The sequence below is a fragment of the Microcebus murinus genome, chromosome 3, assembly GCF_040939455.1.
Source record: "Microcebus murinus isolate Inina chromosome 3, M.murinus_Inina_mat1.0, whole genome shotgun sequence".
NCBI classification, from domain to species: Eukaryota; Metazoa; Chordata; class Mammalia; order Primates; family Cheirogaleidae; genus Microcebus; species Microcebus murinus.
Genome location: NC_134106.1, coordinates 100,061,941 through 100,206,119, shown reverse-complemented (window position 1 = coordinate 100,206,119; position 144,179 = coordinate 100,061,941). Strand labels below are relative to the sequence as shown.

At 45.8% G+C, this 144,179-nt stretch overlaps 2 protein-coding genes across 3 annotated transcripts; one reads left to right on the top strand and one right to left on the bottom strand.

Moving 5' to 3' along the window:
- The first annotated feature begins 27,576 nt into the window (after window positions 1–27,576).
- Window positions 27,577–124,958, top strand: CCDC149 (coiled-coil domain containing 149). 2 transcript variants are annotated; one of them, XM_012737471.3, is made up of 13 exons: window positions 27,577–27,673; window positions 61,364–61,525; window positions 63,417–63,455; window positions 80,323–80,430; window positions 94,959–95,075; window positions 95,903–96,075; window positions 96,890–96,962; window positions 98,339–98,423; window positions 101,401–101,545; window positions 110,255–110,331; window positions 111,768–111,800; window positions 116,396–116,512; window positions 122,304–124,958. In XM_012737471.3, the coding sequence occupies exons 1-13, from the start codon at window positions 27,602–27,604 to the stop codon at window positions 122,735–122,737; spliced, it is 1,635 nt and encodes a 544-aa protein (XP_012592925.1). In that variant the 5' UTR covers window positions 27,577–27,601; the 3' UTR covers window positions 122,738–124,958. The 2 variants fall into 2 exon arrangements, with proteins under 2 accessions (XP_012592925.1, XP_012592927.1); XM_012737473.3 differs by lacking the exon at window positions 111,768–111,800.
- Window positions 124,959–129,714: 4,756 nt separating this feature from the next.
- Window positions 129,715–134,885, bottom strand: SOD3 (superoxide dismutase 3). The gene is made up of 2 exons (XM_012737476.3): window positions 134,758–134,885; window positions 129,715–131,000 (listed from the first exon to the last, which is right to left on the bottom strand). The coding sequence occupies exon 2, from the start codon at window positions 130,985–130,987 to the stop codon at window positions 130,277–130,279; it is 711 nt and encodes a 236-aa protein (XP_012592930.1). The 5' UTR covers window positions 130,988–131,000; window positions 134,758–134,885; the 3' UTR covers window positions 129,715–130,276.
- Window positions 134,886–144,179: the final 9,294 nt, after the last annotated feature.

Below are 144,179 nucleotides of genomic sequence, written 5' to 3'. Positions count from 1 at the left end.
TTTCTTTTTTCCAAAATAATTTGTCACTCAAATTCTTCCAGTTTACCTGTGGAAAGGTATTTGGCTTTGTTTTCTTTTTTCTTAGAACAATGGCTCTCAAGTTGTGGTCGCCAGACCAACACCAACATCACTCAGTATACTAGTTTGCTCGGGCTGCCATAACAAACTATCACAAATTGAGTGGTTTAAAACAACAGACATTTATGCCTTCACAGTCCTGGAGGCCAGAGTCAATGCCCTCTCTGAAGCCTTTAAGGAAGAGTCCTTCTTTTCCTCTTCCAAGCTTCTGGAGTTGCCGGCAATCATTGGTATTCCTTGGTTTATAGATGCATCATTCCAGTCTCTGCACCCATCACCACACAGCGTTGGTGTGGTGTGCCTCTGGGTCTGTGTGTCTCTTCAACTCTTCTCATACAGACATCAGTCATATTGGATTTAGGGCCAGTGTGACCTCATCTTCACTAGCCACATCTCCAAAGACCCTGTTTCCAAATAAGGTCACATCCTGAGGTTCCTGATGCACATGAATTTTGGGGGGCTGCTATTCAACTCAGTCCACCTGGGAAATGCAAGTTCTCAGGCCCCACCTTAGGCCTACTGAGTGATAAGTCTGGGAGTGGAGCCCAGAAAACCCTTCCAACAAAATCTTCCAGGGATTTGAAACCTTCTAAGGTGTGAGGACCAATGTCCTAGAAGGAGTTGTACATACATCTCCCAACTTCAGCATTCAGTTCTCATAGACAACATGTGAAGAGGCATTTTAAGAAGAAAGAAAGGAGGGTTTGATGGGAATGTGGTGGTGGTAGGGACTGGACCCTTACCTAGGAGTGTACCTGCACTTGGACTCTGATGGCTTTGCTAGTGACTGTGAGCTACACAGACTTACGCTTGCCAAAAATACCATCACCACAGCTGTCACCATCATCATCTACTCAAATCATCCATGGCAGAAAACAAAAGTCATCACGCAAAAGCTCTTGAAATTTATGTATTAGAGTCAAAGGATGATACTTGTATCTTAGCAATAGATTTAATTTCTTTAAGCTATTTTTCTCAGTCCTTAATGTTGTTTTGTTTTCCCCTGGAGAAATTAAGACTTTTCTTAGTAGCCAAAAGGGAAAGACAAATGATATTCTCCTTTAAGATTTCTAAACTCAGATTCCTCCTGATTAGGGCTTTCCGTCATTTCTCTCTATGCCAGTAATTGATGGGCGGTACAGATTCAATCTCAGGGCCTGGCCAAATTGAATTTATGCTATTTGGAGATCGTGGTCCTGATGAACTATGGGTATTTCACTGTGATTAAACTTTATGCCACCTATCAATCAACCCATGAGCCAAGAAGAAATTTCAAGCATATGCTCTGTGCCCCCACATTGTGTTAAATATTTTTTGGAGAGTAAGAGGAAGATGCATAAAGAAATATCAAATACCCTCTGTACACCGATTCCCACTCATACATATAATCCATAAGGAGGCAAGGTTTAGGAAAGAGTGTGAATTTGGCTTCTGAAGACCTCAGATGGATTACCAAACTCTCTCTTTCTGCCCTAGAACAGCCTATGGCAGAGACACTGACTCCTCACTGAATCCCAGGTGCTTTTCCTCTGTCCCTGCCTCCTTGCACTTAGGGAGAGTCACGTGGCTAATTCTGGCCAACAGGTGTGAACAGAAGTGATGTATGTCACTTATAGGCCAGAACATTTAAGAGCCAGTGTGTGACTTCCCCGATTTTCTCTTTCTCTTCCTCAGCACGCTTTGAAGCCATCTATTGGGCCAGTATAATCAGGACAATCTCCATCAGCCTGAATCCCTGAGTGGCCAAGTGGAGCAGAAGCTCATGCTTCCTTACAAAGACTGGGCAAGACATGAGTTTTTGTTGGTTAGGCCACTGAAACATGGATTTTTAATATGTCACCGCAGCAGAGCTTACTGATTAAGCCACTGAGATATGGGTTATAATGTGCTATTGCAGCCTAGCCTAGTCTATCTTGACCGATAGAACTGCTGATCTGAATTTGATCAATAGGTTATTCTCCTATTCTCAAAGACTCTTTGAGTCTTGAGGGAGTGCCCCGACGCATGCATAAATGCTTGGAGGACATTCATCACAACCACAGTTTGTGCATCAGACTGTTTCTGCTACAAAACAGACACCACAGTACCCCTTGTCCAGCCCTCCTGAGTTCCATTTATTCCTGCCTGTTTCATAGCCAGGTTCTCCAGATTTTTGTCAGTTCTGTGGTTCACTTGATATCCTTCTAATACATTCACCTTTGCTTAATTTAGACCAAGGTCTGTTTCTGTTGGCCTTAGTAGGACTCTCCTCCCCTTGGCCCTGGCACCACCAATAATGGAATTTAAAAAAGGCCCACCTGTGCCCTTGAAGAGATGGGCACTGCACACTCCACCACCAAAAACTACCTCTGAGATGAGGCCCAAGAAGGAATGTATAATCAGAACTGATTATCCTCTTCTCTTAAGAGACCATCAGGATGGATCCCATTGCCTCTGATGCCACTGCAGAGTGCCATTCCTCACTGATCTGGGTATCTCCTAAGGTGAGTCAAGTTGCCAACATGTCCAAACCCCCTGGTTCTTCCAGTGTGCTTCTAAAACTCCTGTTCCATCAGCAGCAACATATCCCCATTGTCCTAAGAGGGGACTGGGAGAGGTTGGTCCGTGGGTGCAAAGTTACAGTTAGACAGGTGTTATCACACATTAGGGTGATTACAGCAAATAACAACGTAGCGTATATTTCAAGATAGCTAGATTTCTTTTTTTTTTTTTTTTTTTTTGCCCCTGCATACTTGGAGAGATAGCTAGATTTCTAATGTCACCAAAAAGAAATGATAAATATTTAAGGTGATGGATACAGTAATTACCCTGATTTGATCATTACATACATTCGTTGAAACATCACATCGTACCCCATAAATATGTACAATTATTATGTGTTAATTATAAATGAAAAAATTAAATTAAAAATAATCAAAAAATTAAAGTCTGTTTTCCCTGCCAATACAGTTTCCCTAAAGACCTCTCCAGTAGCCATTGGTTTCCTCCTGGAGGGGCACGAGGCATTCTCAGTTTTCCTTCCAGACCACTGCTTCCTGCCCAACCCCGCATCCCCCTACTGCAAACCTCTAGGACCCATGTAAATGGCCCATCCAGCGCTCTGGCCTCTCAGTTCCTATCTTCCAATTGTCTTTTCCCTCACCCACCTCAGCTGCCCATTCCCAGAATCTGAGTCTGGACCTTGACATTATCAGCAACTCCACTTCCTTCAAAATCTCTATTTTAGGAAGCAGCCCACTCTCCAACCTCCTGTCTTCCCAGCCCATTCCCTCTGTTATCCTAACACCAGCCAAAACCTTCCATTCCAAGGATCTTCCAAACTCTTGCCGTCCATCATTTGGCCTCACGTCTCTTGTGGTGTCTCGTAAAGGCTTCCTCTCTGGTTCATAGATGGTGGGTGCCTTCACACTGGGTCCTCACATTGTGGAAGGGGCAAACAAGCTCCCTTGGGCCTATTTAAAAGGGCACTAATCTCACTCATGAGGGCATCACCTTCATGACCTGATCACCTTCCAAAGGCCTCACCTCTTAACACCTTTCGGACCGCTCACAAGTTTTCTCGTGTTTCACGTGCCGCCATCTGCTAAGGACCACTCACGAGTTTTCTCAAATCTGTCCAGCCCTTCCCCTGGGGGTGCAAGGAGAGCACCTCGTAAAGATCCACCCAAAAGGTTGTCAGGTGATATGAAGCAGCATGAGCCTACGCGTATTCCAGCGAGTGGAAAGAAAAAATTTCCTACGAGAGCCTGCAGAGTTTGTGCCGCCCAAGGAAAAAGGAGCGAATCCAGATACTTATATAAATTTTGTTTGGTCCCTCTTCATAGAGGAAAATGTTTTATGCAGTACCATATGTTTAAAAAAGTACTAGGAACTTTAATTGTTTAATTAGTTGTTTAATTGTTTAATTGTTTTTGTAACAATACCTACAGTGCATTGTGATCTGTAGTTATGATGATTTAAATAACGTGCAGTTTGCCCAAAAACGTGCAGTCCCTGGCGTTTGTCTTAGAGATTTCTATGGAGTCCAAAAGGTGTTTAAGACCTTCAGATTGGGGATTATGTTTTAACATATGAATTTGGGGGAGACACAAACATTCAGGACACAGCACATTGCTTAACTAAAATCTCTGTTTTGATTTCTAATAATCCCCTTCAACTTGAAATACCTAGCCATAAGTCTTTATTTTTACCACCTCTTACCCCAAATCTGCTCCTCTTTTGTCTTTTCCATTCCAGAAAATGGAAAGATTATTAGCACAGTTGTACAGCCCCCAATCTCAAAATCAGCTTTAATTATGCCCTTTCTTTCACTTCTACATCTAGTCTATCAGCAAGCTTTGCTGGCTCTAACTTCAAAATATATCCAGAATCTGACAAATTCTTGCATCTCCATTGCTACTTCTCTAGTCCAAGCCACCATCATCTCTCACCAGGATGACTAAAGGAGCCTCCTATCTGGTCTGCCTATTCCACCTTTACTGCTTTTCTCTAAAGCATTCTTCACACAACAGCCAGTGTGATCTTTCTGGTACGTAAACCATTTCATCCTACTCTTCTATGAGAGCTTATCACATTTGGAATAAAATATAAAGATCTAATCACAGCCTTCAAGGCACCTCATATTCTACCTTTCTGTCTCCATCAACTGCTTATTTACCCTATTCATATTCTTCCTTAGCCACAATACCAGTATCTTTGACCTTTTTATTAATCCTCAAACATACTAAGTGTTCTCATATCAAGCCTTTGTATTCAAGTTTTCCTTTGTCTAGAGTATGTATCTAGACCATCTTTGTTATGGGGCTCACTTCCTTCAGGTCCCTATTCAAATGTATTTCCTAAGATTACAATATCTAACATAGTCCACTACCCCCAGTCACTCTCTGTAATAGATAATCAATTCTGCCACCAGAAGGTAGAGTCTATATCCCTACCCTTGAGTCTGTGCTGGTCTGGATGGCCTGCTTTGGCCAATAAAATGCAGAAGAGGTTGCAGTGTGCCAGCTCCAGGACACTTTGCAGCTTCCACTTTGGTTTTCTCTTGAGAAGTCAGCTGTCATGCTGCAAAGATCAAGTCAGTCTACTGAACGGTGAGATAGATACCACAGAGAGGGACAGAGGACACATGGAGAAGCCTTGAAGCATCAAATGTATGAATGACTTCTTAGGTTTTTCAGCCTAGTCCAGTGCCAGCTGAATGCCAACAAGGATTGGCCTCAGCAGACACCACTGTGGCAGAAGAACCATCCAGCTGAGCCCTCCCCAAATTTCCGACCCACAGAATTGTGAAAAATAATGTCATTGTTTAAAGCCACTCAATTTTGGAATAGTTTGCTACATGGCAATAGAAAACTGAAATAACTCTCTAACTCCTCATTTTGTTTATTTTTTATAGCATTTATCTCAAAAGAAATTACACAATTATTAGTTTATTCATCCACTGCTTATTATCTGTTTCCCCCTCCAGAATATAAACTCTGTGAGGAAAAGGACTTTGTCTTGTTCACCATATTCTCAGTGCTTGGAACAATGCCTGGACTATTTCAGGACTCAATAAATATTTGTTGAATAAATTAACATACCAAGAATCCTAATATGAGCCTTCATTTTCCACCAAAAGAGTCATATTTAATACTCATGAAAACATTTTTCTTTAAATCCCAGCATCCAATTCCATTTGCCTTTTAAATAAGAACACTCTATCAGGTTGCTAGAAAATAGTAGACATTTCTTTTAAATCCAGAAAATACTTCCGTTCGAGATCCGCAGTGCATTTTAAGATGACTTGGGCATTGTTACCATTCACCGAAGAGCACAGAGCAATCCTGTGGGTAGGTTAATGACAAAGTACCACTTAGTCCCCTATCTTCCCAGGATAGATTTCTAGTGCCGCCCAGCCCCTCCCATTTAAGTACATACAAGTCCCCACTTTTAGGATAGAACATCCAAGCAGGGCCTGATAGTTCCTTATTAATTCCTGAGATCCCACCAATTTTTCCATCAGGGCAACACAAGAACAGCCCCCTCTTTTATTAGTCATGGAAGAAGATCATTTTCTAGTATTTTTCCTCCCTGACTCACTAGCCCTCACCATGCATGAGGCATCGGACGCTGCCACATTGGGAATGCCTTTCTCTGAAATAGGTTTACTGCGATTTCTTTCATGCCTGATTGGAACACAGAGTCATAATTAGAACGAGGCTGCTCTCCCAGATCATTGCTCTGATGGTTCTAAATTGCTTCACACAGTCCCATTTTCTTTCTAAACGAACAGGACCTTTGCCTTTCTGATTGTAGACATGTGAGATTGATCACTGGGTCCCTGACACTTCCCTTTGACTAACATTTTCCCTGGTGTTTTCAGGTGTTCTGCCCTATACATTTCATTTTGGAAGCCACAGTGCTGTGTTGCAATTTAATTTTTCTAAATTTAGTCTTAGAAGGCTCACGGCCAATGGGAGGGATTACAGCTTACCTGGAATCCACATTTAAGCAAAGGAAAGTCCTCTCTGGGGATCTGGATTTATTTACGGAGTTTGAGGACTCAAAAGAAGACCAAATAGACTTAGCAGCCACACTTCCCTACTTCAATTTAACAGTCTCTTAAGCACAAAATCAAACACAATACAAATAAAGTGGCTCGAGTCTTTCCTGAGTGTCTTACCTGAACTTCTGCTGTTTTCTGTCTCGCTGTCCCCTAGATGTCCCCAAAGACCCCATGCAATCTTTGGCAAAGACCTGTAGCTTTTAAAGCAGAGTCACATCTGCTAACATGATTCCTGATAGAGCAGGAACAATCTGGCAATGCCGAAAGTAGAACTGCCAAAAGATCAGATCTGCGAAGCTCTCCATTAGAAAAGGTACTAATTGTATGTAGTGCCTTTCAGAAACCCTGATAATTGCCTAACGCTGTATTTGGCATTATGAGAAATAAAGAAACAGACCGATTTTATATTTCACTCTTTGCTAAGAAGGAAGTTGAAGAGAAGCCACAATATAGTATAGGAATTCAGAGCGCGCAGTATGGAACTAAACTGGCTGTGTTCAAATCCTGTTAGGACAGTTAGACTCTCTGTTTCTCACTTTCCTCATCCGTAAACTGGACACAATAGGAGTAGCTACCTCATAGGGTTATTGTGGGGATTTAAATGAGTTCATAAATGGAAATAGGAGAGGGTCTGGCATGTAATTAGTGCTTTCTAGTTTATATAGATAGGGATGATGGAGACATGTGCATATATATGGCTAAGTAATAGGCCAGTCAATGTAGAAAATGCCTATCACAGGGAGGAGCACATGTAGAATTCAGAGGTGAGACACATTGTCTGCAGCTAGAGGGAACCAGGAAGGCTTCCTGGAAGATGTATGAGTGGCAAAGACAACAGTGCTCACTAAATATGTATCATACTTGCTTTGCCTACTTCCCAACTCCCTTGCAATTAGACCTGGGCACGTGACTTCTGGCCAGTGGGATATGTACAAAAGTGCTGGGCTCATTTGGTCTCTCTCCTGCTGCAGTGAATAAGAAGGACATTTATCCCAGATATTGCAGCTACAGATGGTAGAAAGGCCATCAGCCTGGGCACCTGAGTGTCGGTGTGGAGCAGAGACACATTCCTCCCACCCAAACATACACATACGACCCTACAATGGATGTGTAGCATAAGCAAAATATAAACCTATCATGTGCTAAGTCACTGGGAATTTAGTCTTGACTTGTCACTATAGAATAAACTTAATAAACTTGCCTGTCCTAAGGTGTGCGTGTATGTGTGTGTGTATATATATATATGTATATGTGTGTGTGTAATATATATATATGATGGTGGTGGAACAGCCCCAAAAAAGAATAGAAGAAGGACAAAGTATGGCATATTGAACAAATATTTGTTTGATTAGAAAGGAAATCTAGGGTCAGATCCTGGAGGACCCTAAATTCCAGACTAAAGAGTTTAGACTTTATTGGATAAGGCAACAGGAAACCATTAAGTATGTGTTTCTGGGAATAATTACACCAAGCAAGTAGTACCAGTGAGAGCCCTTTGAAGAGCAAGAGCCTTTCATCCTTGGGTACTTCCCTGAGTCAGAGGGTCCTTCCACCCCCCCAAGGCATCTCAGGACAATAGAAGTTTGTTTTGTGAGTGAGTACCAGAAAGAGTTGGATTTTATGATCTGTAAGACAGAAATTTCTTATCATGATTTCTAACCCATCTCTATAAACTTTCCCTGTCTAGAGCAGCAGAAGCCCCTTGGTTTGTTGTTGAAACTGGAATGTTGTTTCAGCAAGGCAGCTTGCAGGAAGAATAACCAAGCACCTTTCATGCTTCCCTTCATTAAGTGGGGGTGGGGGGGGGCTTTGCTGAGTAGGCATTTTTTGAAAGTGGGAAAGGCCTTTAAATACCTCCACAACCAAAATTAAAACTGAAAGGTAAAATTATTTGTGCCCAAAGTGGAAAAAAAATCAGTTGCCTAAGAAAACCAAGAATCATCGTTTTTGCATTGCTTTTCCAGCAATATTAAAGTCCATTACATTGGTGAAGGTAATCCTAGTGGCTATCACAAACAAACTTAAAACTGTGCAATGGCTGAAACACGATAGACATTTATTTCTTACACGAAATCCCCAAATGGTGTTTCTGATTAGTAAGTGGCTTCCCTCCATGTGATGATTCAGGGGCCCAGGCTCTTTCTGTCTTGTGGCTTTGCCAACTTCCAGGTGCAATTTCCAAGGTCACCGTGCCTATCTGCACCCAGCCAGCAGAAGGGAAAGGGAATGGAGGGTCGTGCACGGAGGTTTCGTGGGTCAGGTCTGGAACTGGCGCACACCATTTCTGTGCACCCTGCACCGGCCAGAACCCAGTTACAGCTTCTCCTCCTGCTGAAAAAGACACAGGAAAGTGTCATTTGTCTGTGTGTCCAGGAAGGCGAGGAAAGGCGTTCAGGGGAATAACAGCAGGCTCTGCCACACCTGGTATTGTTCCCAGGTACCTTTCTTCTCAGCACATGTCTATTAAAAGAACGACGGTACACTTCCGGTTTCTTGTTCTCTCGATAGACACTGATTGAGCACCTGCTCTGTCCAAAGTGCATGCTTGGCGACTGGAGTGGGAGACAGAGACAGAGAGACAGTCTCGAGTTCATAATCTAGCAGGAAAAAACTACATTTACATAAACACTAGAGATAAAACATAAAGCAGAAAGTGACGAGAGCTCCAAGAGAGGCTCAGATGAGACTTTTTGGACGCTCAGAAGAGGGGATACACGGAGGACCCTATGACGGAAGCAGCATGTTACAGGAGACCGCGGGCAGGAGCACGGACACGGGGCATCAGCGAGTGTTTGTGGCAGGAAGTCCGAGATTCCCTCTGACTATAGTGAAGGACGCAAGAAGAGAAGACGGACGATTCAAGTTGGAAAAGGGCGGTGGGGTCCAGTCCCTCAGACTCTCCCTAATCACATCTGCTGTGCATTTCTGAGAGAGGCTATTCAATCACCCATCTCCACAGTTTCTATTTTTTCCCATCTATTTTTCATTAAGCAGGTATCCCGCTCCCTTTCCACTTCAAATAATTATAAAGATGATTATGGAAATGATAGTGGTGGTGGCACTAATGACTAGGAAGGAGAAAAGATTTTGTAAAATTTCCTCATCTCCTCAGAAATCTTTCTGCCTCACTCTGAGAAGAATCCTTGACACCATCACTCATGACTCGCTGAGGGCCGGTTTCCGCTCCCCGGGAGCCCACGCGAGGAAAAGTGCCACAGACTATGGACTGCTTTTGAGACTCAGCAGAGCAGGGCCACTTGGCAATCGGTTTAGAAAACAGAGAAGTCACAGCACAGCTCAGAATGGGCCCAAAAATCTTCCCCAGACCATGGGACTAAAACCCTGGTGTTGAGGCTGTATTTCCCTACCCCTGGCCTTTCCAAAAGCACCAGGGGACAAGAGCGACAGCGCTATGTGGATGAGCGTAGCGACTCTTCATGTCAGTTAGGCAGCAGAGAGCTAAATGCACGACGCTGCAGCAACCTGGCAAATGAAATTTAGCAATAGTTGGAGATCATTTCAGTCGACCATAAATGTCACCTAAAATGGGGGTGTGTGCCACCACCTAGCCCGTTCCACGGAGCTCACCCACTTCTCTTGCTCTTTGTCTTCCTTACCGTCTGGACCCATTTCAGCTCCCGGACACATTGGCGAGTGACAGGAAGACACCTCTGCCCTGTGAAGACCACGACAGCTTCTGTATCAGTTTCCTTGCTGCAACAACTCACCATAAACTCGGTGGCTGAAAAACGACAGAAATTTATTATTCTCTCACAGTTCTGGAAGAGCATTCTAAGCAGAGGGGCCTCGAGGCGGGAGGGTGTGTGCCTGGCCAGTGTGCCAGGAGCAGAGACAGCAAGAACAAGAGCAGCAGGAGCTGAGATGAGAGTCCCGGACTACCCAGTCATGGTCAGGTTCACATATTGGCAGTGACATGGAGTCAGAGAGTTCAGGAAGAAATAGAAGGAGTCAATGCCAAACTTTTGTCTTTTATGCATATTTACGCTCTGTTGGAATTCCTAGGCAGCCTCCGGAACCAGCTTGTGCTCACTTTCCCTGATTGTGCCCCCACCCCCCTCCCCAACTCTCTCCTTCCTCTCTACCTGCACCATCTCCATACAGTACTGATCTTAACATTTTTATGCCACCTCCTTCCAATGTATGTATCTCTAGAAAAGCACCTAGCACGTTGCTTTGCACACAGAAAGTTCCAAAGGGCGTTCCCCTTCTTTATTCCTTAATATCCTTACCACAACTTTAGGAATTTTCACTGCAAATCAAATTTGAACTGAGTTTTTAGAGAAGCCCTAGTTTATGTGCAAAGACATAAAGATGTAATAGAATCCTTTCAAAGAGCTCTCTTGCTAATGCTAAATCGCAGGGAACAATGAGTTGCCTGACATTTTCAGATTCCCAGACCAGAGATAGGGTATGATGGAAGGAAGAAAAGGGGTAAGTTTTATAAAGGTTCTTTGATCCTATCCTTCTTCCAGACTCTATCTTTATTCATGGGGCCAAAGGAAGGAATTCGTTTAGAGTAGATTTTGTGGATGTGCTCACTCAGGTACAGGTGTCCTGAGTCTTTTCAAGTCAAGCGTTAAAGATAAAAACAAATATACCTGCCCTGTATAGGATCTAAAGAACTCTAAAGAGCTCCAGCATGACACAGGAAAGTTTGTGTGTGTGTGTGTGTGTGTGTGTGTGTGTGTGTGTGTGTGTGTGTGTAGAGAGAGAGAGAGCTAGAGCTGGTGTATGTTTGAGACAGGGCAGAGGGTGTCAGATCCCATTAACATAAGGAAGTTTAATAGGCATTTGACTGCTTAGCCAAATATACAAGTAGTTCCTAAAGAATTACATCATTATATGGGAAGGGGGTTGTTTGCAAGTGGAATAATACTTCAGGCTAGGAGAAGGTTTTAGCACCTGCTTTAATCAACCTTACAACCATTTTTATGAATATTTACACTTACAGAAGTTTGAGTAGTTTTCTTGAGTTCCTTCCCTTTGCTTATAGTTTGGAATTTTTCCATGTTGTTGGACGCAAATAAATGCAGCTGTTTGCTCTGCGAGGGCTATGGAAAACATATATTTATGCTGCATTTGTAATACAGAGAATGTTCAATTGAGACTGCATTTGGCTTCTTGCCTTATGTTTCAACTTTTCTTTTTAATAACATAAGGTCCTTCATTCATGCAGATGATGCTATTGACTCATCAGCGTGGTATAGTGAAAGAACAGGGGTCTGGGCATAAACACAACCGAGTTTTAGTTCTGCTTCGTCAGTAATGACCTTCCTGGATGTGGCAGATTATATTTTCCAAGATGGCCCAAAATCTCACGTTCCATGGGTTCCTTTACAACGTGACCTTGACACTCTCCCATCAAGAGGAGGAGTCTCTGTCCCCTTCTCCAAAACCCAAAAGGGCTGTGACTTCCTTGTAACCAGTGGAATGTGACAGAAGTGACCATGCCTGACTTCTGAGGTTGGACCTTAAAGCAAAGTTTCTGCTTTGTTCACTGGAGCATTCGCACTAGGAGCTGTGCCACCACGTAAGAAGTTGGACTACCCTGGGCTGCCATGCTGCGAGGGAGCTCGGTGGCATGGCGTAGCCACATGCAGGCGCTCAGTCAACAGTCCTAGTCTTCGAGTTCTCCCAGCCTGGGGGCCAGACATACGATTGAAGAAGCCTTCAGATGAGCCGAAGTCCCAAGCACAGACTCACTCCCAACCTTCATGTGTTCCCAGCTCAGACCCAGACAAAGCAGAGACAAGCTGTCCCTGCTGTGCCCTCTCTGAATCCTTGGCCCGCAGAATCTGAGCATATAACAGCATGGTTATTCTGTGCTGCTAAGTTTGGAAGCAGTAGGAATAGAATCAGCAGCAACAGGAACAGAAAAAACTGGGACAGAAGAGTGGAACCTAGAAGCAGGAGGCTGCTGTGACAGAAAACTAAACCAGGTAGCATTAGCACTGGGACCCGGTGGCAGGTGGCTTCTGGAAGCCCCTTATGAGGGGGTAGGAAGGGCAAAGCTGGAAGGACCTCAAGGAGAGTGTGACAGGGGGCTTAAAGGAAACTGGTTTAAAGGAAAATGTTATCAGAGGCTGAACAAAGGGAGAGCCTTGCTATGTGGTGGAATGAAGTTCAGCAAAATTATTTCCTATGACAATGCATAAAATAGAAAACATATCTATTAAACTTGATTTCCAGGCAGCGTGTTGAGGGTGATGACTAAGTTGCTTCAGTTGCCTACACCAAAATCAAAGAGGAGTGAGAGAAACTAAACAATGAACTCTTAAGTTTTCAAGTGTCATCTGGAGCACATACAAATGTCTAAGAATAGTCTTTTCAGCCACGAAAGGGTCCCAAATAAAGAAGTACATTCTGGGGAAAAAATATTAGGTCGTTAAATATGAAATGTCCAATTTCTAATAAAAAATATAGTTTATTATATCCCAAACAAGAAGCAGTACAATTAATCAAAGTATGTGCCTAAACTATTGACACAGTTTTGCCATCTTAATGGTAGCTTGTTTATACCAGCAGCAAAGAAGCCTGGAGAGCGAGTGGTGATGAAATCATTAAAGGCCTTTTCCACAGCTTGTTGAGAATTGAATATTTTTCCTTCCAAGAAGTGGTCCAAAGCCTGGAAGAAGTGGTAGTTAGTTGGTACAAAGTCTGGTGAATATGGTGGATGACAGAGAATTTCCAAATCTAGCTTCTGTAGTTTGAGCAGTGTTGTTTTTTTGCAACATGTGGGCTTACAAGAGGATTGGCCTGTCTCTACTGACCAATCTCAGCTGCTTATCACAAGCGGCCTCATCATTTCATCCAATTGGTGCAGTAGCCATCTGCTGTAATCAATTGACCAGGTTTCATGAAGCTGTAGTGATTAATACCAGCGCTGGACCACCAAACAGATACCATTAGCTTTTCTGGATGAATATTCAGTTTTAGACTGTGTTTCTGTACTTCATCTTTATCCAATGGTTGTGCTGAACACCTGAGATTGTCAAACAGAATACGTTTTCATCACATGTACCAATACGGTGTAGAGATGGTTCACATTTATGTTGTGACAGCAAAGAAAGGCAAGTTTCAAGACAATTTCTCTTCTGATACCCACTTAATTCATGCAGTACCCATCTATCAAGCTTCTTCACCTTGCTGATTTGTTTCAAATGGTCCAGTATCATTGGAATAGTAGTGTCAAACCTTGCTGCTAATTCATGTGTAGGTTGAGATGGATTCGCTTCCACTACAACTTTCAGCTCATCCGTTATCCACCTTGGCCTCAGGTCACCCACATGGCTCATTTTCAAGATTAAAATCACCAGAATGAAACTTCTCAAACCATCGATGTACTGTGCATTCTTTAGCCACCTTCTTCCCAAACACCTCATTGGTATTTTGAGCTGTCTGTGCTGCATTGGTTCCATGACTGAACTCATACTAAAAAATAACACAAATGTTTGACTTATCTTTGGTGTCACAAAAATTGCTCTACCAAAAAAAAAAAAAAAAAAAATTGAAAGATAATCACAAGCCAAAATGTGCATTTGAAAGAATGAGGATGTGCCTTCACAATAAGAAAAAACAAAACAAAAATAAGAAGTGTCAAAGGGAAATGTCAAAGAAAGCAACTATCCAGCTTAGCACATGCCATAATGCAGGATGGGGCTGTAGGTTCCTCTGCTGAAATAACAGACAGATTTTAGGTGCTACGATGGAGAATCTTCCAGGAAGATAAAAGTCCTTCTAAGGATCTTCAGTGTGTGCCTTGTCGATCTCCTTCATGAAACAACAAGCCTTCAAAGGATCTTGTCCCACAATAGTCACACAAAGACCCAAAACAGAGAAGGGCCTGACTCAAAGAGATCTGTAGCTGCCGTTTTTTGTCTAATAAAGTGAATTGTATATTGATACACAGTAACAAGCACGAAGATCTTTTAAAAGAAATTATGTCAGTTTTGACTGAGAGGAACAGAGACAGTATAAAATGAAAGAGGAGGCCTTTTGACCTCTCTAATCTCTGAAGGGCAAGATGTAGGTATTCAGTTGCATACAAAAGAACTCCTGGCCTCAAGCATTCCTCTCACCTTGGCCTTCCAAAGTGCTAGGATTACAGGTGTGACCTGCCATCAAGTCATTTCGTATGGAAAAGGAAGGATAACTCAGAGGGTAGAACCAAGAGATGCAGAGAAAAACTCCCAGGGAATAGGACTGAGTCCTCAGCTGAGCCCACATTTCAGACTTGCCATGGACCAGTGACGAAATGCCTTCTGCCTTCCTTACCTTTGAGCAAGAGTGTTGGCAGCAGTTGTCGGATCCATGCCTGTCCTACAGCTGTACGCTGTGGTATGGGGGACGGATAACTCATCTCTTTAGTTCATAGATCTACAGATCAAAAGGAATGGTACTTGGGGAAATTGACCCAAAACTCTATACGTGAGAAGCCTCAGCCACACTTGGACAAGATTTAGATGATGAGACCCTGGACTTACAACTGATGTGGTAATGGGATGAGACTTTGAGTGTCTTAGGAGAGGGGTGATTCATTTTGTGTGTGCGGTGGGTATTGTAGCCAGGAAGTGTGGCCACCATGGTAGCTTGTATTTTCTAAAGATACAACAATTTCCTCAACAATTCCTCCATCTCTCGAGCTCCACTGAAATGTAAACTTGCTAGTCTTCTCTTCAAGAAGTGGACACGTTTTTGACTCACTCATAACAACAGCAAAAAAAACAAACAAACAAACAAAAAAATGTGGCAGGAATGATGCCAAATGACTTCCAAGAATAGACCATAAAGGGCGATGTGGTCATTCTTGCAACTCCACGGCCCCATGTGAGGAGGAAAAGCCACATGGAGAGGCCACACGTAGGCACGCTGGCCAACTGTCCTAGCTTCTGAGTCCTCCCAGCCTAGGTGTCGGCATGCGAAAGAAAGCCTCCAAGTAGTGCCAGCCCCCAGCCATTGGGCCATCCTTCTGCCTTTGAACCCTCTCAGCTGAGGTCCCGTGAGTCACAGAGCAGAGCAAGCTGACCCTACTGTGCCCGGTCTGAACTCTAGAATCTGTGGCCATAGTGAGACACTTTGCCCCACTAAGGCTGCCATGGTTTGCTCTGTAGCAATGGTCACTGCAGCCTGGAACCTCACTTGGTTTCCACACTCATAAGACGGAAGAGTGTGGTGTAAGTGACCTCCAAGATTTCTTTCCAGCCATAAAGTCTTGACAGCCTGATCTCATCACTTTATTGCTTAAAACCCTTTAGGTAAGACTGGTCCTGTCCCCCTCAGACCAAACCTGTTTTCTTCTTTCTGGGCACATGGCCACCTAGCTAGAGAGAACATGTCCCTGCCACCTTTGTGGTCGTGTGTGGCCCTGTGGCTCAGTCCTCACTAATGGAATGTGAGTGGCAGTGACATATGCCACTTCCCTGTCACTTGCTTAGAAGTAAATTGCCTGGACTTGCCCCCCTTCCCACACGCTGGAACACACTTGAGCCCATACCCAACTTCAAACCTGCCTTTGAGGGTGACATCCGAGGAGAAGGGGGAATGACAATATGTGAGGAACGCAGGGCCCCTGCCAGCCTGTCGTGGGAAGGAGAAATGAAATTCTTTCTTAGTCAAACTATTGTATATTTGGATCTCTTTGCTACTAAAGCTTAGGTTTAATCCTAATACACACTTCAAAGGCTCTCGGTGCTTGTGCGATAAATTCCAACTTCCTTAACATGGCTAAGGCTCTGGTCCTCCCTCCAGCCTGATTTCCTGTCACTCTCTTCCCTCCTCTGTCTCCTCTGGTCATGCTAATCTTCATCAAGTTCTTCTGTCCTCAGCGGTTCTCTCTGCCTGGTGGTCCTCCTTGTCAGTCCATCTTCTTGCCTAGCTAACTCCATGCATCCTTCACATCTTTCTTCCAATGAGCCTTCACTCAGATTCTCTGTTACATCCCTCAGAGCAGCCCTGTTTTCTCATTTCATAGCACTTATTACATTGCTAATTAAATAATTTTTGGTATAATTAATTGATACTGCTTCCCCACCCTACTGTAGCCGTCATGAGAACAAGGTCTATGTCCTTCTTGTCACTGCTCTGTTCCCAGCACCTAAACAGTGCCTGGCACATGTTAGGTACTCAAAAAGTTATTTGTTGAATGTTATTAAATGAACTTGTAAGATAGCTGACCAAGGTTTGTAGTTTACGCTTATGACTACACAAGTAAGTAAAATATGAACTTGCCCCTGTGGGTATTAACCCATGACCTTGCTTCACAGTTATGTTCACAAATCAGCTGAGCTCACCCCACCAGGCTGTGGTCCTCCGAAATTTGCTCCCTGTAGACCATCTTGAGTGTCATCAGGGACACTTCTGATAATAGAATCTCTCTCTTTAAAAAATTGGTTTATGGATGAAAAAGTCCCAAGTATATAGGATGCTGAGTTTAGCAGAATCTGTATGTAAATTGGTGTTTTTTCTGGTGATCAATCTTGTGCTAAAAATGGAAAATCAATAAAAAAAGAAAATCTAAGGGGAAAAATAAGTTGTAGACATTTTTGGTCCAATGAGTTTCCAAGTCCGAGGACACTGCATCTGGGAGCAAGGTTACTGTGTGTTTCAAAGGAGTAGGCAAGAAAACCGGGCGAGCATCTCACATACTCAGAAAATAGCAGATGCCCCCAGTTGAGAGGAAAGTTCCAAAGCCAACGCCTTCCTATAGCACGGACTGCGGAAAGCCTTTGTAGTCTCTCTTCGGCACTAAGGAGGGATTCATCGTTTGTGAACAGCAGTTCCAGGGTCTCGCCTGCTGCAGAGTTCACAAAACTGCTGAAGGCACAGGAGCTGACTCGCGTACCAGCCACCGATGGAAGGAACAGCGGTGAGCTTCGGGACGTCGGAAAAGCATGAAAAAGAACAAAAATGAGTCAAAATGCCTCCTCTCACAGCCTTCAACTAAATATCAAAATGGGTTGGCACAGTAGAAAGATGTGGATTGCGGGGTGTGTGCGTGCAAATATCACTGAGTCGGCACCGACTCAAAGCACTCCGAAGTCAGCGGGGAAGCCTTGGGTGGCGGGGATTCCTGGGGACCTAGGGGACACGTAGGATGTGAACTTTCTCCAGGTGATTGATGTAGATGCTGTAAAGAGATGGGGGCACGTCTCGTTGACAAGAAGGTGGCTGTTATGGGATCTCTAGAAGTTAGCTAGGCCCCCTTCCAAATTCACATGCTGACATCCCAACCTCCAGTATCTCAGACTGTGACCTCATTTGGAAATAGGGTCATTGCGGATGGAGTTAGTTAAGACAAGGCCACACTGGAGCTGGGTGGGCTTTTATCCAACGTGACTGGTGTCCCTAAGGGGAAGTCCGGACACAGAGACGGACACGTGCAGAGAGGGAAGATGATGTGACGAGACACAGGGAGAAGGCGCCTGGAACAGCTTCTCTCGTGGCCCTGGGGGAGACCAACCAACCCTGCCGACACCGTGATTCCAGGCTTCCAGCTTCCGGAACTGTGAGGATGTAAATCCTTGCTGTGTAAACCACCCAGTCTGTGGTCCTTTGTCACAACAGCCCTAGCAAACTGACACAGGAGCGTAGCACGACAGAGGGGCTGTGGATTTGGGAAGCAGTTTAGTCCCGCATTCACCGCTTACTAGCTGTGTGACTTTGGTCGAGTCATTTAAAACCTCTTTAAAATCCTCAGCTTCCTTTTCCCTCAAGTGTGAATAATCAGGGCGCCCAAGAGTCAACAGCCCATGAAGGGCATGGCAGAGGCTGCCATTCCCACAAGTGGCCAGCGGAGGGCGACTGCCTGCACATTAGTTAGCATGAGCGGGTTCGCTCTTGCAGGGGTAGGTGGGCACCCAGCATCTGTCTGCTGAGGCACTGCATCCCGTGCACCGGACCTCTGCAGACCTCTTTAGGGTCTTGTCAACGCAGGCCAGGGAGACACATGAGGATGGGAGCCACTGCGGGCGGGGCCATGGAGGGCTCCCAGTCATGGGGCGGCTCCTGGGCAGCGCCCACTGGGGCTCTCCCAGGCGGGGCGTTCAGAGGGGGAGAGGTGTGAGGACAGGGGCTTCCTTCGAGGGGCACAGGGCAGTTGTTATTTACCAATCCGTATAAAAGCATTTTCATATTTCAGCAACCGACAGGACCTTCCTGGCTTCTCCCTACTAAATATCAGACTTGGGGTAATTACAGATAATTATACAGCTTTGTGAAGAATAGATGAAGTGACACATGTCACATGCCTAGCAAAGTGCCTGGCATAGGGCGAGGGCTCATGGAATGCTAGTTTATATTATTAATGAGAAGAATGGTATTTAAACGGAGCTCAACAAACGTTTATGAAACATCTACTATGTGCCAGGCACTGTCCTGGGCACTAGGTATGCAGAGATGAATAAAGGACAATCCTGTCCTCAAGCAGTTTAATTTCAGCAGAGCTGCGATGCCCTTGTCTACTTCCCTACCTTTCCTAATGAAGGGAAATTGAAGAGAACCTTCCAGTGTTTTGGCACCTGCCATGGATGTTTCAACCCTCCTTTCCTTACTGGATGTCCGCATACATTCCTCAGTGACTATTTTTTAGAGACTCTCCTATGCCATGGTTAGACTTAAGTGACCCTTGAACTGGTAGGTTCTTAAGAAACTATATGTGTATTGAGGCCTGTATTCAGTCTATTTTGTTTCTATTAATATAAAAAATGTCAGGCTTGGTTAATACTTGCCCAGTATAATTTTTTTTCCAAACAGGGCACTAATGGATCATTTGTGGTAAAAATCCAGACTGCTATTAATGGGAGCTTATCTCCAGAGATGACGGCCATGAAACTCTTCCCTCTCTGTGTGCACATGGCTCCACTCTATGCCCGTCTAGAGACAGCCTATTCCTCCACCCCTTTGAATCTGGGCTAACCTGCCTGTGACCACTTGGGTCAACATGGTATCGTGGAAGTGACTCTCTGCCAGTTCCAGGGCTAGGCTTTAAGAGGACTTGTGACTTCCACTTCCTCTCCCTGGAAACACTAGCTCTTGGGAAGCTCTTTCCAGGAACCCAGCCTCCATACTTGGGAAGCCCATCATGGAAAGACATGAGTGGGTGCTCCAGCTGACAGCCTCAGCTCAGCTCCCAGCTGACGGACAGCCACATGAGTGAGCCGTCTTGGATGTCCACTCCAGTCGAGCCTTCAGATAACCACAGCCCCAGCACCCGTCTGACATTCACCCAGGAGACTTCACATGAAAACCACCCGGCTGAGCCAGTTAACCCACAAAACCACAAAAGGTGATGAGAAATTGACGCTTAAGCCATTAGGTTTTACTAGGTGGTCTGTTGCACAGCAATAGATAACCAGAATTATGCTCTTCATGAGCTTCAAATATCCTCAACTTGTAGGCATTTTGAAGGAGCCAGGTCACGGGAATCAGCAGCTCTGGGCTCTAGCCGCAGCTCTGTCCCTAACATGCTGTGTGACCTTGGGCACATTGCTTTATCACTCTGGGGCTCTATTTCTTCTCTTGCACAGTAAGGGATCCAGATCTCTAAGATTCCTAACATTTCTGTGTTCCAAGTTACTGTAATCTTTCTTTGGTGACAGTGACAGATCATCACTAACCTTTTGTACAGAGCCCCACCCAAATATAAAATTAATTTCACAGTCACAGGTCTTCAAGATAATCTGGCCCAATCCCCTTATAGAGATGAAGACAGTAAGTCACAGAGGGGTTAAGGTGCCTTAGCTTCCACACTTGCTGTTCCAATCCACTGTTCCCTTTTTAAAAGTTTTGTCCAATTTACTACTTCCTTCCCTTTGTAGAGGGGTTATTGCTTCCTCATTTTCAAATGTCCTGGGATTTAGTGAGCAAACTCGCCCAATTAATGCTTTCTGTGTCTTTGCAGCCTTAAATACTGCTTTCTCATAGCTTTCCAAATGGACCTGCTTTTCCTTCCTTTTTTTCCCTCAAGGTGTTTTTTTTTTTTTTTTTTTTTTAACAATAAAACATGTATAAAATAGCATCTACCAAGGCCGGGCGCGGTGGCTCACGCCTGTAATCCTAGCTCTCTGGGAGGCCGAGGCGGGCGGATTGCTCGAGGTCAGGAGTTCGAAACCAGCCTGAGCAAGAGCGAGACCTCGTCTCTACTATAAATAGAAAGATACTAATTGGCCAACTAATATATATAGAAAAAAATTAGCCGGGCATGGTGGCTCATGCCTGTAGTCCCAGCTACTTGGGAGGCTGAGACAGAAGGATCGCTTGAGCCCAGGAGTTTGAGGTTGCTGTGAGCTAGGCTGATGCCACGGCACTCACTCTAGCCTGGGCAACAAAGCAAGACTCTGTCTTAAAAATAAATAAATAAATAAATAAATAAAATAGCATCTACCATTTTAACTGTTTTTGGGTGCACTAAATGGATCTAGTTTGCACAGTTCACTGCCAGCTACTGACGAGGCCGTGTGTCACATCACAGCTGAAGAGTACACTTGTGGTCCGTCTCTGTGTTTCTGCAGTGTTTAGCTGCTTGGGAACCCGGCTATCACACTCCAAGAGCCTTGGGGGCAGAGGACTGCGTCTTAGCCTGCTTGTCACCCCCATAGCCTAGTTCAGCATGTAACAGAAGCTCAAGACATACTTGTCAGGGGGATGAATAACCCTTATGCTAAAGGAGATCCTGCTAGGCCTCACTCATGTCACTTTAAGATTGTTTTCCTGTCTCATGGGAACAAATGGTGCTAATAAATGGCAACTGATATGTCGTATGTGGACACAGAAGGGGCATACATGTGCCTCTTTCTCAAACGTAAGCCGCTCGATGCAATGGCAGGAAACATGATAAGCTGGCAAACACCCTTGTTGACAGTGTCCTTTTATTTAGAAATCACGTCTGTTTGCCGTTTTGAGTTTCTATTAGAGAACAAAGAGAAATCTGACTGAATGAGGTCAAAGCATTGTAACTGATGTTACCAAGGGCTGACAATTTCTGCCCCACAGATGTAATAAAAAAGTGATCAGATCACTCCCATCCTTTGAAACAGTTGCTCAGTTGCACCCACAAATCCTAGCTGTGAGCTGCAGACCAACTCCTCTTCGTCTACCCCCAGACCAAGTGAGCCTCTGCAGCTCAGGGCTGAGGTCTGGGCAATGAAAGGAATGGCAGCTTTGTCAGAAGGCAGGAACCAGTGTCAGTAACATTTGTCTCAAACAGGAGTGAAGGGACAGTAAAATCTGTTGGCCCAGGCTTTGTACCTTAGTATCCTGAGTCTCCCGTTTCAATGCAATTGCAAGTTGCAGAGCAAGGCCTGGCCTAAAGATGCAATTCTCAAACTGTGCAAGGTTCAATGTGCTGTCTTGGTCACAGCCAGGCCAGGAAGGCTGCCACCAACTGGGAGAGGCACATTATTCGATAAATGCCATGACCTGGTATGGGGGTGAAGAGAGAAAAATCAACATTCAGAGTTCTGAAGGACAGCCTAATGGGCAATAAATATTTTACTAGCTCTGGCCATTTATATGGAATGCCACCTCTTCACCCTCTCCATCAAATGTTTTCTTTGTCTTCCCTTCTCCAAGCCCCATTATTCTTCCAAGTGCAGAAGGAAAAACATTTCTGTCACTTCATTAGCAAATTTGGTGCACACAGTAGGTCCTCAATAACATTAATTCTTTTCTTTTTTTTCCCCCCTTCCCTTTCCATTGAAATAAGCCCACCCACATCTGCTTGGCAAAAATCGTCCCCCACCCTAAGACAAAAAAGAGATAGGAGGACAACGTAGGTGATCCTATTTTACACATTCATCAGACCTTTTTTTTTCCCATAAGTCTTCCAGAGCGACAGGGTCAGTCCCTCTGCTGGCCTGCAGGAGAGGCCAGTGGCCCCCAAGTCAGACGTTTCTATTTTCAGCTCCCCAAGTCCAGAGAGCAGTAACCTCCACCTCGAGGAGGGCCACGCTGCCAACCCGCCAGCAGCTCGGGCCTGCTGCCTCTCTGCTTGCCATTTCCATAAATTTACATCAAATTTGTGCTGAATCATATCCCCCCACCCCCCTGCAGAAGAGATGAAATACATTATCAATAAGTACAACAGATTTGAATAATCTGAGAGGGATGACTTTCCCTGTCTCTTTTCCCTTTAACCCCTTCCGTGTGCCACTCCCTGTCAGTGGGGCCCAGGTGCCCTGGGTTTTCCAAGCTCCTCCCAAGGTTCTTTATATTCAGTTCTGTCCTCAGGCGCCCCAGGCCCCACCTCTCCTGCCTCCTGCAACGCCCAAGCCAATCAGGCCCAAGCTTGAGCCCCCTTAGGATGACAATTGCAGGTACCTGGCCTGCCAGGCTGTCATCAGCCCCTCTCAAGTCATCTGAGCCCTGTGCAGTTCAGCGGGAAGTGTAACTTCCTTCCACCCCCTGCTGCCCGGCTGATTGGCAGCCAGCAGAGCTGGAGGGAGGCAGAGGCAGCTGATTGTGGGCTGCTGGGCAGGAAGAGCTTGGTGGCACAGCCAGAGGACTTGGGGGTTCAGGGGGCTAAGAGAGAGGGAGGATGCCCTGGGTCAGCGCCTGGCCAGAGTTCCCCCTCTGCCTCTCTGGTGTCTGGCTGCTGGCCAAGGTGGAGTATCTCTAGGTCCTGGGAAAAGAGGGAGGCTTGCCTTCTCCAGAATCCAGGACAGTGGCCCAGGGGACCTCAGGGCTCAGGGCTCTGCAGGAGGCCTGGCTGCAGTGCACACAGGGTCCTGCAGTCCCTTGACCCTGGTTAAAACCAAGAGCAAAGGAAATCATTTAGTAATGATGAGGGCTACTGGCAAGACCTGTCAAAATGGCCCTCCCTTGACAAAAGCAAGAATTGGGGACCTTGGCCTATATAGAGCTAATATATATATAGTACATATATATGTATGCCATTATAAACCACAGTCATTATAATTCATTTTTTTCCTGATTGGTTTTCTTGGTTTTTATTTTTTTTTGAGACAGAGTCTCACTCTGTTGCCCATGCTAGAGTGGCATGGCATCAGCCTAGCTCACAGCAACCTCAAACTCCTGGGCTCAAGCAATCCTTCTGTCTCAGCCTCCCGAGTAGCTGGGACTACAGGCATGCGCCACCATGCCCGGCTAATTTTTTCTATATGTTTTTAGTTGGCCAATTAATTTCTATTTTTAGTAGAGATGGGGGTCTCGCTCTTGCTCAGGTTGGTTTCGAACTCCTGACTTTGAGCAATCCTCCCGCCTTGGCCTCCCAGAGTGCTAGGATTACAGGTGTGAGCCACCGTGCCCGGCCCCTAGATTGGTTTTCTTAATTCAAGCAATAGAAAAGTGACCAGGGAAAACAAAGTGACCATGACTATTGCCCCAACTATCCACCTCAGGGCAATGCTGAGCCAAAACCTCTACTGGAGATTTGCTTAGTTTCCTTTAATGAGAACTCTGACAGCCAGAATTTCGCTCGGGCAGCCAGAATTTGAGCTGAACGTACTGTCTGAAGAAGTTGTATGAAAAGTTTTAGGGCTTTCCCGTGTGTCTAGGGCTGTGGGGACTTGGCCAGAGTCATCCTTAAGTCAGTTGAGAACCCATAACGAGAGGCTTGGGTTTCTAACAATAAGTTTAAATCATCCTTTCTTTCTCAACCTCTCCAGAGATTTTGTGTTTTCATCAGTATGTGCTGGTTCAATTTCTTAGATTAAGCTATTTTGGAGTTTCCACATCTAAAACTCTCTCAAACTTTTAAAAGTGAAAAGCATCACTCAAAAGCAGCTAAGCACTTTCTTCTAACACTATAGGTGCGTATAAATAAATCAATAAAACGGGCCCTGGGGCTGTGAATATATATGGAAAAATTGGGTCCCTAGAGATGGTTTTTCAGAAAGCTAAGGCGATGTGAAAGTAGAGGCTAAAGCCAACGTTTCAATACTTTGTGCCAGGGCGGCAAATATAAGACAAGGGCACCTGGTTTTAAAATGGTCCTGTGCAAACAGACTCTCAGATGGGACATTTAAGGTACCGCTTTTATCAGAGATAAAGATAGTTGGTGAGTGGTTTTATTTTTTTCTTTGAAAAAACTTAACCACAATATAATTAGCTTTTGTTTTTGTCAGCCTGGGCTGCAGTTGATGAGGTATCTAGAGGCCTTCTGGTATAGGTGCCTAAAAGCTTAAACTGCATTTAATTATTATTATTACTCAATGTCAGGCTACGTAAATGAAAAGAGATAAAAAAGAATCGCTTGCAGCTACATTGCCTTGGTTTGTGATTTCATCACATCTCACAAGCTAAGCAGGTTCGAGCTGGCACTTGGGGCATGAAACCTCTAAGGAAAACCCAGGCAGCTAGAGATGCCATTTCAACTGAGTTGAAAGTTTCTCCACATGCTGGGAAGAGTGGAGGCATGCCACTCTTTGATTTTCTACTCTATCTTTATTTCTAAATACCTTAATAACTGTCTGACTTATTTCAGGGAAAGAAAGCAAATAGGGGAAACGGAGTCACAGAGAGAGTTGTCTTAAAGGTACATAGTCTCTAATACGACAATTTCTTGGCTCCCAACTGCTCATTGATTGTCCATCCTGCTGCCTGAAATATCAGCAAAGGCTCCAAAGCAGTAGTTGCACATGGTAAAAAAAGGTTGAGCTAAATGTGGTAACTGCAATGGGCTTTCCCACTTGAATGCCAGCGGAGAGCAAAACGCAGACAAGAAGGCTCAGAAGACAGATGGACCAAGTTCTGTCCACTCTTCCTGCAGTCTATTTCATCGACAGGTCAGAGTGAAAGCAGATGGTTTGCCAGAGGGCAATATATTGGCAGACAGTACCTTGCTTTTTAGGCACGAGACATCAGGCTGTTAGGAACAAGTGCTTCGCACTGAGTTAATTAACTCTAGACATTCAGCTCAGGGATGACCTTCTTTCCGCCTCCTTAGATTAAAAAGAAGAGAATGAGTCAGGTGGCCTGGAATGGTCAGAAGACCAGAAGCTTTAGCTGCATTCTAGCTCCTTCTTTTTCTCTTGTCCTCTAGAGCTGCAGTCGCCAACCCCCAGGCCGCAGCCTGGTGCCAGTCTGTGGCCTGTTAGGAAATGGGCCACGCATCACTGCCTGAGCTCCGTACCTCCAACCCACAATGCTTTCCACACCTCCAGTCGGTGGAAAAATTGTCTTCCATGAAACCGGTCCCTGGTGCCAAAAAGGTTAGGGACTGCTGCTCTAGAGCATTAGTTTGCAAACTCTCCAAGATAAGGATCATAGTCTGCAATGTCCTTGAACTTGCCCAAGATGAGTACAGTTGTATATAACAGGCACAAAAATCAGTGTACTGACTGGTAGACTGGCTCCTTCTCTTAGCCCCTAGCCTATCAGAGTCCATTGTAGAATCTTCTTTAGGTGAGGACCCAACACATTATGATGCCAGGGACTGTTGTCTTTTTAAGGGCTGCCAGGGAGAGTTCAGGCTATCCAGGCCTTTCATCAATAGTGTCACCACCTGTATCAGTTATGTTGATAACATAAAAAGCCACCCCAAAATTTAGTGTCTTAACCGACAACTACTTATTTATAATAATTGGTGATCCTGTGGGTCAGCAAATTGGGCAAGGCTCAGCTGGGTAGTTCTTCTGCTGGGCTCAGCTGGGCTCACTCATGCACTTGGGTGAGCTGGGGGTCAGTGGCCTCACTCACATATCTGGTGTTGGTTGGCTGTTGCCTGGGAGTCCTATAGTATCCAGCAAGCTATCCTGGGCTTGTTTCCATGGTGGTGATCACAGGTTCCCAAGAGGAGAAGCAAGAATGAGTCTCAATGTACAAGTGCTTTACAAGCACATTTGCAAATATTGCTTAGGTCAGAGCAAGTCACATGAGTGAGCCCAGTGTCAAGGTTAGTGATAACGGCAAGGACAAGGAAGGGGAATTATTGCTGCCATTTTACAATCTACCATGCCAACAAGACAAGGCCACGGATAGAGTTCAATACTTCCAACTAGCAGATGTGATACCTCATTTTCAGGTTTCTGAGATGTTGGAGCCAGAAGTCCTAGTTGAATCTCTGTTTCTCCACTTTTCAGGCTTCAGTTTCCTCATCTGATAAATGGGGATAACACCCATCTCACAGGGTTGACCTAGGATCAACAGGTGCTAAAAATGATACATAAATGCTGGCTGTGATGCTTCCACAACTGTAACACGTGTTCACACCCTCTCGACCCGCCTGCTCACCTCCTTAGGTAGTGTTTCTGCAAGAAGGGAAAGCTCACTGTTGATAGTGGCCCATGAGAGGATTTTACGTGGCACAGGTGCACTACTTTGAATGGTCTTTGACTCATGTGCGAGATTCACCTTCGCTCTGTAATTCTTTCAGTCCTTCCTCTTCGGAGAAAGTCTCAACTGGAGGCCGGAATGTCTTTAACACCTCCCTTGACACATGCGAAGCATCACACTCAGAGCTTTCGGCCTTATTTAGAATCCAATAATGCTTTATTTTCAATTATTAGATTTGCTTTCTATCCGTGACAGCTGACACTTTAAAAAAAAATATATATATATAAGCAAACATTCGTAGTTTCATAAACAATGCTAAGTGCACGTGTGGTTCATTCATTTATGCATTCAACAAATACGTGCAGAGCACCTACTATGTGCCAGGATGGCACCAAACAGTCACCAGCGAACAGCGGCACTCCCTGGCCTGGCGGGGCTGACGTTCTAGTGGCGGGGGTCGTGACAGCGCTCAGGGGCAGCTGGACTTGGGGATTTGCTTCTTCGCGGGGACACAGGCCTGCCCGCTGGGCCGCCCGGCCCCTCCTCCCTTCCTCCGCGGAGGCTGACGTGGAGGCAGCAGCGCGGGCGGCCGCGGGAGGCGGCGGCGCGGCGGCTCGGAGGCGCCGGGCCCTCTCGGGGCCGCGCGGGGCCCGGGCGGCGGCGCGGCGGGAGGCGGGGGAGGAGGAGGAGGAGGAGGAAGGCGGACGTCCGTGCAGCCGGCCGCGCATGGAGGAGGAGGAGGAGGAGGCCATGAACGGCGACCGGACCGAGAGCGACTGGCAGGGGCTGGTGAGCGAGGTGAGGCCGAGGCGCGGCGCGGCGGGAAGGGCCTGCCGAGCAGCTGCGGGCCCGCGCCCCGCAAGGCCGAGGCGGCGCGGCGACGCGCGGGGGCGCGCACCGGTGGCCGCGGCGCGCTGGCCCGCGCCACCCGCCAGGTGCGCGGTTTCGGCCGCCCGCGCGCCCCGGTCTATGCGGGCGCCACTTTCTCCTGCGCCATCTGGTGCCAGCCTGTGGGGAGGGGCCTTCCCCCCCCGGGCAGGGTTTGGCCCCGGATTGGCGAGAGGAGCCCCGAGATCCGGGAGGAGAAGGCGCCAAGCCCCACCCGCGCGCCCGCTCCCACTGCAGCGAGCCGGGCGATTGGCCGCCGGACGCACGGAAAGGGGGTGCGGGGGGGGGGGGGAGGGGAATTGGAGCCCAGGGGCAACACCTGGACCAGCCGAGTTACCTGCAGGGGTGGTTCCGGTGGGGGAGTTCGGGGTTCATTCGTCTCTTCGTTCACTCAACACGTGTTCACTGCTGGCCTACTATGCTAAGGCGCAGGGGCCATTTATCAAAGGAGTGGAGCGCAGGTGCAGGAGTGACTGGACTTGTGGAAGCAGAGCACACCGTCCCCCACCCCCAAACTATGTTGTCATAAACATGCCCTGGGGGCCGCTTCAGAATCCTGCCATGCCATCTTCAGTCCACCCTAAGCGTGTGTTGGCCTGAGAGCAGCTGCTGGCTCCCCTGGGCTGCAGGGACTGCTGTGTCTCCCCCCGCACAGGTGAGCTGCCCTGATTTGCCACCCTTGGTGCTGGCAGTGCCCGGTGGTATTCATGCCCACCGTGCCAGGGAAGCTGTCCCTTCTCTCCCTCCCGAGAGCCATCCTGCGCCCCAAGGCCGACCTGGAACTTCTTTTTCTTTACTCCCGTGCACACAGTGAAGAGTGTATTGGTTTGCTCTTTTCCTTTCCCCGTGGTGTGTGGGAATAGAAACCCGGTCTCCAGCTGGGCCTAATAACAGTACTTAATGTCCAGCGTGTGCAGAGCCTCACATTTCTGAAGAGGAAGGCCATACTGTAGCTTCTACCCTAAACTAGTTTAGTTTGTGTCCGTGTGGTAGATGAAAGCTCTCCTGACTGTACGGTATCAGGATAGATTGTGTTGCAGCCTGCCTCCCCTTTCTCAAACTGTCAGGCTTCATCTCAGGAGACAGATTCTCTGGGAACCTTGTTTCTGGGCCCATCAAGAATGATACTTATAGGCAAGGAGACTGGAGATGGTTCTCCTGAGAAGTTCAGTGTTGGGCCCCCAGATAGCAGCAGAATATTCACTACTCCAGCAAAGACATAGCAGATGCCTCTTCGGAATCAGGTACATTGTTAGGTGCTTGGGATTCACTGGTGAACAAGACAGAACTTCCCTGCCCTCAGTGAACTCCTGGGGCTTAACCATGTTGTCTGGGAGGAAAGTCAGTCCATAAACAGTAAGAGCATATGAAAGGATGGAATGTAATCAAGTGCTCAATGGCATGGGATGCCCCTGATATGCTTACCTTCTTCACTGTACACTGACCACATTGTATTTGAACAGCGGGTTTCCTTATGCGGCTGTGTGTTTTGTTTATTTCCAGTGTCTACAGTGAGCTCCGTACATAGCAGGTACTCAATAAATGCTTGTTGAATAAGTCAGTTGATCCTGGAGTGGGTCTTCCAGCATTTTCCTGTCCATCCCACTGGAATTTCCCCAGAGTGATGCCTTCTTGCCTTCCCACAAACATTCATTAACACCTAGAATGTGCAGGGCACACAACCAGGGGACCTGAGGGATGTGAAAATGAATGCAACCTGTTTCCCACCTTAATAATAACTAATGGCTATTTCTTGAGTGCATCCTCCTCGTTAGGCATTTTATAGGCTTCATTCTCACATAAGGTAGGAATTCTTTTTTATTTTACAGATAAGGAAACTATGGCCCAGACAGGCTAAGGAACTTGCTTAGAGCCTCACAGCTGGTGGGTAGAAGAGGCAGGATTTGAACCTTGGTCTGTCTGATTCCCTGTTTGGGATCACTAGGCCACACTTTGTATTTTAGCCATTGACTCATCTGTCTGTATCTTCTACTGATGGCAATCTCCCTCCGAAAGGGGACCATGTCTCTGAGTTCCCAGCAACTGGATCAGTATTTCTTAAAGTATAGCCTACAGATCATCTGCATCAGAGTCATTTTGGGTGGCTGTGAAAAATGCAAGTTTCTGGGTCCCTCCCCAAATTTACTGTAATGTGTTCAGTTGTGTCCCCCCCTGCCCCCATAAACGCATCCAAGACCTAATTCCCAGTAGCTGCGAATGTGACCTTATTTGGCAATAGGGTCTTTGCAGATATAATCAAGTCAAGGACCTTGCAAAAATGAGATCATCATGGATTTAGAGTGGGCCCTAAATCTAATGACTGTTGTCCTTATAAGAGAAATGAGAGAGAGATCTGAGACACAGAGACGCAGGGAGAAGGCTATGGGAAGACGAAGACATGCAGGAAGACCGCATGAAGACAGGCAGAGATTGGAGTGATGCAGGGCAAGCCAAGGAATGCCGGGGGCCGCTGGTGACCTCCAGAAGCTGGAAGAGGCTTAGCTTCTTCAGATTCTCCCTTAAAGCCTCCAGAAAGCAGGAACCCTGCTGACACCTTGATTTTGGACTTCTCGCCTCCATAACTGTGAGAGAATAAATTTGTGTTGCTTTGAGCCACCTAGTCTGTCATAGCAGCGGCAGGAAATTCATACGTCTACTGCCGGAAAGTGCCTGTGGGCGCAGCGCCCAGGCGAGTCCCCGCCCGCTCAGGTTTGGCTGGCAGGGCTTCGTGGGTGTGGATCAGGGCTGGTTCCCAGCCAAGCAGGATTCAAGGAAGCAAGGAAGCGTGTGGTCAGTGGCCGTGGTGTTACAAAGGGATTTGGGGCCCAGCAGAAGCAACTGGGGAAGACATCACACACATGTAGCCTGGGCAGCCCGGGCTTTTTGTGGGCTTGCATCTCTTTCTGCAGTCCCGGTCTCTGCCGCCCACCCCGGCTCCTCACTCCATTGCCCTTCCTGCCCAGAGCCCTGTACTCTCTAGCAGTGAGTTTGCTTCCTCGGCTTGCCTCCAGGAAGCAGTTTTCATTTAAAATGATCCTACAGAGATCAGTTTTATTTTCATATTTTTAGTATAACAAGCCGAAATTACAGCTTTCTCCCAGGCCCCGAAGTAAACACGCCCATGCGTGTGAAGGAAGCATGGCTGATGTTCTGTGTAGGAAATTAAATGTCAGGGCAGGGGCAGATGTTCTTCTTATCACCACCTGAGGTGAGCTTTCAAAATTGGAGAAATCTCGAAATGCAGCCGTGCAGGCAATCAATAACTTTATATATCCAAGATAAAGATCCTGGCCATGTCTCAGCCTACCACCCCTATGACAGACTATCCCTAATTCACTTTCACTGTTTGAATTTTGGTTAATTAATTACATAGCAGTCAATCTCCTATTCCTTGAGCCATGAGGCAGAAGACAGTTAACTGGGCCTCTGCCCAAAGTACACCCACTGTGTTTTAGAAGGGAAAGGTTGAATAGATGTATGTAACCCAGCCCTATGGTAAATTAAGGTAAGGAGCCAGCTTTGGGTCTCAGTTGTTGACTTAAACTCTGAAGATACTCAAAGAGGCCTGGGGTTGGTCTTGGCTCTGCTTCTTTCTTGGTGCAAATGATCAAAAACTCAACCCAAAGTGGTTAAGTTCAGAGGGAATTTATCGATTGATGTTGTGGTTTGAATTGTGTGCCCCAAACGACATGTTCAAGTCCTAACTCCCCCTACCCCCAACCACACACACTTGTGAATACAACTATTTGGAAGTAGGGTCTTTGCAGATGTGATTAAGTTACAACGAGGTCATCCTGGGTGGGCTCTGACCCAGTGACTCGTGAGTGTCCTTACAAGAAGAGGAAAATTCGGACACAGAGGTGCACTGGGAAGCCAATGTGAGGACACAGAAGGAAGAATGCCACGTGACAACAGAGGCAGAGATTGGAGTCATGGAACTGCAAGCCAAGGAACGCCAAAGACTGCCAGCAACCACCAGAAGCCAGGGAGAGGCAAAGAAGAATCCTTCCCCTAGAGCCTTACTGGGGACCATGGCCTTGCTGGCACCTTGATTTTGGACTTCTAACCTCCAGAACTTTGAATACATTTCTGTTGTTTTAAGTCAACCAGTTTGTGGTTGACTATTTGTTACACCAGCCGTAGGAAACAAACACAGCTAATGTGGCTAATAATTCCATGGTGGGACTGGCTTGGGGCACAGCTAGATTCAGCACCCAAACAGACGGTTCCTCCCCATCGTTGAGTCTGCTTGCTGCCTGGCTTTAGTCTCAGCCTCCCATCCTTTCAAGTCTAAGCCCAGAGGGGAAGATGAGACCCTTGTCTGGCAGATCCCACAAAATCATAGGATGCTCCATTCTAATCTGCTTAGATCACTTACCTACCCTGCAAGAAACCGCCCAGGAATGTAGTGATCTGATTGTTTTAGGGCTGGAGATGTGTCTGGAGCTCTGCCCAGGCCACATAGACAGAACAGGGGTGGGGGGGACTCCCAAACAACATCAAGGGGCCATTTTCCAGAAGAAGGGGAATGGATATTGAGGGAATCACTGCACAAGCAACTTCTCTGAGACTCATTTTTCTAATTTTTAAGTAGGATAATAAAACTACCTACCTACCTCATGGGTGCTATAATTGTGAGGATCCAAACAAATAATGCTTGTTCGTGCTTACCCCTCTGCCTGGCAGGGAACCGTAGGACAGTGAGCATGAACCTCAGGACACAAACTCTGGTGTCCATGAATTGAAAACTTTATTTTGCTATAATGCCTTAATTTTGATTATAAGTTTTCATTGTTTGAGTGGTGAAAATGTAACCTGGATTGAAGTCACACCTCTCCCTTTCCCTGAATTTGCATTTAAATTCTAGGAGGCTTGTACAATACTGTCACTGGCAGGGGTGTTGGAGTGGGCTGTTCCCATTTAGCCACACCCTCCTTGCTCAGGCTACATACAGTCTGGTCCTTGGTCTCCAGGTCACTGCTGTGGCCTCCCTTGTCCCCTCTCAGGCCACCTATGGCCCTTTGGCTGCCTGCACCATATCTGTGCTACTTTTGGGTGAATGAAGAACAAATCCATGCATTGCTTTTCACTGTGCTCTGGGCTTGGGGACTTTGCTCTCTTGCCCAAGGAGGGGGCATGGTTTATGTGGTTTTTTAATTTGTTCTGCTGCCCCTGAATTACTCTGGGGCTGATATTCTCATGCTCTTGAACCACCCCAGGGCTGTGGAAAACTTTGAGAAACTATTGTGTAATTGTCTGCGTAGATGTACCACACAACACCAGGCTAGGTCCAGAGAATTAGGAATTATTTTCTACTTCCTAAGAAAGAAGGGTGTATTTGTTAGGACAGAGTCTAAGCCACTGTATCAAAGATACCTACCCCCAAAATATGCGGGGTACATCCATAAGGTTTAAATAAGGTAGACATCTATCTCTCTTTCATGTGATAGCGTAGTGGTCCAGGCTGGGAGGGCAGGCCTGCTTCAGGAGCTATTTAAGAACTCAGGTTTCTTCCATCTTGGTGCCCCACCATTGGTATGGTCCTCATCTGTGTGGTTGAAGCTGTGTTGCTCCCATGTTTGTGTCCCAGCCCATAGGAAGTGGGGAAGAGACAGAGGGAGAAGTCCAGGGCAGTCCCTTTAGACCTGTACATGTCACTTCTGCTCATATCTCATTGAGCATAGTCAAATGACCACACCTAGCTGCAAGGGAGGCTGGAAATGTAATCTGTAGCTGGATGTACCCAGCTTAAATTTGGGAGGATTCTATTAAAAAATAAGAAGAGCATATGGGATGTGGAAAACACAAACCATCAAGAAAAAATGGATATATTGACTTTATTAAAAACCAAAAACTTCCCTTCTTCAAAGGATTCTGTTAAGAAAATGAAAAGTCATATTCTGGGAGAGCAAGTATGTACAAAGCATGTTGTATTCAGAATATACAAAGAGCTCTCAACAATTCAATAAGAAGAAAATAAACAATCTAATTTTTTTTTTAGCATTACTAGATGTTACCAGTGTTTTATTTTATTTTATATTTTTCCTCCATTTATTTCATTATATTATGGGGGTACAAATATTGTTGGGGTTACATATATTGCCCCTGCCACCCCTCCTCCCCTCTGTGCCAGCGCTTCAAGCGTGTCCAACCCCCAGTTGGTGCACACCACACCCATTATGTAAGTATGTAAGTATACCCCCTTCCCCTCCTCCCCCTCCCACCTGCCCACCACTTGATAAAAGGTTTTTTGTGGTTTTTTTTGACATTTGGTTACATTGTATATCTTTGCCTCTCCCTAAGAAGGGTTAGAGGTAATCCCTTCCCCTCCACAATGCTCAGCACATCCTTAAGATGTGGCCTCCCCGCCCCGAGTCCCTGGTGCACACTACTACCATTTGAGCCACATAGTTTTAGTCAGTCAGTACCAACTTGATGGCGAGTAGATGTGGATCCCATTTTCCAGATCTTGTGTCACCTCACTTTGGATAATGGGCTTAAGCTTAATCCAGGATAGCATAATCAGTACAAGCTCACTGTCATTTCTTAGACTTGAGTAATTTTCCCTTGTGAGCATATACCAAATTTTAATCATCCACTGGTGAATTGACGGGCACTTGGGTTGTTTCCATGACCGTGCAATCGTGAATTGTGCTGCCATAAACATTCGGGTGCAGATGTCTTTATAATAGAATGACTTAGGCTCTTTTGGGTAGCCGCCCAACAATGCTATTGCTGGGTTGATTGGTATTTCTATTTCTAGCTATTTGAGATATCTCCAGATTCTTTTCCAGAAAGGTTGCACTAATTTATAGTCCCACCAGCAGTGTAAGAGTGTTCCTGTCTCTCCACATCCTCGCCAGCATTTCTTGTTTTGGGTTTTCTTGATATAGGCCATTCTCACTGGGGTTAGATGGAGTCTCATTGTGGTTTTGATTTGCATTTCTCTGATGATTAGAGATGTTGAGCATTTTTTCATATGTTTGTTGGCCATTATTCTGTCTTCTTAAACAATCTAATTTCTAAAATGGGCAAAAGGGTTAAATAAACGCTGCACTGAGGAAGAGATTCAGATGGCAAACAAGCAGCTGAGCAGATGCTCGGCACCATCAGTCATTGGGGAAATGGAAATTGAAACCACAATGAGACCCCACAGCACACCTGATAGAACGGAAAACCAGCAAGTAAGAAAACTGACAAAGCCAGTGCTGACGAGGAGGCAGAGCACCCTCATACACTGCTGGAGGGAATATAAAATGGTACAGTCATTTTTGAAAAGGTTTTCTTATTATTTCTTTTTCTTAAAGTCAAACATACATTTAACCAAACAGCCTGGCAACCCTACTCGTAGGTAGAATTGAAGAGAAATGAGGACACATGTCCATGCCCGTCCACACATCTCTGTATACACTTCAAACAGCATGTAGCCAATGACTTCACACATCTCTGTATACACTTCAAACAGCATGTAGCCAATGACTTCATTTTGAGGGATCTGGGATACAGGGTATACGTGGAACAGTGTAAACGCTGTTTTAGTATTTGTGATGAGTGACTATTTTATAATAGTGAATGAATGCTGTCATATATTTTTTTATACCTTTATTAAGATATAATTGATATACAGAAAACTGCACATATTTATTGTATACAATTTGATGAGTTTGGACGTGTGCATACTCATTGCAAGGATGAGTGAGGGAATTGGCTGCAAGGAACACAAGGGAATTTTTTTGAGGTTTGGACATATTCTACATTTTGATTGTGGTGATGGTTACATGACTATGTAAGTTTGTTAAAATTCATAGAACTATACATCTAAAAGTTAATTTTTTTCCTATTTAAATTATACCTCAGCTGGACGCAGTGGCTCACACCTGTAATCCCAGCACTGTGGGAGGCCAAAGTAGGACTTGAGTCCAGGAATTTGAGACCAGCCTGGGCAACATATCAAGACCCCATTTTTATAAAAAAATTAGCCGGGCCTGGTGGCACACACTTGTAGTCCCAGCTCCTCGGGAGGCTGAGGCAGGAGGATCACTTGAGCCCAGGAGTTCAAGATTGCAGTGAGTTATAATCGGGCCACTGCATTCCAGCCTGGGTGACCGAGCAAGATCCTATCTCTAAAAAAATAAATTATACCTCAGCAAACTTACTTCCTTTAAAAGGGAGGCACTGGATATTCAAGACAGTCAGCCATCGCCACAGAGTGCTGTACTCCTTACCCCCCAACTTGTCAGGTTTCCATCAAAACTAGCCACGCCCCCACCCATGCCTCCTGGTTCTTACTCTGCTCTTCCCACCCAGGCTGACTGGGCCAAGCTCAGTGTTCCTCCTTAGAGACGAATAACCAGGATTACGCTCGGGTTCTGCCCTTCCCTCGACTTGGGAGGTCTCCTCTAGTCTTTTGGGTGGTCATGGTCGAGAGAGCCCCTGGAGAGACTCTTCTATGCCCTTGCATGTTAAGGACCAGGCTTCCAGAACTGCAAAGCCGATCACTTTGTTATCTGTTCCCTGCAGGACTACCCTTTCTTGGGACATGGAGGCAGAATGTCTGGCCTCTTAGAGAGGGACAGGGGTAGGTGTGGAGAAATAGGGTGGGGTTACAGGAAATGGAGGCGAGGCGGGCAGATAGGCTGCCAGTTAACATTTCAAAGTAGTCATTCTTATTCGCTGATATAATTAAATGAAATCGCAGTGCACAGTAGCGAACAATCAGTCTCAGACAGTAACACAGGCAGTTGGTAAGGCTCGATAAAGTGGGGGAAAGCTTCTTAGGAGAGGTGGGACTGGAACTGAGCCCTCCCCTGTGGCTGCCAGGGCAGGGGAGACGGTGGCCAGAAGCAGGCCTGGCGGCTTGGCTGGCCTTGTGGAGATGCTCCAGGTAAAGGCAGAAGCCACTGGGTTGAGGCGTAGCAGAAATTGAGGGTGGATAACCAGGGTGGACCAGATGGTGAATGACTCCAAAAGCCAGGCAGCGGGTGTGCCCTGATGTAGCTGCTAACAGAGAGGCACTGAATGCTTTTTTTTTTTTTTTTTTTTTTAGCTGCAGTACAAATTGATAAAGATACTTGGGATATATTTATTTCCACTAACTCAGCAATCACGGAGCCTCTATTGTCTGCAAGGTGGCATGCCAGCCAGTGGCAATATAAAAACAAATTTGGTGACTCTGCCAAGAATCAGGGAAAAACAAGTTAGGAGGAGCTACCAGTAATCCAGCCTTTTCTTCCATCGCCATTCCCAGTTACTCCCATTGCTGCCCAGTCATACCACTCATCATTGTGGTTTCCTCCCTAACCTTCGACTTGTCTCTCTCTCTCCACTGGACTCAAAAGATCTTGAATTCCTTGAGAGTAGAGACCTTATGCTATTCATTTGTAACCTTAGCACTGTACCTTGCTCACTGTAGATGCTCAATAAATGTAGAATATCTGAATGCTTGGATGTTTGAGTGAATGAAGTGATGATTGGGAATAGCAGTGGCTATGGAAACATTCTAAAGGAATTCCTAGCCAGCCAGATTGGGAAGATGGAATGGATGAGTCCATGATGGCCCTTGATCCCTGGCCGGAGAGAGGCGGTGCTGGAAATGGCAGGAGGTTGGGGGTGACGGGGTCTGGTGAGAAGTTGCTGAGGTCTGTTTAGAACTCTGCCTTGATCAGAGTTCCCTGGGAGTGTTTGAACTCTTGCGAAGCAAGTTTAGTGCTTACTGGGAACATTTTTGATGAGCAGCTATCTTCATAGTGGCAGGCTAATTTCAGAGTAAGTTTATTAAAATTAGTGTGCGGGGGAAAGTAAGCTCAACTGCTATTTTTAACTAATGGGATTCATGTTCTCTCCTGCGCAGGGAAATTCGCATATGTGCTTCTAAAATTGACAATTTCTACTCTTATTATGTTAAAAAAATTAATTTAGTGAGTTTCACATTGAACAAAATACATTGGCTGAAGATTAGAAGAGGACTTTGGCTAGTCCCTGAATGAAAATGACCAGACTGAATGACATTTCTTACTCCCTGCCTGGTCTTCCAGCAGTGAGACCGTAGCGGGGCTTGGGGTCCCTCCTGGCGGAGAACTTTGCTAGGCTGAGAGTCCACACTGCTCTTGGCCTGGCAGGCACGGTGCTGCCAGTGGAAGGGGACCCAGATTCCCGAGAAACACAAACCTTCGGCTTATTTTTATTTTGGAGTCTTCCCATTTTCACGTCACCTCTTCTGGTCTACTTACTGTGTTTCCATTATCTGAAGCTATCTTATTGCAACAAACACCTAATTTTGTTCAGGATGTCAGATCATCTCCAAGCCTCTGTCCTCTGGACAGCTAGCCAATTCAACCGCCTTCAAAAAACCAAAAAGATATTTTTCATAAGGTCCTCCTTACTCAGAAACCTTCAGTGGCTCCCCAGTACCTGGTGTTTGAGCCCCTCTTACACCAGCCGTGACCTATCTTTCTGCCTTTTGTCCCTTTGCCTCCCTCATCACCTGGCTGCTTCAGCCAAACTCACCTGCCATGCATTCTGGCTTCCACCTTTTCATTACACCCTGACCTCATCTGGGTGGGCCTTCCACTTCTTCCCTGGCAGCATTCTTTAGCAGCCCTTCCAGGTGCGGTGAAAACCCATATCCTCCTAAAATCCCCCATCATGCTTGCTTGACGTGAGCTCTTCGTGCTGTTGCCTGAGGTAGCGTGGATCAAACCACTGCTGCGTTAGCACTTGCACGCTGCCTGGGAGGAAGGGCCATCTCTGTGTGCAGATGTTAACTCCTGCACAAGTTCCTGGGCTCCTTAGAGAGGGAACTGTGACCACCGTGTTGGGTAGGAGTCAGGACTTCTGGAAGGATGAGAGCCGTGCTGTGGCTCAAGAACTGCAGGACCCTGAGATGGGGCACTGCTACAGCATCCTAGTTCTGGCCCATGTGCAGAGCCTCTGCTTTGATTTCAGGTCCTCATTTCTGGAAAGGGACTCATGGATGTGCCTGCCCACGTACAGCGTCACTGATGGCAGACACAACAGTACGTCCGTGACGTCAGGACGGGTCCACCATTGTATCAGATTGGCTGGTTGGCGTGAAGGCAGAGTGAAGGACAGCCCTCCTATGTCAGTGGGGCAGGTGGCTAGCAGGGGAGAAGGTTGCCATTCAATGTGCCAGACACACAGCAATTACTGCTGTGTGCAAAGCCCTCTGCATGAGACAGTTTGCCTCAAGGGGTTTGCAGTCCAGTGGTGATAAAGAACAGGAAGGCCATGGCACTGTAATAGACACTGTGATGAGGGCTCTGCAGGTTAAGGGAAGGTTAATTTAAATTGGGGAATTAAGGAAGGTTCTTGATGGAGTGGCACCTGGGCTAGGAAGATTGGGCAGGATTTCAGCAAGTACAGATGTAAAGGAAGAGTGTTCTAGGCGGAAGGAATGGAGATAGCAAATGTGCAGCTGTAGCAAAATGCAGGACTTGTTGGGGAAAGTTCCAGATCATCTGGCCTCTGGGGGCGACGTGTAATGGAGCATTGGGTATGATTTGTTAGGCAGACCTTGAATGCCCTATTAGATGCTGGGGTCCCAAGTATGGCCTTCATTCTGGAGGTGACTGTTGATGGTTGTAGCCTTTGAGCAGAGGTTGCCTGGATGCGTTCGAAAGGTAACTGATCTACCAGGAGTGTATGTGGGGGGCTGGGCAGGGCTGAGACTTGGTTAGAGCACAGGAGCCCATCTGGGCCTATCCCTCTGTCCCCTTGCTTTTAGCCACTTTCAACCTACTCGAGTCTCCCATCTACTGTTTCTCTGCTCCTGAAAACACTCTTGCCAAGGCCACCCAAGACCAGACTCCTGACTGCCACACCCAGTGGTCTTTCTTTAGGCCTCAACCTACTTGCTACCTGGCTGTGCAGCCTCTGACACTCCACTCTTCTCTCCCTACACTCTGGCTTCTGCATCCCTGCACATGGCCCCTGGACATGTCCCCCAGGCACCTCCTACCTCACTCAACATGCCCTGAGTTGAACTCATGGTCCTTCCGCATCCATCCTTCCTATCTGTCTTCCCTTCTCCCGGCCCATCTCAATTAGTGTGATCACTGTGGGGTCTTCCTCGATCCTTCTTCCCAACTTCCTCCCAGTTGTTCACTGGGCTCATGTTTTCTACTTTTGAACAAGTCCTTAAATAAGGTCTCCCTGTCACCACTCCCACCATCCCACCGTGGCCCACGTTGTCAGCCACTGTCCTTGGAATATTCGTAACGTCCTCGAGGAGCCTCTTTCCTCCATGCAGTCACTAGAGTTGTCATTCTGGGCACTGAAATGATCTTCCCACTCCTTTGCTTGGCTCTCTGATGCCTTCCCAGGGCCTGCAGAGTGGGAGCCAGGCCCCTCGGGTGTCCTCCCAGGGGTCCCTATCCACGTCTCCAGTAGCTCTGTACCCCTTATTGCCACCACTTCCCCTACTCTCCCTGGCTGTTACCAGATCATTTGGTGCCCTGAGGCATCTCTAAGCCTTGCTTATGTCCAAAGGCGACCTCCTGCTTGTACTCTAAAGCCCTGCTTGAATGTCGAAGCCTCCCAGTATGACGCCCACTTCCCTTGGGCCTCAAGAGATTGGGAAGTGGATGGGGTGCTGCATTTGGGAAGGTGGTGTGGGGCACTGTTGGCAGGGCGACGGGGTTCCTGAGGGTGGGGGCCCCTAGAGTGGTGGATGGGCACCAATGTCTCGTGCAATGCCAGCACAGGATAGACACTTAGCAGGGACTTGGTGGAAGGGAGGGAGGGAGGAGGGAATAAAGAGAAGGAAAAGAGGAAGGAACGACAGTTCACTTTGCCATTTCCAGCATTCTTCTTGAAGCCAGCCCTGCTCACCGGCCGGGGTGCCCACTCCCAGCCTCTCCCCCAGGCTGACCATGGCCCGAAGGAGCTGAGAGTGTCCAAATGGCCCCAGCACATGTCCAGTGTCCTGGCCAGAGTCCCGGCTCGGGCTGCAGTGGCTGTGTGAGTCATCGAGCTTCACCAGTAGGTAGCTACCTGGCCTTGGACTAATCTCCTGACTTCTCCAAAACCTCATTTTCTCTGGACTTTATGCAGTGAGGAGAACAATACCTGCCTGCGGCTGTCAGTTAAGATGGAGATAAAGTGAGATGATGTGTGTGAAAGTGGGTTTTAAAGCTCCCAACCCTCTGCAGCCCAGGCAGTGCTGCTTTCCTTGCCTGGGCTTTAGGAAAACCCTGCGCCAGGCTTCAGAGAAGCTTCTGCAGAGGGAGGCGGTGTGTCAGGTGCCTGCTGTCAACATGATGCCATTGGAAAATCATACTGATGAGGCGCAGATTGCTGTGCCTGCTTGCTCTGCCATCTGCAGACCCCACGACCACGGCGATATTGGAGGTGGCAGGAATGGGACTCTCTTCTTCTAGCCAGTTCCAATTTGCTTTTTAATTTGCTCCAGCCCGGTGAGTGCTGCTGGGGTCAATCTGTAACCTTTTCTTCCTTCCCCACAGTCTCCAGCTTTGCCAGACTTGCCAGTGAGTTCACAGGCTGCTCCGTCTCTCCCAAGCAACTTCTGTTTGCGCCGGCTCTTCCAAGACCCTCCTAGTCACCTTCTCACTTCGTACCCCTCTTGTTGTCCTGAGTCCCATCTCAGGCCCACACTGTTCTGGCCCTCCCCGTTCACCCCCCTCCCTCATCTGCAGAGCATCTGCTGACCGCTTCACTTTGCTTGTTTTCTGGGGTTTTGAATAAGCCTCTTATTAAGCAGATTTCAGAGGTTATGAGAAGGCACAGCCCTCGCTCCCTACCTCCTGCGTCTCTTTCCACCTTTGCACACCATCCATCACGACCTGTGATATCTAGTATCTAAGAGCAAAGTTCTGACTGTGATCCTTCCTTGCTCAGAGACCCTCCACCCATTGGCTCTCACTTTGGCCCCAGCTCTGCTGTCATTTCAGGCCTTTCTTACTTTCATCCAAACCAGACTTTCCAGCCTCACTTTGCCTTTCTCCTTCGAGCACATGCTGTGCTCCTGGCAAACCCAGCCTTTTCCAGTTCTCTGTCTGAAGCCCTTGCTTCCCCATTCCACACCCCCGCCCCCGCCCTTGCCCAGGCCACGCCCTCCTGGAACTCAGGGTCTCTTAATGTCGCCTTCTGTTTCCAGGCTCAGTCCCGACTGCCTCACTCCCCCAACTGAAAGCTCCCTTCCCCGTCTGCCAGCCGGTGGCATCTAGCCGTGCCTCTCTGACCACGTGTCTCCCTGGCCGCCTTAGGTTGGAATTACTTGTGTCTGTGCCGAGCAGGAACAGGCCAGTTCATCTTTGAGTCTCCCATTGTGCCCAGCGCAATGTCCTGCACGCGGTGAACAGACTAAAATTGATGACACACCTACCGGTTCTCAGTTAATACTTGAATTGAAAAACTACTGAATTAACACAAGGACATCCTTTTATTTTTTTTTGGTCTGAACAACATTCTCATCTGTTTCTTTCCCCAAAGTCCTCTTATATCCATTTTTATCCCACAGCCCTTCTGACTTTCAAAATATAGATTGTGATCATTTAAAGGTAGTAAGTCAAATCACCTTTTAATAAGCTCGAAGGGATTTATGAACTTACTGTAAGTCAATTCCTTCCTCCCTCCCTTCTTTCCCTTCCTTCCTTCTGGACTGGAATTTTATTGTATCAGATATATTGCTTGCAAAAAGCCAGGCAGAGGCTGCGGGTGGGAAATCATTTGGTTATAAAGAGCTACTTTCAATACTGGGATGTGACCTCTATCAGAGTGTGTCTGAACGTACACCAGGCGTTAATTGTGCTCCACTAGAATTTAAGCTTGCTGCAAAGGTTATTGGGCACCCAAGGTTGACTCTCGTGAAAAGAAGTTATGTAATTTCTTTGGTCCCTATGGTCTTCTCATCATGAGAAATGATAATACAAATAATTCCCTACATTTGTCTTTCTTCAACTGATATTTAAGAGGATTTACTGTGTCCCGGGCACTCTGCCAAAAGTTGGGGTGCATAATCCAACAGGACGTTGTCACTTTCCTCTCTGTTTCCGTATAGAATCTTTGTAACTGCCTGTCGGTTAGACTGAGCAGGTGGTAATGTCCTCGTTTTATAGACGAAGAAATGGGAAATCAGAGCGTTTATGAAATGCTCAGAAATTCAGTGTCCTTGTCTATGGTCACTCAGCAAGAAGCGAGTGCGTAGAGCGAGGTGTTAACTTGCAGTCAGGTGTTTTTCCCGCTGAATCACGCATTTGTGCCGCGAGCCTTGGAGGCAGGTCCTCTGCACGCTCTCGTCCAGACCACAGCGGGCAGCCCTCCCGTGCTGCGGGACATCTTCCCCCACTTCTGCCTCCAGCTGACCCCGTTCTAAACCCAAGAACATGAGCTGAAAGGAGACTTTGGGGGTCTGGTTCCAGATTCCTGTCCACACTTCGGTCTAGGCTGGACGTTGAGCAACAGTGAGGTCAGGAGACCACAGATGTGACTGTCCCAAAGGGCTGGCCAGAGAGCCCCCTCTGCTGTGGAAGATTGAAGGCAGGTACACCAAGTGACCCCACCCTAGGGAGTGAGAGAATCTAGAAACTCCCAGGATTCACCTCGCCCCACCACGCTTCACCCCCACCATGTCGCCCGCACAGCCTGAATCCGGGGATGAGGGAAGCTTTGGGAAGAAAAGTGAATGACTGAAGGTATTATCTAGAGATGGTAAATACTTTGGGTCATGGTGGATTTTTAACTTTATTGAGTAATGTAAATTCACTGCACCCTCCAAATTTAGAAAAATACAGATACCTTCAAAAGAAAAAAAGCCACCTGCAATTTCAGTACCCAGAGCTGCCTGCTGTTAACACTTTAGTGTATAATCTTTCACTTTTTCATGCCCTCATTTCTGAAAGAGTATGTAGTATATGCTATTTTATTCTTTTCAATTGTATCAAGGCTAACACACATACGGTGAATGCACACATTTTAAGTGGACAGATGAATGCATTTTTACATGTGTACACACCTGTGTAAACACCACTCAGATCAAGATCTAGAACATTCCGAGCTTCCCAGAAGGCTTCTTGTGCCCTTCTCTGTCAAGATGCCCCTCCTGCCTCATGCCCAGAGGTAATCATTATTCTAACGTTTGTTACCGTATGCTGTTTTATAACTTGTTCTTGTTCCTACTCAGCAACAAGTAGTGAATAGTTTCCACATCACTGACTCATCACCATCATTGTCATCATCATCATCATCATCATCATCATCATTGTCGTCAACATCAGTCATAACACAGCATAGGATTCCGCTGTATCAACAAACAGTTTTTGCACTTTAAGCCTATGTCTTAGAAGTACTTATTGTACTATTTCCCCCTATTAAGGAGCCCAGATGTCTGACGTCAGAGGTTCTATTTAGCTCTAGAATAGGCTGCGGTGACTTTGAGATTGTCCTGGTTTTTGTTTTGTTTTGTTATTTTCCCCAAGGCCTGCTTGTGTTTTCCATGGCTTACTTAGTTTCTTTGAATACAGCTGTGTTGTGCTGAGTGTTCTAATAACCATTCCTGTGTATGTTTGAAATGGCATCTCACATGCTAGTATGTTCAGGGAAGGTGCTAACAGGAGAGCAAATTCTAGGGTGCTAGTTTGTCCTGTTCCTCAACCGCGTTTTAAAATTTCATTTTTAAAAGAGGAGAGAAATTCATTGGACGATTTAAACACCTGAGTTTTAGAGTCATGTCCTTTTAAGATGATATTGGTGAGCAAGGAGACTAGCTGTGTTGATCGCTGGAATCCCTCGTGAAGACATTGACAAGGAGGAGAAGAGATCCACGCATCTCCCCCAAGTGCCCACCTGCTGAACACCTGAGTCTTCCTCACATATGCATTAACCCTGTGCCTTTGGAAAGCTTCCTCTCTTCACCTTCTCTCGGTTTAGGTCTTGGTTATTTTGCTACCACTATTACTGCACTTACTATTGTTGCTAATGGCATGAAAGTTATATTAGGTTTCCATTTGTGGTGTTCCAACATTTTTAATGTAAGATTCAGTTCAGGCATTATTCAAGAAACACCTTTTGAGGTATTACTCAAGAAATCATTGCCCAGATGTCCAGAGTATTTCCCCAATGTCTTCTTCCAATAGTTTCATAGTTTCAGGTCTTAGATGTAAGTCTTTAATCCATTTTGATTTGGTTTTTGTATATGGCGAGAGATAGAGGTCTAGTTTTATTCTTCTGTATATGGATATCCAGTTTTCCCAAAACCATTTATTGAAGAGACTGTCCTTTCCCTACTGTGTGTTCTTGGCATTGTGATCAAAGATAAGTTCACTATAGGTGTGTGAATTTACTTCTGGTTTCTTTATTCTGTTTCATTGGTCTATGTGTCTGTTTTTATGCCAGTATCATACTGTTTTGGTTACAATGGCTCTGTAGTATAATTTGAAGTCTGATAATATGATTCCTCCAATTTTATACTTTTTGATCAGGAGGCTTGGCTATTCTAGGCCTTTTGTGATTCCATGTAAATTTTAGGATTACTTTTTCTATTTCTGTGAAGAATTTCATTGGTATTTTGATGGGGATTGCGTTGAATCTGTAGATTGCTTTGGGTAGTATGAACATTTGAACAATATTGATTCTTCCAATCTATGAGCATGGAATATCTTTCCATTTTTTTGTGTCATCTTCAATTTCTTTCATCAATGTTTTATATTTTCATTGTAGAGATCTTTCACTTCTTTGGTTGAGTTTATTCCTAGGTATTTTAATTTATTTGTGGCTATTGTAAATGGGATTATTTTCTTAGTTACTTTTTCAGATTGTCAGCTGTTGGCATATAGTTATGCTACTGATTTTTGTACATTGATTTTGTATCCTGCAACTTTAATAATTTTGTTTATCAGTTCTAATTGTTGCATATCTTTTGAAGGCAGAGGCCTTTGAATTTCATCTCATTCTGGAATGGTCAGAATGGTCATATATTTAGCAATCTATTTTGATTTTACAATTTATGGTGATCCTGATTATTATTGAATTTTCTTTACTGAAATAGAAATGCCCAAACCTTGATGTTACCTGAATCAGTGGTGTCTCTGCACTTCTCTAAAAGAAATATTTTGTTCAATATCAGGTCCTGTGGCTGTGCATTCAGAAGAGTAAACCAAAAAATGCATTTTATTGTCATTTAAATGCTCTCCTGATCAATGGTGATGATGGAGGTGGTGATGGTAGTGGAAAATGGACTGTCAAGGAAAGCAAGTAAAATTATGCCCCGTATTGGCTTGCAGTCCACTGGCAATTTGTAGCCAATGAGGATTTTTCAGTCTTCCCTGAAAGCCATAATTAACTCAGGTCACCCACGGGAGCCTTTTGCTAACATAATCAACCCATTCACCCAGTTATCGGCCAGAGAAACAGATCTGGATGGAGTCCCCACCTTAAGAAGGGTTTGCAATTTAGTTTGTCCTCTGAAAACTCCAGTGATTTGAATCACCAGGATTGCACACCCACCCGTGTCCCAGAATAAATCTCCACCTGACTTTTTGCTGTGGGGCTGAGTTCTGAACTGACAGTTCTTGTTGAGGGAAATTTCTCACCAATCAGTAGTACCTGGAGTTGGTGGAAAGAAAATAAGAACGACAAAGATGAAGTGTAGGAGCAAATTAACAGTGCTCAAAAAAATATGAGCAAGTCGTAGAGAGAGGAAGAAAACAGCTCCCAGCAACAGGCTTTGGCTGGGGAGACCTTCATCCCATAGGCGGAAATTCGGGGCCCAAGTGGCCCTTTAGTGATGACTGCGAGGTTCTCATCCAAAGAGAGCGACTATAATGATCATGATAGGTTGAAATCTTGGCAGATGGCGGTAAGAGTTCTATTTACTTGGATAATTAAAGTGGTGATGGATTTGCATGGCTAATTTCAAGAACTCGAGTCTGCAGATGACTGCCTTTTAGGGCAGACTAGGGTGGAACACGTCCTTGCTGTAGAGTATCTGCACCTGACTCGAGTATCGGAGCGATGGGAGCCAGGGACTGTTCTCACACATGCTCCATCTTGACTTGAATCTCCAACCTGAGCACCCTGGCCCTCTTACGGGACTGTTCATCCCAGCAGGGGGATAATATTTTTCAGAAGGCAAGGTCTGCTGACAGACTTAGGAATGGAGATTGTTTTCTGCCTTTGAATGGGACAGACACAGTTCTTTTGATTACTGTGCTAATGAGATTAGAGCCTTTAGAATTTATTGAGTGCTTTTTTTCTTACATGTGTTATTTTATAGAATTCTTCCAACTCTCCTGTGAGTGAGCAGGGTGCTGTGGCGGAAAGGATGTGGGATGGACCTGAGTTCAAATCCCATCTTTGCTTCTTATAAGCTGCATAATGTTAGTTTTTTTTTTTTTTTTTAAACCTCAGAGCCTCAGTTTCTTTATCTATAAAAGGGGATAGTGATGTCTACTTTTGGGGGTTGTGATGAGGATTAATGATCTAAATGTGTGAAATGCTGAATCTTTACTGTGGGCATTGAGTAGGCTCCAAAATGCTGGTGGTTATTCCTATCATCATTTATCAAACAGAGAACATAAGCACAGAGTAGCTGAGAGGCTTCTCGTGGTCCCCATGGTAGGCGATGGGGAGGAAATGCACGTGACTTCACTCTCAATCCCAGGTGCCACGATGCTTCTGAGAATGATGCCTTCCTGTCTGTAGCTCCAGAATTCCCTTTTGTTAAAGGTCAGTGGAGGGATCGATTCTGGCTGTGCAGATGCCACCCCTTAACCGTCTCAGTGCCGCGTCCACACGGCGGACTCTCTGTCACAGGTCTCCTCTGCCACTCGGTGTGTGTCATCGGAGTTAAGAGCGGGCAGATATGCGAGGGGCACTGCAGCTCATCTGTAGTAGGGGCTTTAGGGTTTTTTTTTTAATGTTTTCCTTTTGAGACAAAGGCAAGATGAACCACAGCAATTTTACAGCTTTTAAAGTCAGTCTGACCAAAATGTTGTACATGCTTTGCTGACTTTTTACTGCTACTCAGCCCACAAGAAAAGCTCTCTGCAACTGAATTGAATTATTATCCTATAGTGAAGTAACCAGCGACTCTGTCCTTACATTCCATACGTGGCTGTTTTGTGTTGTAACATGTAATCGCAGTTATGTGAGGGTGGGTGAGGCCGGCTGCCGCCTGTGTCCGGCGTAGCCCAGGCCCCTGGCAGCCCGATGGCAAAGGGAGAGCCTCAGGTGCGTGGGTAATTTTAGTGCTCTCTCCTGAGCACATGATCTCGGAAAGAAACCAGAACTGCAAGCCCCGCTGTCAGCATCTCGGCCTGAGGCAAGGTCAGATCAGCCTAGTACCGGGACAGAGCAGACGCACTCTAGGCAAGCGATGATTTTCGGAAGCATTTGCTGTCTTCAGCAAACGATGAGATGGTTTCCTAGCCCATTATGACCAATGGGAAGGAAAGCCAATCTTTTTTCCTGTGTTTCCTCCTCATCTTTATAGGCTTGCAAGGGGCAGGGGCATACTTGGTAGAGGGTATAGAGACTGAGAAGATGGGAAGGAGGAGGAAAGGAGAAATAAGAGGAGTGAAAGGATTGAAACAGATATTCAGCCAAACCTTTGCTATTCAAGACTTCAGTTAACCAAGACTGTCAGTGGATTTCTCGTACCCCCCAGCTACTATAGTTCACATTATAAACTCTTCCAATTACCTGAAATCTCACTTAACTTAAATTTCAGCACATCCCCTGGGGCATTCGAATAATCAAAGTTTGCCTGTCAAAAGTAATACCGGAGAGGGGGGGAAAACGAGATGGTGAGTTGGAGAAAGATAGATCATTAAAAAAAAAAAAATGTCATCTTAAGAGAATGGCATTAGAATCATTAAGCTACCAACTTGAAATTGTTGAAATGTTATCTACAAATTACAGAGGCGAATGCAGATTTAGAAAAGGGCTATGGCAGTGCTCAGGGAGCCGTACAGTTGGATGACAGGGTGTACATGTGGGCAGGACAGGCTCGCGCCCAAGGCACCGGGGAGTGGACGTGGCCTGGCTGGCATCGCCCCGGGCCAGGAGGCTTCAGCGAAACGAACATCAGCACGCGCCATCCCCGCGTGGCGTTTTACTCTGTAGATGCCCAGACTCCTTCTGGAGAGGTTAAGTGTGCGTGTCTCCCCAGGTGACAGTTCTGAATGCCCGTCCAGGGTTGGCGAATCTGCAGGACTTTTAAGAATGGAGGTGGTACGTAGTGTGCTGGAGGGGAGGGGGCTCCTGTCACGTGATAAAGACAAGGTCAAAATGCAAATGCTGTTTTGATGGTTTCTGTAGAAACCGTCCTGCCACCCTCTCCCTACACACCAAGTTTGTGTAACTGGGCTTCCCCCCCCCAAACATGAGGGTAAAATGGAATTTAGAGATATAGGCATGATGATAAATTGATGGTTATCTGACCAAAATATGTACCTATATCTATGTATGTATGTATGTATTCAGCTTAGTGGGAACTGATACTCATTTATCTCTCAAGTGTATGTGCAGCGGTCACCGCAGACCAAGAGCTGTGTTTGGCTCTGGAGGTGCAAAGATGAAAGACACGGGCCCTGGCTGCACAGAGGCCTTGGCGAAACAGGTGTGCAGGTGCTGTGATGCAGCGCGTGTGAGGCCCTACTCAGGGTGTACCCTGAGTGCCAGGTGGCCACCAGAAGCCAGTTCTTACTCTGCCTCCTCGTAGGGAGGGAGCTGAGTCCAGGACAGATAGGAGAAGAGGGAGGTGAGGAAGCCTGAGTGGGCGTAGCAGCAGGTGGTTTGCACAGGAATGTGGAGGGCTGGAAGAGGAGCAGCTGACAATGACATCAGAGACGGGGTCACAGCCAGATACTGAAGGACTCTTGTTTGCCAATCTCCTTAACATCAGAGTTTTTATATATATATATATATATACATATATATATATATATATATATATATATGGGTAGGACCTAATTTATGCTTTTTCAAAGGGACTGATACCTGGACTAGACAGGTAGGGAAATGAGAAAGGCTGCTGCAAACGATGGTCCTTGCCAGGGATCACAGAGCAGAGCTAAGTAGAGGTTTCCGCCCTGGAGGGGTGGCTATTTGAGGTTGGAGAAGGTATATTGATGGTTGAATGCTGTTCACCTAGAGCTGCTTGTTGGCTGGGAAGGGAGGAATTACTGAATGGGGATGAAGGAGGAGGAAGTAACAAGGAGACGTAGAGAGTGACCAGGGGAGGAAGGACCTCTAGGGAAAGAATGAGTCTGCAATTGAGAGGTTTCTAAGTTATTCCTGAACGTGAACCCTTCAGCCATGCGTGTTTATCATCTGCGAAGCCTGTGTGGATTTGCAGGCTCCATCCTTGCAGCAGCTAATGAGCTAGCCTGATCCCATCAGTAACAATCGCCAAGGAGACCAGGAGTCATTGTTTGGCGGTGAGGATCCCCCCCAAACCCCTTAGCACCCCACCTACCTTCATCTCTCAGCCACAGTTATCTGGCTGTGAAGCCATCCAAACAGTAATGTAGTATGTCAGATAGTCATTTAATTACTATGATCTTTCTTGTAGCAATTATGATTTGCTTTCATGCAGATAATGGTAAACGGGCTGATAAAAACCATTCAATGGCAAACACTGTGGGCTTGGGCTCTTGAGATGATAAGTGCAGGCTGCCTTCATGGTGTTTGCGTGTGGGCGGGAGTTAACATCTCTGAATGAGTTATGAGCTCTGCTTTCAAAATGTAATTGAAATGCAATTCAAAGGAAATCTAGTTTTGAGAGAATAATAAAAATATTTTATGATATCTAGTATTCATACCGAAAACTGGGCATATTTTACTGAATGTATTCCATTAGATTTCACTGATTATCTTGGTCCATTGGCGTGTGGTTTTTTTCCCTCTTCCCAACTGGTAGGTGCATCCCCACCTGCAGCCATTAACCTGTGTCTCTCCCCGAGTGTTCCTGCAGCTCTGATTGCACCAAACATGCATTTCTGTGTAGGATTAATAGAGACTCAGAGGTTAATTAAAATAAAGAAGATTATTATTAAATGACCACCATTTCTTTTTTAACCTTTGCTTGTGAACCACAAGAAGGGGAATTTGAGTAAGGTGGAGAAATAAACCCAGTGGAATGGCTCCTCCCTGGGTAGGTGCAGTGAACACTCGTCTTCTCACTTGGTAGCATCCATTTCTCTTTCTCACCAGCACCTAAGTGTGGAGGGTATTATCATTGGATACGGTCTGTGTGACCTCCCCCAGGCAAAAGATGCCACGTGGCCTGCTTCAGGCCAGTTGGAGACACCCCTGAACAGAGAAACAAAGAGACTGAAGCATAACAGGGTTTAGTCCACCCTGTTCAGCATCCTCTGACCCAAACTTTCCTGCAGCGAGATCTGGTGGTTGGTTGTTCCAGGTTCCTGCCTCCATGGTCCAGAGCTGCCTTGCCCCTCCCTGTTCTAAGGCGAGCTCTTTATTCTCCTGCCAAGTCTGTGAGTGCCAGAACCCTTCCCAGACATCCCTTTGTTAGAGGGTCAGTTACTCTGCTTACAACCAAAGAACCCTGATTGACATATGCCAGCAACAGTCTGGCTCTGCCACTGACTACCTTTGTGACGAAGGACAAATCGACTTCCGGGGTTCAGTGTCCTCATCTCTAAAATGGGACTAAGATTACAACTTATTTCACCGTGGCCATATGGCTTGAATGTGATATTTCAAGTAGAACATTGAGTAGTTTGGAAAATAGTAATGTTCATTTTAAATAGTGGCTGCTTCTGTTACTCTTATGATCAAATAAGGTCTCATTATTACTACTCCTATCAGTATGTGACCTATAGTAGATATTTTAAAAAATACTAGTTTTCTTTTCTCCTTCCCCTCTCCCCCAAACAAACCGAAACCTCCCTGAGGTGGGAAGAAGAGCAAGTATCTGTGGTCCCCTGCTCTACGCTTGAACTCAACCAACAGGATGACACCTAGACTGAAGAATGAAAGTGGAGGCATTGGGGAATAAGTGGGTACCCTTCAGCCCCTCCTGAGTGATCGGGAAGTGGGGTATGTCCCTGTTTTGTCCTGCTCAGCTCAGCCCTATGAAGTATCCGAGCAGCCACGTGACCCCCTGGTGTGATTCCGATGCCAGCTGCCACGGCTGCGGCCAACACGGCGCGTGCATCTGGTTGCCTGGCAGCGCCTGCCTGACATATTGCATGAGACAAGGTGATCACAGCCCACACTCGGAAGCAGCAGAGCCAGTTGTTCTTTGTAGGCCTGACAGCTCAGATCAAGCTGTAGGATCCAAAGGTGGGTCCTGACCCACAACCACTTTCTCCTCCCCCCGGAGCTTGGCAACACACTCTGCCCACGCGGCACAGTCTGATATAATCCGCACCGCAGGACGTCAGGATGAAAGTTTCTTCCTAAGAGAATTCTTGAGGACACTCCCCTCTTCAGAGCCCCTCAGGGCTCCTGACTGCGGGAAGAACACAGTCTGAACTCCTCTGCCCCACATCCAAGCCTCCCCTGACCTGGCCACCGTCTGTCTTTCTGGCTTTGTCTCGCGCGGCTTGTGTTCCCGCCTCCACAGTCAGCCCAGGGCGACGCGAGCTGCCCCCACTGCCCATCTTGTGGCCTCTCACCTTCCTGCCTTGCTATGGTGGTTTCCCTGCCAGGAGCACTGTCTTCCCAGTCACCGCTAGCGTCCCACTGCATCTGTCCCCACACGCGATGAATTCCTCTACCTGTTCCCCACAATCCATGCCAGATGTCACCTCTTCCTCCAACTCTCTGGGCACCTTCTTGGCCAAGCCGTGATCACTCTCTCTTCCCAATGACAGTAGTAGTAATGACAGTGGACACACAGACAACACTTACTGTTTTAAACCTTTCACCTATGCTGTTAATTCTCACACCAACCCTATGGAGGTGCTATAATTACCCCTATTTAAAAGTGGGGAAACCAAGGCCCAGAGGGGCCAGGTAATTTATCACAGAGCTAGTGAGTGGCAAAGCAAAGATTTGAACTCAGGCATTTTTCTTCCTGCTGTGCTTTCAACCATTAGTCTAAACCACATTTCTCTCTGTCCTGGGAGTTTCTTTAATCTTTCTTATAGCATTTAGAGTACTATAGTTAGTACCTATTAGTGAATGACAGTCAGGCTACTTATTACCATCTGTTATTATCATCTACAGCCATACATTGCTTAATGGTAGGGGTATGCTCTTAGAAATGTGTCATTAGGCGATTATGTTGTGTGAACATACTACCCAGATAGTATAGCCTACTACACACCCAGGCTATGTGGTACAGCCTATTGCTCCTAGGCTACAAACTGTACAGGATGTTACTGTATTGAATACTATAGGCAGTTGTAACACAATGGTAAATATTTGTGTATCCAAACATATCTAACATAGAAAAGGTCCAGTAACAATATGGTATTATAATCTTATGGTGCAGTCCCATTGATAGAAACGTTATTATGATGTGTACAACTGTATTTATTAGTATTATAACAAAAGTACCAGGCACTATTATAAGTTTCGAGACATTTTTTTCTCACTAGTGATAAATTTGTGTTGATTTGGCAGCATGAAAAGAGTGGTACACACGGAATGAGAAGAAGCCTCTGTTTGGGTCCCGGCTTTGGGTTTTACTAGCACCTTGGATAAGTGGCTTCCCTGATCTGAGCCCACTTTCCTCATTTGTAGAGTGAGGGACCTGGACTAGGTGATTTCCAGAGTCTTCCCTAGCTGCAAGTTTGGGAATCTATAAAATGGGGATAATACCACAGATGCCACAAAGAATGGTGAAGCTGTAATGAGGTGATTATGAAGTTTTCTCATTCAATATGTATGTATGTGCATACATTCTCGTTTTTCATTCATCCTCTGTATGTACGTACATATATGCATGCAGTATTCGCTCCCTCTTATTTGTAGGTTTGCTTTCCAAGCTTTCAGTTACCCATGGTCAATTGCAGTTCAAAAATATTAAGTGGAAAATTCCAGGAATAAATAATTCATACGTTTTAAGTTGTGTGCTGTTCTGTGTACTGTGATGAAATCTCGCACCATCCGGCTCTGTCCCACCTGGGACAAGAATCGTCACTTTGGTCAGTGTATCCACACCTGACATCCAGCCGTCACATGGCTCAGTGGTCCAGGATCATCAAAGCAGATGATCTTCCTTCTGATGTAGTGTGAGAAGGTCGACAGTGGCCTGATGCTAGTCCTACATCATTCCTCTCACTTCATCTCGTCACGTGGGCATTTGACCATCTCACATCATCACGAGAAGAAAGGTGAGCACAGTGCAGTAAGGTATTTTGGGAGAGAGAGATCACATTCACGTAATTTTTATTATAATATATTGTTATAATTTTCTATTTCATTATTAGTTATTGTTAATCTCTTACGATGCCTAATTTATAAATTAAACTTTATCATACGAGTGTATAGGATTTGGTACTATCTGTAGTTTCAGGCATTCATTGGGGGTCTTGGAACATATTCCTTGAAGATAAAGGGTGGGGGGAGAGAGAGAGAATGAATGAGAAAACTTCATGCACCATCTCATCACAGCTTCATCATACCTTGTGTGTGTGTGTGTGCACGTGTGTGTGTGTGCACGTGTGTGTGTGCATTGAACACCAGCTTTATACCACGCATTGTTCTTAGCACTGAGGACCTGGAATGAATAAAACAAAGTCTCTGCTGTCATGGAGAGGGAGATGCTGAAAATAAACCTGTAACTAAATATGTAACTCAAGGTCGAGTAGTGATAAGTGCTATGAAAGAAAGTAAAACCAGAAAAGGGGGTTAGAGTCAGGGTGGTGGCAGACGGGGATGAGCATCCTGAGAAGGAGACATTAGAATGAAGCCAGGAAACGAGCCGAGCGATGCCAGCAGAGGGATGCCAGTGCAAAGGCCCTGCGGTGAGAGTGGGCTGGATGCGGTCAAGGACTAGCAAGGAGGCCAACACGGACGGAGAGCAATGAGCAAGAGCCAGTAGAAGGACTTTGGATTTTGTTTAAAATGTGGTGGGAAGCCACGGGGCATTCTGAGCCACCGCATGTCATCATCTGCTTTCATTTAAAAAGCATCTTTCCCTTTACTGTGTGGAAACTAGACTGTAAGCAGCAAGGGTAGAAACAGGAGGCTAGGGCCTCAGTCCGAGCAGGGGTGATGGTGGCTGGAATGAAGGCGCTAGTGGTGGAAGTGGATGAGAAGTACTGGAAGTCAGTGCCTCTTGTGAAGGTAAAGTAGAGCCCTGAGGATTTGCCGACAGGTTGGACGAGGGCAGGCAGAGAAAGAGGTGAGGCGAGGATGACCCCCAGGTTTTGGCTGGGACATGGTCCGTGCCATCTGCTGAGAGAGGGAATAGTAAGGGAGAGGCAGTCTCGAGGGAACATCAGTTCAACTCACGGGCCTACCAGACATCCAGATGGAGGCGATGTGTCCACAGCTGCACATTAGAACAAGTTCAGGTGAGAGGTCTGAGCCAGTGAAGCCGGCACAGAGATGACGGTGACAGCCACTGGACTGATAAGAGCCCTGGGGTTTGGGGTAGGGGTGGGAGTTGCCAAAGAGAGCCAAGCCCTGTGTCAACTTGTACAACTCTGCTTGCAAGCGCTCTTTGAAAAGTAAAGTATTGCATGCCCACAGTTAAGCTGGTGAAGACACTGGTGTGTTAAACCGCCCTTCATCCACCACGGGGCTAGCGAGAGCTCTTGGGGACATGGAGTTGGCCGCTCCTGAGCAGATCTATAGGCGGCCTCTTGCACCTTAGTTGTTGCCCATGGAGTATGACTTAAAAGGCTCCAGGAGGGCCGCCTGTCTTCCAAACAGGGCCTCGAAATACTGTGAGTTCAAATACATTCCTCTGAGTTACACAGTTATCTCTGGGAGGATCTTGTTGAAATATGGTTTTACCCAAGAGAGATAACACGTTGAACTGCTAATAAATCCTTTGGTGCTGATACAGAAGAGTAAAGAGAGGCTGGAATGTGTAGTGGAAAGTTCTGGTTTGAGCTGACAGTTGTTAGTTGTGTGACCCTGGGAAAGATACTTAACCTGTCTGAATCTCAGATATTTTGCCCATAAAATGGGAAAAGCCGTTCTCACCCCACTTGTCATAGAGTGTTGACTATCAAACGAGAGAGTGTCTGCGAAGCATTTCGTTAGTCTTCAGTACTATGAAAATAATGTGTTCAATTTCTTAAAAGTTTGCAAAGTGTTTTAACATGGCATGCTCCATTTCAAGCTCACAGAAAGCTCAGTGGGGTGGACAAAGCAGGTATTACTAAATAGTTGTTGAATTAATTAATTAATTTCCAGGGTCACTTATTAGAGAACAGTAGTTTTCAAGCTTTTAAAATGCCAGACCATAAGAAATATGTGAACATAGGCATATATATGTGTTTATTACTGTGCTCATATTCAAAAAGAACAGCTTCATCAAGCCGGGCATGGTGGTTTCCACCCTTAGTCCCAGCTATTAGGGAGGCAGAGGCAGGAGAATCATTTGAGCCCAGGAGTTCGAGTCCAGCCTGGGCAACATGGTGAGACCCTGTTTCTAAAAAAGAAAAGAAAAAAGAAAAGCTTCACAAAACACACATTCCTTACTGCATGGGTTGCATTCTGATATATTCTGCTTTATTCTGTACCTTTTTTTTTTCTTTTTAAAGAAAGTGAGGGTTGTAATTAATACATGGTGACCAATTTGGAAAACAGAGTTGTGGAACATGCAGCTGGGCAAGTCACTTGGGTTATCCGGGAGGCTTCTCCCAGCTCCAGCATTTGCTCCTGAACCTGAAGGATAAAGCAGTCAGGAGGCTGTGGGAATAGGCACATAAGCATATGACCGCGTTAAGATTTACCCCACTTAACGTACTTTTGGCTTTTCTTGGCCTATGTGAGTAGATAGAAATCTAATGAATGCTTAGTTTTTTTGGCAATTACTGTTTGAGAAAGGTTTGAGTTTAGTCACACATATGTCATCGAGACTATGGAGAGATTTGCAAAGGCCACTTTCGCATCAAAGATAGCTTCCACAGCCAAAGTCCTTGGGCCCCGGATGTGTTTCAGAGGCAAGAGTTTGTGGAATCTGAAATGTGATATTCTCCACATTACGTGTCATGCCCCACAGAGTCTCAAGCGGCAGCCAGTGATCAAACACATTAATTTTTCTTCAGCAAATGTATGAATATTCACGCTCCATGGGACAAAGACCAAAAATACCCTCATATCGGCTTAGGTCAGTCACGAGATAGGAGAACATTTTCAGTTTTCGGGACTTTCAGGATTTCAGAAGGCAGAAAATAAAATTTTGTTGTCCAATCATCATGTTTTTCTTTTTCAAACTCCAACATGAACATTTATCCCTTTAGGGGACCAATATTTAGCTCCATGCCCAATACATAGGTCGCACCCGGAAAATACTTGTTGGCCGAATGATTAAGATCAAGTACAGCTTATGGAAAACTCCTGTTCTGATCAAACCGCTGCTGAGAGAAAATAACCCTCTAGTTCTTGCTGAGTCCCTTCAGTTTTAACTCATTTCTTTCTTTCTTTGTAATTTTAAGAGGTTTATTCTGAGCCAAATTTGAGGACCATGACCCAGAGCCATGCCCAAGAAGCCTTGAGCAAGTGGACGCGCTGTGGTTGTTAACCCATTTCTTATAAGTGGGTGGAAACCTTATTGTTTCCACTTGATTCTCTCACAAAGAACAGGGGAAGGGATGCTTACAGAGTTTTAAATTTTTTTTTCCATCTTCCTTCAGGGCTGCATCTGGGGAAGGAAGAGGCAGGCCCACTAGTTTTAGAGAGAGTTGCTTGAGTCAATAAAGCCTTTCTTACTCATTTGTTGTAGGTCTAGAAAGTTTGCCAAATTCAAAAACCTTCTTAGTTTCCTTGTGCAAAGAATACAAACTAGACATAGTAACCACCTCCGTGAATATTCTGATTGTTTGGTTTTTTGGCACAGAATGCTTCGTTTGTCAGGAATTGGGGTTCCACAGGCTGGGCTCTATAGGGATCTGGGTTCAAACTCTGTCTCTGCCAGTCTCTTGGCACATTACATACACCCTTTTACGTAAGCCTCACTTTCTCATTGATAAAATATAAATGATATCTGACAGTGGTGTTAAAATTGTGGGTTCTTCAAATTGGAGAGCACCCTCACCTTTCCCGTGTGAGGCCCAGGGAGTGCACATTTATTTTGTTCCTTTTGCTCCTTGTATTTTATGGCCTTCCCGAAGTTCTGACAGTTCACGGTGGGCCCATTGCTGGATCCACAGTCTATAATTATTTATCCTCCTCTAGAAGCCTAAACATCCCGAGCACAGTGGCTTATAGTGTCTGATTTCCGGTTCTAATTTTAGTCCCTCCTAATGCCTCAGCTTTACGTTTGCTGGTTGTTCATAGCTGCCAGCTAGGAGGATCTTCATGACCTTTTTCTTTCCGTCCAGTTTGTTTGTTTGTTTCCAATCAGAAGGATAGGAGAAGGGGATGTTTTAACAGCTGCCATGACAGGGAACAAACTTTCACTGTTTTAGAGTGAGAGGGAAATTCCATCCCATTCACCAACACCCTCCCCCGCCAACTTCCCAGAGTTTTCTTTTGTTGTTTTAGTGAGACTTTGCATACAATCATGTGTTACCTAACAATGGGACATGTTCTGAGAAATGTGTCATTAGGCGATTTCATCATTGTGCAAAACATCATAGGGTACGCTTACACAAACCTGGATGGAGTAGCCTACTACTGCACACCTAGGCCACATGGTACAGCCTGTTGCTCCTAGGCCACAAACCCGCACAGCATGTCACTGTACTAGATGCTGTAGGCATTTGTAACACAATGGCAAGTATTTGTGATCTAACCATATCTAAACATAGAAAAAGTAAGGTAAAAATATGGTAGTATCATCTTACGGGACCACTGTCATATCAGTGATCTGCTGAGTGAAATGTTATCATGCACTGCATGACTGTATAGCGCATTTGGCCAGATGCAATAAAAAATAGTCCACGTTTGTCATTGGAATCCCTGTGTGCTGCAGAAGGTGGCACAGAAGCCCACCTGAATGACGTTGCCACCATGCCTTGACCCGGCACTTGTGGGCTGTTGCTAGCCTCTTAGTCCCTCTAGACCGTTTCAGCCGGTTCTAACTTTTGAGACACTGTGAAGCTTGAGGTCTCCAGAGCTTGAGTTTGCAAAGTGTGGGGTGCGCGTAGGCATGATTTGTGCCGCATGCCAATGTGCTGAGTAAGGATGCAGATTCCTGAGCCAGGCCCCAGAGATTTCCATTCAGTGGGTCTAGGCTGGAGCCCAGAATCTGCATTTGAACAAGCATCCTGGGGGTGCTGAGAGCAGTGTGTTCTAGGGTTACTTGTTGATGCCAAAGACTTGCCCCACCAGGGCAGGGTGGGGTTACAGGGGAGGTGTCCCACCTCTAGCTGGAATAGAAGCTCCACCTCAAGTTGTTTTATAAATGAGGTTTCAGCCTGAGGTCCATTCTACTGATGAAAATATATAATATTGAATATAATTGTTAGGAACTGCAGAGTTTCTGCTCTTTAAATCCTGGGCCAGTGGGTCTTAGCAGATGCCTCTGTGCCTGTTTTCTGCCAGGTACCTTAGACCCAGAAGCAAAGAAGGCCGTTCCCAACTTGCGCAGCAGCCCATTCAAACCAGGCCTTGTGAGAGCAGCGGCTTCTCACTTGGGCTGTAACAGATTGCCGTTCAAGGTCAGGGAATTGGATTCCCATTTGGCCAGTAAGGCCCTTACCTGTTCCCCTTCAAGAGGCCAGATGTGACATCTAGGCTTAGCTACTGCAGCTCCCAGTGTCTCCATGCTCGGGGATTGTTTTCCCCAAAGTCGGAAGACACCGAGTGTCTTTGGGGCCTCAAGCTTGAATGTGATAAATTGGAGGGATGAGGGTGGCTGCCTTTGGGTCAGTGATACAGCACTGACAACCAGGCTGCTGATTACAGGAAAAGGACTGAAGGAACAAGGGCAGATCTGTTAAATTGTGTGTAAATGGTATTTTTTCCTGTGAAATCTCAATACCTCCCTTAGGATTCTGCAGTTTAGGTTTTCGAGCCACTCTCCTCTGATATTTACTCATTGGGGATTTTACTCTGGAGAAATCACTGTGGCAACAGAACCATTTTGCCTCCATGAAGACGATGTCAAAGTCTCAAAATCCAGGACGTTTTAAGGCAGGATTCCAACCTCATTACTGCCAGGAATAAAAATTCATCCAAGGTGGAAGTGTCCTCTTTTAGAACTCAAATCCGTCTCAGAATGGCTTTTCTTTCCCCTTTGTTTTTGAAGCTAAGCAATTACTTTTTTTTTTTTTAAAGAAAAAAAAATTGTGCTAATGCACAAAACTCTCTTTTTCCCCTTTCATTTATTTGAAATTGAACTTAACAAAGTCAGTCCCGAGCAAGCACTATATATGAGTAATGCTTTTTGTCCATAAAAGAGCATCGACTCCAATGGTTCGAGTGCTGATTCTCGCTCTGCTTTGTGTGAGCGTCCATAATGACAAAGTACTCGTGTCAGAGTGGATAATGAAACTATAAATTGTTTTCATGAATGCTCTGAATTTGGTCTTTTACGGGGCAAATTCAAAAGGTATTTAGTGCCACATTTCACATATGTGAATAACACCAGACAGTGCAGTATATCCAATAAAAAGTAAAGAGTCCTCTTTGGGCCCCCGCTGCCCAGTGTGATGGCCGAGAGTTAGGGCAGGTGGCTCGCGGCACGGGGCCGTGTGGAGAAGGAGGGACTAAGAGATCCCGTAACTCTGAGGCCGGAGTTTCAGGCAGGTGCAGCCAGCTGTTTGGGGGAGAATTCAAAGTGTGGCTAAAATACTTAGCTCCTAAAGTTGGTCTCTGGATGGGGGATGCCAGCATCTGAATCACAGAAGAAGTTAGACATATCATGGCCGAGTTGGTGAGCAAATTCGCAAGGAGAAAATGTGTGCTGGGTTTCATGGGCAGGTGCAATCTAGTGCAGTGATTTATGGTTCAATTAAATTACTTTTAATAACATTTTGGGATAATTTTTTTTATTATAGAAGCTGTATGGGTTTATCCTAGAAAATTTAGAAAACACAGACAAACATAAAGGAAAATGTAAAAACACGGGTAAATAATTTTGCTACCAAAAGATTGTTGTTAGCAATATTTTTATAAAGTTTTATTTAAGTATCTTTGTATACCTATCACCTTGTAAAATTTTTACTTAATCTTACCTGGGTATATAAATCCTTTCTAAACAAAATTGGGATCCAGCTATCTATTTACCCATCTATGTAACTTTTTAAAATATTCTGCTTTTTAACTTAATTGTCAATAAAATTGTTTTATCTGTCCCAGTTTGGCAAAGTTCATGGACATCCAAGGTTTTGGTTCTCTTGGGAGTGGACTACATGTTAGACATGGTAGCAGCCTTTATGAACATGTCATTTACTGATGAATGTATCTGAGCATATGATCTCTAAAAAGGAGAAAGACACACACCCCCGTGTGTTAAGTACAGTGTGTATGAAATGGGGGCCTGTGGATGCTGAGGACCGACTGCGTGGTTTGTTTGCTCTGCAGTACCTGGTGTGTAAAAGGAAGCTGGAGAGTAAGAAGGAAGCCCTGCTGATCCTGTCCAAGGAGCTGGACACCTGTCAACAGGAAAGGGACCAGTACAAACTCATGGCCAATCAGCTTCGAGAGCGCCACCAGTCCCTGAAGAAGAAGTACCGAGAGCTGATTGTACGTGTTACGCCACGGCGACTTTCCTGTTCTCCCAGTTAAGATATAGAGAGGGGACTTTCATGTGCTGTTTCTCCAAAAAATGATGAACTCCAAGCAGTTTGGAATTAGCAATGTTAAGGAGTGAAAGACACATACATAGTTTTACATGCATTTGTATGTATGTGCTTCCAGACTGCTTGCTCTGGCTCCTGTGAACGTACATACAGGTGCCACAGACACCCCCTCATCCACAGGGGACGTGTTCCAAGACCCCCAGCGGATGCCTGACACTGCAGGTAGTAGGGACCCTGTATGCACTGTGTTTTCTTGACTGGATGGGTGAGCCGGCTCCCTGGTGACGAGCAGGTGGGTGGCCTCGACACTGTGGAGTGCTGGACACAGGGCTGATCCACATGCCAGCCGGGGCAGAGCAGGATGGCGCGAGATTCCATCGCGCTATTCAGAGCAGTGCGAGATTTAAAACTTATGACTTGTTTGGTTTGGGAATTTTCTACTTAATATGTTTGGACCATGGTTGACCTCAGGTAACTGAAACCAAGGATAAGGGGGCACTAATGTATGTGTAATTATTTACTTATTAATTTATTTATGTGGAGTTTCTTAAAAAAGGATTCATACCATAAATCTGCACTAATACAGAGGCCACTAGCTACAGGTGGCTATGTAAATTTAATTTTAAATTAGTTATAATTAAATAAAATAAGAGACTCCGCTTCTCAGTCTGACTTGTCACACCTCGGGGGCTCAGTCTCTGCCGGTGGCTGGTGGCTACTGTACCAGGCAGTGTTGCTTTAGAACACTGCCATGGTGGCTACTGCACCGGACAACGCAGAGAGAGGACATTTCCGTCATTCGAGAGTGTTCTGTTGGACAGCATTGCATAAATGTTGTTCTAAAACATGCTCTTTCACTCAGCTTTATTTTGGACATCTTCCTGGGCCACACATACCGCTTTAACTCAGTCTTTAGACAGTTGCATAGTAATCCAGAGTAGGGCTGTATCCATCATTCTCATAACCTTTTCCTGCATCCTGGGCTTTTAGATTTTTCTCTAGGTTTTTATACGGCAATATTTTTAAGGATGCAAATTATACTGAAATGGAGGGCACCAACTGCATGGTGCTATAGCACATTCTTTTCTCCTTTTTTCTCACTGATGCGAGCTCTCTTTTAAGTGCAGATACTATCTCTAGTCATCTGTGATGGGATCATTGAGCTGCTCTGGAGTAGAAATAGAAAGGAAAGATTCCTCAGGTTAAAATAATGTTGTCTTGTATGTGAAGAGCATCAGATATAAGAGTATTCATTTAGTGAGCATTTACTTATTCACCTGCAATATTTCTATTCTCAGATGGCACAGGGGGAGAGGAATGGAGCCCTTTTAAAGTAAAAAAATCTAATAGGACTAGTTTTTTACTTAGAGCAAATCCTATCTACCTCGCATTGTTCTGCCATAGAGAAAACTCGTGTGTATGTGTGCGTGTGTGTGTGTGTGTATGTGTGTGTGCGTGTGTGCACATCCTATTGCTGTTCCTTTGGTTTTAACTACTTAAAAGAGAAACTCAAACCAAATGAAATATTATTTCAGTTTAGGCTGTGCTCAAAACTACTTTTGATAAATCCAGTTTTTTTTGATTCACTTAAGTTTTCAAAAATACATAGGTTTGGTCCTAATTGGAACTGCTTCCCTAGAGGTTTTTCCAAAATAACTCTGATTCAGTTTGTAGTTTTTAAAAAAGTATATTTGAGAATGGTTCAGCACATTACTGGTTGCAGGGTGGGGAGGTCTGAATTTAGGTTCATAGCTTTGTTCAGTTCCTTGAATCTAAGCACATCTGTTGTTTTTTTTTTTAAAGAAGAATAAAATGTAATATTTGTTTCTTTGTAGGATGGAGATCCATCACTTCCTCCTGAAAGAAGGAAACAGGTGAGATATATTCCTGATCTCAGATTGTTTTATTGATGCCTTACAATTGGAAGGATGAGGGAATCTCAAAATGTATACAGAACTTCTTTTAACCTCCTGGAACTCTTTGTGTTACCGGGAGGAGTAAGAGGTAGAGATTCTGGCTATGAAGAGGGGTTGGCAATGGCGTAAAAGAAACCAGTGCAGTCTAATAGGGTGGAGGAGGGTTAACTGCACCAGTTAACTGCATTCCCTTTCTTGTTGGGAATCTTGTTGGGAAACAGAGTTGAAGGTTCACAGCTATAGCACTTGAGCTTACTGTTCATTGTGCGCATACCATCCTATGGGCACATACCATAATATGGGTGTGTGCTGTTCTGTAGGTGCATACTGTTTATTGGGTGCATACTGTTCTGAGGGTACTTACCATTCTGTGAGCACATACCACTCGCTGGGTGCATACTGTTCTGCTGTTTATTTTCTGCCACTTCACACTTTTAAGAGCCACCTTCTTCCTTCGGAACTCACAGGCCATTTACTTTCTTTTCCCTGGCATGGTAGCCAACACTACTTATTGACTGATCTACTTTCTCCCCACCGATTTTAGATCCCCACTCTCATCATTGAACAAATCTTTATATATATGTGGATGTGCTTCTTGACTTTCTTTTCTGTTCTGTTGAGCCTTCCTGTATAGTCATGTGATTCTTCCACATTATTCTATTTTTTTAATTTAAATTTTAGAGACAGGGTCTCACTCACTCAGGTCTCACTCAGGCTGGAGTGCAGTGGTGTCATCACAGCTCCAACTCTTGGACTCAAGCAATCCTCTTGCCTCAGCCTCCCAAGTAGCTGCGACTACAGGCTCTCACCACCATGCCCAGCTAATTTTTAAAAAGTTTTCTGTAGAGATGGGGGTCTCACTGTGTTGCCCAGGCTGGTCTTGAACTCCTGGCCTCAAGTAATCTTCCACCTCAGCCTCCCCAGTCACTAAGATTACATGTGTCAGCCGCTGTACCCAGCCTATTCTAATTGTTTTTGTTTTATGATACTTTTAATATCAATTTGGGCAAATCTCTTTCCCTTCGTTCTTTTTTAAAAAGGCGTTTACTATACTTTTTCCAAATAAAACTTAGAAACATTTTATCAGGTTCTCTTCGGATGCCCCCTCCCACAAATCCTATTGGTATTTTGATTGGGGTCTTGTTAAATTTATAGAGTAATATAAACATTGACAGACTTACTGGAATTCGTCTCTCTCTAATATACATATGTATGTGTGTGTATATATGGAGAGAGAGAGTGTGCATGCTTTTCCCAAAGATATCTTTGCTAGAATTTTTCCTTAACTTCACATTTCTTCTATACCGACATGCCCCAAATTACAGCTTTTTTGTGGGTTTCAAGGGAGCCCACATGGAGTGTTGTTAATGCCATGTGTTTTGTGTTATGGGAAAGCCTCTGCCCAAGCAGGTCTTCAACCCTGGTGGATGCAAAGAATAAGGAGGCAGGAGTTCTGTGGTCTCCACAGCTGCTGTGGCTACCCCAGCATCCTGCTTCTGTTCATTCATGATGCCGCTGGCTCCACATGTAAATTCCTTGGGTCATTACCTTGAGATTTTGATGCTGGTGAACAAGATGCCCAACACACACGCATGCACACACATGCACACACATACACACATGTGCACAAGAACACACATGTGCATAAGCACACACGTACACACACATACACATGCATGTACACAAGCACACACACATATGTACACAAGCACACATGTACATACACACATGTACATACACACATGCACACACATGCATGTACATAAGCACACACAGATACACATACACATGTGCACAAGCATACACATATGTGCACACATGCACGTGCACAAGCACACATGTACATAGACACATGCATGCACACACATGCATGTACACAAGCACATACACACACATATACACATACATGCATGTGCGCAAGCATACACATATGTGCACACATGCATGTGCACAAGCACATGTGTACATAGACACATGCATGCACACACATGCATGTACATAAGCACATACACACATATATACACACACATGCATGTGCGCAAGCATACACATATGTGCACACATGCATGTGCACAAGCACATGTGTACATAGACACATGCATGCACACGCATGCATGTACATAAGCACATACACACATACATGCATGTGCGCAAGCATACACATATGTGCACGCATGCATGTGCACAAGCACATGTGTACATAGACACATGCATGCACACACATGCATGTACATAAGCACATACACACATATATACACACACATGCATGTGCGCAAGCACACATGCACGCACGCACGCACTCATGCACAAGGCTTTTACCCTTAAAGAGTAGCTCAGCCCTCTGGATGCCCATTCAGTCACTCAGTGCACTCACTTCCACACTCCCTTCTGGCTCTAAGCGATTATTTTACAAGGCTCCAGGTTTGGTCTAAAGTTAAATTTTTCTGGGAACCAATTGATTTTTTTTTCTAAACAAAATTACATAGAAATTTATCATTAATGTTTAAAAATTGGAATTCTTCATCTGGAATTGCTAGGTGTTTCCAGTTTCATGGTTTTGGTGGCTCTAAGCAGCCACCTTTGCTGCCATTTTAGAGTTTGTTAGTATTCATGAAGGCCTTTTACAGTTTTAAGTGAATTCACGTTCCGTAACTTTATAATAAAAAATTTACATTGACTGAGGAGAATCTGATGAATTCCAGTAAGTCTGTCAAGCTGCATTCTTATAGCTCTAAAAATACAAGTTCAATGTCCTGCACGTTGGCTTTGTAGCTTTTAATGTGACATTTAGTTTCTGTCCTTTTAGGATTTAGTATGGTGGGGGAGCTTGGGCTCTGCAGCCCTCCCGCCTGTGTTGGGGCCACTGACTTGCCACATGAGACAGGATGCTTTGGGGTGCAAGTGGCAGACATTCTAAACTGCCTGAACAATGAAGGAATTGATTACCTTACATAACCAGCAGTTCAGAGGTAGTGTGGGCTTTAGGTACTGTGTGGAATGTGGCTTCATGAAGTTGGCATGTACTTGTTCTCTTCACTGTGCCAAATTTAGCAAATAAAAACACAAGGTACCCAGGTCAGTTTGAATTTCAAATAGAAATATAGAAAGTTTTATACTTTTAGAATTTTTTTTAGTATAAAAGTATATTCTATGCAATATCGGGGGCATATTTATACTAAAATATTATTCATTGTTTATCTGAAATTCAAATATAACCAGGCATCCTGTATTGCATCTGACAATTGTGCCATTGTGCCAATTTTAACATCAGCTTCCTCTAATATTTAGTTGTCAGCTTCCTTGTGTGGCTGGTTCACCCTAAACAGGAGAGACAGAAAACCCAGCTATGGAATATAAGTCCTTCCCTCCAGTTGGGCTGGGCCAGTGTAGGACTTGCTCCCCTTCCTGGTCTAATAATATTCCCCAGGGGAGTACTACACACTAACTGGCTTCAGTCAGTCCCCTGGGATGGAAGGGCTGTTAGCAGTCAGCAGGGATATCCACTGAACTAATCGTGTGGCCTTGGGAAGGCTCTTGGGGTGTCTGAGCCTCAGTTTTCTCATCCATAAAATGGGGATAAATATGGTGCCCACCACATTGTGTGGCTGTTGGGAACAAGTGAGACGGTGCAGGTAGAGCCCTCAGCACAGCACGTGGCCCAGTGTGAGCGCCAATAAATGTTTCTCACCCTCTCCTCCTTGTTTGGCCCTTTTAAAAACAGTCGTATGTCAGCGTGCTGATTCTGTCCGCCGTGACTCTTGGCTGTCTACAGGGCACACTGCCCTCGTTGAGACCCTCTTGGGTGCACTGGGCAGTGACGTACCTTGCTCCAAAGAGGAGGTTCTGGCTCATGGGCCCTCAGAAGGGTTTGGTCGAGCAGCCACCCAGGAGGGACAGAAATGCAGCTGGGCCTTGGGAAGAGCCACAGCCGGGGCTCTGTGTCCCAGGCCTCTCCTGCTCTCAGCTCTCTCTTTGTCATTGTCATCTCTTTTCATGGGCCGCTTTCCCCTCAGAAAGGGCAGTGTGGCGCCAACTGTACCAGGGATACAGACCCCACCTTTGGCCACTAGACAGAGGCTGCTCCCCGAATCCCAGGGGCTAGGCTGCGGCCGGGGGTCTGTCTCAGCACCAGATGGGCGCGGTCAGCCATCCAACTGACAAAAGGTAGCTCCTACTGTTGTCACGCAAGGGGTGCGAGACAAACAGTGTCACTACCGTTTGCCTCACACGCCTCTGTGAAACAGTCTTGGGAAGGCAGATAGTAATAACCGCAGCCAGTGGTCTCGGGTGCTCACTCTTAGCGGGTGCTGGGTACCGGGTGCACCGCTTTGCTGCGGATAATCTCATTTCGTGCTAGCACAGTCCTGTGGGTAGGTACTGTTATTATTATTGCCTTCTGACTCATGAGGACATTGAAGTTTTCGGAGGAGAATTTGCCCACAGGATGCAACGGGACTAACTGGTGATGGAGCCAGAGCTCGAGCCCCTGCAGCCAGTGCAGGCAGAGCTCGTGCCTCGGCAAGTGCTCACAAGCACCTGCGGACGTCCAGAGCCAACTCAGACAGGAGGCACACGGCGGCGAGCAAAGTCACACCCAGATCCCTGAGCTTGGACCTCGTAGTGAAGGTGACCGCACCCTCAGCTTACACAAACCGTGCCCGTCCACACAGCCCTGGCCTGGGCATCGTTTTCATTTCTGTCCCTTTCCCTCCCCAAGGTGTCTTGGTCTGGACCATCAATAATGCGGACGCCTCCATTCTAGTAGGGATGTTATAAACACACAGTAAACAAAGTAATTCAGATATAGAGGATGTTAAATGGTAATCGGTGCTAAGGAGAGAAAAATATAGCCCAAAGTTAAGGGGGAATTCTGACTTAGTAAGGGGAAAAACATCTTGATAAGTAGCGATGGAGAAATAGCTCCAGGACTTGGAAAAAAAAGAAGAATCTTACCGCTTTAACATATTTTTAAAATTTTATTTACTATTAGTTTATTTAAGCATGTGCTTGGGTTTGGGTAGGTGGTGTTAAGATGTCCTCTTTGTTAGTTCAGTGTGGGGGAAAATGCAGCATTAAATATTTAGGGGATGGGTACAATGAACTCTTCCATCTAGCCAGGAACGGGCATCTTTAGTGTACATGGACAAGTATGGAAGGGAGAGGCAGAATTATTTTCTAAACTGTTTCGTCAGCAGGAAGGGGGTTGGAGGCACACACCCTGACCTGCTGTCTCCTATATTACATTACATATTTATCCCAAAGGCGTAACAGCAGGTGAAATATTTACCCCTCCAGCTGCAAAGCAAATACACCTTGTGTAAGCAGAAGGCACTGGAACAAGAACCAGCTGCTGAGTTAACAGCTGTGACATGGAGGTCACAAGATCTATGTATCAGAAAGGAGAAGATGCATATTGTTGCCCACTGGCCTTGAAGCTGTGGATTCTGTTTCTTGACTCAGAACATGGAATTTCTATCATCCGTTCCTATTGGACTCTTCAGTTCGTTCCTTGACTCAGAGGGAGAGAGATTGCAATGATCATTCTTTGTTGGACTTTCTCCTTGTTTCAATTCCATTTCTCTGGACCAGTGGTTCTTATGGTCTTACAAATCAGGGATACCTTTGAGAATCTGTTGAAAGTCATGGGCCTTTGCTTTGAAAAAGGCCCACAGATATGCCCACAAAAAAATTGCATACAATTTCATGGCATCACAGAGCCTCTTAAGCCCATCTATGGATCTTTGGAATTCCATGGATGTATTGAGGGATCTTCTTAAATATAGATAGAAAGCATTGCCACACCCTCAGTCTTCGTAGTGCTTTGTGCTTTTCAGAGACGATGCATACATGCACGTGTGCGTGCCACCTCCCAGCTATCTTCTCAGGTCACGCTGCAGGTGTGTCTTTCTTAAAATCACAAGGCAGCATTATAGGTGGCAGTAAATAATAAGAGCTTAGATTCTGGCATCCAATTGCATGGATTCCAATTTAACCCTTCCACTTGCTAGCTGGGCAAGCTGCATAACCTTTCTGAGACTCAATTTCCTCCTCTCCAAAATGCGAGACGTGTTCAGAAAGTTCTTATAAAGAACTGGTTGGGCAATATTGATGATGTTCATTGCCTGGTAAGTGGGGAGTGCTCCATGAAGATTGGATATTTTTAATTTCTCCTGTGACTTATGTAAGGAGACACAGGAGGTTAACAGAGCAGGACTAGAATCCAGATCCTCTAGTTTGTAGTTCAGTGTTCTGGTTCAGGTTTTTTGTTCTATATTCGATTCTTAGACGGAGCTGGGAGGAACCATGGTTAACATTCAGTCCAGCCCATTTGGGAAGTGCAAAGATGAAGCGCCTTGTTCGAAGCCCTCTGCTCAGGAGTGGCAGAGAAGAAGACACTGAGCAGAGAGAGGAATTTCTACCTGTTGAGCCAGTCTTCTTTCCAGCAGCAACCGATATCTCTGTTCATAATTTTTTCTTGCTTTTGTTGTCTCCCCTTCAGAGGGCAGACTAGAACTTTCACATTTGTAGTTCTAGAAATATATTTGTGGAGGCTTTCTTTCGGAACTTGGAATCCTTTTTAAAACAACCAATTTCCAATGGCAAATCATCCGTTAAAGAAGCTGTGAAGAAATTGTGACAACAGTGATTGCACTAATAGCTTCTCGTGGGACGCTGAAATGAAAATTTCTCCTCGTTACTCCAGGCAGAACTGTACACAAAGCGCCCCTCTGCACTACAGTGAAAGAGATCACCAAAAGATCTCAGACAGCCCTTTAAATATTTTTCTTTTGCTAAACAAGCAGTTCCTCCAAAGGAGACAAAGGGGGATTTAAATTATCTTGGGTTAATCTTCGTACAAGATGGGATTCTTTTGGGTCAGGGAGGCACGTTTTCCCCGTGAAAACTCCGTGAGTAAACAGTCAAAGGCATCTTTAAGATCTTTGTCTTTTCCTGTTTTGATCTCAAGCAGACAGACCATGGGGAGGTATCTCTCTTGGTCGGGGAGGGAGCTGTTGCTTTCTTGCCTCTAAAAAGTGATGGCTTATTTAGACGGTGACATGCGCCAAGATGACAACCCTGGAAAAATCAGAGCAGAGAGTGGCCCTTTGTGGGATGGAAAGGAGCCTTTTATTTCAGTAGAAAGTCTTCTTGGTCAAGCTTATTTTAGTCTCCTGTGACTGCAAATCAGAGTGACTTTGTATATGCATCCTGGTTTGATGCTCAGAACCTAAAACTTCCTTCAAAGATCTCTAGTGCTTTAAGATGTTTCTTTTTATAACACTTTGAATGGTATGACTTTTCTGTTACACCAGGGAAATTAGGAAGAAATCCCAGGTCCAGCCACTTGGAGCCCTCTCAAATCATAACAACAGCAACTTAATTCTGGGCACTAATGCACCTTGCTATAAGCCCTTTGAATCCTCGCAACTATTTTGTAAGGAAGGTGGGAGCACCCCCCCCAATTTGTAGATGAGGAGATTTAGTCTCAATGAGTCTAAAGAACTTGGGAGCTATTAACGGAGCCCCTAAGTGGCAGATGCAGACTCATAATGGCCAAGATTAAGCAAACATTTATTTAAATAGCAACCTCCCAAACCTATTCAAAAGTGTTTGCCTGAGGGGCCTGGAAATGCATTCATTCGCAAGTGTGTGTTTTGAGATTAGGAGGAAGGAGTAGGCTGCTGATGGCTCCTTGCACAGCCAAAAAATATGTATGGAATAAGCTCTCGGGTGGTTGTTTTTTGTAAATAAAAAAGCTGTCGCTGTAGCAGAGGTCATCACTTTGGCAGTTGCTATGAATAGGGGCCCTTGCTAAGCAAAGCAAGTTTTACTCGATTACTATTAACACAGGAGTCACCAGCACACCAAAGCAGTGGAGTAGAAATTGCAATTAAATTTGCTATCAATCACACCTCTCAAGAACACTTGATGTTTCATCAAACATTTTTTTATGCATTCTTGCTTAATCTAGTACTTTCTCTATTGAAGGTATAGACCTAAGGGGCCCGGACTATTAAAATTGTTAATACCATGTAGTTGAGCAGCCTTTTCTAAATTGGGTCTGTCTTTTTCTCTCTCATTCCCCCTTTCCTTACACTTCCTGAGAGAGTGGCTGGGTTAAGGGTTTGCTTGTCTGTTATCTGTTTGTCTGTCTCTCTCCCTTACTTCCCTCTCATTTTTGAGTTCCAGTGCTGATTTGTACGTTGCAATTGAGAGGCATATGATAGGAACTTCTGTTACACATTGTTTTATGGTGTAAAGTAACTTTTCCATGGGCAGGTTACTAAAATGATGTGTACAGTCGTCCTTTGGTATATGGGGGTTTGGGTCCAGGATCCCCACGTGTACCACAATCCACGCACACGCAAGTCCAGCAGTCAGCCCTGCGGAACCCGCGTATATGAAAAGTCAGCCGTCTGTATCCGAGGGTTTCACATCCAGAGAGTAATGTACTTTTGATCTGAGTTTGAAAAGCATCTGTGTGTAAACGGACCCGCGCAATTCAAACCTGTGTTGTTCAAGAGTCAACTGTATGTGATAAACGCTGAAGATTCAGGATGAGGGACTGTTCCTGGAATGCTGCCCCTTTCCTCTCCTGGCTGCTGGTCTGAAATATTTAAGAACACAGGTGAAAACACATGGCTTGCCCCTCTAACTCCTGTTCCCAGTGTCTGGGGTAGCACCAGGTTAAAGGTATCTTAAACTTTTTATCATTTTTTTTTCATTTTGTTTTTATCTGTGGGGCAGGTAAAGCTTTTCCTCTGCACTTTTAGGTTCTTTGACAGGGGGTCTGCAAATTTAAATGACAAAAGCCAGATCAGTAGGAGGAAAAAGTATACAATTTTATTACTTTATATGCAACGGGAACTCGCAGAAAAGAAGTAAAACCCAGGAAGCGGTTAAACTTAGTTAAACTCGAGGGCTTGTATAGCATTTTAACAAAGGAAAGGCAGTTTGGCCTGTAAGGGATGATAAATTGTTGGAAAGCAGGAAATGTATGGGGGGAAATAATGAAAGATAAGGGTTATTTTAATAAGGTTTGTTTATGAAGGCTCATCTTGGTGCTGAATATCTGTCTCTGGTGATGTCAGGTCACAGTCTGAAATGTTATTTCTTGGTGCACTCATGGCCAAAGAATGACCAGACACCCCAGAGTAAGGCAAGCATGAAAATGAGGTTTGTTGGTGAGAAGAAAATAGGATTATAGAGCAAGAGCAAGATATAGGTTTACAGAGCGTGGTACCACAGAAGCCAACTGGACCCATTGTCGTAGCAAAAAGAATGAGCAAAAAGGGCTTGGTTATGGTCTCAGTCTCATTTTATAGGATCTGGATAGGAACCTCACTGTGGTTTAAACGTCACCGTGGAACCACTTTGATTGGGAGTTATATGACCTGAGTCCTACTGTGCATGTGGATCTCCCAGGAGTCCCTGTAAAAGCCCATTGTTTGTGGGGGTTTGAACCACAGCAGCACCCAATTTCATTCCTAGGAGAGCCAGAATCCCTCACTATATCTACCTGACAATAAGAATCTTTCCCCTCTCTCTCCAGCAGGTGGCCTATGCTGATCCGTTTCATAGCCATTTCTAATAAATAGTAGGGAGAGAAATGGTATGTAGTAGAACTTTTTCTCCCCATCAAAAGATTTAGGGCTCTTTCTTTACAGCTGTCATCCTGAAATCCCTTCCTTGTGAACCAGTGTCAATTACTTGATCACTGCAAATAGGAGTCCTTAAAAGTGATGGTCACTGCCAGCCATGCTACATGGTTATACAGACACTCCTCAACTTACAATTATGTCCTGATAAACCCATGGTAAGTTGAAAATATCATAAGTCAAAACTACATGTAACACACCTAACCTACCAAACATCATAGCTTAGCCCGGCCTACCTTCAACATGCACAGAACATGTAACGTTGGTCTAAGTTAAGGCCTATTTTATACTAAAGTGTTGACTATCTCGTGTAATTTATTGAATACTACACCGAAAGTGAAAAACGAAATGGTCGTATGGGTACTTGAACTACGGTTTATACTGAATGCATACCGATTTCACACCATCCTAAAGTCAAAAGAGTCTAAGTTAAACCATCATTGAGCTGGGGACCATTTCTATTTAAAAATCTCTCATCAGTTCTTATGAGTTTAAAGATTATGTTGCATCTGTAGCGTAAACCGTCTTGACATCTCCTGTGGAATGTATGGGGGGATTGAAACAGTAATAGAGGCAAAAGGAGGTAGAGTTCAGGATACAGTAGGACTTGAAGAGAAGTGGAAGGACGGCTTCCCTCTCGTCACACCTGGCCAACCTACCTCGCTGAGAACTTCTGCAAAAAGGCAGAGAAGAGGCTGGGGTGAGAGCCCATGGCTCACTCCACTCCCTGGTCTCTGCCTGCATAGCAGCTGTCAGGACTTGTAGCCATCATCCCGGTGCAGAGAGAATTTCCAGGGCATTCCAGTTCCCACACTGGGGCTGGCTCCGGTGAATTGCTCCAGCAGACATGGGTTGTAATTGGGGATTGAGTTGTTCCTTGACAAAGGAAGCTGTTTCAGAATGAAGAGCTGTCATATCCTTTCGGCCTTGAATCTCCCAGCTACATGTTCATCAAATCTCTCTTCCCTCCCTTCCCCATCACCATTTTAATAGATAAACTCCTAGCTAGAAAGAGTGACTTAAATATATGGGTTCTACATTATATTCCACTGTATTCAGCATTCCGCTATTATCAGAGCGAAAATGTCAACCTTTTAATGCCGGCCCTGGCTAGATCTGAATATTTAAAAGAGGCTTCTTTTTAAGCCTTTTTATGTGTTGCTATTTATGCCACCCCCTGCCCTAGAGATTTAGAAGAAATAATCTCTCTGTTTTGTTTTCCTTCCCTATGAAACCCCAATCTTAGGCGGTCTGCCACTTTTTCCCTGACATTTCCTTTACATAGTGCTGCTATTCTAAACTGATGGTCACAGAGTCCTTCTCAATAACAGGGAGACAAAAACGCTCTGCATAGCTGATAAATTATAAGCAGGCTCCATGTGTTAGCTTGATGGATTGTTATAGTGAATGTGTGTGAGTCATGGGTGTTATTTTTGGTCAAAAGAATTGTGTGAACTTTTCTCCTCTATTTTGAGTGCTTTGAAATGTACTACTCTTTTTTTTTTTGTTCCTTAAGATGTATGTCAAGGAATTCAGTACCATATCAGAATAGTCATTTTCTAGTTTTCAAAGTTATTGTTTTGGAGTTGAGGAGGTGGAAGGACTGAATAGAAAAGAACTGTGTGCTGACAAGTATTCCAGCGTATTAAATGTAAGAGAAAATTCTAGTCACCTGCTTCAAAGCAGTGGCCGACTCCCCCACCCGTCTGTACCCCAGGGATCAAGTTTAAAGCTGCAGTAGATTTACTGTGAACTTACCTGGAGGCGTTGTGATTTTAATTGACCATTGTTTTATGGCTAATGTAGAAATGCCCGATTTTTATTTTGGAAGATTTCTTTTCAGCCAGACTGCAGAGTACATAATGTTTGATAATCACATCACCGGGTGTCTAAATCGCTGTGTCCCAAAGCAGCTCTGCTCTCCGTCCCAGGGATCACTGGGATCATTGGCTGATGTGTATACCTGGTGCCTGCCTTGCTCTAGTAGCCAGGTACCCAGGAGCACCTTTGAGCTCAGTGCTTATCAAAGTGGGGCCCGAGGGCCAGGGCTAGGCTGCAAGCTAATTGTTTCTGGTCCATCACAAGATGAGTACAGAAATTGAGAGGAGTGTTTAGAAACTCTTTTTTGACAGCGTGATTTTATGCTGTCAAATCTAACAGTAAACACTGGAGGCATTACCTTGATGTCTTCTTAATTTTTATTGCATTTTACAAAAGTATTGATCTATGATGGAGTGGAAAAAGAAAACCAGCCTTTCACCAGTGACAGATTGAGTTGTGCTGGTTTAGCTACTGCAGGCACACTGGTCAGCGAATGTTGGGGTCCCCCCACCCACCCGAGACTCGAGGCATTACTGATTCAAAAAGGGAAGATTAGGGAGGTTGTAGGAATTTTTTTTATCTTTTAAGTTTTCATTGTTCCTCTTACAACATTTCTTGGAGCATCTCTTCCGTGGGTTAGAGGAAAGCTCCTGCAAGGGTGAATTTTGCAGCGTCTCCTCCAGGTGGGGTTGCTGAGATTCGCCTGAACGTGTGCACGTGGCAGCCGGTCCCCGGACTGAGCAGGCGCTGGGCGGCTCTCCTGCCACTCCCCTGGGACAGTCACTGTGGCCAGGGCTGACCCTCCACCTGGTAGGGATAGCATCAGGGAGCTAATGTCTGGGGAATGCTCTGGAGTTCTGCAGAGAAAAGGCAGAGGCCACCCCCGTGTGATCACATGTGATACCTTGAGCTAAGGGAGGAGAGCTGCAGACAGAGGGGAGAAACCAGGACAAGAAAATCAAGAGTTGAGTAATCTCTCGACTTCTCTGCAGTCCCTTGGGTTGCCTATTCTTGTGGCCTTGAACTGTTTTCCCAAATGGAAAATTTGAGATGTGACGGTGGTGAGGGAATGAGGGACTCTGGTTTTGCCTTTTCCGCTGCTGGGAATTTCTCCCCAGGGATAGCCACGAGGCTCCCTCTCTCTCTCTCCTTTCCCAAGTCTTGGTTTAAATGCGGCCTTCTCTGTGAGGCCTCTGTGGCCCTGTCCCCCCCCCCCCCCCCCCACACACACACACTCTATCCCCTTTGCCTTTTTAGTTTTTCTCTGCAACATGTATCATCTAACACTGCCGTCCCCAACCCCTGGGCCGTGGACTGGTACCGCTCCAGGGCCTGTTTGGGGCAAGGCCGCAGAGCTCCGCAACCCCTGGCCCCCGTCCCTGGAAAAATTGTCTTCCATGAAACTTAGGAAGAGGGAAAGGGCCCCAGCAGTAGGTGAGCCAAGCGAAGCTTCGTCTGTATTTACAGCCGCTCCCCATAGCCGGCATCACCACCCGAGCTCCGCCTTCCCTGCCCTACCCCCGCTTCCTTGTCTGCCTTCCCTTCTCCCACCTCACCCTGGGGAAAAATTGTCTTCCATGAAACCTGTCCCTGGTGCCAAAAAAGGTTGGGGACCATGGATCTAACATACTGAGTCTGTATATTCTGTTAACCAAAAAAAAAAAAAAGAAAGAAAAGAAAAGAAAAAGAGAAAAACCATAAAAAAAACCCAAACTCTATAAAATAATTTAAAGAGGTTTATTCTGAGCTGAATCCATGCAACTGGCCTGGAGCACATGGCCTCACGGGGTCTTGAGGTAATGTGCCCTGGTGGCCAGGTGAGAGTTTGGTTTTATACATTCCTGAAGGCAGGAATTCCATGCAAGATGGTAAGTCGATCCCCAGAAGGTGTATGTTGGTTTGGCCCAAAAAGGCGGAACATCTTGAAGGAGGAGGGGTTTATAAGTTGTAGGTGTGTTTGAAGATTCTTTCATTGGCAATTGGTTAAAGAAATGAAGCTTTGTGTAAAGGCTTTGTGTAAAGGCTTTACCAAAACGTATGTGGTCTGTTAAGTACTTTGGTGGCCCGCAGGTGTGGTTTAAGCGGTGTCTTGCATGGCCTGCTGATGTTTTAGCATCTTATTCTAACAAAGAGTGACTCCACAAAGAGTCATGTCTGACCCCCCTTCTCCTCATGGCTGGCAACTCGGCTTTACGGTTTTTATGGTGTCCCCTTGGCCAATAGGGGGTCTATTCATTCAGCTGGACAGCTTAAGATTTTATTTTAGTTCATAAAAAAATTTTATTGTAATACGATGTAATTAATGTAATGTCATCGATTAGATGCAAGTTTACAAGGGCAAGGTTTTTGTCTGTATTGTTTGCTGCTGTATTTCCAGGTCTAACACAGTGCCTGGCCCGTGTCAGGTGCTCAATAAATATTGGTTATATAAATGAATGAATAACCAGCAGTGAAGGGGCAGGATCGCAGAGGTGCCAACTGTGTCCAAGGTGGCCTTTGCCATGTCCACACAGCTCTGTTCACTGAGCCATTGAGTTGGAGCCACTGGAAGGGCACAGTGAAGGGATGTAACCAGCCTTTAAGCAGCACGTACTGTATGCTGCGCACTGTGGTAGGCCTTCTGTATTCATTATCTAAGGATCCAGTCACCCCATGCGATATGTATTGTTAGCTCCATTTCATAGATGGGGAAACTTGAGAGGTTAAGAAACTCACGCGAGGTCACCCAGCCCAGTAAGTGGCAGAACTGGGATGCAACTTAGTCTATCTGATTCCTTCCATCCGGAAAATGTACAAAAACAGTCACTTGCTCACCATGTCTCTTGTTGCTTTGCTTTCCTACCTACAAAATGGGAATTTGTTTTCCTCATCCATCACCAAATGTTTATCTTATGAGAGCAAGCATTACTCAGATAGTACAAGATATGAGTTTTACAAAATATGGGGCTGAAAAATTAGAAGGAGTTCTTGAGTAATGTTCACCAGTAACATGGGTTGAGTGGAGATCAGGGCTGGATTGAATCCAGCCAATGGGGATGAGTTTTTTTCTATGCAAGACTCTGTGCCAGGCACTGGTTCCAGTGTTGCCACTTGCTGCTATTATTCCAGATCTCTCCGTAGGCTGAGACCATAACCTCTAGACTCAGCTTATTGTCTCTCATTTTAAAAATATTTATGGGAGCATCTGCTAGGTGCTTGGGAGAGGTCAGTAGAGAGAACAGAGTTCTTGTCCTTCATGGAACTTATATTTTAGTAAGGAGAGGGAGGCAGGAAATCAACAGTGAGCAATAAACCATGAAGGAAATGATACGGTATGTTGGAAGATGGCAAGTGCTCTAGATAAGGAAGGTGGTGCGGGGGAAGGTTGCGGTGTTAAATTGAGTGGTCCAGGAGGGCCCCATTGAGGGGGTGACCTTTGAGCAAAGACTGAAAAAGGTGAGGGTGTGAGCCCAGAGGCCATCTGGGGGGAGAGCATGGGAGGAGAGGGATCAGTGCCCTGGTGCTGAGATGGGATCGTGCCTGGTAGGTGTGGGAGACCCAAGGAGGTAGAGACAACAGGGTACCCCCACAAATGAGATACAGAAGGTGAGATAAAGTGAGTCAAGGATAAGCAGAGATTTAATCTTTATGTTCTTTCCCTTTTATTCCCTTGGTAATGCCTAATATAGTTTCCTGTTCCTCAAAGTATTAGCACTGAAGTCTTTGGAAATGTAGCCACTGCAGGTGGGCTAACACCCTAACGTCTGTGGATTTGGGTTTCTTCAGCTGTATCATGACGGGAATCTAGGACATAATCTTTAATATCCCTTGTCTGACTCTTTTTTGAATGATTCCCTCCCAGGAGTTGTGTTGTGATCATTTCCTTCCCTTCTTCCCTCCTTCCTTCCTTCCCTCCTTCATTTATTCACCATGAGTCTTTAGAGCACTCGCGGCCACACAAGCACTGTCTGGAGCAACACGCATAGAAGCGGAGGAAGTAGAAAACAGAATCTCTGCCTTTCAGTAGCTCGTGGTCTCTTCTTGCTAAGGTTCGAGAAGAAGGTGATAAGTCAGTGAGAATTAGAGCAAGTTACCGTTAGCAAAGTGAGAACAGCGTGGTAGAACAAGGGGGAATGTGAGTGAAAGGCTCCAGTAGGTATCGAGATGGGGGCAGTCAGGAATTTCAGGCTCAGGAAACTTGGAAAAGGGACAGGAGTGTGGCGAAGGTGTGCATGCTCTGGGAGAAGGGGTGATGAGGCTGTGAGATGAAGCTGTATTGAAAGGGAAGGCTGGGACCAGGCGCGGTGGCTCACACCTGTAATCCTAGCTCTCTGGGAGGCCGAGGCGGGCAGATTTGCTCGAGGTCAGGAGTTCGAAACCAGCCTGAGCAAGAGCGAGACCCCGTCTCTACTATAAATAGAAAGAAATTAATTGGCCAACTAATATATATAGAAAAAATCAGCCAGGCATGGTGGCACATGCCTGTAGTCCCAGCTATTCGGGAGGCTGAGGCAGGAGGATCGCTTGAGCCTAGGAGTTTGAGGTTGCTGTGAGCTAGGCTGACGCCATGGCACTCACTCTAGCCTGGGCAACAAAGTGAGACTCTGTCTCAGAAAAACAAAAAACAAAAAACAAAAAAAAAAAAAGAAAGGGAAGGCTGATGGAGAACCTGCCACATCATCTCTGGATTTGGGCAGGAGGTGGATCTTAAGAAAACAGTGATGTCATGAAAATAGGAATGGAAAGATGGGAATGGCTGTTGGGTACTACGTGAGCTAGAGTAAGGAAATGAGGAGATGGGAAAACCAGCCCAGGAGACTGTTAAGTTTCCTCTGGATCCTGATTTCAGAAATTGTTGCATATCACGGATTTCTTCTCTGGCTGCCTCCTGGAATTGTAATCAAAATCCCGGGCACTGAGGTAGCAAAGAAAAATTCATTAAACAAGAAACATTTGAAGGGGTGGGGGAACCCACCTAAGCAAGAAATTGAAGCTTTTCCTGTGTGGTTGTCCTAAATTTTAGAATTGAACTCTCTGTTTTCAAGAGTTTTAGTGATAAGCTCTTAAAAAAAATTTTTTTTGAGAAATCAAATAAGACTGCCTCCTCCATTACTTGTCCAAGTGCCCTCTGGGAGCCATTCTGGAAGCAAAGAACTTCCCCAAATTGAGGTTCATGGCCAACTTCAATTTCCTCCATCCCATTGTAGTAGCACAACTTGTACATTTGCCACCTTCATATATGTGTTTACTCTGATGGGTTTTGTGTGGTTCAGCTGGGCTTGGATGCCAGCATCAATGAGCCCAGTAAAGCCCAGCATTTATCCACTCCGCCATTTCTGATTGTATTTCTGTGTTGATATTTCCAGGCTAATCTTGCACAACTATTGAGAGATTCTCAGGACCGAAATAAACATCTGGGAGAAGAAATTAAAGAACTTCAGCAAAGGCTTGGAGAAGTCCAGGGCGACAATAAGGTAGGGTGAATATTTGATGGGAAAAAGCTCTGATGCATAATTATGCGTTGGAGGTTTATGTAGCACATCAGAAAAAATGCAAGGCAGCATTTGTTGAAAAATTTGTTATAGATTTTTAGATTTATAATGAAAATTCACAGTTTAACATTTCTTATCTTTATTACATTCCCTGTGTGTGTGTGTACATGCATATGTGTTTGTTTCTGGGTACCTCTAAAATATTGTCACAGCCCATCGTAGAGCCTTCATTATGTTCAGCTTGGTGGTGAATAACATTGTGGTTGAGGGCAAAATAAAACCCAAATGCTATCCTTTCCCCACTTCTATACAAATAATGGATTTGTGGCTCAGCTGATTTGGAATTATTCACATTTGGTTTTGAATTTTAAGTAGTCATCCTACTAATTATGTTCACATAACCAATTTATTTTATTGCTAAATTTGGCAATTTGTATGGAACATTGCTCAAAATCCACTGCTTGGTATTAATCAAACTCCCCTGTTGGCAACGTTAATTATAAAATATGAACTCATAAACTCCAAACTAAATGTGTGCACTCTCTCTCCCAGCTAAAGCTATGAACAAAAGTACAATGGAGAAAGGAAAGAAAAACTACCGAAGCTTAATTCTGTCCCCCAAAATAATTTCCCATTTTGCCAGGATTGATTCATTTTCAACTCCTTGCCAGGGGCAGTTTGTGCAACAGAGATGGTGTTGGAGTTTTTGTCTCAGGAAAACTATATCGTACGTCTGTGTGTTGAAGGGGGCCTTCTTGGGGAAATGTTTTCGATGTGTTACCAAATTCCTTGACAGATGATGGTGATTTTCATTGTTGTTGGGAGTTGCTGGTTATTACAAGATGCCATTTTGAAAGATTCTCTTTTAAAAGAGTCTCATTTTGAAACAACTCTCTTTTAAAAATGCACAGAATTGTCTGGATCATGTAAAGAACGCTCCCATATACGAGAACAGAGAGGACTTTGTACATACTGAGGCCCAATCTGAGGGCATATGCTTACCTGGGAAACCAACTCTGCATAGATTCTTCTCCACTTAATCTGCCTTAATTTTTTTTTAACCTTTTAGATTTAACATAAATTTGAAAAATGAGGCTCTACCATTGCCGGTCATGACATAGAGGGTGGAAAGATGCCCAGGAAAGGTTCTAATTAACACTGGACAAGCTAATCAGCTCATGTGGCTTTATGCCTCAGTGAAAGGAAGTGAGCTCTATAACCTAGGTGTTTGGTCAATAATTAAAGGCCAGACCTTCTTAGTCACTTCCTCCAGCAAAAGCAGCAGGGCAAGGTTTTCTAAAGAATAAAATGAAATGTGTGCAGTAGTTTTTCTTTAAGCCCATGAAAATACTAGAGGAATTTTGGAGACCTTTATAAACCCACAAAATGCTGAAACATTTTGTAATGTGACTTTTGGATTCATGGTTCTTCTTGGCTGATAATTTTTTTCCTATTTTATTTTCTGTTTTCTGTTTTCTGAGCTATACCTTCACCCCAACTTCCCTAAATACGCTTGTGTCTCATCTTTTGGTCACTTTTAATTTCCTTTGCCTTTTATGCGTGACAGTTTTCAGAGTTGACTTTTGCCACTGATATTTCATGGAAAGAAAGGGAGGGCATGTGTGCGTGTGCAAGCGTGTGAGTGTGCGTGTGTGAGTCTGTGTGCGCGTTTGCATGTGTAACACTAAGCACAGACTGGGCCTCCCGTTGCTTTGTCACAGGCTGAACTTTGTGATTTGCTTGCGCTCTGAGTCTTTATTCCACTAGCTGGATACATTTATCAAACTTTGTTTTCTTACCCAAGGTTTGGAATTTAGTGACTTATGTTCATGGGCTGTGAAGCAATTTGCCTGCCAAAAGGTGCAGGGAGGATGTTCTATGTTCAGCAGAACCCCCATCTCGGTGTCTGGCCTCTCCCAACCTCAAAAAAACACTAACCCAGCCAGCGAGCCCCAGAGGTTCGATTTATTCTCACTTTCGCTAAAGTCCCTGGGCTGGTTTATTTTCAGGCCTGTGTGAGTCACAGCCATCCTCCCCTGCCCTACCTCCAGTCCCCAACATTAAGGCCAGATTGCTCATCCCGTAATGACACCAGGCTTCTTGAGAAACTCAGAAGCCCCTGTTCAAAGGTAGCTGTGACTGTGTCGTAGAGAATGAGTTAAACCTTTGGGGTTTTGTTGTGTTTTGTTTTTAAGAGACAGTGGTCTCCCTGTGTTGCCCAGGCTGGTCTCCACCTCCTGGGCTGAAGCAATCCTCCTGCCCCAGCCTCCCGAGTAGCTGGGACTTGGGACTACAGGTTCATGCCATTGCACCCAGTTTGTTTTGCTTTTTATTCTTTTCCTCAAAGCCTGTCACATTTAGCAGAGGGGGGTTATATAACAACTTTAGTGACACTGATGTTAATAAGTTCTGATAACCCATTACCCTCTGACCAGCCTTTTTTTGTTTTTGGGTTTTTTTTGTTGTTGGTTTTTTTTTTTTTGGATTCATCATGTCACTTGCTGCTCCAACACTCCCACTACCTACTGGATCCAGTTCCACCTCCTTGTTAGCCTCCATGATCTGTCCTCTGTGGATTTCTCCAGCCACGTCCTTGCCACTAGTCAGCTCATACTTGAGCCCTAGAGTGCTAATTTCAGCCCCTTTGCTGGACCCTACTGCCTGGTGCCTCAGGACCTTTGCACTGGCTATTTGCTCAATCTGGAACACTCTTCCCCTAAACTTCCTTGGTAAGCTCCTGCTTATGTTTTAGGTCACAGGACAAACGTAGCCTTCTCCACCTCTTAGGTGTCAGTCCTGTGCTGCTGACAGTGCCTGGCTCTGCCCCTCTAATTGCAGCTTTGTGGCACCCCCAGCCTCAAGGGTAAGCTCTTTGCATTTTGTGTCCTAAAAATTAGAACTCTTAGTTCTCGCTGCATAGAAAATATTTAATCTTTATTGAAGGAACAGAATGGAATAAAGGAATGCGTGAGTGAATAAAATGAATGAACAAAGGGAATGTAAAGAAGAGCAAAAGGATTCAAGGAGGAGGAAGAGAGGAAGGAAGGAAGCACACAAGAAACAGCAGACTGACTGCCATCTGGATGTCATCAGTACCTCGCTTTGGCGTAAGGAGTAGTTCAGAAATTTGGAGAAAGGAGCTAGGAAAGCAACTGATCCAACAGGGGAAAGAAAAACAGGCCAAGGCGTAGACGCCGGGCAGCCCCTGGGGAGAGAGCAGCGGGTCTGAGGCTGAGCCGGCGGACAAAGGACGAGTGTCCTGCTCTTCGGCTGGTTCAGGACTGTTAAATTCAGGAATACTGACTAATTGTTGTTGTTGGACTCCGAACCCTGATGCCACGCGGGGGGAGGGCTGATGGCACCATTTGATGAGTGACTGTCGAAGTGGAAGATTTCTGTCTCTGACTTGCCATTGCAACTGATGACCTTTATCCACATTTTGGGAAGCCCAGATTCTAGATGTTAAGTACATTTAAGAAACAAGGTGATAGGAAATTACTTGCCTTGGATATTTTAGGGTAGACTAATTTTTCCATTTGTTCAGCTAGAGCCTTGGAACCCTACGTGCCATAAAGCATTTCCAAACGGCCTCTTGAAAGATTTGTTGCCACCCTGGCTTCCAAGCAGTTTAGCACTCACGTGGTGGGGGTGGGGGTGGGGGTCGGGATGGGCATCCAGTGGCGGGGGGCCTGGGTCATCAGTCACCTCCTGTCACCTCTCTGTTCAGTGCCCAGGAATTTCTCGGGCTCCCCAGCTCACACAGATCCCCAAGCCAAAACCAGATGAGAAGTGTGAGAAGGGAAGCCTACTAGATACCCTCCCCTTCCTTAAAAAGTCCAGTTCTTAAAGGTTAAAGAGGACGGAGGAGCCCTCTGGGGAGGGGGCTGCTCACAGTGACACAGATCACCCTGGAAAAGCTTTGCACGTTGCCCAGGGCCGTCAGCCTGTGAGGAATAAAGACCAATTGTATGGGAGGAGTCGGACAGTGCTGAGACCTCACATTGAAAAGGAGCCGGGGGAGCCAGCTGCAGTCCCCTTGCCGGCCAGAGGCCTGCCCGCCTCCTCTTGTGGGCATTAAGAGGAAATTCAGGGACAGGGGATCAGAGGAGAAAAGGGGTCTCTGGCTATTTAAGGATTAGTAAGGCAACCAACAAAACTAGCAGGGTACAGTTGAATCACAGCGACAGTAGTCCCCCGCTTACCTATGGGGGTGCCTTCCAAGACCCCATGGATGCCTGGAACCAAGGCTGGTACTAACCTTCGTTGCTGTCAGTCAGGGCACGCTTCTGTCCGTGTCTTCCCCCTGCAGAGGTAAAGCCTTTTCCATCTTAGCTAAGCACTTACCATGCACTGTGGCCGTAACTTTTGCAGTTTGAGGTACAACAGCAAAAGGAGCAGAATTTCTTTTTCCTTTACAATTTCACGGACAGAAGATTCATTCTTACCGTAGATCTTAGCAAGCTCAGGTGTAGGATTTTTTCCCCTCCCCTTATTAAGTCAAGAACTTTCACCTTTTCACTTGAAGCACTTTATGGCTTCCCTTTGGCATATCCAAATCGCCAGCTTCTCGACTCTAGCACTTTGGGACCGTTATTAAGTGTAGTAAGGGCTCCTCGAACGCAAGCACCGCAGTGAATACCTCGGCAGCTGATCTGATAAGCAAGAAGGCACTAAGCAAGTAAGGGGTGGTGGACAAAGGGATTCACATCCTGCATGGGATGAATTGGGATGGTGCAAGATTTCATCACGCTACTCAGAACGGCCTGCAGTTGAACACTTACGAATTGTTTACTTCTGGAATTTTTCATTTAATATTTTCAGACTGCGGTTGATTGTGGGTAGCTAAAACCAAGGATCAGGGAGAACTGTCCCTGGAGGTGTGCCGGAGAATCAGCTCTCTGAAAGAAGCAGCCCAGCTGGTAGCACTTTGCCATGGTTTAGATACTTGATACTGTGACAGATATCAGGCTACCAAAGACTACACTCACTGAACTTGGAAGGATTTGCACTCTAGAAAGAGCCGGCTCCAGCCTGTTCCTGCGAAGTGGAGTGGTGTAGTGCAGTCCAGGACGTCCATCTTTGGAAATTGTTAGACCCAGGTTTACGTTCTAGTTCTGCCGGTGATTGTCTGTATCGCCTTGGCAAGTCAGTTTCCCTCCAGGCCTCAGTTTCCTCATCTGTAAAATGGCAGTAATAATGGACTTGGCAGGTTTCATCGTTCATTCTCCCACACATAACTGGGGACTTGCTCTGTACTGATTAACATTCTAGCAGCGGAGGATGCATCGAGGAATAAGAAAGACAAGGTATCTGCCCTCATGGAGCTTATATTCTGGTTGGGAAGACGGTCAATAAGAAAATAAAATACGCAAGTGAGATCATCAGATAGTGGTTAGTGCTGAGAAGAAAAGAAAGGAGGACGAGGAGATTGAATTATTGGGGGGTGTTCATGCAGTCTTGTTTGTAAAGGGTCTCTGTGCCTGACACCCAGTAAGCGCTTACTAGAGGGTAAGTGTCGCTGTGATCTTTAGCACAACGTGAGCCCATATTGACTTAGAATCCTCTCGTACAAGAATTCCACCATAGATCTTAAGGTCTTCCTTTCTGTTGATCAGCTACTTCCAGTGAACTAGGTATGTGCACCCTAGTAGAGACAATGATCCCGGGGAGAAGCTGGCATCTGGCAGATGGATCCCCAAATCTCAGCCCTCCTAATCACCAGCCCATGCTTTGCCGGCATCAAGCATGATTGCCTTGGTGCCGAGCTCCTGGAAGCTTTCTTCCATGGTGTGTGTCCCTTGTGGAATAAGCACCTAATAGGACACGCCAGGAGCAGCAACTCATGTTCCCACTGGGACAGCTGGCAGTTGGTTTTCTTCTCTGATCGCTTCTGTTTTTCTTCATTTTAGAGATTATGGCACTTTCGAGCGGAAGACCAATAATCCCGTGTGATGTATTCAAAAGCAAGAAAGTTCAGGGTAGACAATGCTCCTACCAATGTCATGCATTCACAGTTCCTGGCCCCTGCTGGCAAATTTAAACTTAGCTGTGGTGATATTGCATAAACACAGGGTTTCGCCCTTAATAACGAGCTTCATGTTACACCAGCTGACGGCCTTTAAGTGCCTCTGTTTTATCTGATGTTGGCGCCATAAAATACCAGAGCCGTTCTGCGAACATACCTCTATTGACATGGGACTTCTGATGGATTCAGTGAGCAAACCAATTAAGTTAAAGCTATAAGCCAATAAAAATAGACCAATGAGTGCGCAGGTGACTAATTGAAGTGTACTTGGTTTAAAAAAAGAAAAAGAGTGCTCAGCTGTGGATGTTCGTAATGGACCAGGATGTGGGATCAGAGAGCGCTTTGTAAAGCTGTTCCACTTTATGCTTCAAAGGGAGCAGAGAGATGTCCTAGCCAGTAGGAAACTCCAATGAAGATGGCTCTCTAATGAAGGGCTCTCACCTTGGGGCATCATAGAAATTAATTACAAAGAATTACAATGAGTGAGAAGGCCCTTCACCCCTCCAGCCCCATGGTGTCTTGTTCTAACTGGGATCTTGGTTTTGAACTATAGCCACTGCTCAGCTAGTCCAGCTAGTTCAGCAGTCCCTAATGTTTTGTCATCAAGTGAATTAGATTCTTTGGGTCTTTTTTTTTTTTTTTTTTTTTGAGACAGAGTCTCACTCTGTTGCCTGGGCTAGAGTGCCATGGTGTCAGCCTAGCTCACAGCAACCTCAAACTCCTAGGCTTAAGCAATCCTCCTACCTCAGCCTCCCGAGTAGCTGGGACTACAGGCATGCACCACCATGCCTGGCTAATTTTTTCTATATATTTTTAGTTGGCCAATTAATTTCTTTCTACTTTTAGTAGAGACGGGGTCTCGCTCTTGCTCCGGCTGGTTTTGAACTCCTGACCTTGAGCCATCCTCCCGCCTCAGCCTCCCAGAGTGCTAGGATTACAGACGTGAGCCACTGCACCCAGCCTCATTGGGTCTTTAGAGTCCTAATTTGAGCCTGTCGTGGTTGATATGAGCTTGTAGCCTGGGTAGACCACATGACCAAAATAGCATGGTTTGGGATATTCATCCCATAGACCATGTATCGTAATTATACGTCTTAGAGAACTGGTTCTGAAAGGTATTTTGGCCCGAGACTTATTTTATAGTATACCATATCCAAATTACACACTAAAATAAAAAGAAATCAAAGCTTCTTTAAAACTGATGGGACACTATAAAGACTGTGGCTTTGAGAGCAAGGTGTGATGAAAGTAATTCAGGGTCTTCCTAGCTGTGTGATCTTGGGCCAGTGGCTTGACTTCTGTATGCCTCAGTTGTTCTCATCTGTACGGGTAGGTAGTACTTACCTTGTGGGGGTGGTTCAGTTCAATGCATTTCAGCACATCTTTGTTGAGAACTGACTGTCTGGTCTGGGGCTAGCACAGAAAATAAAACCAGTGAGTCCCTGATGTCTTGGGGTTTCCATTCTAGTGGGGCCAGGTGGACGGGTAAGTAAATAAACTAGTAAGTTTCACAGATTCTGAGATGCACAGTTTTTCATGTTCGAACATCTCTGAAAGAGTCAATGATATCATGCAGTTCTGACTGGCACTTTTTATTCTTTTTAGGGGTGCATAGTGGTGGGTCTTAAAGTTGATGGAATCTTATATTTGATGAAATGCAGTGTAAAATGTCAGGGGGTTGTAAGTGCTAAGTAAAACATTAAAGCAGGCGAGAGGGCTAGAGAGTGCAGCCCAGGTGGGGCGGTGGGGAGTGTTTCTATCAGGTGGTCAGGGAAGGCCTTTTGCTCACGTGCGTGACGCAGAGCCCTGAAGGATGGGCCAGGTGGGTGTGTGCAGGCGACGGACAAAGACCCCAGTGGCAGGAGCCAGCTTGGGGTGTTAGAGGCTCTGTGGGGGGGGCCATGCCCCTTTTGCTGGGATTAAATACAAAATTTCTATGAAACACTTAACCCAGAGCGCGTTCTGGAGGGGAGCCGCCGGGCAGGGCTTGTCGCTGCAGTTGTGACGAGAGGCAGCCCAGAGCCCTAAACTGCCAGGGCTGGTACCTGACTGCCACTTACAAGGTTTGTGACACAGGCACGACGTCCCTTTACTTGTGTGGCTCAGCTGCTTATCTGAAAATGGGGCTGACAGCCTTACTTGCTAGGGCACTTGGTCCATTTAAACAGGTTAATGTGAGTCGACACTTAGGACCGTGCGTGGCACGTGGCGTCAGTGCTGAGTGCTACATGGCCGAAACCTTTGGGGTCGGGGCCTTCTGAACTGTGCAGGGGCCCCGGGCCAAGGAGACCCGGCTTCGGAGCCCTGTGCCCACCTCCCAGTGGGGTTCTCCCCTGCAAAGAGGCGATGATGGCGTCTGCCTCCTGGAGGTGTGCCATGCACTGAGTGGGAGGCTTCCTCCATCTAAGAAGCGTGCGAGGAGTCCTCTGGGTATCTGAGCCTCGGTCGTGGGGGCCGGGGTGTTTCAGTGCATATGACCAGAAAGTTCTTGCCATCACGGAGCGGACGGTTGGGTGGGCACAAGCAGGTGACCGAGGCCATTGCTGGTAAATACGGTGAACACAGTGAGGCAGGGCAGTGTGAGTGGAGAGTGACCTGGGGCGAATGACTTCAGCAACGGTGTCCAGGGAGGACTCCTCAGGGGAGGGGACATTCGATCTGAGATCCGAACGAGACAAAAGGAGCGGGTTCTGCACAGACCTCTGAGCAGGGCCTTTCAAGGGCAGACGAAGTGCAAAGGCCCAGGGGCCGGCGCGAGGGCGGCATGTTTGAGGCATGGGAGGGACGCCAGCGTGGCTGGAGCACAGACAGAGAGAAGGTCAGAGGTGGGGGAAGGAAATGGGTGAGGAGGGGGTCAGGCCGTGTCCCTCCAGCCCCGGTGACGGCTTTGGCACTTGTCTATCGTGAGCTTAAGGAAGGCTGCTAACGCTTGCTGGCTTGGCCCACACCGGGAGCTCGTTAACCGGGAGACGCTGCTGCGCCACCACCGAGTGTGTGCGTGAGCATCTCCGGAGCCTTAGGACAGAAAATGAAAACTGTCTTGATTTGTTTTATTAAGTGACAAATTCCTTTGTTGGACGCTAGAACTGGCATGCCACATGGGTCTAGGAATTTGGACTCTGGTGTACACAATAGCGTGGAGCCTTTTAAATCTCTTGTGCCCAGTTTTCTCAAAGGTGTTTCCAGAAGGCCAGGGGGCAGTTGGAGAGGATGTGGAGAAAACCTACAGGAAAAAACCACGCAGCACCACACCCGGTGAATGCTTAATAAATGCCTTTTGGTGCTGAGCCCTCCCCAGGTGTGCTGTTGGCAGCAGTACGCGAGGATCGGGGCTGGGGAAGGGCTGTTATCGTCCACTTTCTGTTAATGATTCTTTCATCTGACCCGCTCAACAGCCCTGGCGCAGAGAGAGCCACCGTGTAAGGATTGTAACCAGCTGTAACCGGGGGTCACGCTCTTTTTTTTTTTTTTTTTAAGGCCAGTCTCAAAGAATTTTATTTACTACATTAAAGTTCAACAAATGGTTTCTCCCACCCTCCAAAAAAGAACAGTGTCATCAATTTAATTTTGTTAGGAGTCACAAACTTTTTATTTAGGAAAAACATTCCCTTCAATGTTTATTAGATAGTGAATCTTATTTAAATGAATAGTTTACTTTTAGTTTTCTACGTAGATCAATTAAAAAGTATGCCTCTTTCCTAAGCAAATTGTGTCTGTCTCATTCTGCATGGCAGATAAGAAATTAATACTTCTTTCTACCTTAAAAATTAATGAGATTTTCCTCATTATGAAATAGTTGTTGCTGTATGGATTACTGTTGTATTGCTAAAAACAAAAAGTTAGTAAAGGATATGGACACCTGGGGAACAAATCGTAAACTATAAGCTCCGTGGAAAGATACATGAACAATGAGCCTTGCGTTGAACCTCCGCGTTGTGGGCATGGAGACCCCGGAGTTGGAGTGCTGCAGTGGGCAGCCCAGACGGCCATCCATGGCTGTCTTATCTACAAGACAGCCTTTGTTCCCATTTTTTTTTTTAAAAAAACCAAGTCACATGTGGCCCACCAAGCTTGGACAGCTTGGCAAGGGCACATGGCTAGGATTAGCAGAAGCTGGATCTGAACCCCGGTAACGCCCAGAGAATAGCCGCCCGGGCGCCTGGCTGCCTGTCACCGCGTGCCAGGTGAAATGGGTTAAGGCAGCTGGAAACAAGATGAGGTCGAAACTGCCGAGGGCTGTGAGAGATGCAGCTGGAGAAGAGGTGGAGGAGGACCGGTCATTCCACTCCGGGGGCGGACACGGGCCGCGCGCAGGACAGTTTGAGCAGGTCCTTGGCAGCGCTGGGGGAAGGGCCCCCCAAAGCCGTTTCAGCACGTTGTTTTACGGCCCGACCCTCAGCCGCATCCCAGCTGCAGCTGCGCCTCGCCCGCAAGCTGACGGCGCTCGCCGGGATTCAGTCGTGAACATTTATTTCTATCTGAATCAGCAAATGGCTGCGTCTGGGGGTGGCGGGGCACCGACCGGCTCTGGGCAGGCGGGCACGGGAGGCGGGCTGCGGGGTCTGGGCCGCGCTCTTTGCGGGAATTAGGTGCCCGGAGCAGGTGCTTCCCAGCCTTTTTCCAAGGTGGAAAATCGGCATCGTCTGCCTGCACGCTACAGATAAGGCTGGCTCCGAGCTCCGCTCTCTCCAGCTTGGAAGGAAGATCGGACCTCCCTAGGGGGCTAGTATGTGGAGAGACGTGCCCGGAGGATGATGACGATGATGATGACAATTACAATCATCATCAGAGCAGCCAACATTTATTAAGCAGTTTTTGTGCTCCGGGGCCTGTGCTGATTATGGTGGAGAAGTCCCGTGTTCTCTTACTTAGGGTTAGCTTCTTTCTGAAGGCAGCGTGGAAGAGGCAGAAACTTGTATTTAGCCAGAATTCCCCTGATGGTCCCTTAAATGGTCTAAAAATCTCAGGTCGTATGTGTGCGTCTGCTAAGCAGTATTATGTACAATTAGGAACAATATGACTTTGCACACATGTATTATCAGTTCCTGTCCCGCCTCACTCTCAGGCTGGTACACTGGGCAGAGAAATGGGTAGAATCACCAATCTTTTTAATTCTCTCTCACCCTCCCTTTCTTCCTGTTTTTTGGTCACCCCCTCCTCTTTTTGCCAAACACACAGATATCTGAACTCTCCCAAGTTAAGTGCTCATTTAATGCAACTCCACTCTCTTTCATTTCATGCTTCAGCAACCCTCCAAGGAGGCTAATACTTTTACTGTTGTGTTTTTACGGAGGAGGCTACAGAGACTCAGAGAAGTTCAGACAAATTCCTGAGGTTGCACAGCTCACAGACTGTGGAGCCAGGGTACAAGCCCTAGACAGGCCCACTCCAGAGCACTCGAGTCATCATCTGAGACGACAGGAGACCTCTCTCCCTGGGGCCCTGCCGTCCCTCCTACAGGGACCGCCTTAGGCCCCCTCAGCTGGCTGTACTTGAGTTTCAGAGCCAACTAATGATCCACCTGTTACCAACTTGGGCCTCACTTTTAAAACTAAGTGTTTCCACCCGTCTGGCCCTGAGATTTAACAGCCGATATTGAATGCACATTAAACACCAAATGATTGTTAACATATTTATTGAAGCTTAACCGGCATCCAGTATATAAAAGATGACTCTCTTATATGGCTGTCAGACCTCAATAAACATGTTTAATAATTAATTGGCATTAAGCAAACGTAATTGTGTGATTCTAAATTAAGTGTTCAGTGAAGCGTATTTTGAGTAGAAAACCACAGTGGTGTTTTATTACTTAAAGTTCAGGCTGTCAGTCTGGCTTTTCACATACCAAGGAAAATACCCTGTATTCAAAGGCACGGACTGGGCTCCTGTCACCTCATGCCATGGGCCAGGAGCTGGCTTTTCCTAGACCCTCGGGTCTGAGAAATGTTTCCTACTTGGCTTGCTGGCTGTCTTTCTGTATATCCACTTTTGGGGTTCTGATGTCCCAAGCCAAGAATTGTGTGATGTTAAAGATGTTCTCTTTAAAATCAGCTTTCGGGTGAATTAACCAGTTCTGCCGTAAACGTGTTCCGTGAGGTGAGTGCAGACACTGAATTGGCCCGTTCCGAGCCGTCGCTCCTAGGGGAAATGCCGGGTTAGGTTCCTGTGAGCCTCTGATCATGACGGTTTTGTCAGCTGATCAGTCATAACCTTGTTCTGTGTGTGCCTCTGTTTAAAGTCGCCTTATTTAATATATATGGTTAATTCATGAACGTTGAACTAACGAGTTCAACAGCACTGTCACTCCTGCCTGAGGAAGCTTCTCTAACACGCGTCCTGCCTCCTCAAGGCACCCCACAGGCTTCCTGCGCTTAGAACACTAGCCAGCACTCCGGCACTGTGCGTGAGGGCCGCTTTAAACAGCAAAATTACCAGTAAAAGCACAAAAATGTGGAAAATGTGGCACTAACTAGACCATGAAAAGGACACTTGTGTACACCCCGAGAGCTGAAACAAGAAGGCAGAACATGGCCCTGTGCATCCTTGGTGGGAATGTGCATGTTGGGCGACTGAAATGTTCACCACCGTGCACACGTTCGACTGTGACCACGAGAGCAGTGCAGGTATCGATTTGGGGGTAAAAAAATAAATTGTGTCCTGTAGGCCGATTCACAGCTGCAGAATCTGTGAACAATGAGGATTGACTGTAATCAGATTCCAGTAAGTGCAGCCATCTGTATACCCAAGTGCTCCACATCCTCTGCCCAGCCGGCCTTTGCACAGTCTGTTCCTCCTTCCTGGGCTATTGTCCACCCAATCCCGGTGGCGCTTTTGCTCCCGGGAGGTACACGGCAAATGTTTGCTCAGTTCAATTGGGTAGTTTTCAAAGAAGGACCCAGAGTAAGTGTCATTCGAAAATGCTTTTTGCTTTTCTTTAGTCATCATTTCTTTCAAAGTTCCTTGCTGTTATTTATTATTTCAATTTAGTTAATATTCTGCCCTGGCTTAAATTAACTTCCTATCTCTCACCTGCCCATAAATCCTTCAGAGACTCTGAAAATTAAGCCATTTTCTCTACTGGCAACTAATCCCTTGAGATTCATGCAGGAATGAGGAAGAGCATGCCCCCTGCAGCCACTCCTGGCTGGGTCGAATGAGTGCGACAATGAAAAACTATCCCCAAGACCTTGTCCATACATGAAACCCACCCACATCCACCCCGCAGGGAGATGTGGATCAGGCTCACATCCTCTATAGAAGCAGCATCAGGAAGAGGATCTGTAACTTTAAAAAGCCACCCGTCAATGGCAGCCTGCTTGGCGCCGTGATGGACAGGTAGGGGATGCTCTGGGACTGTCAGGTCTTGCTGGGCCTCTCATGCAGTTCCCATTGCAGCCCTGCCTGGAAGGTTCGTCACTACAAGTGGGGCTTGGCCCTGGCATGTGGGGAAGCCATGGGTCGTGTATTAGGGATCTTTTGAAAAATTATATTTTAGAAGAGTGGAATTTTATTCCTAGAGATTTAAATATAAATCAAATTATGTTATGGAATTCATGCACACCTATTTTTAAAAGTTGGAAAGCAAAAGAGCAGATAGCATGCAGTCTCACCATGGCTTAACCTACACATTTTAATATTTTGGTGTGTTTGGCCATTTTGTGTACATGTGTGTGTCGGTGCATGCATGTGTGAATTCGTAGTATAATTTTAATCATACTGTACAGGAAAGTTAGTATTCTGCTTTCTTTCCCTACTTAACATGGCATCACAAGCATGTTTCATGGCATTACATAGTTCACATAAGCCTCCTTGCAGACGACTGTAAATTAGTCTATTGCTTGGTTGCACTATAGTTTGCTAACCATTCTACTACTACTAGACATTGTTTCTAGTTTTTTTATTCTAGTTTTTTATTCTCTACCTTTTCCCCCCTAAAGTTAGTCCATGTCTGGGATTATTCTTAGCTCAGATTGTCAAAAATAGAGTTATTGGATCATTGGGTAGGGACATTTTTAGGACTATTGATAACATTGCCTCATTGTTAGAAGTTGAGAAGGGTGCCCATCTCAGCAGATCCTTCCAGCATTGGGTTATCATTTTTGAGTCTTTGCTAAATTTAAATGGGACCCAGAGTTTGTTTCCTCCTGTGACAGTGTTCCACCAGACAGCCAACCTCAGGTGCCCCGCCCCGACCTCCTTATATCGTGTGTTTGCATGTGTGCACAAAATACAATAGATTTTTTCAATTTTTTTAAAAAATTCATGATACTGGCAAATAATTTCTTTGTTTTGTGCTTTTCCCCCAGCATTTCTTGAAAGAATTTTACTTATCTTCCAAAAAATTTCTGCCTAGTGTTTTGGGAGTTTTATTTGGATCTATTCATTCTCTCTTTCTTTCTCTCTCTCCCCCCTCCCCTCTTTTTCTCTCTCCCTTCTTTCTCTCTCTCCCTGCCCCCTTTTCCTTTTCTACTAATGGAAAATGTAGCTCTTGAGGATGACAATTGCCAAACAGAGGCTCGGAGATGAAGAAATCGGCGTGCGCCACTTTGCAGCCCATGAGCGTGAAGACTTGGTTCAGCAGCTGGAGAGAGCCAAGGAACAGGTTATCTCTGGCATCTGTTTGGAGTGGGGGTGGGGGGCGAACACAACGGCGACTGGAGTAGGCTGTGCCCGCTGCTCTCAGAGTACTGGCTGCCTGGGGAGCAAGTCAGAGGGGGAAGGAGAATGCAAGGCGGATGGTTGTGCTTCCTTGGGACTGCGCGGGGTTCCCAAGATGACTCTTGGGTTCCTGGTGTCCAGCAAGTCAGCTGCTTCCCATTGGGTGCTGTTGTTCTGAACACAACACAAAACTTTCTCCCTACCCAGGATAGACAGGGAGGGGGCAAAATGTGACGAACTGGCCTTCATTTGGAAGTTTCTGCTAATATGCTGAGGCAAAACCTCAATGAGTCTGGAACTCTTATTTAGGGAACAGCTAAGAGACCCATTTCATTGGAAATGGGAGGAAATTTCATATTTCTCCTCCTACAAACTGATTCTGAGGAGCAGAACAAGATTCCTGGGTCTAGAGTGGGTTTGAAAACATATGGATTGGCGAGACACTGGGCGACTATCCCCAATGTCTGCATCCGCCCTCTGCGAGCCTTTGGCTGCAGGGCGTCCTATGGTAGGTGAGGCTTCGGTTCTGGTTTTCCACACCGCTGCATCTTCCCCATCTCAGATAGAGTGAGTATCTGGCAGGAAGTCATCCCCTTGCTTTTAGCTTTTATGGTATTCCAATGTGTGGCACTTATGGTTTTATAGCATGCGGCTCATATTATTAATAATGAGCTCTCTAAAAGTCAGTCAAGCAGGCGGAAGGCTCCATCTCTGGCCATAAAGGGGACGTCTGAGGAACGTCTCAAGTTGGGGCGCTTCCTGTGATTTCAGATTGAGTCTTTGGAGCATGACCTGCAGGCCTCTGTGGACGAGCTTCAGGATGTTAAGGAGGAGCGGTCGTCCTACCAGGACAAGGTGGACAGGCTGAACCAGGAGCTCAACCACATCCTGGGCGGGCAGGAGGACCGCATCATCGACGTGGATGCCCTGTGCATGGAGAACAGGCAAGTGGCGGGCCAGGGCCAGCGCCGGGCGGGACCCGGCTGCCCGCCCCACGGGCCTGCGGGCTGGGAGCTAGGATAGCCCAGGGTACGCTGGAGAAAACTGCCTTAAGCAAGAAAGAAGAAAGTCACAACCCCAAAACGATGATATCAATGTCGTGTCTTAGTTGTAAAAAAAAAAAAAAAAAAAAAAAAAAAAAAAAAAAAACCACACACACCTGCACACCTGTGTGCCCGTCCCCTTCTCTCTTCCCTCACACCCCCTTGGTTGGGTGAGAAGCCAGTGAGAGCTGCTTGTTATTGCTATCAAGGAGAAGGAAAAGAATAAGAAAATAAATTGAGAAATTCCCTTAGCTGTTCCTTTTCCCCGAGGCAAGTTTCAGCGTGTGTGCGTGTGCGTGTGTGCGTGTGCGTGTGTGCGTGTGTGTGTGTGTGTGTGTGTGTGTGTGTGTGTGTGTCTGTCTAACTTAATGTTGTGTCTGGCGTCGCCTCTTCCTGCCGCACTTCCCAGCGGAATCATCTTAATGAGAATTATGTGAAAACTGTGTTGACATCCCTTAGGGGTCTCTGCAAGGGCTGTTTGAAAGTGGGGTGTCTGGGATTTGGACATGTTTGACCTTGACTGCATCCATTTAAGAAAAGGTCAAAAAGATGCACATTTTTGTCCTCTTTTCTGCGGTGAGCAGGCGAGGGAGGTGTGGTTTGTAAAAGAGGACTCTTTCTGGCAAGTGGTTTTTGTTTTTCCCTCTTATACTTTAGTGTCTGTTTTATTATTTTTTCCCCCAAATACGTCCTAGTTAAATATATTCTTTCCCAGGTACCTTCAAGAGAGATTAAAGCAGCTCCACGAAGAGGTCACCCTCTTGAAATCGAACATTGCCAAATACAAGGTAGAAAAACCATAATGACAATGATGATGATTCACTATTGTACATCTAAATGTCATTCTATTTTAATTCTTTTTTATGTGCCAAAGATATTTTAGTACTAGCCTGCCCTCCCAGATAGAATCCAATAAGAGCTTCAACTGGGGTAACCAGGAAAAATTGAACACAACAGCAAACAACACCAAAGCGGCTTTTGCAAGTGCTCTTTCTGCGGCTGTTATCTGAACAAGGCGCGCTGAGACCACCGGAATGTGGGCTCATCCACTCTGCAGCCTCGGTCCACGTTAGGTTTCTTATTTGTTTTCTCTATGAAACGTTGAGTCGTCGGATGCTATTTGTCTCATAATCATCCATACGAAAATGGTTTCCAAGTGATGAAGAAACATAGGTTGGGAAATCACAATCTAAACGATAATGTTCACGTCACACTGAAAGAACAGAGCGTTTAAATTCTCCCCACTGTTATTTAGTCTAATTCCAGCACCATTAGTTTGAGAATATCTATTTCTGCAGATGTTAGTTGTAAGTGTTATAATTAGAAAAATCTCCTGGGTTTCTCTGCTTTGAAAATAGATGGATTTCTCTTCCTGAGGGTGAAGTTTTACAGCCGTCTAGCTGCTTGGGAGAACCTTATTTTCCTGGTGTCTGACATTAGCAGTTGTTCTCAGAAGCCTGCATGCTCTTCCTTTCCCTTCTGTCTGGCCACACTTTCATTTACACCCATCTATATATACGCATGCAGCCAAGGAAGAAGATAGCTTTTGCATAATTAATACATAATTTTTTTTAAATGCATGGATGCATTCATTTAACAATATTTATTCAGTTCTATGTGCCAAGCCCTGGCTATGTACTACATATTAATTTTAATGTAAGAGTCTGTTCTAGGGATGACACGTAGGTGGCACATATGCACTTCCTTAATCTGTGTCCACGGCAGACATCACTGATCGATCGTGGCTTTCTTTCCAATCCAGCCATAAGATTCCTCCGGATACCACCATTGGCATATGAAAATAACCCTAGTCACCGTCTATGTCTATTCAGAAAGGATTTCCATAACTTATGACTTCACACATTAAACTGTGTTCTTGCTTCAGATTTGATTTGATTTAACAAACATGCATTGAGTGCCTTTTGTATACAGGGGACTGTAATTGCTGTCATTCTGCCATGCGCCACCATTACAAAAAAGCTCTTGATCAGGCCCATGATCATTATCACTGTTTGTCAGGGACTTGGAGTTAGTTCTAAGTTTTAAGCCAGCACTTGGAGTTTGCAAGGAGTTCCTGTGTGCCGGGAGAGGGTGCGTCTCCTTGGTATTTTTCCACTATTGGCTTTTCTGACAGTGGGTTTTTTCTCTCCCAATGCTGCTTTAGAATGCTCTCGAGAGACGGAAAAACTCAAAGGGCCAGGGCAAATCCAGCAGCAGCGCTCTGACAGGAGTCCTGTCAGCAAAGCAAGGTAGGATCCTGTGCTCCGGGAGGGGCCGCTTGTGAGCGTAGAATGCTGGTCTCTTCCAAACTGCTGGTTTTGTGGATTGGGAGCCACGGTGCTCCTTAGAGCAGGGGTTCCCCAACTTCCACTTGCATCAGAATTACCTGGAGGGCTTGGGAAAACACGGATTACTGGGCCCCACCCCAGAGCTTCTGATTCAGTAGATCTGGGGTAGGACCTGAGAATATGTACTGTATTTCTAAAGAGTTCCTTGGTGATACTGATGCTGGTTCAGGGACCCCACTTTGAGAACCGCTGCCTTGGAAGTTTTTCTAATGACTGGACCCCATTTGGGTATATTCCCCTATACTGTGTTCTCCTTTCCAGAATGTTTTCCCTTCCTTAATGACCAATTTAGCATCTCAAAGGATGTCTTTCAGCCTCCTTGAGTTTCTCCTTTTCCTGGCCTCTATGATCAGAACAGAAAGTCCCATAGCTGCTGAAAGCATCTTATCATGGAATAGGTGCCTTTTTCAAAGAAGCTTTTATTGATTGCAATTTTGTGCCTCCTTCTTGTCGATTCCAATGAAAAATAATGATCTTCCAGGAACAGTCCAGGGGAATAAATAGCAGAGAGCTTGCTTCTGACACTTACTATTTGGAATTCAGTTCTAAGCATACGCCTCAAGTTGAACATGCTCGGTTGGCCCACTTTTTGGTTGTTGATAGTGCAGCCCAGCAGCTATCATGTGGCGGTCTTAATCAGCGCTGGAGTGGCTTAAAAAAAAGTGCTGAGTCTCCAGCCTACATAACAACCAAGGCTCTTTTCCAAGCAACTTCTTTTTTCCACTCAACCAGAAAAGAACACCCTAGGATTGTTTTTAAAAAGAAAACTACAATACTCTATAAAAATGTGAAGTAGCCCATCTAAGTTTAGATCTAGATACCATATATAGCAAACCATCTTTGGATGTTGGTACCCAGTGTTGTCATGGATGTGAGGGATGCCAGCCACACACAAACGCTGTGGCAGAACTGCAAATCTGGCACACCCTTACTAGAACACCTATTATGAGAGGCATACTACCAACAATCTACTGGCATTGGTCAATGGAATATACGAATCTATGGCAACCTATTATGAAAAGCCTCAAACTGGCCGTCTTTGAACCAGCAAGAAATAATTAGACATATTGCAAACATTTTGCTACAAGAAAGTTTTTCGTACATTAGTCATAATAAAAAATCTTGGAGGCGCCGTAAATGTCCAGCAGTCATTAGGTTTTAGGTTTTATGGGATATTAATTATGAAGAATATTATTAAATATTAAGTGAAAAAAGTGGGGCTTTTCCCCATTTTTTAAGGAAAAAACATTGTACGAATTTGTATATCTGTGTATAGTCATATAGAAAATGATATTCAAAAATATATAATGAAAGATTTATACTAATTTTTTTTTTCTATCTGGTAGGGAAGTACCAGTTGTTGTTGTCTTTTTATTTATCTCTTAGTTTGTCTGCCCTTAAAGAGTGCATCAAAAAATCCAAACCAGACTTGAAGAACGGACATTCAGAGTCAGAAAGGACACATACGCAGGAGCATCTGATTGACCCAAGGGTAGAAATGACAGTGGGAGAAGCAGCAGCAGTTGTGTGTATAGATTGTTGCCATGCTGTGGTTGGGGCCAGCGGCCTCTGAGAACGGTTTAAGCAATGTTGAGTCCAGCCAGACATAAATGGGAGAGCGGAGGTTTAGCAGCCTCGCGTGTGAAAAAGGCATAGAGATTTTAGTAGACACTGTTCTCGTATTACTCATCAGGTGCATTTCATTGCCAAAGAAGCTAAGAAAACCTTACATTATGTTAACGGAAGCATGACATTTGGAATAAAGGAAGTGATAGTCCTACTATGTGCTAAACTTGTCAAACCACACTTGGAATATTCCTTTATATAAGTGGCATGGAAACAAATAAGAAATGATTTTTTTTTTTAAGTAAACACTTTTGAAACTGGTCAAAAAATAAAAAAGAATTTTCTATCAAAGCTGTCCATAGATGATTGCAGATTTACCAACAGAGACTCATCCAGGATAGGGGTATGCACAGGAGATGGGCCACATCAAATGGGTCTGAGTCCTTCAGTTACACTGAACTGTGTGTGTTGTTTGGCTTCATTTTGAACTTGGCCATGAATGTGGTTTGGCAGTTTGTGGAATAATGAGCATCCAAGAACAGCTAGCCTTTGTGTAATGTACTCTTTCCCAACATTTAGACGTTTGCAGTCTGCTATGAAATCTCTTGCTATATCTATGCTTCGCCTTGCTATTATTTGCTTAATATTTTTCTTTGAATCAATTTTAAAGTGACTCATTTTACTTGGCCTTGTCCTAAGTATTAATAGTAGCATCTGTGAAATCACTGGTTTGTTATGCCATTTATATTCCTTTCTATAATACCTTCAAATAAATACAAAGCTATTAAAATATGAAATGTATTTTGCACTTTAAATAATCTCCTAAATTATCTTGCCACCTGCCAAGGATATCTCAGCGTGGGAAATTCTGACATGAAGCAAGGAGCTCAGGGCTAGGTGTCATTGTCATTGGCATGGCTGCATGACCTTCAGCCAGGGCCCTTAATTCATCTACACCTTGTTTTCCAGTCCATGAAATGGAAATAATACTTCCCAGCATTTTTTTCCTTCCAATTTTAAGTCTCAATGAGTTAGTTGATATGTCATTGTTTAAAGTCCCAGACAAATGCAAATATTATCATTCTCTGTAAAAATCACGGATAGAAGTCCGTGAGGACTTCCTCCTTTCTGTTTGGCCCTCATGCTGGATTTTATTTTGTTTTATTCTGGACACTCGAGGTGGCCTCTCCATATAAGATACTAGTGTTTAGAAGCTGGGAACCATTCATTGTCCAGAGAGAAGCAACATTGGTTTGGATCCCAGTGTTCCAGAAGAATTACGACTGAGTTATAAATTTCGTATTCCACCTAGTTCAGGATTTGCTGTCTGAGGATCACGGATGCAGTCTCCCAGCAACTCCACAGTCCATTTCTGACCTGAAATCTCTGGCAACAGCCCTGTTAGAGACAATCCACGAGAAAAACATGGTCATTCAGCATCAGAGGCAAACCAACAAGTAAGTGGCCGGACCCTTGGGTTTGGGGTGTGCACGAGAGAAGTGAGATGAGGCTACCAAGAGTGAATGTCGCCCAGGTGGAGGCATGGGCATGAAGGGAAGGAGACCCCTCACATCTAGAAGGAAATGTATTAAACTAAAATGGTGCTTCTGCTTTGTATCAATAACTTGGTTACCAGCTGGAGTCAAGCAAGGAAATAGTACTGGTCATTGCACTCTGAGCCATGCACCGAGTGACTCATATTGCATGGGTGATTTCCATAGGGTAATTGCCTGGCTGACTTGACCTCATCTCCTCCAGGTCACCTTTTAGGGGAGAAACTGCCTCAATGCCCTTGGAACTTTACAGTGTGACACTGAGGTTCTTTGAATGGCAGGGACCACCCAAGCGTCAACGGCCACAGGCAGTCTCGCCTATAAGGGAATCTCATGTCACTCTTCCAGATGAGCAAAAAAGATGGTGGAGAGGAACAGTAGTAATTAGAGCAGAATGTCTATCTGTTTTTTACAGCATGCTGGCTATGGTGTATAAAATCAAGCAAGTTTAAAGTAGATTGATGTGGCCATTAGAGATGACAGAGGCAAAATCACAAGTGTTCAGGCTGGCGTGGTGGCTCACGGCTGTAATCCTAGCACTCCTAGGCCAATCCTATGCCAAAGTGGGAGGACTACTTGAGGCCAGGAGTTCAAGACCAGCCTGAGCAAGAGTGAGACCCTGTCTTCACTAAAAATATAAAAAACTAGCAGGGCATGGTGGTGCATGCGTGTAGTCCTGGCTACTCGGGAGGCCGAGGCAGGAGGATTGCTTGCACCCAGTAGTTTGAGGTTGCTGTGAGCTAGGCTGATGCCACGGCACTCTAGCCCATGTGTCAGAGTGAGACTCTGTATCAAAAAAAAAAAAAAAAAAAGGAAAAAAGAAAAGAAAAAGAAGAACATATTCAGAGCATGGTGAATAAACAGTAAGTTAAAACAATAGATATTACACATGGAGTGTGTAGATATTTCATGGGTGTGCAACCCTTGCTCAGAAAGTCCCCGAGCTTGGTCTGATGCTCTGCTGTCACCGTCTTGGAATTCTTCATCATTCTTTTACAAGGGATCTCCCATTTTTATTTTGCACTGTGCCCTGCAAACTACTTAGCCGGTCCTGCTTGAAAGACCTACAGGGGGCGCCACAATGCAAGTGTGGGAGAACTGGGCAGGGGAGCTAGACCTCCTGCAAGGAGGGGAGGGAGCGGGGGCTGGGGGCCCAGCGGGGTGGGGGATGGGGCACGGGAGAGGGGCAGCTGGGAGATGATTGAAAACATTGTAAAAACAAAATAGAAGAAAGAGAGTGAGGGGAAGATCGCACAAGAGATTAAGATGTATGTGGAAGGAAGCAGAGAGCAGCAAGGGGAGGCAGGGCAATCGCGAAGGGATGACAAGGGTAATTTATTGACAGGAGAAGGTTTAAACATTCTTGAAAAATGAAATCTCAGCTGAAGGATGAAAAGCCAGATGCTGAAATTCAGATACTTCTGAAGGGAGGAAGGAGGAACGGGGAGGCTGGGCAGCAGAACGTGTCCCCTCGTGACCCGCCCCCCAACTGCGTGCCTCGGTGGGGCTCTTTCAAGCCTTCTGTGTCTTCTGAGCCTGTCTGTTCTCAGCAGGTGGCCTCTGCTCCTCATTCACTGAGAAAATGAGACTTCTTGTCTTGAGACCCTCAATGTGCTGCTGCCCTGAAGCCAGCGCTCCCTCCCCCAGGAAGGGCACCGCCCACCCTCTTTCCTCTCCTTTTCTTGCCAGGGCCTTTGCTCCTCTGGGACCTCCTCTCTCAATCTCCTCAACTTCCTGCCCTCCTTTGGCTTCTGCCTCTTCACCCTCCACCCCCAAAACCTTTCCTCAGCCCTGCTGCCTTCCCAGGAATTCCACTCACCTGGAATCTTTATGAGGAAGACCACCTCCACTTCCTCAACAGCCTCCCTATGTAAGCATGTTCTAGTTGGGGCAGAGGGTGTAAAAATTACTTTTTTGGGAGGTGCAGGGGTGCTTGTTTAGAAATGCAGATTCAGAGGGATTTGCAAGAGGGAAGGTTGGAGTTCTGGATTTTATTACTAGTAAGCCCAAGGGAATCCATGCACAGGATGACCTTGGCTTCCGTACCTCCCAGGACCTCTTCCTGCATTGTCAGCTGCATTCTTTCTCTGCAGGTCACCAGCATCCGCAGACTGCCTCCATTGAGTCTCTTTCCACATCCAGATTTCCATTTGGAAACCTATCTTCATCTTCACTGGGTTTAAAGATGGAAATTGTCCTGTTCCCACCTCCTCCCTTTCCCACCCCCACCACAGGCCTACCTGACCTCTTCTCTCTTTCTCCTCTGCTTCCCCCACCTCGGGGACCTCATTCCTTGTCTCTGTCTTTGCCTCTCACTCTCTGCAGACTCTTCTCAGATCTCTTGTCCCTACCACCTGGTCAAGGGCAAGACCCACATTTCCAGCTGCAAGGGGGACAGTTTCTCTAGATAACCTTCCCGCTCCTCAAATTCAATGAGTCGACATCCATTCCTTAGGATGTTTTAAAACACTTTAAAATGTTTGTGCTTTTTGACCCAGATGGTCTGATTCTAGGAGTTTATCCTTAAGAAAAAATCCAGAATGATACCCTAAAGATGTATATATATAAGCTTGTTTACTATGGATTCATTGATAAGGGGGAAAAATGGAAACCCAAATGTCTTCTAATTGGAGCATGGTTAGAATTATGGCAAATGCATGAAATGGAATATTATACAACCATTTAAAGCATGATTTAAAGAATATCTAATGGGCTGTGTCCTCCATCGTAACACCCAGGTTAGATACATTCCATGTCACTTGCTGTCCCGGGCATCCATTGTTTGGTCGTTTCAGTCTCTGTTGTCTCCCAGTGCTCAGACCAGTGCTGGGCCCACGGCAAGTGCTCCTGATGACTTCATGAAGGATGATTGAATCGTCTTCTAACCTTTTGCTTTTGTTCCCTCAGTGCACATCCAGGTGGTTGCTGAGCTTCATGACTTTCCCGCATTCATTTATTGGATACATATTTCCTAAGTGCTTACCATGGGCCTTCAGGGTGCCTCTCATTCCTGCCCCTTCTGCCTCCTTCCCCCAGATCATCACCTCTTCCTTGGGGAGACCCTCCATACCCTCCATCCTCACACCCCACCCGCTCCTCCCAGCCTGCCAATTCAGTTCTGAGCACATCACAAGCCTCACCGCAAAGCCGCGCTGAGTCCCCACTGCCTGCCAAGGGCAGGATCTGTAGGCTGCCATTGGCTCGACACTCTTCTGTGGAGGACTCTGGCCTCTTCTGACAGATTGATTTCCTAATCTCCTAACCATACCCACCACAAACACACGCATTCTCCAGGTTCACAGCACTCTCTCCCTCTATTGAGAAAGACAGACATGTTCGTTTGGCCATGTTTATTTTTGTTTTAATGTGCTTTTGCATGTTTAACTATTTTTATTAATTTTTGAGCCATCGTGCTTTAAATTTTAAAATGTCAAACAACAGTGTATCTCCAAACTGCTCTTCTCAGATACGCAAATCCCCTTCCTGGAAGAAACTACCATTCCTTATTTCTTATATACCCTTCCAAAGGATGCATAGACAAGATAAGCAAGTACATAACATATTTATATATACACACATAAACACTCATATATTTATATAGACATATTCTTTTTTTTTTTTTACAAATGGTGACTAGTATTCATGCAAAAAAAATGGTTTTTTTTTTCATTGTTCTGCACCTTGCTTTTTTCCCCTGTGACAATAGATCTTAGAGATTGCTTCAGATCAGTACATAAGGTGCCTAATGTGCCATCTTTAATACTTAGAAAGTCTTACGTTTCAAACTTTTAATAAATGTTTTATTTGGGGGCATGTAAAGAAACTAATTATACTACAAATGGAGTGAGGGCTAAGAATAGAATGTGAGTCTGGTCTTCTTGCTGTTATTCCCCACGATTTAGCCTTTTGTAACTGAAATAATAAAATAGCTTTGTTTTGCTGGCGCATTATAAATGGGAATGAAGGTGTTCTTTTCTGTTAGCATGTGCTCCCCTGCTGGCTTTCTACTGCCTGACAGTTGCCCCCCTTGAGAGGGTCCGGTGGGAGCCATCTCGAAGAATTGATGAAGAAACCTAGCACTTCACATTTTGAGTGACGTTCAATTAATGGGCAATTTGCTTGAGGGACTTCTTGCCAATGCGTTGGCAGTTGTCTGATGATGGCTGAAGAAGGGATGAGGTTCATTTATCTTTTAAACTGGGTGGCAAAGCACTCGTAGAGGAGGCCGCTGTAAGAGCCGGGTCTCAACCGCACACCACATGGTTCTCGTGTCCCGCCCAGCAAGCCCGTGACTTTGCCATGGTGGGGTGGGGATGGTAAATACGTGAGGACGTGGCGGCCTCCTTGTGCCCTTCCCGCTGTGCCTACAGCTGCTGCCTCTTGTCCCTCCCTGGCCAGTGGTGAATGAGCTCGGAAGTTCCAGATCTTGGGGAGCAGCGAGAAGGGGGTGTCGTGGATCAGAGCAGAGATCTGCGGGTGTGGTGGGAGGGGCGGCTCCAGGGGGGAGGGACCACCGCCAGCTGCTTTCCCTTTACAGCCAGACTTCCTGCAAAGACCCTCCCAGGCGATCCTGCCCCCCCCCCCCCCCGTGCTGTCCAGAGAGCAGGCACAGCAGTGGCCAGTTCTTGACCTAATCCTGGCTTTGCAGCTTCCTAATCCCACCCTCGATGGTGTCCTCATTATCTGAAACCACTGCCGAGGAGTCTGTCTGGAGGCCTGGCCTCTGGAGGACTTTCCTAGACTGCTGAGTGGACATATGCCGAGATCCCCCTGTCCTAAAGCAACCCACAACTACATGAAAACTTTATTTTAATATCTCCCCCATCCTACCAAAAAAAAGAAGAAAATTCTCTCAAGCCTATTTATGCCTCAAGCTACTGCCCTAGTTGTCTCCTCCTCTTCCCTGCTAAACTACGCACAGAGTCATCTCTGTTCATCTTTCTCTCAGTTGCCTTTTGTCTCAGCTCTGCCACTTGGATTCTGAATTTCATCCCTTCTGCTAACCTGAATCATCTCTCTTTCTAAGCAGCTTCTCCTCAACTTCCCTCCTGCGTGGCCGCTTTCTAGAATAAGACAGTATTGACCCCCCACCTTTACCCACCTGAACTCTCTCTCCATGGCTTCCAAAGCCCCACATTGCCCCAGCTCTCCTCTTCCCCTCCAACTGTTCCTTCTCCAGCCCTCTCTTGTCTTCCTCAGGAGGCATCTAGTGCCCTGTCCCGACTTGGCAACTCTGGTGGTGATCTGGCAAATACACACGCGCGCACGCACGCACCCCTGCACGCTCAGCTTTGCACTCTCAGGCCTTTGCCTTTTCCCCGTAGATCCAGCGTGTCTGTGTGGGCACCTCGCAGGCATCTCAAACCCCTCACCTACCTCCTTACCATCGCCCATTCCTTCTGCATCCTCACTGGCTTGGCTTGGGCCATACCCCCACCTGGGTGGTGCCCTTCTGGCTGCTCTTTCTGCTCTGGACCATTCTCAACTGCGCCTCAAGAATACTTTGCCTGAACTTCCTTATGCTACTGCCCTGCTGAAACCCTTTCACACTCCCGCATGCCAATGTATAAACGTCTGAACATTCTCAGCATGGCAACAAGATCATTCATGATCTGGGTCCCTACCAGTTTCTCTGGATTCATCTTCCAGTTTGCCCTGCAGTTCTCTGCATTTCTTCTGAAGGAATTGTGTATTCTCAGGCCCAGGTTATGTCTGGCTCCTCTGCTTACGAGCTGTGTGACCCTGGGCAAGTTAGCTGACCTCTCTGAGCCTTGGTTCCCTCATCTACAAAATGAGGCTAATAAGAGCTGCCTCGTCAGCTGTTGCAAGACACTTACGGAGTGTGCGTGCAAACCTGGTACAGAAGGAGTGACTAATAAATAGCAGCTATTAATTAAGCCTTCCACTGGCACTGCACGTGAGTTTGTGTGTATGCATGTGTCTGTCTCCCAACCAGACTGTTAGTCCTTCAAATGCAGGGATAGGGTCCACTTCTTTTCATCACCCCCTATATCCTATGGCACGGTGCTCTACAGAGAGTTGGGCCTGAGGAGTTGTTTGTTGAATAGGTCAAACTGAGTCAAATGCACCCTCTTTTGACTTCTTCCTTCTCCACCCATCAGTACCACTGGCTAGAAAGACTAAATAGGCCCTCTCCTCTCCCTGGGCTGTGTCACGCCAGGCTCTGCGGGCTCCCTGCCGTGTTCTTTCAGTGTGAAGCTGGCCAGGAGGTCCCTCTTTGTCACTTGAAGCATCTTGAGTTATATTTTGTGAGTCAGCTGTGGCTGCATCCGTATTTCAATGTGAACAGTTTTTAAGTAGTATTGGTGCAGGCATGAGAAAGAGCAAGGGAAGGCTTGCTTTCAAGTGCCGTTATGGGATGTGGATTAAGAGCATGTGCTTCAGAGGCAAATGGAGGCTCGGGTTCCAATCCAGACTCCCCGCCAACTGAGTCCTGCATGTGTTTTTGATCGAGTTAAGTGACTTCTTTGCCTCTGTTTCCTAACTGGAAGAGGAGAGAGAGTGTGGGGGATGAGATCGCTAGGAGCTGGGAAAAGAGAGAGCTTTAGATAAACTGTGTGTCCTGGCCAAGCTGCTTAACCTTTCTGTTACATAGAGTCCAATGCATAAAGGAGGGTGGTAATACAGTGCACACCACAGGGCTTTTGCCAGTTAGGTGAGATGATGCAAGTGAGGCAGGTGTTCAGCATGGCCTGGGACTCATACAGACGATTCACGAAAGATCAGTTGGCCGTTGTGTTAACAGTAGTGCAGTAGCTATTGTTGTTGATGTGCTACTATTATTATTTCTACTGCCATAACTTCTACTGCATCCATTTTACTACCCCCAGCCCTGCATCAGATGCTAGTAAGGGTCAGGCCAAAGAACACAGCCATTACTGACAAACGTAGGCAAGGTCCCTGAAGGTAGACTTTTGGGGAGAGTAGCAAACTCACTTCATCCCATTTCTGAGGGGAAGGCTGTGCTATCCAGAAACATCAGAAAAAATATAACCAAATGTCTCTTCACCACACCTTTGAACGTCGCTCAGATGGCATCCCTTGGCATCCACGGAAGAGTTAAGCCTTATCTTTTGTTTCCAAGAGGCAGCCACATACAGATGATCTGATCTTGTTAAGAAACAGGCGTCAGCTTGAGCACTGGTGTGATTGCATCTCAAACCCATCAGCTGGTGAAAAGGGAGCTTGGATCAGAAGGTCTGTGCAAAATATTGAAAATGAGATTACGAAGAATAGTGTCTATTGAAGGGTCAGGGACATGAAAGCAAAATAGACCCAACAAACGGAGTGAAAATTGAACGTAATTGATAAAGACTATGCAGAATTTTAAGACTTAAAGAAGAAAAGAAAAGCTCTAAGTATTTAGATGAAGAAAACCACACATAGTAATTCTGGAGTTTTCTGTGAACTCAAAGGGAATATTAATTAAGATGGTACAAGTCAATTCAGGTAAAATGAGGTTGAATCCAAAGCCATATATATGTGCAGATATATACATATTCATGTCTCTGTGTGTATGTGGGTGTGTGCAGCTATCTCTGGAATATAAAGAGAGGCAGGAGAATAATTCTGGTGTTCTGATTTATCCTGCTGAAAGGAATTGAAACTTTGCTATTAAGGTGATTTCCACATCATTTTAGCACAGCAATGCTAAGAAAATCCCCAAAATAAAGTAAAGACTATTTTTTCAATTTCCAGGCCAAAGGAAACTGATTGAAGTTTTAGATGACTATCAAATCATTTCCCAACTATATTTAAATTTTGTATAAAGTGAAAGGGAAGAATGTATGCCCACATGTCTATCCATGCATATAGACAAAGTTTGACTTCCAAGTAAACAATATGATCTTTTCAAATGCACATTCCAGCACTTATATATCCCAGTGAGTCAAAATAGTCACCTTGGAAAGCAGCCTAATTATCTTAATGATTCTGCAATTATTGAAACCTCTTTTGAAATACCTACTCGTTATTCTTTCCATAGATACTTACGTGCCATGAAAAAGGAAAAGCATTTATTTAATTAAATATATGTATTGAGCACCTGTCAGGCATTGTGCTAGGTATCAAGAATATGGACATCACTAACACAAAAGTTGGGTCTGATATGATTATTTACTAACTCAAAGCAACATTACCAAGTGTGCCCACCAGTCTTATTTGTTAGACTTGGTTGTTTCCACAAGTCAGATCCACCCCAAAGAACCAAAGTGTGACACTGCTAAGGATTTTCACAATTCATTGTCATCTTTAAAAATGAGCACTTCCCAAACAGAAATTCTATAAGATGTTTTGGGCAGTGGTGGAATAATTATTTAGCTTCCCAGGGGAACTATGTTTTGGGAGAGGACTAACATGAATGACCTCTTTATTTTATTTTTTAATCATTCATTTTACTTTTTGATTTTTATATGTTCTTTCAATAGAGTATATATTATTTATGCACACACACATACATACATACATACAAACAAATGCTCCATTTTTAGTATATATGCTAAACTTATTAGGGCACTCATGGGCTTCCCAGATAGCCACCTCACAGCCCTGAGAGCTGATGGGATGTTCATGTCATTTTCTCCCCTTTTCCAGAATCCTAGGGAATCGTGTGGCTGAGCTGGAAAAAAAATTAAGAACTCTGGAAGTTTCTGGTTTGTGGAGTCTTCCAGGTAAGCAGAACTTCCTGAAAACTGGTTTTCATTTTTCAGGAAAAGGAAGCTCTCATATACTTTTCAAGAAGAGTCTACCTTTTTAATGTCCTTTTGTTTGGAGCTCATTGCTAAAAAAAAAAAAAAAAAAAATCTACAAGTGTTTTAAACTTGGAAACTGTCACTTTGGTGGGGGGATGTGGAATCAGAAAAATACAAGAATTCAGGATCTCATGAATGGAACTATGAAGTTTTGTTCACCTGAATTCGGAAATTGTTGTTATGTCTGTATATTTTTTTAAACTTTTGTCAATGTAGTGAATTGTTACTTTTTTTATCTGTAGGTACCTTATAAAGATTTATTCAATGTAATCACAACTCCTAAAAATGAATGTAAGAATATATAAGGATTTGTTGAATTTAATCATCAGACCTAAAAGTGAATATAAGAACTTACAAAGATTTGTACAATTTAATCATCCGTCCTAAAATTGAATGTGAGAACGCATGAAGATTTGTTCGATTTAATCACCAGTACTAAAAATGAATATAAGAGCCAACAATTTTTCTAACCCAAATGTACTCCACAACCTCCCTCCCCTCCCTTCCCCCATCTGATTTTTTTGCAGCTTCAAAATCAAAATTTCCTATGGAAAAATTGTTTTCCCATTTGCACACTGTGTTTCCCTTTAATTAGCTGCATTTACCCCATTTGTCTTGGTAAAATACCCCTTTCATGAAACCCCCCTTCAGCCATTCCCCCTTGTCTACTCTCTTCGGAAACTTATATTTATCGTTTTCCACCACCTCCTCTTTCCCTGGAAGCCACGTTGTACATATATTTTTAGTTACTTAACCTTTCTGCACAAACTAGTCTCCTTTACCCTTGAATCATGTGGGCTGCTTCCCTGGAGTGGTTGATAAATAAAAATTACCACAGGGAGGTGGACAACAACATCAGGTTTTCTTAAATGTAAATCTGAATAGCTGCCTTAGGTTGCCTGGGTGTTTGCTTCGTAAATTGGAATTTTTAGCAGCGATTCCTTGAACTTGATGTCAAAAGACCTAACAGAACTAATTAGTGGCAAGTGCCGTCCTGGGGATTTGAAGGATCTATTTTGCACAGGAACCTTTTGATGCTGTTAAAACCTCATCTTCCATGAAGGCCTTTCTTTCATTGCATTGAATTGCAACCCAGTTGGGAAAATTTGTGATTTATTTGTACAGATTGCCATTTCTGTGCATGTATTGGGGTTTTGATGTTTTTTCCCCCTCAAAATGACTTGGCGAAATTTCCTCACTCTTTCATTTCTACAATGGATCTAAAAAGATGGAAGTTGACTAAGTGAACAAATGCTGAGAATTTTCTCTCTCTGGTCTTGTTTGGTCTGGGTAAGACTTCAAATGGCTAGTATGCAATAACAATTGTTTCTTTCCTTCTTTTTTGCTGCCTGAAGGCCTGAGCTACAATGTTTCAATAGGATTTGGGAGTATGTTCTATTTGAAATATCTGTTTTTGTGGCTAATATCAGCAGTGCATTATGTCATCCCTGCATGTACATAAGTAGAAATGCATTATCTACCTTACCTTGAACTTTTCTGATTAGAACAGTCAATTGAAACAGAGAATTCAATTAGTACAGAACAAATATTAAAGGGTGAAATGACCTTTGAGGGACCTGGCGGAATGAATTTTGTGTCATGGCCGTGTTTGTTCTAATCTCTGGCCTCCACACAGATACAAAGTGGGAGGACAGGGAAAAGAGTAGCAGTTCCCCAGATCTGATACAGCTGATATGATGGCCATAGCATCACTCTCTGCAGTGATGAAGGATGCTGTGATGAAGCATCGTATTATATTTCCAAACCGTGGGGAGAGTAAGTGGGGAAAGAGCCTCCTAGTGTGAGTCAGACCAGGCCCTGTCTACTCATTGTTTTATGTGTTTCTATTTAACCTACTGAATAGTGGAGTAAGAGGCAGTATGTCCTCCCCCTCCTCCTCCTCTTTTTCTTCTTCTTCTTCTCTTTCCAAGTAGGAGCCAAATCATAGTGTTCAGCCAACGGGAAGGCACTGCGTTCCAGTGAGCTCAGGGAATTACTGACTTCTCTTACTTACCAACATCTTGAAAATTAGCCCCTGAATGTGTTGACACTTTTGTGAACATTGGCTTTGTGATTCAGTGCTATGCCGGGCATTCTAGACATACCCCTTGCCCCCTCCAAAAACCTACAGTCCAGTTAGAGAACCAAGACGAATACACATCAAGCAGTGAGAGGAAAATACAAAATAGCCCATAATTCAGTTCTGAATGAATGATAAAGACATTAAGTGTGTGAGGGAATGATGTGAGGGGTCATCAAATGCTCCACCTGGAAGCGACAGTCGAGAGGAGAAAGTTCAAGGATGGCGAAAGCATGATATATATTTTACAGCACCGACTCCCACACCAGTGGCAGACATTGCTAATCAATCACATCACTCTTCCTTGCTGATTTCAGATCCAGCCCTCAGAACAGTCTTCCCCATTGCCCTTCCAGGAAGGGCTCTTTGTCAGAGCTGACACATGACAGAAAACATTGTTCCTTTTCCTGATCTACTTTGATCGCCTCATTTTAGATAAGGAAACAGAGGCCCATAAAGTTAGATGATGCATAAGGCCACAGAGGCTGGTGTTAGAACTTAGGTGTTCAGATTTTCATTTCAGTGTTCTTCTACCAGTACTGGGTAACTACAATGCAGAAAAAAGAATGGGGGAGATTAGGTCAATTGGAGACTAGTTGATGAAGCAAACTGGATTAGAGAGGAGAAACCAGAACAGTGAATGTCTCCTGAGACTCTAAAAGGTAGTGGTGGAGGGGCCCAGCCCTCCTTCCCACGAAGCACAATGTCTGCTGGACTTTGAGCCTGCAGTGATTTTTCTTTGACTATCCTCTCCCTCCCTCCTCACCCTCTCAGCCAATAGTGTAGCGCTCTTGATGCAATTAGCTAGAGTTGGGGCAAATTTGTCACCTTGCTGGGAAGTAGACGCATTTGATACATGCCACAGCCTGTGTAGAGGAGCATCTGGATAGCAAAGCATATTCTAAATTGTTTAAGCTTTCTGGGACAGGTATAAAAAGTATGGGCCTACGGTGAGGAAGCCAGAGGGGAGGGTGGGCCCCGTTGTCCACACCCCTTTGTGAAGGAATATCATTCCTCTCCCAAAACCCCACCTGTCGGCCTCCTTCCCTCAGCCCTCTGTCCAATTCTACAGGGAGAATGGTGCTTGAGTGGATTTGATGGGCTGTTTCTTGGATCTGTTCATGCTCTAGAAGAAAACACGGAAAGCCAGAAAAAAATCTAGCAAGAGCAGAGTCTGGCCTCTGAGCTTTTCATTTTCTTTCTCTCTCCATTCCAAGCATCAGCCTAAGGAATAAAATGAGTGGTTTGAAAGCATGTGATATGTTTTGGAGATGGGGATGAGGGATTTTTGTGCCCTAAGGAGTCAGGAGAGCTTCTAGAAACTCAAATACCAGTTGAATGTAAGGGCCTGTGTTCTACATTGGTTGTAGTTTGACTTCAGTTTGTGGACCACCCTGACCCCCTCCCCATCCTCTAGTCCTAAGAATAGAAATGAATGTGCAAGATTACAGACCATCTGATTAGCACCAATATAGTCAACAGAGATAGAATCTGGACTTGGTTTGAAATAATAGAACAAAGAGCCTTTTAGGAAAGTTGTTTGAATCCTTCAAATATTGGGCAAGAATGGCCAAATCTTGGCATTTTACCTTAAAATCAGGAAATGAGCTCTTTAGGGAACAGTTTAGGGAGGTAGTTGTCTTCTCCCCAACCCCTACCTTGTTTAGATGTGAATGAATGGTGGTTTCCATTGCCCTTCTCCACCTGTTCTTTGCTCAGATTTTTGGAGAGGTGGATTGTGCGTTGTAGAATGCACAATGACCCTGTGGTTGGATAGGGCCAAGGGGACATTCTGCCCTAAAGAATTCCTCAGGACAGGAACGGCTGGGGGCCTCCCTCAGGCTGCCTTAGTCACACGCTGTAGTCACCTGTCTCCTCTGTCCCTAATTCTGATTCTTTGTCCACTGAGGCAGAGGGGATTTAGAAGACTAGTTGGAATCCAGAGGGACAGAATGTGTCTCTTACTGAGTCCTCTGAAGGAGAGAGGGCTGCTGACCCACCTGCTACAGAGATATGGGTCAAGAAATGCCATCTGGTCCCTGACTTGGGGACAGTAAATGTTGCCTTGATGGGGAGAAACAGAAGAAATCCATCTTGAGGAACCTGCTGTCAATTCATGGAAGCCAAAGCCTGGATCACCATTAATCCATCCAGGTGTTTCCAGATTGTATCTGCAGCACAAAGAGGGCCCTGATTGTGTCGACTTCATTCTGAGAGCCTCTTAACAGCATCCTGAGCTGCAGATCAACCCTTCTCCTTGGGAAACCTCTCCTGACTTTGGCCTTGAAGATTTATGGCCTTTTCCCCACGTGAAACAGTAGCTGTGCTGGTACAGAACTTCATGCTTGGCTCTTGTCAGGTTCTACTCTCCTGGGATGACTTTCACATAGCACAGCAACTGGAGCCCGTGGCAGCTAGTGACATACCCCATCTGCCCGAGGCAGCCCCTAGCACCCACGCCCACCAGACATCAATATTCCCAAGAATGTGTTGGCCATGTATTCAGACATTTATCAGACATTCATTAAGCACATACCATGTGCCAAACTCTCTACCACAGTCTTGGAAATCAAGTTAATAAGACATGGCCTGATGGGAAGACAGTATTATAAAAAACTAGGAGGGACCCAGGGCACAGTGATGCAGTTATGCCCCCAGTTCACCTGGTTCTCCAAAGGAGGAGTGGGTGACTTTACACCAATGCCATCTGTGCTCTGCTGAACCTGAGCAAAATCATAGAGTTTTAGAGTCTCTAATCTGAGCCCTAGAGACACCTTAGTGCCTCGGCCTCACACAGCTTTAGAGAAGGGTCTTTCTTGCTCAAAACCAGACAGTTAAGCATAGGCATAGGCTGGTCAGGTGGCCCCTGGGGATTTCATTTTTGGCACAATGAGAGAATCCCAAGGCCTCATGGACCAAAGTTTGGAATCAAATCCCAGCTGATGGGCTTTCTTGACCCCTGGGGGTGGCATGGCTCTATGTCCACGTGTTCTGTGTTTGTGTGTGTGTGTTCACCGTGTTCCGTTTTCAAAGCCACATTCCCTGCACCTCCCCTCCACACTCACCACGGCCTCCAAAACAGTGTTGTAATGATTTCCCTTTCCTCCTCCCTGTGCCTGGGACTTTCTGCATCCAGTTAGGGAGTTCATACCAATAGGTAGACAGGTTCGCTGGTATGGCACCGCCAGTTCTAAGTGAACATTTAGCTGTGATAGTTTGGAGGACTTGATATACCTCCCTTATGACAGAGTTACTCAATCGAAAAGGCCAAATGGAATTAAATCAGAGGTAGTGTGTATAGCAGTGCTGTCTACACTGTAATCATTTCAATAGGTGACATTTATTGAGTGTCGACTAAACACCTAAGTCCTTTATGTGAACCAGTCATTTCATACTCACAGCCACCTAATGAGGTGGATGCTGTTATATCCTTCCTCATTTTGCAGATGAGGGATCTGAGGTCCAGAGAGGTCAAATGACATGCCTGAGGTTACCCAGCTGGCAAGGGATGATGTCCAGAACACAGACTCTCTAGCGTAGCTGCAAAGCGTACATGCCAAAGCACTCTGCTGTTATTATTATCATTATTATCTCATTCAGATCAAAGCCACTCAGTTTTCAGCCAGCATAACAGGCTGCCCTTCAGTGGTGGCATTTGTGGGCAGCCAGCCCTGAGCAGACTCAGGAAGGAGTCAAGGTCTTTAATCACAGGCAGCTGGCCCTGGACCTCACTGCTCTTTCCCCACGCTACAGAAGGGCCTGCTGGCCATTTCTCTTCCGTGCATTAACCTACCATTGAAGAAAGTCCCTTGTTAACCCGAACAGCCAGTTAATTATGTGGGAGTGAATGTAACCCAACTCCACTGATGATAAAAATGTCCCTTTTCCCCACTTCCCCAACAGGGGGCAAGGACACCATACTGTTCAGCGACCCCAGTCTCCCCACCATACAGCGGTCAAGATCCCCACTGCTGAAGTCAGTTGACCAGCCCACCGAGAACAAAGCGAATTCCAAGGATGGTGAGTGCACCTTGATTTCTTCGTGTTTGCCTGGCCCTTGCCTGCCACAGAGGAGGGACTCAGTGGACATCAGTCCCTTCTCTTTCCTGCAGCTGCTATGGCACCGGTGGGGCATCCTCACGTTTCCTCCTGTGGCTCATATGGGTTCATCTTGTTAGGAGGTTTCAGCAGAAGAATGCAGGCCCCTGCACCCTGGGACCAGTGGCGTAGAGGTTAAGAGTGGGCACTCAGGAGGTGACAGCGTGGGTTCATCTTCCAGTCCCACATGACATTGGCAGTGAGAATTTGGGCTAGTGGACTTCAGCCTCAGTTTCCTTTCCTATAAAATGGTGACATCATGATGCCAACCTTGGGGAAATCTTGGCATATTGCCTGGCACGTGGTAAGTGGTCTGGGAATCCATGGAATGGAGAGAAAAGCTTCTCCTCTACCAGCCAGACAGTTTTGGGGGCAGAGTGTTTTGAAGGGGATCCAAGACCCACCTAGGGATTCAGATGAGCCAGAAGGTGTGAAAGCCAGATCTCTTCCCATGCGACAGTCTGGTTTCCCCAAGAAGACTGTCCTTCATATCTTTGGAAGTTTTGCTTCTCTTCTTCTGCCACCCCCAGTGTGGTGGCCAGTTGCCATGGTGGCACTAGATGATCCCTACCCCTTGGTATTCATGCCCTTGTGTAGTCCTCCCCTGCACTGTATCGTGGTCGGTCCGTGTGATTAACCGAATGGAGCAGAAGTGGTAGTGTTTGACTTCTGAGGCTGGGTCGTAAAAGACATGAGACTCGTGCCTGGCTCTGTCTCTCTTGGAGTGTTCACTCTGGAGGAAGCTGGCTGCCACGTCCTAAGGATGCTCAGGGCTCACGTGGTATGGAACTGAGGCCTCCAGCCCTCAGCCACGTGAGCCATCTTGGAAGAAGATTCTCCAGCCCCAGTCAAGCCTTCAGACGCCAACAGTCCTGAGCAACAGTTTGATGAGAACCTCATGAGAGATCGTGAGCCAGAACCACTCAGCTAAACTGATCCCAGACTCCTGAGTCTTAAGCTGCTTGTTTTTAAAGTAATTTGTTACACAGCAATAGATAACTTACGTACCCAGCATGCGAGTATCAAGGTGCTTTCTTTGAACATCCACGTTTCTTCTCCATCTCTAAAGACTCATGTCTTTAAATCATCACCTCCATAAATATATTCTCAAAGTATTTTCCCCTCACTGGGCTCCGTCTGCAGAGTTATAGTCCCAGATTTCCCAGAACCTGAACTTGCCCCCTTCTACCTCTCCATCCCAAATATTCTATGGGCTTCTCAAGTGTGACACCACCAACGCTTCCTGCTTCTTCTCTGTTTTGTCACCCTCTCAGCTACTCAGGCTTGAAACTCAGAGCCATCCACCCTGTCAGCCTTCCTTCCCCACCCACAGCTGGTCTGTACCCAGCTCTTTCTGCAGAGTTCTCACACCTCTGTAGCCCCCACACCTGGCTCGGCTCAGACCCTCATCGTCCTGTCGGCATGGCTCCCCTCCTGGATTTCCTGCCTCATGGACTCTCCTTGCCTCATTCCTGTCTTCATCCTGCTACTGTAGCGTAAAGCTTTGGAGGACTGTTTGCCATCGTGTTTGTAGGCTGCTAAAAAGTCCCAAGCGGCTCTCAGCCGTCTCCCTCTTAAAATCTCAACTCTGCGAGCTGGCCTAGCCTACCTCTCTAACCTTATGATTACCTGACCTAAAAACTGTGTTCTTATCAAAATGGATTAACCCGCTGTGTCACTCAGCTAGTCCCGTGTAACAAACAAACCACCTCGAAACTTAGAACTCACAGCAACTACTGTGTGTTATTTTTCATGCATCTTTGGGTCATATGGGCAGTTCTGCTCATCAGAGCTGGTCTCAGCAAGGCTCGCTCATGCACCCTGTGTTTCGAAGCCTGCTCAAATCACTCATCCTAGTACATACATGGAGTGGTGAGAATGGAAGTCAGCACCTGTCTTGGATCTCAACAGAAAGACTCCACAAGTACATTGGGGGGGGGGATTCCTTAAGCGAGCCCCCTGACTCTGGTAGGTTCCACACTGGCCGGGAAGCAAGGCTGGGTCTTTCCAGCCAGCAGCACATGGCTGTGTGCAAGGCTGGCCTGGAACAAACGCCGTGGCCCGCTGTGTGGCCTGTAACATGTCTTGGCGGATGGCCATTCCATGCCTGCATGCATTGTCCACATGGAGATCCAAAGCCCTCTGTCTATTCTGGGCTGAGCCTAGGGGTGGGCCTGGGCCTGCTAACCTGACATGGAGCTGAGCATGGCTTGATTTTCACAAGGGCGGCTTAAGTAATGGACTGATTCAAAATGATAGCTTCCAGAGTTTCATCATTAGCTCTCATTGTTCCAGTCATCCGTCGCCAGCACTGGGTGGGAACAAGGAAGCATTTATGTAGCGGCTGTCAGCGTCCGGGATGGCCTCATCACTGTTGCATCTCTGATTAATTCCAACTGAAAGCAGCACACACTTGGGAGGACAAAGCTCATCAGAGACCAGTTAACAAAGGGAGACAAATGTCCCCTTTGGGCCAGAGGGGAAGAAAACACATTTTTAGGGGATTAGCAATCTTTTATGCAAAGACATACTGCGTCTTCATCTTTCAGGGGAAATATTTTTTGTTTCCATACTATTTGTGCCATAATGCATTATATCAGTTGATTGCCTCATCATTACTGATATGTATGTTGTTATCAATAAGCATTAATGATAATTCTGTTTGCTAAAACAGCACAGAATAGTTACTATTATTTGTAATAATATTTTCCTACTCTTGGCTAGTTCAGAAGTCTTTTATGGAAATGGCAATGCTAAGTGTCTGTTCTTAAAGGAAGAAAGAAAAGTACCACAGCTTAAGAGTTAACGGTCTGGAATCTTAGTGTTAAAGGAGGATTTCACTCCCACAGCAAGCAACCAGAGATCCTAGTGACAGTTCAACAGTTGTGACATCTTCAATAACTTTTCTTTGTCTCCTGATAATGACTTGGGTATACTCTTTGAATATCTTTGGGATAAAACAAAAGGGGGAAGGGGGCTGCTATTGATAAATCCTACTGTTGACCCATAATCCAGTCCCACCTCCTGGCCCCTGTACCTCTGTGGTCTTGAGGCTATGGAAATCTAGCCTTTCTCAGAAAAAGTAAATGCCTGATAGGGACCAAACAATAGGATTACAGCCTGTGTTCATTCTTCTCCTTACTGTGCCTGTGCTTTGGCCTATAATGAGGACAGCAGAGTTATCTTTCCTGCCCACCCCACCCCCCCTCAGAAGTTAAAAAGTTCTCCCTGGTAATCTCAGAGCTTTGCCATTTTAAAAGAGATTCATACATTTGGACATGAGCGGAATGTCATCTAAAGAAATGGCACAAGGCAAAATACCAGCAACTGCAATTCCCCAGTGTAATTTAGACCACCCTCACTTAGATGTAAATTAAGGTAGAGAAGATTAACCTGACCCACAGTAAAAACACACCGCAGATGGTTTAGGGGTTAGGTTGTTACGAGTAAGGTTAATTAATTTTTCAGGGGCACCAGAATATACTATTAAGTGTCCTGGAAGAAGTAATTTCATAAGAGTAATTTCCAGAAGGAGTTTATTCATCTCACGTTGATGAAAAATTTAGCTGCAGAAAGTACCATAATTTACTCCTTTTGAATAAAGCTTCCCCACTATGCTAGAAACATGCTCATTTTGATGCACTGTTTCTCATGTCCCCTCTACAACCACTATAAAAATTTTCATTTGTTAGTATGAAAATTATGTGATTGCTTTGCTTGAGCTACCTTAGATGTAGATAAATGTTTGTGCAAGTTAGAAATCTATTTTTCCCCCCAAAAAAGTACCATCTTAAGAACTTTCAAGATAGCAACCTGCATACTCCCTGAAATGAATACCATAAATTCATGGATTACTTTCATATATTAATGAATGATCATTAAATATATATACTAATATATTCATTTATTCATGCATTCATGTATATGCTCATACAGTCAAACTGTTTTCTGAGCCCCCACTCTTTTCTGAGCCCCCACTATAGAGCATTGGCAAAATTAAAAATCTAATCAGGCAAGATTTCATATTTAAGGCGGTTATAAGCTAACTATATGTATAAAATAAGTTGAGTGGGGAGAATAAAATACACTAAGTTCCCTAGGAGGTCTAGACACAGCCTAAGGGAATTTGGACGCTGGGACTATTACCTCTGGCCAGATTTAATCCAGTTGGCTTCATGGTAAGCCGACTGGATTACCATGGATTACCGACTGGATTACCAACTGGATTATCATTCCCTTCATATGTAAGGGAATGATAGTTGTGGAGGAATCTACCACTTAAGCCAAGGCCCTGGGGCAGGGGCAGGGCACCACGAAGGGCTCAGTGTGGCTGGAGAGCAGGGAACAAGGAGAGGACTTGCAATGTCAGGTAGAAAGGCAGACGGATGTTGGGTCATGGAAGGCCTTGGATGCCAGGTCACGAGCTTGGGCTTTGTTCATGAGGCACTGGCAGCCTTTGAATGTTTTATACCTGGGAAAAGGCATGGTGAGGTTTGTGCTTCAAGCTTGAGGTGCTTCTCAAACTGTAGTATGCACCCATGTGGCCTGGGATCTTATTAAAGTACAGACTCTGAACCAGTCATTCTGGGGCAGGGCCAGAGATCCTGCATGTCTATCATGCCCCCCCTGGGTGATGCTGCTGGTCCATGAATCCCACTGGGTGGCACAGCTTTAGGGAAGGATCCTCTCCCAACAGGTTGGATTAGTGCAGGGAGACACCAGAATCCAAGAAACCTATTAGGAACTAACCTACCTTATCCTGGATGAACAGATCTGAATGGTTATTTTCTTAAAAAATCAAGGTTTACTTAATTCACTTATTTATACATTCACATATTTCATTATAAGCACCAGTAATAGTCTCCTTTTCAGATACAGTGCTTATCGAGACCAGCGAACTCGTAGGAGAGTAATACATAGTTGTCTGTGACTGCCATAGATTTAACCCAAGGTTCAACCATTGCTCGTTAAGTCTGGGAGGAATATGAGAGAGTCCCTCCCTGATTTGTATCTGAGAAACAGAGGCCAGGCAAGGCACCCTGATCACAAAGAAATGATCAGGAAATGGGGACTAAACACCAGCACTCTGGGCTCCTGCTTCTTGCCCATCCCCCTCCTCTAGAGCAGCTCTAGAATCTCTGTTCTGTAGAGAAGGGGTTTAGGGTCATCAGTTCAGTGGGGGAGGGAGCAATTATGCACACCATTTCATTGGAAATTGAGGGGACATCAGGGGTCAGTCTTAAGAATGAGGCTGATAGAGAAGAATTTGAGGGAGCGGGTTGCCACTGACTCCCTCCCAGACCATCCAGCTTCCCATCCTGAAGACTGCCAGAACCTTTGTTCATTACTAGAGAACCCCAGGTCTCCCCTGTGCTGCAGAACCAACACACCCTGTGTCCTCAGTTTGAACATTTAATGCGCACCTGGAGCCTCTGTTAGCAGTGGGCCTAGCTAAGCAGGCCCCTGAGAAGGGTGGATATGGACGTGGCCCTTGCCCTCCAATCACGACACAGGGATCACTAGAGTGCCGCTCAGTTCTTCGGCCTGGGTCCCGTGTTCCCCCTCAGCCCCAGTGCCCTGCAGGGGGGACCCAGCAACAGTGTCTCCTTTCCCGGAGGTCCCCGTGCCAGTGTGCGGGGCGGGAGGGTGGCAGCAGAGGGGAGGTGACTGACTTGCTGCCAGAGATTGAATGCTGCCCTCGTTCTGTTTCCAGGGGAGGTTCAGAAGCAGGAAGGAGATGAAAGTCGTGCCGCTGCCGAGGCGTTGACAGCGCCCGAGGATGCCGGGAGACCCGCTGTCAACTCCCCGGCAAACCCCAGCCTCAGGAACCAACGCAAGCTCTTTCATCCTTCATTACCCCGGTTACCTTCTGAGGAAGAAGAAGTAAACAAGCTTGGAAGGGAAATAATTAAACTGACAAAGGAGCAGGCAGCTGCAGAACCGAAAGAGGTCAGAGGAGCGAGTCTCGTGGAGGGTCAGAGGAGCGAGAGGGGGCCGAGCGTGCCAGGCCTGGCCTCGGGCGGGGAGCCCCCCACACCTCAGCTGGACTCCTCCGAGCCCAGCCAGCCAGCCGCCGAAGCTTCCACGCCGGAAGACGGCAAAGGGATCCCCGAGGGCAGGGGCACGAGGAGCACTGTGCAAACGTGAAGGGGAAAGGGACCCGACAGGATGACACGTCGAAAGCCCTGGGACAGCGAGGAATGACAAGTCAGGACAGCGCGCCCAAGCCGCCTTCTCCTAAAACACCTGCGAGTCTGCAAGTGAGAACACGCTCTGATCCTGTTGCAAGCTGTGAACAGTCTGAGGATGCCAGAACAGTTTGATTTATTAAACACGGAGCCTCAAGCTTCTCAGTGTCATCCCTTTCTGCCGAAGCCGCGCGGCCGTGAACACCGTGAACGTGGGAATGGCGTCCACCATGGCGCTGGTTTTCAGTTTCCGTCTTCTTGTCAGCCTTTTGTTTTGTCAGAGATAAGATGTTTTCCTATTAGCCTTTCATGTTGTCGGTCAAAAGTATGGGAAGAGCTAGGAACCGATGGGGTTTTGAATCAGGTTCCTGTCTTGGTAAAGGTTCGGCGGCTGGAGAGGAAGGTGTAATTGGGCAGAACGTGTCCACCGCCGCTGCCCAGCACGCCAGGCCCTGCAGGGAGGGCCGGCCCGGCGCGGGTGTGCTTGGCTCCCTGCCCCCAGCACTGCCTGTCACCGCGTGGACTGGCAGGTGGAAAGGGACTTAGCAGGCTGGGAAGAGAAGGTGGGGCTTCTGGTTTGAAATCCACAGCCCCCTGCTGAGGCCCGCTTGCTGACTGCCAGAGCTCGGTGTTCCGGCTATAAACCTGGAGGATTAATTGATCCAAAGTGACTGGGGGAGGGGACTCTCGATGGGGGTCTGAGAATTTTTTGTTTGTTTGTTTCTGAGATGAGATGAGAGTTAGAACCTGGAAATGCTAGTTCTCTCCATTCAACCTGTCCTGCGTAGAGGATGTTACGGCCATTTCAGGTTTGGGGGGGGACTAGCTGCTCAGGGCCAGTCTAGTTTCCTGTACCACCAGAGACCTCCATCCCTCCACAGGTCCTGAGATTTCCAAGACAGGACACAGAGCTCATGGCCCGATAGGGGGAAGAGAGAGGAAAACAACAGAACTTAAAGAACTTCATTACTGCATTGTAAGGGGGACTGTGGAACCAAGTCCAAGGGTGGGGAAGGAGGGCGTGGTCAATCCTATATGGTGTTTTTTCTTTTGGAATAAAAATGAGCTTTTCTAGGTGGCATCCGGCACTGCAGAAAATTAAACGATCATCCAACCATAGACCTTTCTTTGAGCTGAACTCAGTCCGTTTCCCCAGGACAGCCTGATAGCAGATCCCGAAGTTCAGAGGGCCTCTGAGAGCACGAATCGCTCCTCTGAGCGCCTCCTGCAGGAAAAAGAGAGGCTGCCACAGTGGTAGAGACTGAAAATTCATCTTAAAAATCCAGTGTTTATTCCAGGCTCGAGATCTCAGGTGTGATGCCTGCACATGAGGGCCAGCCCACGCCGCCGCGTCCCTGCCGGGTTGCATGCCTGCGTCACTCTGCTAGCAGGATGGAAGCCCCATCAGGGTTGTGCTGCCTCGCTCTGAAGGAGGGCAAAGTGCAGCACAGAGGGACCCAGTCCTTTGTCCGGTGCACACTGCGTGGGCCGCCAGCCGCTTTGGCCACCCCTGTCTAGAAGATGGGAGCATGCTGCAGTCAGTGCTGTGTTGCTGCTGGCGAGGAGGACATGCCACCAGCCCTGCCCACTGGGCTCCCATGCTCCAGTCTTCCCTCTGCATTCCAGCCTATGCCCCACCCCCAGGCCCACTTACCCCCCAGGGGAAATCGCTTCTGCAGCTGCAGAGCTTGCACAGACCAGCAGTCACAGTAATGATTTTTCTGCTGGACTGGGCCTTAACTATATGCAAATGTTTAGCACTACTGCATAGGATGGCAGAGCTACCAAAGGAAAATGCAGCCAAATTAAATACAATGATAATAAAAAGACAGTCAGACATGTGCACATCTTCAGGGCCCATTCATCGCCTTCTGGAAAGCAGGGTTTATAGTAAACTTCAACACATTCCATCAGGATCAGGGAAACTGCAGTGTATCCCAAAGAGTCTGGGGTTCAGGGCAGGGGGCAGGGTTCACAGGTAGCGGTCACCTAAACTCTGCGTGTGCAGACAGCCAGGAGCGTCTGTGTTATTAGATGGAATGGGAGCCAATGGGTCGATCCTGTCCCAGGTGTAACCAATGACAGCACCCCATAGACATAGGTGACACTGTCCCATCTCTGCTACCGCCACCAGCATGGTTCTTCTGTTCCACAGACATTAAAGGGAGTTTTGGCAATTACTTGTGGTTGTCCTTTGTCTTTTTAGGAGTCATTGTGAAAGGGTGCAGCATGCTGTCCCCTGCTCTTCCAGATAAGCCTGCACCAGTCATGTATTCTCAGTTCCAAGTCACTTACTGAAACTTAAACAATAAGGAAATGAATTCTGTTGCATAACAAGAACTTCAGAAGTAGGGCGTTCCAGGGCTGGTTCATTCAAGAAAGTCATCAAGGACCTGGGTTTTCATCTTCCTGTTCTACCTGCCTCCTTATCAGCTGCCCCTACATGATGGTAGGACGGCTGCCGCAGCTCCAGACAGCACGTGTTCCCACGTATGTCCAAAGGCAGAAGGAAGCTTCTCCACACATATGTGTGTGTGTGTTTTAAAGGCAACAAACCCAGTTCCTGCCACATTGTGTTGGTCAGAATTGTCACAGGCTGATATGCCCCTGTCATGTAACTATGTCTAAACCAGTCCTTAGCAAGGGAGGTGATATTACCATGATCTGTTTAGGTTTCTCAAGATTCCCCTTCTGAGTTGGGTAGGGGCCCCATCCCTAGACATGCAGATTCCAAAAGGGTGAACACTGGAACAAAACCATGTCTTCGGAAGTGTTTGCTGAGAAAAACGCCATCTCATCCCTCTGCCCCCGCCTCCCCGCCACCTGCTTCTGTCCTCTTTTGTAGGTGGAACGTTCCCACCTTTGTTTGCCTCCTCAAGCGTGTGTGTGTCCTTCCATTATTTTTCCAGCTGGGTTGCCAGCAGAATGCAGAACAGTCTGGATAAATGAAACAGAGCTGACAGGTCTCTTAATGAAAGCTTGTTTGCACGCTCTGCCTTTCTTGTGATCGCTCTGTACCTGAGAGCCTTTAGGTGTGGATTTTTACATATGAGTGTTTGTCTTGCTTTTAATTAAGGCTCATAGAAATGGATTGGCTTTTGTAAAGCAGGCGTTTCTCATCCCCGGCTCTTCCCAGGCCTCCTCTGTCCACCTTCCCCTCTCCTCCCCCGCCCTCCTGCTGCTCCCACAGCCATTCCCGAAGCCTCTCTAGCTGGGAGGCACAATGCCTGCGGGCCGTGCCTCCCTGTTGGCAGTCTAGAGCAAGCCCAATGGTTTGCCCATCACTGATCCTCTTCTGTGCCCTCACCCCAAACACACACCACCATCATGACATCACGACGGGAAGTCCTGGGAAAGGGTTCTGCTGTCTGTTCTTCATGTATTGGAGTAAGTTTTTATGTGTTATTCCTACTGGGAGTATTTGCACCCCCATTCACAGTGTGGCATGAAAAGTTCTATCTCCTCTTTAAGGAAGTTCAGAGACCAGCTACTTGTTCATTGGAGTTCTCTGGCTTGTCTCTTTAAAATTACAGCCCACCTTTTGCTCCTCTTGGTTTTATGCACCTCCAAAATATGAAGGGCTGTCTTGACTTCACTGTTTTCCGGAAACCCTGTGGATGACGTGGTTCCCTTCTTGGAAAATGGTCTCTATTTGAGCACCTTCTCCCTCTGCTTTCATTCTGGAAGCCTCCATTTAGAACAATCCTCCTCCTTAATAATACTGAGGGTAACTTCAGACGGCTCCAAGTAGGATGTCGAAAAGCCAAAGCATTGCCCCAAACTCACTACTTTAATATATTCCTTTTTTTTCCATATGTCTTTCTGAACGGAGAAAAAATTATAGATCAGAGAGATGCAAGTGGGAGCTCAGTAGTGAATCTGCTTAGAAATGAAAAGCAGAAAAAATAGGAAGGACCTGCCTCTCAATATTGTGGTTGCTCAAAAAAACAAAACAAAACAAGCTGATACGGCATGAAGGCAATTTAAAATGATAGATATAGATGTGCAGCCTTACACTTCATATCCCCTCTTTACTAAATGAGAATTGTTTGGATGCAGAGGGAAAGTTTGCATAACACTGAAAAGTTTGCCTTTCTGGAATCTATGTGAGCTCAGGAATATATTTTGGGATCTTAGCAGAGGCCAGTGATAGCCTATTAAATTTAAAACAATTGGCTTAAAAAAAAAAAAAACCCAGCTGCTATTTTGTAGTTTTATTTAAAGAATGAAGTAACTCCTATTCATTTGCAGACCTTGCTTTATTGGATTCTGTGGTCACCATGTATCATAACTGTATCTTTTTTGTTACCTGAAATAAAAATGTGGTAATTTTCCTGATATAGATGATTAATTATCTTTATTATTTGCTTCCTTCTCCCTCACCACCCCACCCTCACTGCAGGCCAAGCATAGGCTGAGCATTACTGCTAGCATATTGTAGCAACTTATCAGTTGCAATCTGTCACCTAAAATTATTTGATCATATGGTAGTCATGAAAAAATATGGAGAATGTAAAGATTTTATGCATTCAGTCAAAAAAGGCAGATCTAAAATCAGTTAGTTTATTTCCTGCAGTCTTTCAAGTTGACCAAAGCACTCACTGATTTGCTCTATTTTCTTACGTTTTTAGTATTTCTGTATATATGCACTAAAAAGCCCCACTCGGAAAAAAAATTCATTGCAATTCTGAGAAAAAGCTTATCCTAAACATCTAAAGATAGCATTTCTAATTATTGTCTACATTGTGTTTAAACTGTGCAAACTTGAGCGTTCTTCTCACTTTACCAGCTGTGTCTAGGTAGAGTCATTACATCAAATGCTTCTAATTTTACAAAAAGAAATCAAAACAAGTGTGTGTTTAAGTCCCAGTGACAAATGCAAACCCTGTGAGTCAAATAGGCAAACTGATTAGCAAGCTGGCTGAGAAGTCAAAACAGCAAATATAAGGAGATTAACAAAATAGATCTGTAAGATGAGAGGAGTAAAAATAGACTCCAGGGGCCAAGTGGGGTCCAATGGGCGGCTTTGGTGGCACACATATGGTTCTGTGCCAAGAACCAGATGTCTGCCTGTATGGCCCACAATCTCCCCTTCATCCTAGGTCCCCTCCCCCAGGAGTTGGGATCGCACAGTTCATGCCATCCAGCTATTCAATGGATGCAGAAATCCTTGTTAGAAACCTCAGAGGTAGCAACCTTTTCTTCGCTTGAATCCTAGTTGCACGACACTCTCGGCCCTACAGGGCCGCCCCATCTATTTATTAGTAGGTAGCTATTTTCCTGACCTTAGCCATTGTTATTCATTAGACATTTGTTAGATCCTTATTAGGTGTGTATGCTATGCTATGCACCTCTCATAAATGATACTCCTATTTAATCCTCAAAACAATCCGGTGTGATGATCTTATTTTACCCAGCCTCAGAGAGGTTAAGTGACTTGTTCAGGTCACACAGCTCGTAAGTGTGGCAGAGCTGAGGTTCAAATGGCCCTTTCTAACGGAGCCTGGGTTGTCAACCACCATGCTATATGCATTCCTTGCCCTTAGCGTGAACTGTAATTTGTCCTCCTATTATCTTCTGTTTGTTTCTTGGGCCTGGAGGCCCCCAGGATAGTTTACCAACCTTATTCCCATAATAAAACAGAACAGAAATGAAGTGACTCGCTTGGGTGTCTCTTCAACCCCGTCTAGGGGCCCAAGGGTTGTGGAGAGAGAAACTAGGAACAGAAGGTTCCTAGTTCCAGAAGGTTCCTAGGTGATGAGAAGCACCAGCCTCCTGCAGAAAAGGTCTAAAACTGCCCTTGATGGTCCCGAATTAACTATAATCTGGGCAGCAGAGTAGAAGATGGGGTGTTTGGCATTTTATTCCTCCCCACTGTGTGTTCCTATGTAATTGCTGTCTCATTTTCACAACTTTTAATTGTGGGGATGGGCAAACACATCCATTTGAGATCAGGATATTTAAAGACTCCTCTGCCCCTTCCCTGTCAGTGCCGACCTGTGTGGATCAAGCCAGTATTTCAGACAAGTGAGAGCCAGTTGGTGGAGCAAAGTCACCAGGCAGTAGCCTTTCCCTCCAGCTGTCACTTGGGTTCAAGGCAAGATTTTAAAATAACAAATTAGTCCTAGCTAGAGGTAAAAATAACCACTGGGGATGGGTTTCTGGCTGCGGCTCAGTTTGACTCACTGCCTTAGGCGTCTGGGAGAAATGGAAACTGCCTCTCAGTAACCAGGGTGGAAAAGCCACCGCTGAGAAGTGAGACTACCCTGGCAGGTGACAAAGTTACTGCAAGTACTTTTATTCTGTGAATGAAGGTGTATACTCAAGACTGTTCTAGTCTGCGTGTAGATTATAGTTTTCAAAATGGAAAGCTGAACCCCCAACAAGCCTTAATCAAACTCAGCCTGCCTTCGGTCCTGGTCGTGCAGAATGCTGACGACTTCAGACACCAACCCAACCCCCTGTAACCTGCCCAGTTGCGTGGCTTCATCAGCACTTGTCTGACATCTAGGTAAGGGACCCACGGCTGCACATGGAGGCAGATGTGAGAAGCCACCACCCAGCTGAGTCTGCACGAGCCTCATCCCCTCCCAGGCCAGTGGCTCCAGTGTCAGAATCACCCAGAAGTTTGTCGGAAATAAATTTTCTCCTCTCTCTTTGGATTCCACCACTCTGGGCTGTATCCTAGGAAGCTGTATTTTTTTTTCTTAACTTCCCTGAGTGATTCTGATGATCTCCATGTTGGAGCCACACCAAATGGCAGGACAGTCAGTGACTGAACATTGTTACATTGTTGCCTGCAGGGTTGGGGAGGGGAGGATAAGAAGTCCTGCACCAGTATGAGAAATATTTTTGCCGTCTCAAAAAGAAAAAAAAAAAAAGCTGAGCCTGGGAGAGAAGTCTCAAAGGAACAAAGGAAAGTAACCAAGACCTCCATGCGGTACTGAATTGGAGTTTTTAATGTGCAACACAAAGATCGCCAAACATCCCCCAAAAGAACAGCTTTCCCTGGAGTGGCGGCGGATGGGACACAGCTGAAGATGCCGGGTGGGGGCAGGGGGCTGACTTCGGACTGCAGTGGCTAGCTGGCCTCAGGGGCAGTGGTGAGCGGGGACAGGGGGACCCTAGGCGACCTCAGGAGGGGTCTCAGAGTGCCTAGGAGGGACGTGAAGGAAGGGGAAAGGGGAGGTCGTCAGGGCACAGGGAGGTCTCAGGGCTCATAGGGTGGGGATGGGGGTCCAGGAGACCCTGGGGTGCACGGGGTATTTCAGTACAACTGGAGGCCCTCAGGGCTACCGGACGCGGAGCTAGGAGGGCCTGAGCAGCCCTCAGGATGGAAGGGAAGGGCGGGTGTCTCAGCACACTCAGGGAGACCTCGAGTGGAGAGGGTTTGTGGGGGAGAGCTCAGCCATGGTGAAGGCGAGACGTCGGGGTGGGTGTCTCTGGGAGCGGAGGGAGAACTCAGGGGCGGGTGGGGGCCCGGGAGCCCGCGGGGTGCTCAGGCGGCCGTGCACTCGCTGTCGCGCCGCCGCTTCTTGCGCTCGGCGTTCTCCCGCTCCTTTTGCGCCCAGGGCGCGGGCCCGCTCAGGCCCACCACGCAGCAGGCCAGCCGGCGGCCCGCGTTGCCGTTCTCCACGCTGGCCTGGTTGCCGCCGCGGCCCAGGTCGTCCACGCCGGCGTGGACCACCACGGCGCGGCCCACGATGGAGTGCGGGCCCGCGAGCGACGCGGCCAGGTTGGCGCGGTGCTTCCAGAGGCGGCCGTCGCGCACGGCGAAGTTGCCGAAGTCGCCCGGGTGCTGCGGGTGCGGCACGGCCAGCGGGTTGTAGTGGGGCCCGGTGGACTCACAGCCCTGGCTCAGGTCCCCGAACTGGTGCACGTGGATGGCGCGGCTGGAGTTGCTGGGCTCGGCCGGGAAGCCCGCCAGGTCGAAGAAGGCCTCGAGCCTGGCGCCGGGGTCCAGCTGCCGGAAGAGGACCAGGCCGGTGACGCGCGGCTGCGCGGCGTCCGCCGAGGCCCACGGCTGCACGCGGCAGGCGGCGTAGAGCGGGGCGTCGCCGTCCTCCTTGCGCCGCGTGACCTCCTGCCAGATGTCCGTCACTTTGGCGTGCATGTCTCGGATCTGCTCCCCCAGGTCCAGGTCCGCGTCCGTGCCGGCGACCGAGGCCCTGGCCGCCAGGAGCAGGCAGGCACACAGCAGCGCCAGCATGGCGGCTCGGCACCTGCGGGCGCCCCCGCGGGGTGGGGGCAGAGCGAGCCTTAGTCACTTGCAATACAATCTCAGGGACCCCGTCGCCAGAGACCCAACCCTCCAGCCCAGCCCCCAAGCGGCCTCCTTGCCCGGAACAATTCATGCATTTGGCAGGTGTTCCTCCAGGGCCGGCCGCGTGCCCGCACTGCGTCAGTGCTGTGGGCATAAAGGTGGCTGAGGGCGCGGTGGCTCACGCCTGTAATCCTAGCACTCTGGGAGGCCGAGGCCGGCGGATTGCTCGAGGTCAGGAGTTCAAAACCAGCCTGAGCAAGAGCGAGACCCCCGTCTCTACTAAAAATAGAAAGAAATTAATTGACCAACTAAAATATATATATATATATATACAAAAAATTAGCCGGGCATGGTGGCGCATGCCTGTAGTCCCAGCCACTTGGGAGGCTGAGGCAGAAGGATCACTTAATCCCAGGAGATTGAGGTTGCTGTGAGCTAGGCTGACATGTCATGGGACTCTAGCCTGGGCAACAAAGTGAGACTCTGTTTCAAAAAAAAAAAAAAAAAGGGTGGATGAGAGCAGATCTCAGGAGGCTCGCAAATGGTCGTGGTTCTCTCAAGTCCTATCTCCATGGAGTGGAGGGCGCCTCGTGGTCCTTCCGTAGCCGGGCCTCCGGGCTCCTCCTCTGGTCCCTCGGCATCCTTTTTCTACATCCTCCCTTTCAGACACAGAGGTAAGACTTGCTGTCCCTGCCTTCTCCGTCTTTGCGTGTGCTGTGTCTTCCCTGTGAAGTGTCTTCTCGCTGGCCTCTGCTACACTCAGTAGACTTGGAGCTTCTTAGAGACAGAAACTCAAGTTTTATTCATAAGTATCCTCAGCTCCTGAGCAGACACCTGACAATAGGAGAAATCTAATACGGGATTGTTGAATGAGGAGTTCAGTGAGGGACAGACACGTCATTAAATCATTCCAACACAATCGTACGATTGAAAGATGGGGCCTTGTGCTGAGGAAGAACGGAGAAGGTAGTGCCCTTCTGCCTGGGGGACTCCAGGAAGGCTTCCCAGAGGAGGTGACTTTTGAGCAGGGTCCCACAAGATGAGTAGGAGTTCCGGCCAAGCCAGGAATGAAGCCCATTTCAGAGCATACTGCTGGTGGAAATTTTTAAGGAAAAAGGTGGGTGATGAGATAGTTCACCAAGAGATGGGATGTGGGCTGGACTTTGGGATGGAAGGAAAGGGGAGGAAGAATGGGAGTGAGTAGTCCAGGGGGAGATGGAGACAGGGATCGAGTTAGGGGGCTGTTGTGGTAACCCAAGCTGGAAGCAACAAAAGCTGTCACCAAAGTGGAGGCAGCAAACACAGAGGAGGGCACGTGTTTGGGAGACACCTTGGGTAGTTTTGACAAGAGGGAAGGTAAACGAGCAGCTGCTGATGACGAAGGTTCTCAGCAGGGGACACTAAGTGGACAGAGGGTGGTTACCAGGTCCTGAGAAGAAGGGAGAGAGGACGAGTACAGCCCGAGCCTGCTCAGGGTGCCAGGTGGGGAGACACTTGGGCAACTGTTGGAAACTCAGGTCTGGCCCTTAGAAGAAGAGATGAAGCAGGGGTTCTCAGTGTTGAATGCACATCGGATTTTGGTTTCTAAAAATCAGATTGCTCAAGCCCCACCCCAGTAGATTCTGATACAGTGAGTTTGATTTTTTAAAAAGAAAGAAAAAAAAAACTCCATCAAAGATTCTAGGGGCGCAGCCAGGAATGACAAAGTCAGACACAGATTTGAATCCCAATTCCAACATATACTAACTGTAACTTCATGGGTCACTGACTCTTAGCCTCAGGTTCCTTACCTGTAAAATAAGGCCAGCAGTACCACTGCAGATCTCAGTGAGGATTAAATGAGATATAAGCCAAGCTATTTTCACATTTTTAAATCTGCCCACAGGGATTAATGCTACCTCCAAAGAACTAGTTTGGAGGCCAACTGCATTTTCAAGGGCCTTCTCCAACTCTAAATAGGTGCCATTTAAAAAACAAACTTGGAGATTGAGTACTTATTCTTAACTATTACAGAAAGGAAATTTAGTATGGTCATTAAAAGAATGGATTCTGGGTCTCACCTTTTGGATCTAAAGCCTGACTACCACTTGCTTTCTAAGGGCTAGCTGTTACCGTTATTTTTATTGCAGAAGAGCAGATTCAGTGCTGGACTGCAAACTGTACGCTGGCCCACCTCTTCTCTCAACCTCAGTTTTCTCATCTGCAAATAGGGGTAATAGTACATACTTATCTTGGAGGCTTGCTGTGAGGCTGGGAAGAATTAGAATTGCTAACGCTTAGTGAACACACATGCCACGCACTGTTAAAAGCACTTTGCATGCGTTAATTTATTTCATCCTTGCAAGAACATGATGCAGTAGGTGCTATCATCATCCCTATTCTAAAGCGTGGGAAACTGAGGCACGGAGAGGCGAGTGTCCTGCCCAAGGGTTACACTTTCGATGAATAACTGAGGGCAGGATTTGAAAGCGTGTGCTCTGCTCCAAGCCCAAGGTTTAGGCACCGCAGCGTGCAGCTCTTATCTAGGGCACAGAGCCCGGTGCATAGAAAGTTCTCAGGAAGTGGCAGCTCCTAGCCATCATAGAGAAGCTTCTGGTAGAGACATGGGGACCATTCACTGATGGAGGCTGTGGGGGCCACAGGAGGAGGAGGAGGTGCCCGGGAAAGACTCCAAGAAGGAATAGCCAGACAAGAGAAGCAGAGAAAGTAACATCAAGGGACCCCACTAAATGGCACGGACTAGTGTGGTGCTACCACCCGAGTCCCCAGGGGGCAGGCCAGGGAGTGGGGACACCCCTGCCAGACCTCGGCCTCAAGGTCCCCGTCACCGTGCCGAGGCAGTTCTGCCACTGAGGGGGTCTCTGCTGCTTGGGAATCTCTTCCTTGAAAATGCAGAGCGAAGCCAGATTGTGTTGGGTGTGTCACTGAGCTTTCTTTCTCAAGAGTCTTTGGGTAATAGGCATTTTGAGATGTTTTTCTCTTCAAACAAAAAGAAGAAAATTCTTCCTTGTTCCTCAAATGCAGGTGAACTCTGACACCTGTTTCTCACGCCTTTCGCTCCTCCCCCCCTCGGAGGTCACCTTCAGAAGGCTCAGTTTGGGCTGTGAATGACCAAGAGGTTTTTTTATTTTTTGAAGGTCTGCTTTCTGCACGGGTCTGGAGGGAAGGACAGGTTTTTATCAGAGAAAGGGGACAGAGGTCCTTGTCCTGAACCAAAGGGTTCTGGCCACCACGCCTGTTTCTCCTTCCTGGGTTTGTGCGAGGGAAGGACGTGACCCTCTTAAGCTTTGTCTCTGCTTTGAGCCCTCAGCCCGCTCCTAGGAGGAGCCCTTGCTGAGGGTCCGGGCTGGCCAGGCCCTCCCCACCTTCCTGAGCAGGTGGCTTTTGGAGCCCCTGAGCTTCCTCCGCTGCTCCCGACACCCAACCCACGCGGCATCTAGAAACGCGGCCTTCGTCACTCTAACACCAAAGTCCTCGTGGCCTGATCCTTGCAGGTGGGAAGGAGGAAGAGTTTCTTTCTCCCCCATTGCCTTCCTGCCCCTGACCTTCACCTCCCCGCCCGCCCCCTCAGAGCAGCCAGGCCGGTTAGGAGGTGTGCTTCCCTCATGAAGATGATCAGATATGTTCCCAGGAAGACGCCCTCCGCCCCACCCTGGCTTCAGACTCCTAATAAGCGCACTCTGAGAAGAACAGATGAACCTCAACTCGGCACCCACCTTTCTGGCTCTTCCAAGAGGCCTTTCCCGCCGAGAAGGAGCAGCACCCAGCCGGCCGCAGGAACACAGGCTGAGCCGGGCGGCCGGCTGTTTGTGAGTGCGGGAGGCCAGCCCAGGGGAGTGGTCAGCGAGGCAGCAAGGTCATTGGGCCGGTTTGGGGAGGAAGAGCCGGCCAGACTGCCCCTCACTGCAGAATTGCCTCACCTCCTCCCCTGCTCTGTCCCGTCTCCCCCACCCCTTCCATCCCTGGGTTCCCCTGCCAAGCATGCCTTTCTGTGACTTCACCGGCTTGTGCAGACGTAGCTGGTGACCTTCAGCATGCAGCAGGGGAATAAAAATGAGAAAGAAAATAGCCTGTTTGGAGAAGTGCACAGTGGCCTCTTTATTGAGAGGTCTTTCGCTTTCCTCTGATCTCCTCGGCTCTTGTCGTATTTTTGCTGGATGCTACCATCTAGGATGGTCCCGGGCACCTGGCACACGTGCAGGTGTTGGCTCCAGAACTGTGCTGTCAGGCCTGCTAGATGTGAGCGGTGGGTGTGGCAGGGATGACACCCTCGGGCTGCAGCGTCCCAGCCTTGTCACTTCCTCGCTGTGTGCTCCAGGACCAGCTACGACACCCCTGCACCTCCCTTTCAACATCTGTGAAATGGGGGTGCGGTACTGTCCCCCCACCCCGTGGTTGCCATGGAGACCCAGTGAGGTAATCACACGAGCAGTGCGAACCCAGTGACTGGCACGTAGCTCCATTCATGAAAACTTGTCACTGGCGTTGTCACTGTTATTATGAAAGTGTCGGAGGAGTCCTTTAAAAGGATGTGCTGTCTTGGGGAACCATGAGCCTTTTCCGCTGGCGTCCTTCCTTCCTTTACTGTCATGAACTCTTCTCAGTCACAGCAGTGCTTTCCAGAAGTAGAAGCTTTTGTTTCCCAGAAAAGGGCACATGGGAAAAGGCAGCTGGCCTGCTGGCCTCTCTGGCCTCCAGCATTCCTGCAACGAGTGTTTGCTGGGTGCTCGCTCCAGGCCAGGCACCGCGCTGTGCTCTGCAACGTGCTTTGAGGGTCACTGCTCTTCGGGGGCTCTTATCTGGGGGGGGGGCGCAGTGACCACAGAGTGTGCAGCGCAGCCAGGCAGGAATGAGCAGAGCCCGCAAGAGATCCCAAACTCCAGTCCTGGCAGCAAGAAAACGTGTTCAAAATCGAGTCCTCTGGACCCCACCCCAGGCTGAGTGAAGCCGTTGCCAGCAGGAGGGGCTTCCTAGAACCATCTCTGCAGAACTCAAGCTGACGATGTTTATGCAGGGCAGGCATTCCACAAGATAAGACAGGGACATCCCAGACTCAGAGACTCCAGCCCCTCGGCCCTACCGCCCATCCTTCCTGCGAGCGCGGGCTGCTCAACCCCGGCAGCTCAGCGCTCTGTCGAAGGGTGCAGTTGTCCTCGACTCACGAGTTTTCAGAGCTCCAGGTGCCACCCACCACCCTACCCCCACCCTGCAACCTTCTGGTCTCTCGTTGTGAAGCTTTCAGGCAATGTAAACACAAAAATCTGTATTTTCATTCAGTTCTTGAAATAATAATTATGTAAGTTTATAGCTACGATTTCAAATGGCACTTTCTTCATTTAGCCTAATTCCATTTTTTTCCGAGAAAGTACTCTGCCAGTCTAGTAGTCTAGGATTGGTGTTAAAGCCCAGATTCACTTTCATTTTTTTTTGGCATTCTAGGGGAAATTTGCTTTCTTTCCCTCACCCCTAGCCTTGCAACACCCCTTCCGCCCTTCTTTGGTAACAGCATGGCAAGTTCCCTCTGGGAAACTACATGCTTTCAGTCTAGCAGGTGGTGGTGACTCCTGCTAGGAGTCAGGAGTAGGCTTCTGGCTCAGATGTGATCAATCATACGTTGCTTTGGTTCAGGGATGATCCATTCAGAGCCAATGAGATGCGATGACACTGTTGCTGGTCTGGAAAAAACGTAACCCTCTCGAGCCTTGGGTGTGTTTCAATCCCTCAACGTGCTCCTAGAAGGAGCCCTTTCTGTGAGCCTGAGCAGGCCAGGCCCTCACTGCCTCCTTTCCTGAGCAGGTGGCTTTTTAGAGTACCTGAGGTTCCTTAGTAGCTCCTGACACCCAACCCAGGCAACATCTAGAAAGGCAGCCTTTGTCTTTCCCACTGGGCTACAAACTGGATGAAAAGACTGGAGTTCTTGCAACCACTGTACCCTACCAAGGGAGAACCTGTGTGAAGATAAGGCCAATGCAGAAGGAAGTGTAATAAAGCTAGAGTGAAATCTGGACCTGGTAGCAGTGTTTGAGCCCCTGGATCTAGCCATACCTGAAGCTCTGTTTTTTATTATGTGAGTCAATACATTCTCATTTTGCTTAAGTTGTTTGGGTTGGATTTTCTGAATTTGCCACTGAACACTTAATGAAGCACTTTCTTAAATAGTATAATACTTCATGCTCAAAATAATTTTTGTGGAGTGGATATTAATTTGCCCACTTTGTAGATAAGGAAATAAAATTCAGTAAAAAGAAATAATGGGTCCAAAGTTGGAGAGCTAGAAAATGGCAAAGTCAAAACTTAAACCTAAAACATCTCAAAAGAAGATAGAATAATGGCCAACGAACATATGAAAAAATGCTCAACATCTCTAATCATCAGGAAAATGCAAATCAAAACCACAATGAGATATCACTTAACTCCAGAGAGAATGGCCTTTATCAAAAAGTCCCCAAACAATAAATGTGGGAATGGATGCGGAGAGATAGGAACACTCTTACACTGCTGGTAGGACTGCAAACTAGTTCAGCTTCTGTGGAAAGCAGTACAAGTAGATCTACCATTTGATCCAGCAATTCCACTACTGGGCATCTACCCAAAAGATCAAAAGTCACTTTATGAAAAAGATGCCTGCACTCGAATGTTTATAGAGCACAATTCACAATTGCAAAGTTGTGGAAACAATCCAAGTGCCCATCAATCCATGAGTGGATTAATAAAATGTGGTATATATATACCATGGAGTACTATTCAGCTTTAAAAAACAATGGTGATATAGCACCTCTTGTATTTTCCTGGATAGAGCTGGAACCCATTCTACTAAGTGAAGTATCTTAAGAATGGAAAAGCAAGCACCACATGTACTCATCAGCAAATTAGTATTAACAGATCAACACCTCAGTGGACATATAGGAATAACATTTATTGGGTGTCGGGCAGGTGGGGTGGGGGAGGGGATGTGTATATATAAACACAATGAATGAGATGTGCAACGTTTGGGGGATGGTCATGCTTGAGGCTCTGACTGGGGGGGCATGGGCAATATACGTAACCTCAACACTTGTACCCCCATAATACGCTAAAATTTAAAAAAAAGGAAAAAGAAAAAAAAACATAAACCTAGGACTCTGATTGCTAAGCCTGGCCTCTTAATCATTACACTTCACTACCACTCAACATAATGGGGAGATGAAAGAAAAGTTAGACACTAGTCCAGATGAGTCCACCTTTTATAGTTATCTCTGTAACTCAGTGACTACCTTGCAAGTGAGACAATGCACTATTGACCTTTTATTCTTTTCATGTCTGTTAATGTACAACATACCAGAAAGTCAAGTGAGCGTTGTGAAGTAGCATTAGGAAATGCGTTCGAAAGCCCTCCTATCTGTGTAGAAGACTTCTCAGCTAGGGAACTTTGTACCTTTCTGCAGGAATACCAGTTGTCAATGGCTCCCTTTTCACTATGTTCAGAAAACTGATGGAATTAAATTCTACCAGGAAATAGAGTGGTTACCATGAGGAGAAAATTTCTGAAAGTAAACAATTAGGGTCTCAGGTTATTTCCTTAGAAAGCCATGTTTTATGTGATAGCAGTTTACCCAATCAGAGAACTTTGAACACGCCCGATAAAACTTCAAGTATGTCTTGCCTGCCTGGAGTTCTCCCAGACATGCCCTGTGGAGTTAAAGTGGAACCAGGGAACTGCACAGTTCAATCTTGGATTACACATCTAGGTAATATCGGAAAAAGTAGATCCTCCTAGACAAGGTGGGCAGGAAGAAAAGAAGCATCATTCTTACGAATAGAAATAAAATAACAACTAACATTTATTAAGTGCCCCTGTGTGCCAGCCAGTTGCTGAGCAATTTATATGAAGCTTTTCATTCGTATTCACAGGTCTGCTCCTTAGTGAAGGAGAGATGTCGCGTTCTGCTCCATGCCACATTTCGGACGGGACACTCTTTCACCGTGGATGTGGCACCCATGTAGACGTTGGGACCACATGTGCGGAGAAGAAGGCAATGAACACCAGTCCGAACCAGGAATTTCTCAACTGGTTACACTTGGCTGGCCCCAGGAAGAACACGACCAACAGGAAAACACAGAAGAAATGTCTTTTCTGATCTGAAAGTGAGTGTGCATGAAACAGTCCCTGGGGAAAACACCAAAGTGAAACCCCTCCGTGCTGAGCTCCTCACGGACTTGGAAGCGACCTCTAGCTCTACTCTCTTCCCCAGGCCTGCGAGATGACCTGGACCATTCCTGGTTTGCTGTATAAAATCAAGATCGTTGTGTGGGTCACGTAAAAGCATATCCAATTTAATGTTTATTTCCTTGGAATAATTGCCTAGTACACTCTATTTAAGAAAAGAGAAGCCCTTTACAGCTTATTTTCCAACCATGTTTATTTAACAAACATTCAGTGGGACCAATGGCAGTATCTACCCTGCTTCTTGCAGCCTCCTTCTCTGGGAGCTAAAAAGCTAGACACCTGCTGTCACCAGAAATACCTTTCATCTGCAGTGGTCCTGTGACACAGTTATGGCCAATGAGACATAACCTGATGTGACTTCAGGGAAAGCTTTTCCTTTCTTTATAAAAGGGACAGAAATGACTGGGGCCTTTCCCTTTCCTTTTGCCTGGAATGTGGGTGTGATGCCTGGCAATGTGGCAGCTACCTTGGGACCATGAGTTGATGAAAATGAGAACATAAGGCCAACATGCCCAGGATGATGGAAGGGAAGATGAAAAGAACCTAGCTCCTCAAAGCCCCCACTGAGTACCTTAACCAATATCAGCATGGCTCTAGTATTCTTGTAATAGGGAAAAATAAACCTGTTAAAAGCTGTTAGTGGGCTTCTGTTACTTGCAGACAAATCCATGCCCAACTGATGTGATTATGTTACAGACCCTGCACTGGGCACCATGACTATGAAGATGTCGAAATGACAGCCTTACTTAAGCTGCTCATAATCTATGTGGAGAGACCTATATGTGAGGAACCATAGAATCTTCCCAGTGTCACTCTCTTATTTTACAGGTGGAACCCAAGACCCAAAGTGGTCCATTGATTTTTCCGCTGTCACTCCTGTTAGGTGCAGAGGAAGGACTCAAACCTCTTGAGCCTTCGGGCTGGTGACCTTCAACCTCACCAGTTCCAAGGTTCCATCAACCATCTATCTCTTCCCCTTCCTCCTGCTCACTCCCTCGCTCACACGCTCTGCAATTTCACCATGAGGGAGAAGTATTCTCTCCAGTCTGAAAGCCAGCTTAGTCTAGTCCCTTTCCTCCACACCCTCAGAATGAACAAACTAACAGAAAAGATGGGCAAAAAACCTGTAGGGAACTGTGCAAAATGTACAAGCATTGCCCTGCGTAGAGAATAGAATCTAAGGACAGAGGTGAGATAGCCTTCTCTCCTCTTGAGGATTTATGGAAAATTGCTGCTGGAAGGAAATGTAGAGGAAAGAGAGGTCCTCTGACTCAGCCTTTATTTTAGAAAAGTAATTAGAAAGTCTAAATGCTGACAGGATGCAAAAAGCCTCAGATTCAAGGCCCAAGGAAGCAGCCACTGAGAAGATGAATGCAGCATGGTTGTGGCCATTCTTGGGGGATGGGTTCAAGTGGAGTGGGGCGCAACTTCCGTCACAGCCTCGGAACCACCATCACCCTCCAAGGTCGTCCAGAGAGGTGAAGCCCCAGGGGTAGCAGCACCTGGAAGATTAGAAGATTTTGTGTTACGGCCCTGGTAATACATGCTGAATTTCATTTCACAGGACGTTGGAGCAATCTTATAAAGCAACCAACCTCCGCATGGTGCTTCTCAGCAATGGCCCAGCTGTGCGGGCCTTCATCTTGCCCTTCCTAGAGAGAACAGAAGGAATATGGTTGAGTCTTAAGACACCCTCCACACAGTGAGGAGCTAACACAGGTTGGGCATCCCTGATCCAAAAAACTCCAAAATCTGAAACTTTTTGAGCCCTGACATGAGACAGTGACCCCTTTGCTTTCTGATGATTTAATGCATAAAAACTTTGTTTCATGCACAAAATTATTTTTAAAACATTGTATAAAATTACCTTGAGGCTAACTGTGTAAGGTGTATATGAAACATAAATGAGTTTTGTATTTAGATTTGAGTCCCATCCCCAAGATATCTCATTGTATATATGCAAATATCCCCAAATCTGAAAAAAATCCCAAATCCAAAACATTTCTGATCTCAAGCATTTCAGTTAAGAGATATTCAACCTGCATGAACCACTGTTGTCACCAGCCTGGGACTAAGGTATGGAACTTTTAGAATGTCTCTCCCAGCCTCTGTTCATTTTGGCAGAAGAAACTTTTCATATTTGTCTTTCTCTCCCAAACTGTTATGTCAAAGTGGGAATTTATCTCTCATTGTTCTATGTCCATCAAAATTCAAGGCAGAAAAGATGAGAAATAACTATTGGCTCAACTACTTTATTTAATTTATGGAGGCATGTTTTTAATAGATCAGAACATTCTTCTAGTTGGGTACTATGACCAGATCAAAGTTATCTTTTCATTCATGAGCATATATTCATTATTTAAACACTGTATAGATTAGCAATCTCTTTAAAAATGTATTTGCAGGGAGAGCAGAGCTATTTGTATAAGAAAATGCCTATGCTTAGGCTGAAACTATCCTCTCCTTTTAAAATTAATCTCAAACAGAACTTTACTGCAGTAGATATTTACTACTGTAGGAATTAAAAACTCAAATAGCTATTAGGGCCATCTAATGTGTGAGGTGAACTGGGAGTATGTCCTCTCTTATTTATCTTTAAGCTCACAACTTTCTTATCTACATTTTGTCTTCCTGTTTTAGTGGAGATATTGACCACTGAAGAATATTTCTCTTCTATGGGAAGAAGAACAGCAGCCCATTGAGAAATGGCAATTCAGCCATTCTTAGTTTTGGTAATAAAGCAAGGCCTAATGATTCGCTGCCTAAAAGAGATACATGTCAGATATCAGATATAGAGATGCAGATAGATTGGCAGCAAAAGGATGAAAAAAAGATTTACATGCAGACAGTAAGCAGATGAAAGGCATGGTTATGTTAATCTCAGCCAAAATTGATGGCAAGACAAAAACTACTGCTATAGATAGTCACAGCAATTGGACATTTCACAGTGATAAAAGGCACATTTATCGGGAAAATATAATAATGCTAAATTTTATATACCAGAATAACAAAGCTTCAGAATACATGAAACAAAAACTGATAAAACTAAAGACAAAAATAAACAAATCCATAATCATAATTATACACTTTTAACATACCTTAATGAGAGCATTAATTGATAGATGATCTGAACAAGACTATCAACTGACATGACTGAAATGGTATTTTCCCAACAATTGTAGAATAAATATTCTTTTCAGGTCTCATGGAATTTCACCAAGATAGATCATATCCTAGGCAAAAAAATAAGTTTTATTAAACTTAAATAGTTAACCTTTCAAAGTATGCTATATAATTGTAATGAAGCTAAAATAGAAATCAATGAAATGTTAGAAAATCTCCAAATATATGGAAATTAAATAAAACACTTTTAAATAACCTATAAGTCAAAGAGACTACAGGGAAATTAAAATATATTTCTAAGTGAATAATAATGAAAACAGCATATCAAAATATGGAGGATGGGGCCAAGTCACTTTTTAGAGGAAAACATATAATTTTAAAAGCATATATCAAAATAGTAGAAAGGTTTAAACATTAAGAAGCTTAAAAAAGAGCAAATTAACCCAATATAAGTCAAATGAAAGAAGTAATAAAGAACATAAATTAATAAAATAAAAAATAGATAAACAATACAGAAAATTTTAAAAACCAAAAGTGGGTTCTTTGAAAAGATTAATAAAATGGATAAATCTCTAACAAGACTAATAAAAATTACTAATGTGATAAATAAAAGAGGACATACCATTTCATATCCTATAGCTATCAAGAGGATAAGTAAATCTTATGAACAAATTTATACTGATAAAGTCAATAATTGAGATGAAATGGAAAAATCTTTGAAAAACACAACTTCTCAAAATTTACACAAGAAAAATAGTTAATTTGCATGGTTTGGTATATGTTTTAAAAATCAGTTTTGTAGGCCGGGCGCTGTGGCTCACGCCTGTAATCCTAGCTCTTGGGAGGCCGAGGCGGGCGGATTGCTCAAGGTCAGGAGTTCGAAACCAGCCTGAGCAAGAGCGAGACCCCGTCTCTACTATAAATAGAAAGAAATTAATTGGCCAACTGATATATATATAAAAAAATTAGTCGGGCATGGTGGCACATGCCTGTAGTCCCAGCTACCCGGGAGGCTGAGGCAGAAGGATCACTCGAGCCCAGGAGATTGAGGTTGCTGTGAGCTAGGCTGACACCACGGCACTCACTCTAGCCTGGGCAACAAAGCGAGACTCTGTCTCAAAAAAAAAAAAAAAAAAAAAAAAATCAGTTTTGTAATTTAAAAAAATCCTTCCCACAAAGACAAGTCTAGGCCCAGATGGGTTTGCTGGTGAATTCTATCAAATTCTTATAAAATATTTAAGAAAGAAGTAATATCGATTTTACACAAACTCAGACAATATAGAATGAAATACTTCTCAATTCCTTTTTTGAGACTAGCATAATCCTGAATTTAAAAGCCTGACAGATCAACATCCCTCATGAATATAAACAAAAATCCCTGAAAAAAATTTTAGCAAAACAAATCCAGAAAATATATAATATGGAAGAATATATCATGCCCAAGTAGTTTATCTCAGAAATGCAAGCAACGTTTGAAAATTAGTTTATGTAATTCACCACATTAACAGAATAATGGGGGGAAAAAAATCACAGGATCATCTTGATAGATGAAGAAAAAGTAATTGACAAAAGTCAACCCCATTCATGAAGAAAACTTTTAGCAAACTAGGAATAAAAGGAAACTTCCTCAATTTCATTAAAGGCAGTTATGAAAAACCTAAAGGTAACAGCATACTCAATGGAGACATACTGAATATTTTCCACCTAAGATTGGGACTAAGGCAAAGATATCTTCTCTCCCCACTTCTATTTAATATTATATCAGAAGTCCTAGCCAATACAATAGGACAAGAAAAAATAATAATAAAA

Excerpts from the sequence above, each read along its gene's own strand:
- CCDC149 (XM_012737471.3), top strand. The coding sequence starts at position 27,602 with ATGGAGGAGGAGGAGGAGGAGGCCATGAACGGCGACCGGACCGAGAGC. Across the intron at positions 27,674-61,363 it reads GGCAGGGGCTGGTGAGCGAG|TACCTGGTGTGTAAAAGGAA; the intron begins GTGAGGCCGAGG and ends TTTGCTCTGCAG. Across the intron at positions 116,513-122,303 it reads CAAAGCGAATTCCAAGGATG|GGGAGGTTCAGAAGCAGGAA; the intron begins GTGAGTGCACCT and ends TTCTGTTTCCAG.
- SOD3 (XM_012737476.3), bottom strand. The coding sequence starts at position 130,987 with ATGCTGGCGCTGCTGTGTGCCTGCCTGCTCCTGGCGGCCAGGGCCTCG.